The sequence below is a fragment of the Melitaea cinxia genome, chromosome 17 (assembly GCF_905220565.1).
Source record: "Melitaea cinxia chromosome 17, ilMelCinx1.1, whole genome shotgun sequence".
NCBI classification, from domain to species: Eukaryota; Metazoa; Arthropoda; class Insecta; order Lepidoptera; family Nymphalidae; genus Melitaea; species Melitaea cinxia.
This window is the reverse complement of record NC_059410.1, coordinates 10203171-10316432: the sequence shown is the minus strand read 5'-3', so window position 1 is coordinate 10316432 and position 113262 is coordinate 10203171. Positions and strand designations below refer to the sequence as shown.

The 113262-nt window shown below is 33.7% G+C and overlaps 2 protein-coding genes across 2 annotated transcripts; both read right to left on the bottom strand.

Annotated features, from left to right (window-relative positions):
• Positions 1 to 35224: 35224 nt before the first annotated feature.
• Positions 35225 to 73790, bottom strand: LOC123661742 (angiogenic factor with G patch and FHA domains 1-like). The gene is made up of 11 exons (XM_045596684.1): positions 73447 to 73790; positions 73041 to 73337; positions 72660 to 72812; positions 72517 to 72564; positions 72195 to 72429; positions 71328 to 71494; positions 68564 to 68692; positions 67259 to 67364; positions 65631 to 65835; positions 63046 to 63145; positions 35225 to 35398 (listed from the first exon to the last, which is right to left on the bottom strand). The coding sequence occupies exons 1-11, from the start codon at positions 73633 to 73635 to the stop codon at positions 35225 to 35227; spliced, it is 1803 nt and encodes a 600-aa protein (XP_045452640.1). The 5' UTR covers positions 73636 to 73790.
• Positions 73791 to 76490: 2700 nt separating this feature from the next.
• On the bottom strand, positions 76491 to 101920 carry LOC123661383 (dystroglycan 1). Its single transcript, XM_045596348.1, has 18 exons — positions 101756 to 101920; positions 101406 to 101552; positions 99298 to 99465; positions 98904 to 99068; positions 94005 to 94124; positions 93663 to 93818; positions 92803 to 92919; positions 89746 to 90012; positions 88981 to 89139; positions 88311 to 88604; positions 87457 to 87599; positions 86272 to 86412; positions 82374 to 82725; positions 81774 to 81992; positions 80131 to 80301; positions 79556 to 79794; positions 78812 to 79185; positions 76491 to 78268 (listed from the first exon to the last, which is right to left on the bottom strand). Exons 1-18 carry the CDS (start codon positions 101858 to 101860, stop codon positions 77982 to 77984), a joined length of 3624 nt encoding a protein of 1207 aa, XP_045452304.1. The 5' UTR covers positions 101861 to 101920; the 3' UTR covers positions 76491 to 77981.
• Positions 101921 to 113262: the final 11342 nt, after the last annotated feature.

The window sequence follows — 113262 nt, the reverse complement described above, 5'->3', positions numbered from 1 at the left end:
GACTAGTACGTGTACCACCAGAAATGCATTTTCTTATTTGACGATAGGTAGCCGAGAAAGTACGAATATATTCATTCTTCCGGTTAAGCTCTGATAGCGTGATGTAACTGAGGTCAGCGCCATCTAGTAACAAGTGCGTTACTTCAAATTTTTATATATTTTAAACAATTCTGCGATTACAAATCTATACAAATAAATAAAGTTGGAGCGTCTGTTTGTAATATTAAAATAACTGTTTTTTAACTAAATGCATATGGATGTATACACTGTACATACACCAAAATAATATTTTTTTTTACAATTTTCGCCTGTCTGTCTGTTTGTTTGTTCCGGCTAATCTCTGAAACGGGTGGACCGAATTTGAAGGGACCTTCACTGGCAGACTTAACTGGGGATGTAGTTAAGAGTTACTTAGGCTACTTTTATTTTATCAATTTAATTATTATCATCATTGGCCTTAGTCCGTCTATTGCAGACGATTTAGACAGTGTCAGACAGTCACTGTGTCGCCTAGGACACTTCAGGAAAACGCAGAGTTGCCTAAGCTCGGCGCCACCCTCTCGACCTCACTGGCTAGGCCCACAGGAACGACGAGTCGATACGTGTGGAGCTAGTTCAGCTGCAGGAGTCTTTCGCATTTTAGAGCTATGCCGCGAATGCTTGACGGAGATCCCATGCCGGGTTTCAAATGAAGTTTTCCTTCTTCAGGACCCTGATGATTTTGAGCCAGGTTGATCCCTCGGTCGCCTTTTACGACCTTCACGGGAAGAAAGGGGGTGGTGCTATTCTACTCGGCCGACACCACACGGCAATTATTATATAACTCTGCGAACTAAACACTAACTTTTTTGTTAAATTACACGCGGACGAAGTCGGGGGTGCAGCTAGTCTTATATATAAAATTATCGTGTCTCAATTTTAGTTAAAATACTCTTCCGAAACGGGTGCACAGATTTTTATGAAATTTTGTTTGCATATCGGGCAGGTCTGAGAATCGGCCAACATTTATTTTTTTTACATATATGGCAAAACAACGTTTGCGGGGTCAGCTAGTATATATATATATATCTCTTAATCTTTACTCAAAGATCATTTTACACTTTCTCAGATTCAATCGTTAGGTTTTATTGTGTGTATAATCATTAGAAAAGTCTATGGTTAATTATTCCAGTCTGATTTACCGTGGTTAACGGTACGTAGATGAGATAAAGGTCGCTGGTAGAAACTGATGACATCAATATATAGAGTAATTAAATAAATAGAGCTTCACTATAAAGTTATTATATATCAATATAGTAATAATCGAATGAAGTATATTATAGTATGTTATAGTAATAATGACTATATAAGACTGTTGTTATAAATAAGACCAATTAGAATTATGTGAAATTATAATTGTGTATGCTTGCAAACGAAAAAGACCGACTTCAATTACATCGGCAAGTAATACAACGTCAGTAGACGAAAAAACGGTCAAGTTAATACGAGTTAGCGAGGTTAGCTATTATTGAGACACCTAAATGTAAACTTTACTAAACATCTATACTAATATAAAATTTAAGTTTGTTTGGTTTATCGCACTAACTCGAAAAACTGGTTTTATGAAATGAAAAATTCTTTTAGTCTTGGCTATTTAACATTATTCTACGAAAACCAGAAGCAGAGTAATTATTGAAAATTGTTGCAAAAATGGGATAGGTTTTTTTAGTATAGCATATTTATATAAAAATATAAAAACAATTCTATGCCAATGAAGTCGCGTTAAACAGTCAATTGTAATATAAAATATTTTCCTAGAAATTTATTTGTATTTTAATTATATGAATATAATTTTATCAACATAATATCATTAATATTTGGCACAGGTCCCAACAAAATATTAAATCACCTTTTTACTACTAACCTGTATGTGCTTTAACGACAAGTTTTTAAACGTTTCAATGATATTCTGAATCTACAAAATAAATTATAGGGCTGTAGGGTTTCGGACTATTTATTTAGAATGTAGAGTATTAAAACAAGGCTAGTCAATATTGATAAAACTACTATTTAGATTCATGAACGGTACTGTAAAGGCACTGTAAGTAGTCATTTAAAATTAGTAGATATTTAATGAGAATTGAAGATGACTCTACTTCTATTTTTACATTTATTATATAAACGTCAAGAAGGATGTCCGAAACTGATACGTTTCCTGTCCGCGTTTGCGTTAGCACTAAACAAAATATCTTTCAATGAAATTCTAATCCAGTGACGCAATGTTACGTGGTGATAAATGTTAGTCACTTTTGCCAACGGTTAGGAATATTTCGGTGAGGTGGTGTTCCCCGAATTCATTCGTTTATTGTTATAATATTTTCCTCTTTTCTCAGATCGACGCGTTCCAGAATAGACAATTTGATTGATTTGCCAGTTTCTTAACAGCAAATAGGTGCTTATGTAAGATTTAATATAGGTAAAAGATCTTTGTGTAACTCCTTTATGTGTTGTTACCTTAATAGTTAATGTTAATAAATGTAAAACGTAATTAATTCAACGTCACATTGGTGAAATCATCCGAGCTTATTAGAAGTCATTAATCTACATGAATTAATGAATGTAGAAATTAGAACTTCTGGATAGAGACAAACATAAAATAACTGAAAGAAATACTTTAATTTTGGTACCTGCACTTGATTGATATATTTAGACAATACCACACGGACAGTCGTTCAAAAATTTGACATTTAAACGTGCAGACAGTTTTTTTGTGCAAAACTTTTATATTTCGAATAGGGATCGAAGAGAACGACAGACGGCGATCAGAACCATCTAAATAAACCAAAGCGTCGATGAGCGTATCATTTGTTATTGTCATATTAAATTGGCACAAAAAACGCGAGTCGTGATCGTGGCGTCCTCATTCACGTAAATGTCATTTTTTATTTAAACTAAAATAACATAACAAAAGCGGAGACTCCGCGGAATTCATGTGGGACTGTGGCGACGGGTTACACGTCGATGGATGTCTCAATTTATCACCTGCTATCGAAAAACCACATTAATCACCCATTAAATCAAAGGCAAAAAATGAGAATCGGAAAGCAAGAATAAAATGTATCGAGTAGTATTGAATATAAAAATAGACGAAAAAAAAGAAAAAACTGAAGTACTTACAAACAATAGGAACAATTATGATATAAGCTACATACCAGTTAGGTTAGGGTACGCCCGTATTGCGATGCGTAGGCAGTCCTTACAATTACAATCCGTCTGAGAACATTTGTTGAATAAACAGACAATCCATCTATTAGAATGCATAAACTAGAATCTTTTTATTCGACGCCATTCGACGTCGTTCATATATAATTAATTTGTAATTGTTTTTTTGTTACATAAAAATACATTAAGGTATCTTATGTATATTACTTTTTCTTAGGAAGTGTTACACTTGTTGCTATTAAAGCTATTTGATTAATGACGGTATCTAACAGCTAGATAAAAGCTATTGATATATTTTTAATTTTCAACCCCGAATTCTAATTTAATTATGGGTTGTTTCTATTCCCAATTGTGAATCTAAAAGTTGTCTATTTACTGTGGTAAAACAGGCTCTAATGCTCCTATTTTACCTTCTGCAGTTAGAACCTATTACTAACTTATGTGCAGGATAAACTTTACTAATGATCAGTGAAACAGAAACCTTAGTATGAACTAATATTATGAACTGTTTTACAGGTTGCTGATAAATATATGTATATCTGACGTAAAACGGTATGAATTAGACGAAGGTACTTTTGCTGATAGATATTTCTTTTCGCAATCTGTGAACCCCAAATTTTGTATGTGAAAATAATCTCATGAAATATTTTTTTGATTTTTGAATTTGGAAAAAAGTTAACGACGAACACTTAAAATAATGTTATGCGTAAAGGAACAAAATTTTTAAAAAATGTGTCACATTTTTCTTAAATATGAAGCAACAATCATATTGGCATCTGAGTGGGCAATAACATCCGCAAATGCTGGCCAGTTTCTAGCCGATCCGCGTAACGTATTTACTCGAATATGCTTTTTATTTCCTCTTTGCTTATTTTTGTCTGGGCACATAATATATTTACGACGATTAGATGATTCTTTATTTTGAATTTAGAAAACCATCTTCAAAATTAAAATATTGTAAGAATTAAATCAATGAACTAAAAGATTTTACGGCGCGTATCTAAAGTGCTCGATAGCGTCTATCGCGCCTCTTATTATATGAGATAAAACAAAACAAAAAAAACGGACCGCTTAACTAATTAATTCGTGCGGATAAGAAAAGTAATTTGCATGTCTTTTAACTAATATTATTAAGAGCTATTGATGTATTCTGAATTTTAATTTTCGATGATAATTTATTACGTCGTTTGAACGAGATGAAGAAATGAGAAACGCAAAAAAGTTCATACATTGTATACATTATGCTACATTAAATATAAAAGTGCGTCTAAAAGTGATTTCCTTTCAACAGTAGGAGAGTTGAAACAAAGTCATCAGGTGGCATCAATTTGACTTTTTGATACAAGGGGAAATAGCACCACCGTTTGTCGTACCCATATGGTAATTATTTAAACAAGATTTAATTTAATATATAACACTTTACATACTATCTTTTATTTTTAAAGTTATGTTGGCTTAATGTAATTGAATTGTTTTAACTCTCCTAGGTCTCCCTTACTTTAAATATAGCATCAAAATTGAATTGTGGCGATCATTTTAACATCAACTATGTGACGGATATTGTTAGTGCTTTTGGTTCATTAAATCGAGAACTGTAATCATGGATCGATAATTGTGGTCCCGTGTTCCTGAATTACAACAACAGTACGATCATTTTAAGTATTATATTTGAAAATTTGTCGCTTTTTCATATTTATTTTGGTGATGACCACTACTTAGTAGCTCAGAGCCCAATAAAGGTGGTAAGTATATCACAAAAGTGTTCTCTGTGAATCAATAACTATTTATTACACTTTATACTATACGTACGTGGCCGAGATTTATATTCTCCATCATTATTAGCTATTAGTTGTTATGAATTAAACAGTGATTAGTGACAACTTAATCAGCTTATACAGTTTTTCTCTACATTACTCAATCTACTTAAAAATGTGACGCAATTTTTAGTTTACATAAAGGATGATAAAGGTACTTACTCTAAGTCCATCACAACGATCGCTCGAGGCCTGTTTATGCGCTGCATTATTTTTCAAGTACCCTCTAATCCACTAGAAAGCAATTCTACTAAGCAGAGGAGAGCTACTGTAGCAGGTGTATCAAGTAGTTAGACCCCCCGAGCGATAGAGGTCTTAACATGCTCATGATAAGTTGCGTCTATATTAATAATATTACAAAACTTTAATGAGGATGTTTTGTTCAAAATATGCATATAACCATAGTTTTAACGTACACCAAAACTACCTCTAATGATTTATTCATAAAAAGGATTAAACATTATAATATAGATTTTAATGAAGGCCAGTTCGAAATCAAAATATTGTTTTCAATTGTTAAATTTAGTAAGTACTAAATTTTATATGTTCCTTTATTACATATTTTTCAAATATTACACAACATTATGTCTAATAATATGATTGAACTAAAATGCTACGTAATTGTTCGTTCTTTTTTCTTTAAACTATAAGCTTTAAATCAAACTAAAAATAATCTACATTTCAAGTATATGCTTTTAAATATCGAAGTGAAAATGAACGAAATAATCAGACTAAACTCCTGTAAGCCTCACTTGAACACTGACTGTCCGGCGCTGCTTACTATTAACTAAGGAGAACACACCACACTGTGATTGAAACCTATCATTGGCCTTAGTCCATCTATTGCAGACGATTTAGACAGTGTCAGACAGACACTGTGTCGCATAGGACACTTCAGGAAAATGCAGAGTTACCTAAGCTTTGCGCCACCCTCTTGATCTCACTGGCTAGGTCCACAGGAACGACGAATCGATACGTGTGGAGCCAGTTCGGCTGCAGGAGTCTTTCGCATTTTAGTGCTATGCCACGAATGCTTTACGGATACCCCATTGCATTTTCAAATGAAGTTTTCCTTTTACAGGATCCTGATGATTTTGAGCCAGGTTTATACCTCGGTCGCCTTTTATGACCCCCATGGGAAGAAAAGGGGTGATGCTATTCTACTCGGCTGACACCACACGGCACCTTAAACCTATCAGATTCATGTGATCTAGTTCTGTTTTTTGTTGATCTCTTTCTTTTAAATCAGTTTCGTAACACTTGTGATATTATTAAAGGAAGTGGCTTGCAGTGTATCAAAGATGTGGAGTGACGTACATGTATATCAATTCAACCGCTCAATACTGACCATTAACGAATTCCGAGACAAGACTTAAACCGTTCAAATATGCGGGCGGGCATGCGATGCCAAGAATTTGGTCGATTCGACAACTTTACATAGCACTTGTTTACCTCGCGCGCTAAAGCTATTTCTGTGTATAGTGTTTGCGAACAATGCCGACGTACCGTTGTATACTAAATTTTAGCGCTAACTAGATCGTGCTCGAGTCATAGACGCTCGGAGATATGATTTGTATGGTGAAGGCGAAGCTTATTATAGTGACAAATTTATAGAAGCTAGGTTAACAAGACCGTATTTCAAACTGTTGATGTCCAAAAATATTTAGGGTTAATGTACTAAGAAATTTTACAAACGAAATGTTTTGGAACGTGTTTATAGCACTTACAATGATTATCGTGATAAGGTTTAATTTTGTTGTTTTGTTTCCCTTGTTCATTCTTTGATAAGGCACCCTATTTTCTTTATCTGTGTAAACAGTGTTACATTGTGAAAATTTGTAGCAATGTATGTTTTTATAAGCTGAGACGAGCTATCATTTGGTGAGAAAATAGACCACTATTCCTGTAAAACTAATTTCATTATTGCATTTACATCAGAAAAAAATCAAAATTAAAATTTCCTTTATACAAGTAGGTTTCAAAAAGACTTATATTCTTCATTTTAAATTAAAATGAAATATTAGTTTTTAATAAATAATTTAAAGTTAGTATGAAGCTACCACCGATTAGTAATTTCTAAAAGATTCTGCAGAGAAGAATCGGCTAAAACTCCACAGCCTTCACTCTCTTAAAAACGAAAGTGTTAAAATCACAATATACGCAATTCATACTAATACTTTAAAAAAACACAAGTATTTAGTAGTCTTAGGTATAAAGTACTTGTTGAGCATTGCAACCAGTATGGTCATTTACACTTAATCGAAATAAATCTGACATTTATTTTGCAATTGCTATCGTAGTGTAAACCGAAGCAATTAATTGACGTCTGTTGAGACATTACGATCACTATCTCTATGTTACACAAAACAATAACTTACAAACAATAATTCGTCAATAAAATATTAGTGATTTTTATACATATACGTCAAAATCACAGGATTAAAATAAGAGATCGTAAATCATAATTTTTTTGATATTTTTGTCTTAAAATCGCGTAATACTTAAATATTGTAGAAGGAAAAATTATTTAACAGATTTCATTAACAACTTATTTGTTATTACGTTTAGCAAGTAAATACAAATAAGCACATTTTTATAAACTTAATTTTTTTTTCACTTTATAATGCAATGCAAGAAATTTGATGTTATTCTTTAGATAATAATATTATTGAGTGTATACAAACAATCCAATTTAAAACTTAAAAAAAAGAGGTCTCTTGCGTAAAGTATAAAATATTTATTATTACAGGCTCTATCTATAAGTATTTCAAAATTTTAAGTAAAATATTTACAATTTATCAATTTCACGTCAAAAGCAAATTATAACTCGTAAAAGCACGCAATGAAATTCGATTCTCGATTTGTTAACATACACAAAATGTATTGTTACATAAGTATATAATATCTGAATTAATAGATTGATCTTTATCACTGTTTGATTTACAATCGTAGTCAGTGGGCTCGACGCAGTAATTTCCGTTGGCATATAGGTATATACTAATTTCTACAAATTAGCGTTCTTACAATGTTATCATGTAATACAAACACGTCTCGAATCATCAATGCAACAAAGGCAAATAAAAATGTAATGATGCGAATATATAATTCACGTCTTATTACGAAACAATATATTTTGTTGGATCGTTTGTTCGAAATATTGTTTTAATCTCAACTAAAATTATGATTATATTTTTTTTTTGTCGAAAACTATTAAACTAAACACTGATAGCAAATGGAGCACTTACCAAAACAATCTAAAATTGAAATTAAATTTGTTTTATTTTATAAAGTACTTAACTTTATAAAATAAAACAAAGCATCTCCTATTCAAATACATATATAATTTATTTTCTGTTTAAACACAAATGAAATAGAACAGAGAGAGACAAAGCTTTTTGGTACACATTTAAATATAATTTAAAAAAATGATTCATGAAATTATGTACTCTAGTTTAGTTATTTCATAGACTAGACATATATATATATATACTAGCTGACCCCGCAATTGTTTTGTCGTATATGTTATAAACCTCTTGACCCCCCCCCACCCCCTCTACAACTTAGGGGTGGAGCCGAATGGATGTTGGCCGATTCTCAGACCTACCCGATATGCACACAAAATTTCATAAAAATCGGTCCAGCCGTTTCGGAGGAGTATTGTAACTAACATTGTGACACGAGCATTTTATATATAAGATGTATGTTTGTGGGAGGTGTATCGTGTATGCCATAATTATTTATAATCAAGAATGAAATTTAAAAATCTATTCATTCTTATAAAAATGAATTAGTGAGAGACTAGTTTTGTACTCATGTTCATAAATAAACTATTTAGGAAATTAAACTGTCATTAGTTATTGGACATTTTTACATTGAATTTGAAGTATAAATTATAACAATCACGATACCGAATAGCCGTAGTGCTAATGAACGTCTGACCGTCTCAAGTCTTATCTAACATCAGGCGATGACACAGTAGTTACAAGTACTTAGTAATAAGCGTAATAAGTCTGCGTTCACTCGAACAACGTATGGTTGCAGCAGACGAATATTATGTCATAGTCTAGACGACTCACAAATACTAATGAACGATGTTTACGAATAGCGTGCTGAAGGCGTTTTATCGGACATTTTAAAATCAAGCCTTTAATCATTAATAGCCGTTTTATTGATCATTTGTATGGAAATCTTTATGGGAAAAATTTCATAAAACCTCATAAGACATGGAAAAAGTCAGACTAAATTCTTATACCGAGTTATGAGAATATGGTCTGCATTTGTCCATGTTTTACGAGGTTTTATGAGGTTTTTTTTCCATAAGGATGTTGATGGTATCCTATGTGTAGCAAATGATAAAAATACCAGATCTCCTTACTTGTACCCACATATCAATATAATAAGAGATGTAGAGATGAAAAAAAGAAGAAGAAATTTTCATTTCTTATTAAATGCCTTCGCGAATGAATTTTGAAATTATACTTACAGTATAAAAACAACATCCTCTCAAAATTTCAAAGTTCTGTCACTAGTGATTTAGGTTGGGCGTTAAGATGTAAGTAAGGACATTGTCTTTTATGTATACCTATAGGTGTATACAAAGATAGGTAAATAATATAGAATCGGACCCGATATAGTGTGGTTAAATTGTATAATACTGACCCAATCGACTAAAATAAGGCGTTAGCAGTAATTTGTGGTCAGTGGTTAGTATTGTCTTACTTCTCAATTATCGACTGACAGTTAACTGGGTTACACGTTAGATTATTTTCATAACATTATAAGTTCAAGCGTATTGAAATACATACATGTAAACTGTATATATTTCTTAGTATTGTTTCTATCTACTTTCAATTTGATAATTTTATGTGTAGAAATACTACATAAGTATACACCAGTGTGCATGATATATGTATGTATGTGTTATTATTGTTAAGTACAATAGAACGTCATTTCAATCCAACTAAATTTATTTTAATATTTGCACCTAGCATATTATGAAATAAAATCAGTTGAATTGATAATACATCATTGAATTGAAAATACGCAATTATTTAAATTAGAAACACTTATTTATATTTATTTTTAAAATACTATAACATATTTTTAGAAAAGTAAACAAAAAATTTGCTGTGTGGATAGGTACGATAGCAAAGTATATACTTTACTACTAGCTACCCCCTTTCTTCCGGTGGGTGTCGTTAGAGTCGACTAAGGGATAACACAGTTCCACTACCACCTTGGAACTTAAAAAGCCGACCGATGGCGGGACAACCATCCAACTGCTGGCTTTGAAATACACAGGCCGAAGACGGGAAGCAGCGTCTTCGGTGCGACAAAGTCAGCCCTGCGATCACCAACCGCCTGCCCAGCGTGGTGACTATGGGCAACACACATGAGTTCACGCCATTATTGGCGCGAACTTGTATAGGCCTATGTCCAGCAGTGGACTGCGATAGGCTGAAGTGATGAAAAAAAGGTTATAATCAAAAACAATTTCAATCAAATTAAATTTCTATTATAATACTCGTATATGTAATGGTGACTTGTACAGACAGATTGTGAAATTTCGTGTACGATAAATATCGATATCGACAATGAACAAATAGACACAGCATCATAAAAAAAAACAAAAACAAAAATAAGCGTTATCCATGTAATTTATGGATTCAATAATAATATAGTATAATGTGTTATCTCGACGCGAAATATTGAGGTAGCATGAGTTATGGGCAATTTTAATTGATGATAAAAATCTTAAGTCCAATTTATATTTTATACGCCTCGTCGTTGAGACTTTGTGGCTACTGGGGTTATGTGTTTTTATTATTCTTTTGAGACTTGTTTGTCAATTTGATACATCGTGTTTTTGTAACTTAATAACATTAATAAATATGTATAGGGGTTTTCAGTAAGAACTTTATTTTATAAATCAAAATAAAACTATAAATTTAGATGGAAATGATTTAAATTTCATACAACATAAATTACACACACTACCATGTATTTGACACATACACGCATATTTATTATTTTGTTTATTGTCAAAGTCTGTAGTCAAATTGAAAAATTTAAAAAAGGTTCTTTATTTTCATAATTTTTGGGTTTTCTTTAATTTAACTTTTTAATTATGGTCGAATTTCGACCTCTGGGCGACCACTAACTGGTATTAATAAGAGATCTGATAAAAATTCACCAATACTACGGCTTCAGATGTTTAGAACTTTCATATATTTTTTTTTATAGATTTTTATACATTTATCGCAAACCAAATTTCCCGATTTCCTAAATTCAGCTGTTAGTTGGCCGCCTCGATAGTGTGATTTACCGACGTTGGATTATTTTTTATGGGTTTATGTTAAAAACAGTGTCTTGGCGGAGCTAATCTAGTCAGATTGCCTCAACACTCAAATTACGCAAAGTTATTAACGAAATAGTAACGCATTTTGTCATAAACTGATTAAAAAATATGGTAAAGGAACCTAAGTCTTTAGCCGTGGTCGTGGCGGACGTTTATCACATATTATTAACCTATTTATAACCTATTTATAATTACCAAAATTTACTCTTTTAATATAATAAAAATTATATCACTGCCATCTAAATTTATTGTTTTATTTTGATTTACAAAACAAAGCTCTCGTTGAAAAACCCTATATACCTAAACGTTTATTGTTAATTTATTATCGTTTTAAAATAATATTGATTGAATTATACAATTATTCTTTTACGAAAATATAATTGTATTACGTGTTATTTTGCGATAATTTTCGTAGATTCTTTTATAGTGCCTTAGATGCCTTATACCTATTTATGTCTTATTTATTTATTTATCGTAGAAGTAGGCTTCTCCTTAACCTTCCTTATTTTTTTTAAGTAATTTAATTATTTGATACTAAAGTAATGACATTCTTATCTTCTGTTAAAAAAGTTGATTTACGAGAAAGCCAACCCTTATGCTGTATATGGAATCAACATTAACTGAATGATATCTATCAGGTATAGACACCATAATTAAGAGCGCTTAAGGTTATTGCCTTTTATTACTTGCGATTATCGCTCACCAATAGGTAGGTTATAATTTTAATATTATTCAATGGTTTAAGTGTCCTGCCTTGAGCGCCGCCATTATGAGAAACGGACTGGAAATCTGTATACTTCCGATAGCAAAAATAATGTAATATTATGATTTATTTCGTTACCTTATATTTAATTTGATATATAAGGTATTATTTTAATATTTCTTCAGTAATAATCATAAGGCGTTCTTTAGTTTTAGGTGTTTTCTGTGTGATGTTTACGCCTTATCTGGATAATACTAACATACTTTGTCAATTGATAAGCACTAATTACTATTTTTTTTAAGAGTATCAAATTTTTTTTAGTCACAAAAAATTACAATTTTTAAACATACACACTCTCACACATGCACAAATCTTATAAAACCTTACAAAAAGAAAAAAAAAAAAAACTGTAATAATTAATCTTTTGTAAACTACTTTATACCTAATTATATTTTTGCCCTCGTAACAGAAAGTCAAAGCGAGGTAAGTCACGTGTGAGTATAAAGTAGTCGTAAGTAAAATCGATCGAGACGCTCTCACGATGTATTGTGCCGTTCCCGGAACTAAGGGTCGGGGAAGCGCATCTGATCCTGTTTACAAATCAACTATCGCTTTGATTGAATTGAAATGAAACTGCTACTTGCAAAAGAATCATCAAAGTAATTTAAACGTACAATTTTACTTTATAATTTTGTCATATATATCTATACCAAAAAAAAATGGAGTATCTGTTTGTAAGTTTTAAATAACCGCTTTTACTAAATTCATTTGTATGTATACAATGTACATAGAAAAATAATATATTTTTATTATTTTTGTCTGTCTGTCTATCTGCTGTTTGTTCCGGCTAATCTCTGAAACGGCTGGACCTATTTTGGCGAGACTTTCACTGGCAGATAGCTGATAAAATAATAAGTAGCTTAGGCTACTTTTATTTTAGAAATTTATTTATTTTATAACTCTGCGAACTGAACAATATTTTTTTTGTTAAATTCTACGTGGACGAAGTCGCGGGCACAGCTACTTTATTAATAAAACAGTGTTTATCAGTGACACACGCGAATATGGTTTCTATCGTGAAAGTCTCATGTATGTAGGTGAAAGCAAAAATAACATACTCGTAAAATATAATTATACTAGCTGACCTGGCGAACTTCGTATCACCTTATTTTTTTCTGAAATATAATAATAACATAATATATCATAATAAAATATAGCCTTTCTTTTAAGTTGGATCAAACTGCACACGGTGTGCAAATTTGACTAAAATCGGTTAAGTAGTTTAGGAGTCCATTGAGGACAAACATTGTGACACGAGATTTATATATATTAAGATAAATAATTATATGATGTTTACTTTGTGACGCCGCTGCTGGATCTCTTTCAAATCTGTTAGGAGTTAGTTATGGTTGTTATGATAATAGGTATAATATAAATTTTGTACTTAAAATTTTAAATTCCAACTTTTATCTACGGATAAAGTTAAATTAATTATGCTATATTGAAAAAAAAAATTAACCATTTAATTATTCCTTGTTTTCGAAACTCTACAATTCACGAGCTAGACAATAGTTTTGATACAATCAGTTAAAAGCTAGTTATTTTTTGTGTTTCGACTTTTATACGTCATAGCATACTGTTATAAATCCATCTATAATAATATATCTAAAAGTGAAAAAAATCACATAGATGCCAACTTTCGCAGTTTATTTTTCTACCTCTCTCCTTTCTTACTCTACATATCGTCTTCATCATCATAACTTCAGCCTGTTGCTGTCCATTGCTGGACATAGGCCACCCCAAGTTCGGGTGAAACGTCCCGGTTCTCTCGCAGATAGTCTCATTTCTAATCTTATCTTTGAGAGAGACCCCTAGCATATCCCGTTACATTGCACGTTGAGCGACTTTAAACTTGTGGACTAGTCCCCTCGTTAGTGTCCACGACTCGGCACCGTGTGTTAACACAGGCAGTATGCGTTTCTCGAAGACAAATAGTCTAATTTAGTCTTCAAGTATTGCGGAATCTCCCGACGAAGTCTCCCAAACGCCGTCCAACCCAAGCGAATCCTCCTATTAGAAGTCGTTTCGGCCTAATATATATGCCTTTTATCTGCTATGATGAAATATATCTCGTTATTCGTCACCATATCAGGACTCTGCCATGTCCACCGCCTTTGGGGCTTCTTCTTGAAAAATGAATTCATCAAAGAGAGCCCCTTCGCTTCGAGGAAGTTAATAAGTATCTGCCCCGTGCGATTCCTGCGCTCCAATCCGCGTGTTCCGATTCTCGTTTCGTCGCGCTCTTGTGTCCCACTTTAGAGTTGGATTCTTTCTTAACAACGTTGTAGGAGGCCGAAGTATCGTTATATAAGACTACGACTTCATCGTCAGAGTGTGTCGAGGTCGGCGCATATACCTGTATCACTTTCGGGGTGTTCCTGCCAGTGAGTTTATCAAGTACAAAGTACGCTACCCGGATCGACACACTGCTGACTTCCACAACGTTGCTAGTGAGGGTCATGTGGACCAGAAATTTCTCGCCACATCTTCGGACTTTAGATAAAATCAGTATGTTGCATTTAATGTGACTTAGTTCTACTTTAAGTTTTTTAAGGTAATCGTCGAGCCGTAGATTGCGTCCATTAAACGTCGCCAGGTCATCACTTGTGATTCCAAGTACCTACCCTCTGTCCCACCGTTACCCTGACCGATCTCTCTACACGTATATAACAAGTGTTAGTTAATATAGATTTGTTATGAAATATTTTAAGAGTGAGATTCAATGCTGTATCAAACAAAAAACTCATTAAGAAAATAGTTGTCTGTAAATGGATAATAGATCATTATCAAAAAAATTCCGCTTGTAACAATGTCGAGATAAAAAAACAAGTGCATTAGTAGAGTATATTAATTATAAAAACGTGATACCAGTAAATATGCGGCAAAAACTCTGTCAGCTGAAATTAGTTCTTCTCCTACAAATAATATATATAATATATAGACAGCAATATTTTTAGCCGCGCTATGCAAGACTTACTGTGATGTCATAGTTCTTAAATTATATGGACTGATATACAAAAAAGTACAATTACATCGTTATTAGTTATTAAAACTTCGTATAGCACAAAAAAATCGTGAAAATTTAAATATTGTGTGAAGAAAAGTGAATGTTATATAAAGTCAAATGCATTTAAAAAACAGTCCTTGTGGGTCCTTGTGGGTCTCCCCACCGTGCCTCGGAGAGCACGTTAAGCAGTCGGTCCCGGTTGTTGTCATGTACACCTGATAGCGATCGTTACTCATAAGTAGGGAATATATCCGCCAACCCGCATTGGAGCAGCGTGGTGGATTCAGCTCTGATCCTTCTCCTACAAGGGGAAAGAGGCCTATGCCCAGTAGTGGGATATTACAGGCTGAAGCGCATTTAAAAAACTACCGATTTTTGGAACGAAGTTCTTTATGGGGCGTTACGGAGGGGTACCCTAGCTGGCAAAAAACGTCCATAACGTTAAAAAAAGTGTAAGATTTTAACGTTACGGACGATTTTTAAAGACATGAAATAGACACTACACCCCGAACGATAGCTATTTTAATTCATTATTTTACAAAAAAAAAACGCCAAACATTTATAGCGTTAATGTTTAATGAGTTCGGTTTTACATACGTCATGTTATAGTCGTGTGACTGATATTACGTCACTGCCGTTATATATTTTTCTTACGGTTTTAGTGTCACATTTTTGTCAGTTCGGTCGCCCAGCCAAATGACAAGTGTAAGATTTTTATGTATCACTTTCACTACATATGTATTATAAAACAAAGTAGCTCCCCGCTGTCTGTCCCTACGTATGCTCAGATCTTTAAAACTACGCAACGGATTTTGATGCTGTTTTTTTTATTGCTAAAAACAAAATCCCAGACTTCAAACAAAAAATACAACTCAATTATACACGTTTTTTACCTAAATAATAATATCGTAACAATTTTCCGTGTTTGGTATATGTGTAACGATCTTTAGTGATGCGGTTTTGCGACCCACCTTAATTGCAGACGATAATTCTTTCGTCCTACGCGACCTTGCTGTAGTCTGCGGATACCGGTGCCAATACATATGATATGATACAATATGATCGACGCCGTTCTGTTTGCCACCTCGATGTAATACGCGAGGCGTTAATAACAGTCATTTGAACCAATCTAATTTTACAACGTGTCAAAACTGTACCTCTATAAAAGTTTTCGTCACATGTCTGTAAAATTTATTGGTCGACTCTGATAAGTGTTGCGCTAAACTATTTATGTAAATATGCATACGTGGTGATGAAATAACAATTGCTATTTCATCGATGAACTTTTAACGATGATGAACGATTATAAATATTTTAATAGAAATATAACCTAAAAATCGTAAGATATTTTTAGTTATAAAAAATGTAATTATTTAATACTATACGACTTTTTTAAACATTAAACGGTAGTTTCTGTATTTAAAATAGACATTACAAGCTCGAATATGGCGGTATAAAACTTTCTTTCTTGAAAATGCTTTCGAACAACCATAGGAATTTCCGTCACCTCAGCAATGTCTAAGTAATTAAACATGCCTACAACGAATACAGCACAGATTTATGAGAGATATCTATCTTATTGATATAAAATACAGAAAAAAAGATAAAGATAGACAAACATGTATATATACATAGGATATAGCATCATTCTGTATTTATTATAATGTATTTGACTTACGTCCAGTTTCTCAAACTTTTGTCAAAGTATAGGTCTACTGAACAGCTGTTAGATTTAATAGGGCTGTCAAATAAATTTGGGTTCCTGAAACGTCATTCACAGCAAAATTAACTAATCTACGATTTCACATTCGTTTTGTTTTCAATTACAGCCACACTGTAGTAGTGTAGTAGTATATTTGTATTATTTTTTATACTTTTCTAAAGAACGATATGACACTTCTATTTTGATAAAAATTTAAAAAAAAATTAGAAATTTAATTTACTTTTATTAAAATGCGAAATAATATTCTTACTGTCTACATATTAACATTACACAATTACACAATTTATATGATACTAGCTATAACCTGCGCGCGTAGCACCGCTTTTTTGGTCGTACCAACATTGGTACCAACTCAGAAACCTTTGTGGACTCATGCACAACACTTTGCTGAAGACCGTAACATGATCAAATGCATAGTTTACGATTCTATAAAGAACATACAGACAAACATTCATTTTTTTACATATCGATAAAAGCTTGTCGCGAGATTGAAGTAGGTATTCGCACTCAGTTTAAAAAATTTTAAAATGAAAATCGATCAGATCAAGTTATCTACTTTTATCTATTTGTGTACTGACGTTACATGCTGATATTAAGAGTATTGAAGGAAAAATGTATTTTATTATTTTTGCGCATTTAAATAAAAGCTCGTTTTTTAAACATTTTTTTTTATACTTTTAATTTATTTTTTATTTTTAATTTTTAGTGATCACCGGACAGGTTTCTCAGTCTGATAATATCGGCAAATTTGATACCCACAATGTATGTGTAACGAAAGCAACCGATATAGTAGACATAATTAGCAAGTTGAAGTGGCAGTGGGCTGATCACCTGTGTCGCAGGACTGATGGCCGCTGGAGCAGATGTATCCTAGAGGAAGATCGCGTGTCGGCAAACGCAACGTGGGACGTCTGACGGCCCGCTGAACTGACGATCTACGTAAGATTGCCGGTGGAGGCTGAATGAGCTAGCTGCAGGCTGGATTGCGGAACCGGCGGGATGTCTGGCGCGAACTTGGGAAAACATGTGTACCAGTGGACTACGATAGGCTAACTGACTGACTGACTGACCCATAATGTAGGAAAGCATAAAAAACTTAGTCTGCCATCTTGAGAAGTCCGCCATAGTGAAATCAAAATAACGTTATTTTATTTTTCAAATTACTCTCAAACAAATAAAGGTCATTTAATGTCTATTTGAAAGGAGTGCAGTTAAAATAGCTAGACCACATTCTTTAAAAGTCCGCTATATTGGATTTAACCTGACGTTTCTTTATTTTTAGAGTTATTTTTAGCACGCACTTTCATTTGATACCCATATTGTAGGAGTGCAATTAAAATAACTACTCCGGCTCCTTGCGTGTTCCGCCATGTTGGATTTAGAATGACGTCATATAACTAACCAAGCATTGTTATCCAAACTAAACGTGTGTACAAAATTTCAGCCCAATCGGTTTGCTTCAAAATTGAGTTGCAAGATTTCACCCTACACACACATAGTTATATACAATTCAAGTTATTGTGCCTTTAGAAACTACAACATACAAATTAGTTGAATTGAAAATTTGAGAATTTAATATTCATTATAAAATAATTTAGTAAATATTTTTAGTAGAAGTTGTCGAACATTGATGAGTCATGTAGGAATAGTTTATAGAACAATGGTCACAGAAACATGACATGACATTGAATTATTTTGTAGTATCGCCAAGTTCCCGGCGGCTGGTGGCGCGGCCAGCTGCGCCGGAGTGAGTGGATGCAACTAGTTTTTTATATTGGACAAACATCCGCGTCTGCACTAGTTTTTGTGCCGCCTTCACGTCTACTTGTTTTTCCGAACAATCTCGATTGATGACCGTCTGGCTCCTCGCCTCTGTATACGCAGCGGACCTAATCTCATAGGTACTACCTATAGTGCGTAGCTCGGAAGCCGTTCGGTACCCGTCTGAGAATTTATCGTCGAAAAAAAATCTACCGCCGTTTACGAGTTAATGATGTTTATTACACGTATGTTTTCCGCATAATATGTTATTTTGAATGAGAAAAATATTCTATTCTGTTATTTCTCTATAGTCTATACCATACTATTTTTATAGAACAATAGTCTTTGCATGTTGTAAGTAACGTGACGAGATAGACATTAGTCAAATCTCGACGCGTCTTGCATAGGTAGATGAATTAGTATAGTATGCCGTGTACGGTATGCTACCGGATTGGTAATTGGTAGCTTTGTATGGACCATCACAACAGCTAGACCAGACAGGCGGCCTCCGGCGTCTGGGCACTAGACGGCGATTTGCGAGATCACGTTTCGGCCGGCCGAACATGCTAAGTGCGCGTCTGGCCGTGCAACCGTGGATATCTGAAGCATGTGCAGGATGTGACAGTTTGATTGCTCACTTGCGCTTACTTTGTACGTACGCTTTGGTTTCGACCGTATCCATTAGCATAATTTTTTCACTCGCATATATTGATAGACTCAGATTCCGTTAAAATTTAAGTTTGATATATTTTACAATAAAATATTTTAAGTTACGTACGTCGGAGTCTATTCAAATATTGTTTATACTTACATTGGAAAAATAGAAGCAGTTAATTGTATAAATACGAGCAGAAGAGCGACATTGCGTAAGCTCTCTACAACTTTTGATTTTCAAAGTCAAAGTGATAATAATCAGAAATGGAATGATTTATGGTTTTTCAATTCGGGGAGTTACAATAGTGCAATGATTTGCGCAGACGCAGACGTTACGATCAGCGCCGGTCAACGACCTCGAGCGAGACGCGGTGCGACAAGGTTATAGAAATGCAACGGGCCGCATCTAGAGTCAGGCGTGAGAACGCTTCTGACATCCACTATAGGGACGACGTCTCAAATGTCTATGTACACACTCACGTAGGCCTAGACGAGACGGTACATAAAGACGTTTGATTGCTTTATGCTTACTATAGAGACAATAGCTGCAATAAATAATTAAATGCCATAAAAATACGGCGAATGAACGAATAAACCTGAGTATTTAAGTGTACAGAACTATTCTTGCTATTAAAAGTAATTTTGCTTCTGTTATTTAATGGATAAAAATTTCCGACTAATTAAAACCTCTTTTGACGTCCTTAAAGAGCAGGAAAAACTATGTAAAAAACAAAAATCTCGCCCATGCAAAAAATATTAAACAACTTTAAAATAAATGTTAATTTAAATTTTCAAGCACCTTAAAACTGCACACCATAAAAACCTCTCAAAAAACACAAAATAACTTTTACATTCTCACACGCCTTTTCCCGCCTGCGGCTTATGCGAAAAAAAGAATCAATTCGAGTTCATTTAAACTTTCTCCGCGCAAAAAGTGCAGGGTATCAAAATCGAAGGACGTGGCGAGACGATACGCCGTCTGCGGCCTTGACACCTGACGGCGTGTGTTGCCAGGCTGCCTCGCTTACGAACTTACAGTGTTCAGTTCTTATTTCAGAATATTACTTATAATTTTCTACCTTTTTAAATAACTGTTTACGAGTTAACTCGTAGTAATTGTCTAGGCTTTGTCACAAGTACGGTTTGTTATGATTTTCTGTTAATTATTTTGAATGAGGACATTTTTTAGATTGTTTGTCGAATATGATGAATAAAACTATTTTATTACATATTGATTAATTTAACTTATGTTACTTTTTGTAACAAATGTACCTATCTATGCCCAATAGTTGATGATACTTAATAAATGCCATAATCCTACCCTATAAATGTATGTTAAACAAACACTTATTTTATACAGGTACACTATTTAGTCCCACAGTTATATTACATTTATAGTACATAGTATGTTTTTGCTTTTGTTTTCGTTCTAAAAGAGAAATTTCGCGTAATCAGATTATCAATATTTAACACAGTTATTGAAATAAATAATTTAAAATCATTCTAACAATAAGTACACTACTACAACAACAGTGTATAAATGTACGTTACGTTTGTTTCATATTATAAAAAAGAAATGTCAGAATCGAAGGACGTTACGCCGTCTGCGCGGCGACCTTGACCGCACCTGATGTTGCACGTTGCCACTCTGATCAATTGTTCAGTGCATTTATGACACTAGCTTTTACACCCTATAGTGATAGCTAAAGTGGCACTATTTAATTTATAAGTACGTTACATTTTTTAACCGACTTCCAAAAAAGGAGGAGGTTCTCAATTCGACTTTATTTTTTTTTTATGTATGTTACATCAGAACTTTTGACCGGGTGGACCGATTTCGACAAATTTTTTTTAATCGAAAGGTGGTGTGTGTCAATTAGTCCGATTTAAATTTATTTGAGATCTAACAACTACTTTTCGAGTTATATCTAATAATGTGTTTTTACTTGACGCTTTTTTCGTCGACCTACGTTGTATTATACCGCATAACTTTCTACTGGATGTGCCGATTTTGATAATTCTTTTTTATTGGAAAAGGGATATCCCTAGTTTAGTACCATGATAAGGAAACCAGGATCTGATGATGGGATCCTAGAGAAATCGAAGAAAACTCTCGAAAATCCGCAATAACTTTTTACTGGGTGTACCGATTTTGATAATTTTTAATTTAATCGAAAGCTGATGTTTATCATGTGGTCACATATAAATTTTATCGAGATCTGATAACTACTTTTTGAGTAATCTTTGATAACGCGTAGTTACTTGACTATTTTTTCGTCGATCTACGTTGTATTACTCGTCGATGTAATTGAAGTCAGTTTTTTTTTTCGTTTGCGAGCAAACACAATTATTCATGGTTAAGAAGCAAATGAAAAACATAGCTTAGTTTAGCAAAATAAAACCTTTATTGAAATTTGATTAACGAAAGTAGATAATTGAATGAATATTTAATAATAAAATCCATAATTATTCAGGTATAATTATGATACAAAAAAAAAAAAAAAATATTAAAAAGGTTTTATGTAAAGGTCAAACGTGCAGTGGATATAAAAACGATACTCTTTTTTTAAGGAACAAGTCAATGTTTTTTAAAGGCATCGATTAATTTGTACAGAAACAGTACCCTAATAAACCGGCTATTGAATTTAAGATTATACCGGAGTCTCACGCTTGGATTATTATCGTTTTTTAGACTTTCCAATGGCTATCATATTACAAAGTTACACGAGTGTCGGATATGAAACAAACCAGTGGCTGACGATAGAGACTTTATCGGTAAGCTTCTGGAAATTTATGGATACTTCGGAGAATGTATCGTTTTACTTTGCGAGTATAGTAAAAAAGAAAAGAAATCCTATCCATACTACGTCAATTTTTAAGTTGAATGAATTCATAATTAATAAATACCTATATAATATCAGCTTGTACCATTCCACTACTGCGGATAGGCCTCTTTCTCCGTGTAGGATTAGGATCAGAGCTCTTCACTGCAGGTTGGCGGATATTTTCGCTTTCGATGATCACTATCAAGAGTCTTCATAGACTCTTATAACTTGAACAACCGGGATCGATAGCTTAACGTGCTCTCCGAGGCATGGTAGGAAGACCTACAAGTACAGGCAACCAGACCGGAAATAAATATTTATTTGAACGGGAATCGAACCCGCGTCGCCGGTGTTTAGACACCACGGACACGCAGTTAAAAAGATAAAAAATTAAAAGGATGCAGATTTTTATTTGTAATAAAGATTTTAATGTACAATTTTATGGCGAAAGCTATATTTGAAAATCCTAAGATGATTGTGACGCACTCACCCATTAAAGTTTTATTCTGATATGGAATTTTAAGAACGATAAACAAGCATATAGTATGTGTATTACAGCTAGAGTACCTCTATATTTATCTTTCTGAAGCCATAAAGCAACAGGCGGTACTAAGATTCCATCAAACCTGAAGTGGATGGCTTAAATTAGAAAAGTGTAACTTTTTTTAACAGTGGAAGGTAAAGAAAAAAGTGATAATTAATTATGTCAAATTTTTACATGCCTGTTTACAGATTACATACTAAAACAATTTAACAGCTAAAAAAGAATAGATAAATAACACAAACAAATTGGAGTCTCTATTTGTAATAATAAAATAATCGCTTCTACTAAATGCATATGGATACGGTATGGACGGTACATATACCACAATTTTACAATTTTTGTCTGTCTGTCTGTCTGTTTCGGCTAATCTCTGAAACAACTGGACCGATTTTGATGGGATTTTCACTAGTAGATAGCTGATGTAATAAAGAGTAACTTAAGCTACTTTTATATTTATTTTATTACTCTGCGAACTGTGCGATATTGATCATTAAGCAGCAATTTCTTTTAGACAAACTTAAATTAGCTTTAAAAAGATTGTTTATGATACATAGGTGTACGTTGATATTAAGTAATGAGATGCATGTAGCACATACATTCCAATGAAACAAAAAATAATTATGTAATACGATATACGATATTATAAAATAAAATAATATCATAAAAAGCTAATATAATTTAGGAAGTCGAATATCACACACTATGAAAAATGCTTTTCTTAGTATTTTTTAATGAACATATTTAAGAACTAATAATAATATGTTTGCGATGACTCACGAAGTCTGGTAATAATGAACCAAAAAAGGTATTGACAAACTAACCTTTACAATAAAATTATTAAAATAAGAGTAAAAAATAAGACAAGTCCAATTAAGCGTAATATGTGCAATTTCAATACTGAATTTCAAACAGTTTTTTTACAAGAATGTTCCAAATGTAACCAAACAGGCTAACTGATTTCCTTGCACTACTTATTAAAATTATAAAATTAAAGTAGAGAAAAAAAAATAACAAACGTATGTAATAATAGCTCATTAAATATTTAACGAAGCTTTTCTTTGTTTTTTTTTTTTTATTTTCTTATTACTGTTGATTATTGTGTATTCTTCCCAAATGAGTTACGAAAAAATATTTTTGCTTATATGGTCAAAAATGCCGTAAATTAAAAGTTGCAGTCGATACACCTAAATTCCATACTAAAAACCTGAACTGAATATTATTTATTATAAAACAACAATTACTTTATAATAAATAATAGGTTTAGGTACAATAATGAAGAACGAAGTTATCTCGAGGGATGCGTTGCATCGGCGCGGCGGTGACTTGTCCTTCAAGGCACCTGTTGCAGACGGTCGCGGCTAAGTAACATGCACTTAGCTTTACTTTTATTTCTTTGGTCTCTTCAAATTTTAGTGTTACAATATAATTTTGCAATATTTTATCAAAAATATTTAGATTATACTTTGTTTCCTATTTGTTAAAAATGGTCATATAGTTAATATAGAAAATCATTTGGTTTCATCTATACTTTAACGGATTACATTTAATTAACACATACATTTTTATTGCAAATACATTTCAGGAAAATTAAACTAATGAATTTTAAGTTTTCAGGAGTTTAGTACTTAGGAGATTTGCTGCAGTGTGGTCTTCTACACAAGAATAGTTACTAAACATTTTTTTTTAAACAGATCTATTAATGTAAGGAAAGTTAAAAAAGAAATATCTTCGTAATCAGTAAACGAATATGCCTATCGATAAATAAGCAATTCTCTAAATTACAGTCTAGTTACTGTACCACTGAGCGTAAAAGGCTACTAACGATAAGAAGTGCACGGCAACATACGGATGACCTATATAATGGTGACCTAGTTGTTCTAAGCCCAAATCATCAGTAAAATAAATTATACTGTACTGAGGCAGATTCTATAAAAGTATACAACCTATGACTTGGTTAGCATTTGGGGCTATAAGAATATGGGAGTTGTGTGAAATTCTCTCCAGCGATGCAAGACATGGTTTAACTAAGTCGTCCCAACTCTATAAAAGGTTCCTGAGTAAAACTTCGGCCAGCTCTACACACAACATACACTACTAACTACTAACAAACGGTTTAAACACATCGTTAACACAACTTCTCTTTTAAGATTATTATTTATAGCTAAGACTATTCTCCTTTAAGAATTGAAAGTGAAAAGAAAGAGTGTTTTTCAAAGACGAATCAGTTTTTAAACAGTAAAATATACAGTAGTTTCGAAACTAACTATGCGCTTCATAATAAAGCAAATAAATCACTCGGTGGGCGACAGAGAGTTATTGACTAAAGAAAACTAAAGAGACTAAAGAGACATAGTGATGCCTATTATTCGATTGTTGCATTGGCACATCAAACTATAAGGGTCTTAAGAAGCCTAGAACCTCTAACAGGTGGACAGGCAACTTACGAAAATGTGTGTTGTGTGGATTTTCTTTAAGGTTGCTGATGATATCGCGAAATTCTCTCCAGCGATGCAAGACATGGTTTAAACTAAGTCGTCCCAACTTTTACAAAAGGTTCCTGAGTAAAACTTCGGCCAGCTCTATTAACAAACGGTTTAAACACATCGTTAACTTCTCTTTTAAGATTATTATTTATCGCTAAGACTATTCTCCTTTAAGAATTGAAAGTGAAAAGAAAGAGTGTTCAAAGACGAATCAGTTTTTAAACAGTAAAATAGAAGAACTACTTTCGAAACTAACTGTGCGCTTCATAATAAAGCAATAGATCACTCGGTGGGCGACAGAAAGTTATCGACTAAGAGACATAGTGATGACTATTATTCGATTGTTGCATTGGCACATCAAACTATAAGGGTCTTAAGAAGCCCAGAACCTCTAACAGGTAACAGGCAACTTACGAAAATGTGTGTTGTGTGGATTTTCTTTAAGGTTACTGGTGATATCGGATGTTGTACATTGCAACATGCAGTAAGCTTATGACGAGCTTTGAACAACCATCTTCAATCGTTGATTGAGATTTGTGCATTCACACAAATAAGAAAAAAAAAATGTTAAATTTTCGTTTGGACTTTTGTAACTCCAACACATAATAATTCACACTACACTCGTTACTTATGTGAAAACACAAGAGACTGCAGTAAGAGATAATAGCTTATACGTCGACGTGGGAAATTTTATATTTTAGTACGAAAGTAGCAGACTAAGGTCACGTCCTAGAGTACTGGTTAGTGTTTATAGCGTTAAAATTAGTTTTGTTTAGTCGGCGGAAGTTATTTCAGAAGTCGTAAACTTGAGTTTTCAATATAATAAACATTCGTAGATTTTCTGAGAAATCGCAACTGAATGAATGGTACGAGAGGCGAGAACGACTGGCTTAATAGAATTTTATTTATTTAAAATCACTAACCATTTTATCATTTGTCTTATAAATTAGTCTATTGTAATGTTAGATCTAAATATTTACATTGCAGAAAAAGGAGTTTTGTTAATTTAGATTTATTTTTATTTTAGCTTCAAATAGTAAAAAAAACGACTGTAAGAATAAAATTCACGGTCGACAGTAGACGCATTTGCATTTGGCGTAATGACGCCGGACGCGCGGCGTTACGGTCTGTGTGTGCCGTCCGTATTGTGTGAACTGGCTTTTGTTTGACTGAGGATTTCCATTTTCCAATATTTCATACATTTTTTAAAAAGCGATGTAGACAAAAAATTTATGACTGAAATGTATTCTTTCGAGTTTTAACTCTTCTAACACATTTATTGCAAACTAGCTGTGCATGCGACTTCGTCCGCGTGGACTTTAACAAAAAATTTATTGTTCAGTTGGCAGAGTTATAAAATAAATAAATTTCTAAAATTGAAGTAGCCTAAGTCACTCCTTATTACATCAGATATCTGCCAGTGAAAGTCTCGTCAAAATCAGTCCAGCCGTTCCAGAGATTAGCCGAAACAGACAGACACACAGATAAAAATTGTAAAAAATGTTATTTTGGTATAATGTACCGTGTATACTTGTATACATTCATCTGCATTTAGTAAAAGGCGGTTATTTGAATATTACAAAAAGACACTCCAATTTTATTTATTTGTATATAGACGAGGTAAGCAATGACAATTACTAAATTAAAAAAAATACATATATAAAATCAATCTGTTTGTAATATATGAAGACCCGTTCATATTAAGTCACATTGCTGTTTATATAAAACACTATTTACAATTATTATCTACTACATTTGCGCGCGACTTTGTCCGCGTGGAACTTTTAAAGGGGAACAATTCTGTTATACATGATTTTTGCGAAAGTTGAACAGTTCACGCAGCGCACGCAGTAGCAGTTCTCAAAAACAAAAAAAAAACCGATTTTGAAACATTGTTCATTGTTGCTCCGCTCCTATTGGGCTTAGCGTGATAATATATAGCCTATATGTTTCTCAATAAATGAGCTATCTAATACTAATAGAATTTTTCAAATCGAACCAGTAGTTTCTGAGATTAGCGCGTTCAAACAAACAACAAACAAACAAACAAACTAACAAACTAACTTTTCAGCTTTATAATATTAGTATAGATATTAAAAAGATATAGATTAAAAGTTCTATACTTTTCGAATGGTTAACAATTCATACACGTAATGTATATTTGTAACAACCGCTCTGGCGTAGTGGTACGAGTAGTCGCTTAAAACACCAACGGTTTGTGGGTTCGAATCTCGCTTGGGATGAATGGATGGGTGGTATTTATATTCCTTTCCGGTTTTGACGTCTATCCTTGTGGGTCACCCCAATTTGCCTCGGAGAACACGTTAAGCCGTCGGTTCCAGTTATTATCATAAATACCTTATAGCGATCGCTTCTCATAGTAGAGACCATATCCGCCAACCCGCAGTGGAGCACCGTGTTGGATGAAGTTCCATTCCTTCTTCTATGTGAAGAATGATGCACAGTAGTAGGATGATACAGGCTGAATGCCTGCATGATAACTATATCCTATTAATAACAGCGATATAGGCTATTTTGAAAAAGTTTTTTAAAGTTGTTTTTAGAAAACATTTTGTTTTTAAAGTTCAAAGTTCCCGGCGGTGAGTAACAGCTTCGTAATGGTGAATGTTTTGGATGAAAATCTGGGACATGTATGCATATCAAATATCGAATTAAGTGATCATTCTTCACCATAACGGTAGGAGGGTTCTTTGCTCAGTGGGATTTCCCACGGATGTTACTGGCTGTTTAGATATAGCACAATAGCTGCAGTATTTACTTTTCTAATATATGTATATTATAAGTAAACAAGGTTAAAGGTAATTAGATGAGGAAGCTTTAGTTTTTTGATTGATAAATTGTAGAGTTTAACAACTAAAGTAGCTTTTACTTGTTTCTGTATCACAAACTTCTATTGAACAATTGTATGAGCATATTTTGATATTTGTGTATTTTTTTTTATTTGTTAAGGATACTTATTAAAAATCAACAATAGTTTATTAAATATTATACATATTTACAATTCACAACTCAAGAACTAAATATTTACAGATAGTTTTGGTATAAATCATTTATGTATTTGATGTAACTTTATTTTAGATGAACTTAAAATACCAATTAGATACATAAACTTTCTTTTGTATGGGCCTGTCAGACAGTAATCATAAAGTGAAACGCGAACAACTTATCCAATACACATTCAATTAAGTTTGTCTTTTTTTTAACCTCAATATCTCTTCTGCCCTGATAAATTTAACATTTAACAAGCGTTGGAGTTAATTATAGGTGTGTGGGGTGGATGAGGGTGGGAGGGTGCACAGGAAGCGACGCAGACAGCGTACTTGCCGCCGACGCATAACTAATAGCCCCGGCGCCATCTGTGGCGAGGTCACCCCGACCTTTCACTCTGGAAAAGCATGACTTTAAAATGTATGATCTACAGCGGAGGCTCTTAGTTTTTCAGAGATTATGCAATACATGCTGAATTATGATTAATTTTAGATTGCTAATTATAATGATGCTCTCGTGATGTTAAATATGGAGGGTATTATAAAGCACTTTTATACTTACGAAGAAATTGATATAAAAAGCAAATAGCATTTCTATGAATATCATATATGCCGGCATTTACATAAAATTGGTAGAAGTAAACGATGACAAAGTAGTTGTACCTAAGTTGTACCTAGTGTTAATAGATAGAGTATAATTTATCTAAATAATCAGGCTTTCTAATTTATAAATATTTTTATATAAAACCGATCGATTTTTCGTCTAACGCAACTACAAACAAAAAAATTACCTCTAAAACTAATAAATGTAAACCTTTTGTTAAAAGATATATCTATTCGAGATTTATCTTACAATGTAAATTATTATCTTTATTTAAACAGTCAAATACCTCTTAAAGCATGTCTAACGTAGGTATCTTTAACATTTTATTAACCACAAAAGATAGTTTATCCAACAATAAGAGATAAAAGTGTAACCGTAAAGTAAGCGAGATTTCTATAATTACGTTGCATTCGTAACTACCGTTTATTACAACGTTGCATTCAAATTAAGCATTAACTTTCTACCACAAGCTTACCGACTACCATTTTTAATTGTTTGTTTCCTTTGCAATAAATACACGTACACTTGCACGAGCAGACAGGATTGATGTGTCAAAGAAATCTGCAATCTGTCTGCAGACATTTATCATTAGTCGGAGATATTAGAGATTAAGTGAGATAATTAATATTGAACATTCGCAATCAACTTAATAACTTTATTATTATTATTATATACATTTTGTTTTATATGTTGTACAAAGACAAAGTTGTAATAAATTACAGGGAAAAATTAACAAAAGATGGATGGATTAGGTATCTGTAGTTGAAAAGTTTTAAGAATAGTTAATGCTTTCGTGTTTTATCTCGTATCATATATTCGAAGTGTAAGTAGATTGATTGTAAATTACAAAATGTATAACATCTGTAATTGTTTGCTTTAACTTTACTGAAATTGTAATTTCTCACATCATATCCAGAAGTCGCACTCACGAGTCGGTCACTTGTTGAATATATAACTGTGTCTAGTCAAACAAACACTACAACCTATAATTCTTTTTGCGCTCGCTTAAATTTGTGTTAGACATAAAAGAGCGCCAAGATTTATATGAAGATAAGATCTAAGGTTAATAAAATGAGCAGCTTAGATAAATGAATTTAAATTCGTTTTGTTTATATCTTTTTAATTAAGTGTGAGTGTATAAACATTAAGAGAGGTGTTTGTAGTAGTAGTAAAATAGATATAAGTGCTTATAACTAAGTAAACAATAGCTTCCTATAAGACGTGTAAAAATTTTAACTGTTAAATAAATTAGAAATAAAATAAAAAAGTAACGCATAGTTGTGAGTGAATTATTTTAATCAATTATGTTTTTTGTAAGATACATAATACTTCTGTCTAATTTCTATGTGCTGTGAAGTGATATGAAATGAAAGAAGAGATAATCGTAAACTACGCGCAACTAGTAGGAAGGATGTTTTTTATTCTTAAAGAAAGTTACTGACAATATTACTGCTCTTAAATAGTGTTGTGATCATGTAATACGTCTGAAACGATGCATCTGTGACAACTGTGATAACAATGCGCGTGTATTTAATGATGCAGTAAGTGTTCAAAAACTGTGTTAATACTATAAATTTAACAATTAAATATATATAAAAGTTTATATATATGATATGCTTTATGGGAAACTGGAAAGCTTAAAGATTTTTTTTTTATAAAACCTAAGTATAATAAATAATCATACAATTAATAATTTCTTGAAATATTTTCTTAAGGATATAATAAACAAGTGAGTTTATTTCGTTCGCTTTTTTATTCATAAATAATCAAGAAATCCATCACAATTATTATACCTTTTGCTCTTTTGATTTTGCAGAAGGTGTATTATTTCAACCTCACCAATAAAATGATTAAGTCCAATATTTTAAATTTACAATCAGTGATGATTTATCATGTGCCCAGAGCACGTACACAAATAATAACACAGGTATTCATATAATCCACAGGCGAAACGATTTTCCTCAGACGTGCCGACGGTGAAAACTGCAATTGCTAGTTATTTTTTACCCATTGATCATTTTAATGTAAATTACGTTCGAATTTGAAAATTACCGGTCATGCATCACGCTTAGTAATCGAAACCGACGGGTATCCGAGCACTCGATCAGGGACGCTCAACCACTTGATAACCCACAATTAAACGAGCGATGAGTCGATATAAACATAAAACCGATTCTTTACGACCAATGGGAAGGTTCCCGATGTTTGAAATAGCCGATATTTCGATTTTGAGGATTTGCAAGGACTTAGTTATGGGCAAACCGTTGCAGAAGTTTGTTGAAGCTAAAGTCGAAACGTTATCTATCTAATAGTATTAAACGAGCAATTCTTGTCTGTATATAGAATCTGAATCTCGGAAACGGCTCCAACGATTTTCATGAAATTTAGTATGCAGGGGATTTCGGATTCATTTTTAGAAAATGTTGTTTTATCCCTGTTTTTAGGCAATGAGAAAATGGCTACAATATCGTAAGAATACGAAGGTAAATTTCGAAATAGTTAATAAAGTCGTAATAGCTTAGGTAGGAATTCAGCCGGTCGCGTACGTCGCTATAATCGAAAAATATTATTCATATTTTATCAATATGTAATTCGTATTTAAATGTGATTTCCAAAAAAACACGAATTACTGAAAATACCGAGCTAAGCTCAGTCACCCAGGTACTATGAAGTTAGTTAAGACAAAAAATACTTTCAGATATACCTATCATTGCTAAAATTTACGAATTAACAGAGATTATCGATTGCGATTTTGCCGCTAATACGCAGCTAATATTTTAACAGTAGGTAATCCTATCTATCATTAACATAAAAAACTAAAAAAGGTTTGTTATTAAAATCAAAGGCGGGCACGGTGTACATACCCAAAATAATCGACTCTAAAAACAGTCAGTGGAAAAATTTCATTCCGTTTTCCAGGGCTGCCTTCCTTCAACAATATTTCCATGCTTAAGATGCGCGTTAAAAAAATAATAGAGAAGGAAATTATCAAGTTTAAAAGTTTTTTATAAGTCATAATTGTGCATGAGCGAGTTCGTACTCCGATTAGAAAATCACCGATTTTCGGGTGGTTCTGACCACAACCTTTATTAAGGGCTGAATCCGCCCGTGATTAAAACTGACCATTAATTTTTTCTGCGTCTTTTTCCTTCTGCTTATCCTTTACATGTGGAATGCATCTAAAAATGCACTGGAATAGGTCAGCTCTATTCGACAGTAACAAAATGGTGTGTGATATTACATACTTAACAATTATTTCTGTGTTTACTTACAAATTGTAATGGAAACTTTTAAAATCATGACATAATATTAGCAATTTTTTTCAAATTCGTATAAACGACGCGTTGGCGCAGCGGTCACAGTACTGACCGTTGCGCTGGCGGTTGCGGGTTCGACCACCACTCACGACAGATATTTGTATTGGTCATATAGATGTTTGTCGTGGTCTGGGCGTTATGCTTGTGTATTGTGTGTGTTTCCGGACCCCCAACACAGAAGAAAATCCTACTGGGGGCCGTTGAGTGTGAAGCGTTTATTTATTATTTCTTATTATTTATTAAATTTATTATACAATATATTAAACGGTTAATATTTTTTCTTCAAAATACGAGTCAGCATAGAAGCTTTACAAAGCAGGAACAATGCATGTCGGAGCGCAATCAAGCTCCCATTTCAGCTAATCACTGCATCGAGTGTTTCAACTGAATAATAGCCACTTCTAGCCAGTAGCCACTCACGGAAGCACGCACGCCACTTCTCCATTAACTGCTCAATATTTACTCCGATTGCGAATGTGCAAAATCGCTATATGTGTTCTTTTAAAAAATAATTACTGTTTTAATTTTTTTCTGGCTTTAAAATACAATTGTAATTCGTATTAACGGACTACATGTAATACTGTTCGACAATAGAATTAGGTTTATCTGAGATGAAGATTTGTTATATAAAATTTTCTAAGCGACAATACATCTAAAAATTCTGATATTTTTGTACGATTTCGAACAAAGTGCTCCAGAATTTCAGAAAAGTATTAAAAGTGAAGTATGAACCTACCCATGTTAATTTTTTCCTAAGCCTGTCTTTTTTTGTCAAGAAATAGAAGAATATTGTCATTTTCACAATTAGTTAAGTGTCACATTAGCGCATAACGTTATAAACCAGAATATACAAAGGAGATAATGGAATTAATTGGCATTTTTTAAATAAACCTTAAACAATTTACATCATCTTTTAATCGCGTTAAAATAACTAAAAGCTTATTAAATTTACGTTGAACTTTTAATTAAAACTCTTGATTCCTGTAATCGTAAAAGGACTCAGTTGTTCGTGCGTCAAAGCGATAATTTTAATAGAATCCATTACGACGGCCGCGTTAACTTAAATTACCACCGTTAGCTTAGTTAGTCCTTTATTAGCAAGCGAGTGAAGGTTAGACGAGACTAACTCCTGCGCATGACATTGCGTACGATAGTCGTTCATGCTTGAAGCTATGATTACCTTATCATATGTTCCTACATTGTTGTAGATGTACATTGTTTGAGACTTGTTACGTATAAATTATTTATAGACTGTGTTTACGACAAACTCTTAACTGTTTTAATTAAACATATAATATATAGATCTTGCAATGTACGAGCGCCCGGCGCCCTTAGTTGTGTGAGTGACCAATCTGTATACGGGTCAATATAGGCGTGAGTGAACGTGTACAGTTAGCATACAAAAAATTATTAATTCAAGTTATGGATTTATCTATTGGTGTTTAATATAGATAAAAATTGAGGTTCACAACTGTGATTACTGTTAATTGTTATTTATTTGACCTAAACCCTTTTAGAATTTTTACATTCTCTGTCACGTTTTACTCGTAGTTTGTTTTGTGAAATCTCATTTTTTTTTTTGTTTTGTGGCAAACAAGCATATGGTTCGTCTGATGGTAGGCAAATACCGTCGCCTTAGAGCTTTGCTGCACTAATAATAAGAGCTATCTATGTAAGCATGGGTTACTTACTCAACACAGAAATACATCAGTTATGTAGAGAGCAGTATTATTTGGCCGTGACATTTGGTGTTTTTGCGCGTCGCCTCCTCTCGATCCAGGGTTCCGTCACATTGGTGCCAATTATATTTTTATTATTAAAAAAATAACATATATTCATAATTTTTATATAATAGATTACGTAGATAATTTAACAATATTATTTAAAAATAGTGGTAACAGGTAAATTAAAAATATTCAAATGTCAGATACCATATTTTATTGTATATGCTTATATTTATTACAAACATGGAGACTAGTTTTTGAAATAACATTAGACAATTGTATATGATTAAGTTAACAAAGAATTAAATTGTTTACTGTCTAGACACTAGACTGGTGTGATTAAACTCCGTAGTAAAATAACTGTGACGATACATGCAAAATTATCCTAACTGAATATATCAGTTGATGCAATCTTGTTAAGATTATATTTTCTTGTATTTGGAAATACTCTTAAATATGTAAAAATATTCCTTTATAAAGCGAAGTACGTAGTTCTTATGAACGTTTTATTTTTATTTTTTAAGTGGCTCGTATATAGTGAAACTAGGTTTTGTCCACAGCTTTGCTCGCACAAGAGTACATCACAGACATTTAAAACCACATAAGTTATAAAAAAAGTTTCTTATTTCTTATCACCGACTTAAGAGTTAAAATTTAAACTTAGTTTTGAACACCAAGAAAACAAAGTGCTCTGGGTTTGCGTTGTCCAATGTTAAACATCCGAATTATAATTTAGAAATAAATAATGAGAGGCTTGTTGTCAGTGATACATAATAAGAACCAATTAGGTTTTTGTTGATATCTACTTTCAAAATTAAGATAAAACAGTTTCATATGAAAGATATAAGTAATGTATCATTCTATAATCTGTCGGTTTGCAATAGACTGCAAACTAACGATATTCACAATAATATCGTGCCATGTAAAATATTATAGCTATACTTGCCTATTGTAATTTCAATGTACAGTAGCTAAGAGGCTGGCTGGCAAGGTTTAGAGGTCATTTTATTGCATTAGTCAAGATGTATAAATTATGAAACTCAAATTTCATCAACGGGTAAATCCTATGCTATTGACATAAAGCTATATTTAATTAATTTTGAACTTAAGAGACTTCAGCTTTTGATCCACTATATGTTTTTTGCTATGATAAAGCTATTTACAATAACATATGGATATCAGACGGAATAATGTATAATAAATATCATTTAAAACAAAAAACATTTGTTTTTGAAGTTATACTTCTTTTGGTACGTTAGGGATGATGACGAGAGTAAATTTTTACGATGCGCGCGCACACCGTCACAAAAAACCGAAACCCTGCTTAGCTCGTCAACGAAGAAGTTAGCTGGCCAATGAAGTATAACTTCTTACGTGCGTACATAAGTATAGACACACTTTTTTCTAAACTAGTTACACTTTTACATCTATGTACATTTTATTCGGAATCTTCTTCCATAGTTTGTTGAAAGGCCTTCGCAGGAGGGTGGAGCATCTTGGTCCTCGCTGCCAGGCGGAGGGTAGCAGGCCCGAGGGTCTTGGACACGACAGGAGCAGAAATATCACTGCTAGCGCCCAATCCCGCTTTACCTTCATTGCTGATAAGTGGTATCTAACGAGAAAAATAAATAAAAATTACTAAAATACTTTATTTTGTTACCAGGGTAATTTATTGGCAATATATTCAATTTTTTAAAATAATGTGAAATATTATGGACCAAGTTATAAAAGAGACCATTAATGACGGCCGGATATTTCAAATAATGACGAGACAAACCATATAATTAATAAGTACTTTAAGCTTAAAGTTTATTACAGTGTCCGGTCATTGTGAAAAAAGTTATTTTATATAATATTAAATGTACTTTGCTCATTTATTCGTTAATGTTCTCAAAATCAACATCGCATTCGGTATTACCTCCAATAAAATGTAAGCCAGCAAAAATATAACTATCAATCAAAAAAGTAAGAGAAACCAAGCACGAATATTTTTTATCTAAACAACGATATATAATTGTAATTCTAACTAAACAATTGTTGTAATTGTCGTCCCAAAATTTCATAAATTCCGTCGAGTCACGTAGTCGCAACAAAAAAATCATAAAAATGCGACAGGAAATTCAGTAGTCAATTACATATCCATCCACAATGGCAATCAACTTGTTGTCGTTAAAAATCGGTTAGTCATTCAACGCTAGACTGTTCTTATGACGGCGCAGACGAGCCTAACTCTTGCGAGGGGAAACGCATGTTGAAACAAAGGTGACGGAAATTAGAAACAGCTTAGTTATAATGAAACAACTTTTTCGGATTTTATCGCGGTTTATAATGAGTAAAATTCGCGTAAACATTAGAAAACAACAGCTTACTTGTAGACTAGGGTATAATGACATTTATAGTAATTAAAATTAGAGTTCATTATGTTGCGATACAAGCAAATTAACAATGATTTCCTAATAATCTATTTATTGAGGTAGGATGTATCAGGATATATCTTGCTCAAGATTTGGAACAGCTCGACAGGGAAATACTTAATAAGTACTCAAATTTACAGAAAATATCAGCTAAATAATACAAGTAGTGTTGTATTTTTGTGCCTAGTTAGATGGTTAAAGAGCTTGGGTAGGGTCAGAGTTAGAGACGGCAACGCGCTGTTAATGCTCCTGGTGTAGCAGGCGTCGACAGGCTGCGGTATCCACTTACCACAAAGCGCACCGTACGCTTGTTTACCACCTATGTATTATTTAAAAAAAAAAACCTAGAACTAAGTCGGCTGTCATGCTCTATCAACTCTTACTAAGTCGTTCGTCCCACCATACGGCCAGCGTAAATGCGTATAGTGAATTAAAAAAAGGGGACCACCAGACCGTAAAAGGTTGGTATGTACGCGTCAATTACATTTAACGATAGACAGACGGTTTTATCAGCGGTTCATTGTCTAGCAAGAGAACGGTGAACCTAGACGAGCGGAAGTGAAGATTTCCTGTGCCATACGCGTAAGGTTCAGACGTGTAATCTATGAGTTCAACAGAATAGATCAAAACAACTCTATATACGGCATCTTCAATGCCATTCGATAATGTTTGCCACACGTGTGCTTTTCGTCTGAAGTTTACGTTTAATGAATTGTTGGTAGCGCATTATAATAATTCATGTAAATTATTAGTGAGCGCGGCAAAACATGGCGCCATAATTTAGGCGGCTACTGGTTTTGGATGATCAATGTTATGTTACCAATTTATTTCTTACAAAATATAAACGAAATAATTTATTTCACAAAAATAAACAACCATTAGCCGGACCGTCTGATTCAAATAATACATTTTAATCGAAATAAATTTACTTAACACAAAAAAAGCGTTAGCTGTATTCGTTGAATTCAGAACTTTTTTATTTCAAAATAAATTACACAAAAAAAAAACAAGTTAGCTTTAATTTTTTATTAAAGTTACATCCAAATACGAGGTGCATAAAAGGCACCTTATAAATGAAATGCATAATAAATAAAAATGTAAAATAAAACCAGATTTGACGAGAACCTCTTAATTTTGATGGCCGTTTTAAATTATACCTACACAGTGGTTATTTATACGACGTCTGTGTCTTAGCGGCTCATAAAGACCATATCCGAGAAAGTTAAAAGCTTTATATAGAAATGAGTTATGACGGAGACCCGCGAAGTCAACCTACGGTGATATAATTTAAAAATGCTTGGAGACGGCATTTTCTTACATCTGAAAATGGGCATTGTCGCTTTGAAGGCAAACGGTCCCTGGATGCGGGCGCAGTGATGCACGCCTAGCACTCGCCATAGAGTATTTAGCAGAAAGTACCATTTCATTTAAAGTTACTTTATTACACACTTATATATTATAACGAACTTAAGTAAGATATTTTCATTCTCTTTTACGTCAATAAAATATTATATCTTTTGTATATAATTAACAAAAAAAAAACACTCAAATAAAAAAAAAAACTATTAATTTGCTTAATAATTTTTCATTTTTAAAGGAAGGTAACGTAGGTGCGAAATATTGTAGTGTTCTTAGTTTAAGGTTAATATTATTGTAATAAAGATCTAAGCAAACTTGCTTATAATATTAATTATAGTCCTACGACTAATATAGCATCACTAGAATAATACATCATCTATTTTTAGACAAAAAATTATAATTAGTAAAGTATAACAATATAATGAGCATACGTGTAAATTATAGAGACTACACAATGGCAATGATAGAAATAAAAAAGAGTACTTCTGATGGAGTTTATAGTTTAATATTTTATGCTATTAAGTTCAAGTTTATATTCTTTGATAAAAGCAAAAGATGGAGCGATGCAGTTTAGATCGACGATGGGTTTCCGACGATACACGCCGAAGATAGACGCTGTTCGCGGAGCACTTTGTAAATTAGATAATGCTGATCTGAGATATGTCCATTGTTATATCTTTGTTGAAATATTCAGGTTTTGTTCAGACACATGTAAAATAAAGTTCCATTCGTAGCGTTTTAAATTATGCAGATGAGAAAAGATAAACGTATGCAATGTATGTACTTCAAATATAAACAGTAATAATAAATAATTATATGATATATACGACGTTGTTTGTCTTGCGAAATTTTCCAACTTCCTTAAATTTTCGTTCCTTAAAAATCTTTTACAAAGTATTATTATATTATTCTTTTACAAAGTGTTATATAGAGTGTATATTATTATTTTACAAAGTGTTATATAAAGCTTAAAAAATCGGCTAGAATTGGTCCAGCCGCTGTCGAGTTTAGCGCTTAGCAACATTTAGCGATTCATTTTCATTTAAAGACTAGCTGTGCCTGCGAGTTCGTCCGCGTATTGGATATTTACATGTTCAACATACTTTAAATTACCATAACTTTTTTATTTATGAACCGATTGACGTGAAACAAACATCTAGCTGTTAGTTGCTGTAGCTGTTAAATTAAGCTTACCACAATATATTAGTGAAAACCACATCTCAATCGGATAAACCGTTTCTGAGATTAGTGTGCACAAACGCACAGACAAACAGACAAAAATTCTAACAATCATTGTTTTTGGGTGCTATTTGCGGTTGATAAAGGTCCCAATAATATTTTTTTCTCAAATATCTTCCATGTACAGACAGCGACCCGTTACGTTTTTATTGTATGTATTGAAAACCCTACAATTTAGAACAGCTTAAGTTTTATAAAAGTAGTACACACTATAATATATATACACCTAAAAACGTAGAATGTTTTTCGAATGAATATGAAATAAATAAATATTCATAAATTTAAAAGGCTTTTTTCCGGACACAAGTAAAAGTTAATTAAATCGATTACAGCATTTAAAACACATACAAAGAATTCTATCCCGCTCGTACACACACATCGTACTTATATTAAATTTTAATTCTTTCATTAAACATTATTTTTTCAACGATCCGCTTAATTAAGCAATTGTTAGGGTAAATTAAATCGATGCGTGAATAATTCAATCAATTACTATTTGTTCATGTATGAGATATTTATAAAATAAATACGAGTCTTCGAAGTTTTTTGTGAGTTGTGAATAACTAAAGGTTAAACGTTATCAACATATTTTTATCGACAGACTAGAAGACAATTTCCGACATTATTGATTGGTTGTGGGTGTGCCCCTAAATATAATCAATTATTTTGCCCAGTACGAATGAAAGCTATTTTTAAATAACGCCTAATTGTAGATACTGGTCCTTTTCGTTTTATATATCAACATTCGAGTGATAATGAATATTTTGACATGTTAGGACGGGGAAAAAGTTTTTTTTTTGTATTTTATATAGAAATTCAAGGTAAGATTTTACATATTTTTTTACATTATTTATGTGTACCATTATTCGCCAACCTAGCATTGGAGCAGCGTGGTGGATTAAGCTCTGATCCTTCTCCTACATGGGGAAAGAGGCTTATGCCCAGCAGTGGGATATTACAGGCTGAAGCGATGTATCCCATTTTGTTCGATAAGCTACCGCCTTCTTGTAGGTAGTAACAGGATTCCGTTGCTATAGAAATTTTGGAACTTCTCATTAAAAAACTGCAACAAGTAATTTTGAAAATCCTCTCTTGATGTTAACTTCACACTACCTAAAGAATTCTAAGGAGACCGAAACAGATGAAAATCTGAGGGTGCAAGATCGGGTGCACTTCACATAAGACTTCTCAGTCAAACTCTCTGACTGTTTGTTGAGTGGCTAAAGGCGTATGTTTGGGCGTTGTTGTGATGAAAGACCTTTTCCGTTGATCTATCCTGGCTGCTTATTCTCAATTTCTTGGTTAATAGTAGAAATCCGAATCGATGGTTTTGCAGGGCGGTAAAGGCTCATAATTAATGATTTCCTTACAATCCCATGAGTCCTGCAATGGTTTTGAGAGAGAATCGCAAATGAGTACGCAGCCCGTTAGGTTTCCTTCAGTAAGTTTTTTTTTTTTTTTTTTTTTTTTTTTTTTTTTTTTTTTTTTTTTTTTTTTTTTTTTTTTTTTTTAATAGAAGAGGGGGCAAACGGACAGTTGGCTCACCTGATGGTAAGTGAAAAAAACATCCACAAACACCCGCTACATCAAAGGATTAGCAGGCGCGTTGCCGGCCTTTCAAAAAGGAATATGCTCTTCTTTTGAAGGTCCCTAGGTCGTATTTGTTCGGAAATACCGTAGGTGGTAGCTGGTTCCAAAGAGGGGTCGTGCGTGGCAGAAAATGGCGCAAAAATCGAGCTGTCGTAGACTTCCAGACATCGAGGTGATGTGGATGAAATTTTGAATTTTGACGCGATGTCCGGTGGTGGAATTCTGCTGTAGGTATTAGTCCGAACAATTCCTCAGAACACTCCCCGTGGTAAATACGGTAGAAGATGCACAGTGACCCGACATCTCTACGCAGCGCCAAAGAATCGAGCCGATCGGAGAGAATCTTGTCGCCAACGATTCGAGCCGCTCGGCGTTGAACACGGTCAAATGGAAGGAGCTGGTACTGGGGCGCCCCAGCCCATAGGTGAGAGCAGTATTCCATGTGGGGCCGGATCTGTGCCTTATATAATTGTAGGCGGTGGCAGGGCATGAAATACTGCTTCGCCCTACTGAGCACACCAAGTTTTTTCGAGGCTAGTTTAGCCTTTCCTTCCAGATGACCACGAAATTGCACATTGCTCGATATGTCGACGCCTAGTATCCCAATACTGGCTGAGGCTGTTAGGGGAGTGCCTTTAAATTCGAGAGGAACGACGAAGGGTGATTTTTTTGCGGTAAACGCGCAAACTTGTGTCTTAATGGGGTTGAACTGGACCAGATTATGTCGTCCCCATTGCGAGACTTTGGCTAAAAGAGACTCGATTTCAGACACAAGTTTGTTCCGACACTCATCGACTTGTTCCCGAGAAATATTAGGACGGCCTGTGTATAAGGCGTCCCCGGTGCTGTCGTCCGCATAACAATGAATGCCACTAGTTTGTAACAGGTCATTGATATGCAGGAGGAACAAAGTAGGTGATAGTACACAGCCTTGGGGAACGCCAGCGTTGACAGACTTGAGGTCCGAGCATGCACCGTCAACAACGACCTTGATGTTCCTGTCTGTCAAAAAACTGGTGATCCATTTACATAGTTTCTCGGGAAGCCCATAGGATGGTAGCTTTGTTAGAAGTGCCCTATGCCACACCCGATCGAAGGCCTTCGCTATGTCCAAACTAACCGCCAGCGCTTCTCCCTTGCTCTCAACCGCCTCCGCCCATCGGTGAGTTAAGAATATTAGAAGATCACCAGCCGAGCGACTCCGTTGAAAGCCATATTGGCGATCGCTAATCAGCTGGTGCTCCTCTAAATACCGTCGGAGCTGGCAGTTGATTAAGGATTCCATAATCTTTGAGAACAAGGAAGTTATAGCAATTGGTCTATAATTGGACGGATCTGAGCGGTCCCCTTTCTTAGGGATCGGGTGCACCAAAGCCATCTTCCACGAGCGTGGGACAACGCCTAATGAATAAGAGTGCCGGAAAAGACGCGTGAGGACGGGTGCCAACTCAGGAGCACAAGTTCGTAGCACTAACGGAGGGACGCCATCGGGCCCACTCGATTTATTGATGTCCAACGAAAAAAGGGCTTTGCGTACTGAGCTCTGTTGGAAAATTATTTCCGGCATTATTGTATCACACCGAGGGATCGTCGGTGGTATTTTTCCGCTATCATCCAAAGTCGAGTTGGACGCAAAAAGAGAGCCTAAAAGATCGGCCTTCTCCTTCGCGGTGTGGGCCAACGAGTCGTCCCTCCTGTGCAATGATGGTAGGGATGGCTTACAAAAATTCCCTTGGACAGCTTTGGCGAGTGACCAGAATGCACGAGTTCCCGAAGGAAGTCGAACCAATCTCTCCCCAATTCTGCCCACGTACTCCGCTTTTGCCTCAGCGATGACTCTTTCATGTGGAACCCACATATTGAACTTTTTTGAAGTAAAACCTTTTTACGCACGCTTGACTTGGGGAGTAAGCTGCTGAATGCGTGACGAGAGTGTTACGAAAAGTGTGATCGGGAGAGAGGAACGGGAGTTGGGAGGAAGATATAAGTTAGTGAAGATAGAAAGAGAGAGTTACGTTTCTTAGGTTTTACTTCAGTCGTGTGGTCCAAAGCACACTCGTTTTTTTGTATAGTCAGCCTTTTTCAAACGGATCATCATCACATCATCACTTCAGCCTATCGCAGTCCACTGCTGGACATATGCCTCCACAAGTTTGCGCCAAAAATGGCGTGAACTTATTTGTGTTGCCCATAGTCACCACGCTGGGTAGGTGGGTTGGTGACCGCAGGGCTGGCTTGTCGCATCGGAGACGTCCGTCTGACTGCCCGTCTTCGGCCTATGTATTTCAAAGCCAACAGTTGGGATGGATATCCCGCCATCGGTCGGCTTTATAAGTTCCAAGGTGGTAGTGGAACTGTGCTATCCCTCTCTAGTCACTTCTTACGACACCCACGGAAAGAGAGGGGGTGGCTATATTATTTAATGCATATATATATTGACATAACAAGTTAAATAAATGTGTAATAAAATGCTAATGTAATGTTTTAATAAAACCTATAGAAAGTGCAAAGCAGTAGTACCATAGGTGAAACCGAAATATAAAACAAATATTAAGACACGAGTAAAACTACGGAAAATATACAATATACACATTTATAAAGTCGCCCATGGACTGCCGTTTTATATACCCAAGCGTAAAGGTATGTGAAGTCCAAACAGCAGTAATGACGAATGCACGCATGCATTCTGATTAATGTGCTAGATAGTCCAGACGAGACGGTAAGGTCCTGAGCATAAATCAAATTGTACGACATTTAAACGACGTGTCAATGCAGGTACCGAGACTGTAGGATGTGGTTTAACAAACAACCTACTAACGATTGTTATGGTGATGACAATAGAGAATATGATGAACTTAAAAATAGCTATCTTTGAATGTAAGTTGGTTCATAATAAAATTCATTATTTATATTAGCGCTAAGTTTGTCGTTTTTGTGATGTTACTGACAAGAATTTTAGAAGTATTTTAAGAAGTAATGTAGTTTTTACAACATTAATATGTTACTAAAACTGTTTTTAAGATTTTAAACTCTTTGGCAAGTATCTGAAAACTTCTGTAACTTATTCTTTCGTTACAAGTACGAATTAGTAATATTAATTTAAACAAAAAGGAGACACTTTAATTTTAGTAGACAATAATAACTATAATTAATCAAATAAAATATAAAATGCCGTATTAAACACGGACGCCATGACAAATTTAACAAATATTTTACAAGGCTATGTCCCACAATTAAGTTTTGCAATATCATTGACTAAGGTAAAATTAAAATTGTGCGCGCTTCACGACGATAACCAAATGTGTCTTATATACATTTACAAGCGGTATTTTATTGAAAGTACATACGACAATTAATTCCATAAATACCGGCAGACATAAATATTATAATTATTAAAGAAATTACAATACAATTTCGTGTCAGAAATTTTCCAAGCCCTTTAGTAATAAAACTACATTCTCATTTCCAACGTACGTGATTCTAAGAACTTTTTTTATTAAGGAAACATGTTCACGATCAAAAGGTCATATTATTTCATCAATATGATTTCACAGAAATTATTCAGAAATATGACTGAGAATATTATTTTTGGCAATTCATAATGGTCAATTAGTGTCTTATTTATTATTTTGGGGTGTGAATCACGACTCATTTGAAAAATCATTTTTTTATAAGACAGCACGCTAAGTAGTGACATATTGTTAGACAGTTTACTTTGTAATTTTGAAACACCCGATATTTCAGCGACGTTGTTGCGGGGAAGTTTCAAAATGACAATCGCAGTAAATCCCGTAAGTGTTTATAGTAACCTTGAAAGCTTTAAAGTTTATATTTTATTAGAGTTATGGAGACACATACATTATAGCTTTCGAAAATCGTAAAAATATGTAGGTATTATATTTTTACGCTTTATGCTATGTTTATATAAAATGAAACTACCTAGTTAGTAATTTAATATATCGTTAAAAATATTCATTTCGTTGTGAAACAGGGCTATTTAATTACAAAAGGACCCTAGCAACTACGCGGTCCAGTAAGCATCGATACTCGTATATATATAGAGGAATAATTTCATTTTAGCCTTTATAAGTACATACCATACATTACAATGTTTGAAGAGATGACCGACTACCATCAAGTGGGTCATTTGCTGGTCTCATTAAGTAATGAGACTATGTAATTATTTATACTAAACTCAGATTTATACTTAGTTGTTATTATCTACACAATCTCGTAAGGCTCAACCTAAATTTAGGAATTTAACAATGAATTACGGCCCATCGTACTAAAATTAGAGTAGTTGCGGCCCAAAACTTTATTCTCTTCCGCAGTCGACTCCCACTGACAATGCAACAATTTTTGCTTGGAAAAGTGACAAGTTGACATTGTTAAAAAGTGTTGCTAAGCGCTAAATTTTACAACGGTTGGACGAATTAAAGCAGATTTTTTTAAAAGAAATATTTTCTTGTGCTGTAAAATATTTAAAAAAATTTCATACTCTGTGGAAGTTTCTTGTGGATTCAAAAATTGAGAAAATTGGAAAATTGTTAGAAAACGTAAGGACCATTTAAACTACATGTCTTGACAGCAAGACAGGAACAACCTCTGTGAGCTAGTCGTTAATAAAATACTTTTCATTTATCCACTCAAGTTTAAGTACATTTTTTAAGCTTTTAATTGATGAGATTTGATGTTAATACTGACTAGCCTATTGGCGCGGTTAGTGGTTGGACTGCTTTCTGCTCCGAGGTTTTTGGGTTCGATTCCCGCCTGAGTCTGGATATATTTATTTATATATATGTATTATATCTATGTATATTTATGGAAAAAATTAACTATATCAGTAGGCCTTTACCTATAACACAAGCATTTACTTATTTACCTTAGGAACAGACGACCGTGTGTAGGTGTTAAAGACCGTTATTTACATATTTATTTACTTTTCAAACATGGACTCATTAATTAAATTTAATTAATTAATTTTAGTTTTATATGGGAGAAACTGATATTAGTTGAAACAAACTTTGTTATATTATTACTTTTTGTTCAAATATCATAAAATATTTGGTATTTATTTATTGTTGTTTATACATAAAAACGTATTCATAATTATTGCTGGTAAATTTCTGATCATGCAGACTCTACTGGGTTCATGAAGCTACATAAGCTAGCTAAGCTAAAATAGCTCTGTGTACGCCATCGTGCATCAGTGCAAAAGGCAGATAGAAAGAAGATTAAAATGAAAAATCCTAACTTAAAATTATATACATCGTTATTTCAAATAATATACGTCAAAGGCATATTTTTCTATATATTTACTAGACACGAATTCAAAGGGTTAGAAATGGCTACTAAAAGCACGTTTCTGTAAAGGTAATAAACAAAGCTAGGAGTTAGATAACGTTTAAAGCTTCTGTACGTAACTTGAACTTCACTAATAAAATGATATCCTTATATGGCTTATTTGACTATGACGGTTATAATATGGGACATTTCGATGCAAGAGATACGATACGGCATATTCTATATTGGCTTTTTTTACTGACTGTGCTTTAACATGGCTATGAATCAGTCTTGAATTGACGGTGCTCATTTTTTCACTATTTTATTTTCATTACTTGACCTTAAGCTGTTATTATTATGCTACGGACCAAAAACATTACAATATACACAGCTATAATATACTTTGTAGTATAAAGTAACTTTATTTAATAATTTGTTCAAGGTCGTTAGATATCTATATTTAACTATATTAATATTATAAAGTTGAAAAGTTTGTTTGTTTGTTTGTTTGATCGCGCTAATCTTAGGAACTATTGGTTCGTATCGAAAAATTTTTGGAAGAAAAACCAATGGATAGCCCATTTACCAAGGACTATTTTTTTCCTCAAATGAAAGCGGGTGAAACCGCGGGGCACAGCTTGTTCTTCTTAAAAGAAAACAAACCTGACCGAAGAGTAAAATCTTTTGTTCTGGCATATTGAAACTTTTAATACATTTTAAAAGTACATTTCAATAAAATGCTATTTATTTTTAAGTTGGATTAATTACTGCCTCAAATATTTTTAAGACTTGCACAAAAATATATTGATTCATTTCTCAATTCACAGTTTAATATATATTAATTGATACTTATTTAATTCTGCTATTAAGTGTTGAAATACATATCGCTGCATTTCACAATAATCGCGGTTTTATATGTATACTAGCTGTGCCAGCGACTTCATCCGCGTTGAATTTAATAAAAAAGTTATTGTTCAATTCGCAGTTATAAAAAAAAAATTCTTAAATAAAAGTAGCCTAAGTTACTCCTTATTACGTTAGCTATCTTTCACTGAAAGTCCCGTCAAAATCCGCCCGCCATTTTAAAGATTAGCCGGAACAAACAGACGGACAGACGGACGGACGGTCGGACGGTCGGACGGACAGTCGGACGGACGGAAGGACGGACAGATAGACAGACAAAATTTTTAAAAAATATTAGTTTGGTATAATATGTATCGTGTATACATTCATATGCATTTAGTAAAAAGCAGTTACTTTAATATTACAAACAGACACACTCCAATTTTATTTATTTCTATATATATTTATTACATGTATAAATGAATGATTTTGCTTTATTAGGTAGTTGCGTTTAAAAAGTATTTAATAATGGTTCTAGTAACTGGTACTGATAAATACTGAAACACAGGCGTAAACAAAGAAATTAATACAGCAGATTTCTATTGGTATTTTTTAACCGACTGCCAAAAAAGGAGGAGGTTCTCAATTCGACTGTATTTTTTTTAATGTATGTTACATCAGAACTTTTGACCGTGTGGACCGATTTCGACAATTTTTTTTTAATCGAAAGGTGGTGTGTGTCAATTGGTCCCATTTAAATTTATTTGAGATCTAACAACTACTTTTCGAGCTATATCTAATAATGCGTTTTTACTTGAGGCTTTTTTGTCGACCTACGTTGTATTATACCGCATAACTTTCTACTGGATGTACCGATTTTGATAATTTTTAATTTAATCGTAAGCTGATGCTTATCATGTGGTCACATAGAAATTTTATCGAGATCTAATAACTACTTTTTGAGTAATCTTTGATAACGCGTAGTTACTTGACTATTTTTTCGTCGATCTACGTTGTATTACTCTTCGATGTAATTGAAGTCGGTTTTTTTTTTCGTTTGCGAGCAAACACAATTATTGAGAATAAAGTTTCTTTAACCCCATATTTATTACGCCAATAGGTGTTCATACAGATGTTCACTCGCGTTAAGTATAACAATTGTGTTTTTACAAAAATAAAAAATAAATCGTCGTAAGACTACATCGGTAAGTACATATTATAAGGGATAACTGGCACCTACCCGTCATCTCAAATTTAAATTTGACCACATGACAAACACCAGTTTTCAAATAAATATGAATCATCAAAATCGATACACCTAGTTAAAATTTTGCGAACGAACTTTGTCCTTTTTTATTGGTTAAATATGGCGATGATGAATATATCGTTTGGGACTTTATGGCGGGAGTAAACGCTAATAGTGAGGCTTGGCTCGCGTGGTGTCTGCACATCTGCATACGAATTGCACTTCTTGGATATGTCGTTTTACGAGTGGTGCTGATTGTCGCCTCGCGTAGCGCAAACATAAATGATCGACATGCTAGTAGCTGAGTTAATTGATGAGACTTGTAAAGTCTGTACGTATTACTTATATAAATAAAAATGGATTACTAAATGTGTTGCCAAGCGCTAAATTTGAAAACTTTTGGTCCAATTCAGGTAAATTTTTTTTATGAATACTTGAGAATATGCTACAGAAAAATTGAAAAAATCGTGCACAAAATTGAAAAAATTCAGAAAATATGTGTACCTGTCGTAACAGTTCCAATAGATATCGGACGGTTAGTATTTCGAGTGACAGATATAATAGACTAAGATCCTGCGCCCGCCAGACCTTTCTAATTTCAGCCATATAAACATCAAATATGATAATCTAAATGAAAAAAAATTGTTTCTATTTTTGGAGGTTGTCTGTAAGAGATCACTGATGATAAGGCGGTCTTTGTACCTTTTTCAAATTATAATATTGTATTTTCTTATGTAATTTCAAATGTGTAATAAACTGATAAATAATAATAATTATTATTATAAACAGCATATGTCCAGGCGAGATTTTCTTGTATCGAAATAATTACTTCAAACTTCAGCTTAATAAAAGTAAAGTTATCTAGTAACGGCCAATAAAACCATACGCTGTGAATGAAAGCAACCCATTTCATCGTATCTTTATGTTAATAGTTTTATACAAAAACGCCTACGTGATGATTACCGTATGAGATCGGTGTGGTAAATACAAAGGCGTCATATTCAATTACGAATATGCAGCCAATAAGTTTAAAATTTAACGTCGCTTAACCTAGCTCCTATTAGCTTTTATAACAAATGCTCATTTTATATGTCATATAATTTTGCGACATTGGTTTAAAAAAGCCTTTTTTTTCAAGCGGTCTTGAGGGAAATAAGAGCAATTTAGTGACATCGTAAATAATGAAGTGAGGACAAATAGAAAAAGCAAAAAAATTTAATACAAATTTCAGTAGTGGTTAAATGAAAACTGGAATCTTTGTATTATATTTAATAAATAAAAAAACAAACATGTTTGTAGCATTTCGTATCAGCAGTTTTTGTAAAGTAAGCGTTCGTGCAACATTTAAATTGAAACTTTACGATTGTCTTTATCGGTATAATATTCGCGCGAGGCGTGTTAAAACATACATATCGTGCAAACGAACGCGGACCTACGGACAAATGTGGGTTTTATCTAACTTTTATTTTTTTCAAGGCATTTACAGACGCGAATAAAGCGTCTATTTTATACAGTCCTAAATGTCATCGTAACATTCGTAATGCGTCTGATTGGCCATTGACAGCTCGGGTTCCTTGAGCGACGTGCCTTTATAGGCACAATCGACTGTGACATTAATTATGTTACTTCACGAAAATAACTTCTAAAAATAACTCTATATGTATTGGCTTTTTGAGATACGTTTTTACGTCTGAATAATTGTATCTATAAAAAACATTATTTTACTAATACTCGGTTTTACTCGTGTATTTGACAGTAAATTTGGACAAAGGCTGAAATATTTTTAATTAAGTTTTTCTATTACACAAAAAGTTATTTAAGTTTACATTTTTATTGCACTGTTTTTAGTGGCACGATGGCCAGCGATGATACGACAACTATGTCATTTTTATTAATTATGGAACAAAAAAAAATCTTTGCTTGATAGTACATTTTTAGTTAATAATTATTTTATTATTAAAGACAGTATTGCCCAAAGATTTGTTATAAAATGGCATACTATCACACATTTTAAAGATACTAGTACAGTAGCTATAAATGTCTACGTGAGTGAAACTAAAAACATATAATAATTTTTTAAATATATTTAAAATATACTCATAATAATAATAATAAAAACTCTTTATTGTACACCAAGAATGAGCAAAATTACAAGAATAAAAACAGGAGATAAGTACAAAAGGCGGCCTTATCTCTTCCAGGCAACCTTTGGGCAGAGGAAATGGTATATATGTAGATGATTTTGGATGGGACAGTTTTACCTAAACGCATACAATATATTTAGACAAATAAATAATGTAAAAAAAAAATGAAAATAAAGTAGATGTACGTATAATGGGCATATAATAATGGAAAGTTTTTTTAAACATACATAAACGTATATATAGTCAATGAATTATTGTGATAAGATTCAAAGTGAAGTGTGTCAAAGTTCAAGTTTTGTTTGTCCTATATAAGAGAGACCACAGTCACAATCAAGCTTGTATACTCCTGCATCTTGTAAGGGTATATGACACTTGACAGATGGTAAAAATTGACTTATCATTTTTGGCGGCTTTGTAACGTTAGGACGTCTGACACCTCAGTCCTCCCGTGACCATGGTTGCTGTAAAGTATCCGAAACGTCGAGAGTCAAAAGTTAATAAACCGCGATAAAATCCGAAAAAAGTTGGTTCATTAAATGATGTTTTATTGTTTGACTGTGAATCTGTTTGCTTGCAAATCTTTTCTAGTATTATTCGACTTAACATTGTTTTATATAATTTTGTGCGGAGAGGAAATTCTCCAAAACTGTCTCAGAACCGGCGCCAAAAATATATTATAAATAATACAATTTCTTAACTTATAAAAGCGTATATATTTAAGGCATAATTCATTTCCAAAATCAGTGGTTGAAATACAGAGAGTATTTTTTTTAACCTGGTCAGGCTTCAGAGATATTAGACGAGAGAGATCATTTCGAGCTTTTAAAGGAAAGCTTCATTTACAGATTTTTTTATGTAGCTCAGTTGGCTTTTGAAATTTTTTCGAGAAATAAGCCTTTTTAGCTGTCGATCTTGATAAAAACGATAAATTAGAATATACCTAATTACTATAACTAGAGCGACGTAAAAAGTAAGTACAAAGTAATGTTTAATTTTGAATTAGACTTAGAATTAATTCAGCGGTTTAGATGTAAAAATTTAATACTCATGTATATAGATATGCCTATCGACTAATTTTAATGATTCTTTAGCATGTTAGTTACATGTCTATTTATTTCAACACATACATACGAGTAAAATTAGTAAATAAGAATTTTGATAAATGGACGAATCTTACATTATTTATAACCGGATATATCGAACAGCGTTTGTTAAAATTTACATATGGATCGCCCACGCGTCGATTGCAACATTGTAGTGTAGGTCCCGTTTCAATGACGTACAAAGGAAACACATTTTACACAGCACAGCTTTGACACACGAGTACCTACTTAGCCGCGAGCGTGATTTACGAAACAGCTATTTGTTAGACAAATTGGACTTTTGAATATCTAAAGATATTGTAATTATCGTGGAAGCCATAGGCTACGGTTTCCTGTTAAGTGAATTATTTACAAAGTTGCAGCTCTGTAAACTAGTACACGACCCGCTGTAAACGGCGCATAATTGGTAACACCGTAAACTAATATTTATCCTACAATTATAGGTGAAGTGTATTTCGTAAAATACATAATTACGTCTAGACTACAACTTGTATTTATTTTAATGCGAACTTAAACGTACGACTTTTTAAAAGTATCATTATGAAAGCGTTTACCTACCTTTTATTTTTTAATTTCTTTCTTTGAAATTCAGTTAAAATCATGTTTTACAACATAATTTTAATGGTTGTACGAGTAAAGTATATACAAATTAAATTATATTTTTTATCAAAACGAGCAACGCAAATGGAAAGCGTCGCGGTAGATTGATGTTAACATTTACTCATTTTTTTACATTTATGCCTTTTCGACCGGTTAAAAAGTTTTACTAAAAAAAAATAAACAAGAGAATACTTTAAGAATTCGCATTTATGAAGTCTCAAAATAAAGTTTATTGTCTGCGGGCGTGGGATGGAGCGAGTTTTTTTTTCAGAAATAAGTTGTTTCTCGCGAGTCAACTTTTCATATAAAAAGCAACGACGCGTCATTTATTAGCAACATTGTACGGGAGTAAAAATTTCGCGTGAAATGCCATTTGGCGTGTGCGATTCGTAAGCGAAGTTGAATGAGGCTCGTACAAGCATCTTTCAAGCGGGCCCGAGTGGAGCGACGGTGTTTGTTATTCACTTACTCGCATTGTCAACAGCTAATTATGCAGGCTGAAGTTAAAGGCACACACTTCCTTTGAACTTTTTTTTTCTTTTTTATCTGCATAAAAAATCAAGGGAGGGAATCTATTGATTACGACCTATTGATTTAAAATCACTTATCGTTGTGAATGGTTCTCGTTCAGTATTTCTTTTGAAATATTACAGACGTCGGTTCTAGTAAATGGCATTCTACGGCAACCCTGAATAGAAATACTTATTATAATTGCATTGAAATCTAGTAAATCATAGGAACTACGACTGCTCGGGATACGTCTTTATACTTTATTGTGTTTAATTTAACCGTCACATTTGAAAGGGAATCGTTCCAAATTTAATTTTTATGGGAATAAGTAACGTTTATATCGATGAAATATTGTATGTGTCTTCTAATATTTTTACAAGTTATTTTTACAAACAACTTTAATATTATTTTCAACAACTTACATTTTAAATATTATTATGTTCGTAAACATTTTCTGATTTATTTAAATATAATTTATATCTGGTAATTATATTTACATAACACCAAAACAAAACCTATTCAAACAAAATCCGTTCCTACTTTCTTATTCAAGACTTTTAGCATAACATTATGAGTAATGAGTTGATAGTAATTTCCAAACAGAGGAGTCGGTATGTCATGTTGACACAACACTCACAATTGTTTGAGCTTCTCGGTTGAGGCGACAACGCTGGAACGCGATAAATACCCGTTTATATGACACATTATTGATCTAAAACGACTTTCAACGTTTGGCATAAGTTTCTTGTAAAAAATGTTTTAAAATATTGCAAATTATTTACACAATGTATCACCCGACTAGGAAAACGGTCAGGCTCAACCAGATCATCCGGCAAGCTCTATCAGGACCCGGTCCTGTACAGATCAGGATAGCGTGATGTAAAATATAATCAAGCATGGTAAGGCATACTGGATCGGGACCCGGTCCGGTCCAGATCAGGATAGCCTGATGTAAAATATAATCAAGTATGGTAAGGCTTACTGGATCAGGACCCAGTCCGGTCCAGATCAGGATAGCCTGATGTAAAAGTATGGTAAGGCATACTGGATCAGGACCCGGTCAAGTCCAGATCAGAAGAAATGCCTGAGAGAGAGCCTGAAAGAAATTACGCGAACTGAGCCTAAATCGCGCTATCAATGTTTTTAAGCGCACTTAGTATATATACAGTTATCAGGACAGTCTAGCAGTTCGACACAGTGGAGCAGTCGTAATTAGTAGGATTAGTAGTTGATTATTAGAAGTTAATAAATAAAGTTTAATTAATAATATAAAATAAAAATAATTAATATTTAAAGTAAAAACATAAATAATACGTTGAAAAAAATAAACGGAAATAAATATCATAATAATTATATTAAGTAAGATATTCATAATATCAATTCGCTTTTTTTTATTAAACAATTTTTTCAAGAATATACATTCGTGTTATACACGAGATGAGATTTCCTGATCAGATGAATCAGATGATCAGATTCAGGGAAACAATTCAATTAATTTTAATTTTATGTATACCGATTTAGACTTCGAAATAACTGCCATTTTCGCAATCAACATCCCAAAAAACATAAATAGCGACACCTATGTCGATTATTAGGGTTATTTACCCCATTTCACCCCCTAAGGGGTTGATTTTCTACAATCGATGATGACAAATGATTTTCAATCACGAAAGACAAAGAAATCAGAACAATATACTTAACAAATGTAGACACACTTTCTTTCTTTGACAAACAAATTTGACAATTGTTAAATTATTTTCTACTAGCAACCCGCCCCGCTTCGCACGGTTATAAAAACTATCAGTGTTCCTCTACTATATTATGCATGTATTATACATATAAACCTTTTTCTGGAATCACTCTATTTACTAAAGAAGACGGCATCAAAATCCGTTGCGTATTTTTAAAGATCTAAGCATATAGATAGCGGGAAGCGACTTTGTTTTACGAGTATACTATGTAATGATATCGCCGCTGTTCTTTACTACTGGGATAAAATCATATTTTTTAACATCTTGCCCTAATAATTCGGGATCATGCAAGTTGAAAACAAATTTTTTTCGATAGATAAGGTTTAACGTAATGAAAATGTAGTTTAAATTTTTTTACAATAAGTTAAGACTTATTCACACTGGCGTAAAATCGAAGTCGATTTTTGTTACAGTATATTGAACTTCTTGTTTCAATTTATGTTAATCAAATTGAATGTCAAACGATGACGCGCGGCATTAAATTTACACTTACACACGAGTGCAGTTACGTGTCAGGAGGCGCCATCGACACTGGGCAGACGGCGTCAAGAACATTTTGTACGATGGACGGAGACGTAAAATAATTTACTTTATAAAAAACGTTATAATTATTAAAAAGAATCATTTACAAAACATTAAAGTCAACCAAATAATTGTGTTTGCTGGCAAACGAACAAAAAAACCGACTTCAATTACATCGACAAGTAATACAACGTAGGTAGACGAAAAAATAGTCAAGTAAATACGCATTATCAAAGATTACTCCAAAAGTTGTAATCAGATCTCGATGAAATTTAAATGTGGCTATGATACACATCAGCTTTCGATTAACTTAAAAATCATCAAAAATCATCAAAATCGATACACCCAGTAAAAATGTATGCGGATTTTTGAGTTTTTTCGATGTCACAGAAGTAGAGCAGTAATCATAACTAAGTAACTAAAATAAAAGAGTAAAGCCGCGAAGGGAGCCGATACGTTTACGAGCAACATTTTTTAAGGCATTTAAATACTTTTTAATTATACTTTCAGCGATCAGCTTTCATGATGGATTTCTTCAATAGTGGTAAATAAATGCAAGTCATCGTGATTTGGTGCAGTGCTTGACGAGAGACAAGGGACTTATTTATTCATTACTGAGACATTTTAACGGTATTTTTACGCGTACAATAAAATTTATACAAAAATGTACAAAAAGAGTAAGACTAATGTATTTTAATACACATAATAATAACCTCTCGATTGTCTGAATGTCCTTTATAGAATCGTAAACTATACATTTGATCATGTCTTGATCTTCAGCAAAGCGTTGTGCGTGAGCCCACAAAGGTTTATGAGTTGGTACAACCAAAAAATATATATAAAAAAGCGTAGCAACGCGCGCAGGGTACAGCTAGTTATACATAAACATTATGTTGTCTTTACTAATTTGTAAATTTGAGCTCATTTTTGCTAGATATATTGAGTACACCAGAAGAAATAAGTGTAAAATCCCCATCGATCTCATGTGTGCTAGTTATTCAATGTCAAAAGTCAAAATGATCGGTTTTTTGTATTTTTGACGAACACGGTAAATTTTCAAAAATGTAGCTCAAAGAAAAATTGTAAATCATAAAAATGTCAACAAAAATGGATTCTGATACTTTTTTCCTGTTAATCACCATTGCTGAGATATCGCGATTCTAAAAGTTGAAATAGTTACATTCTACATTATATGCATACATTTCTACACCACGTGTAAGAAAGTGCACTTAGCGGCTTTTTTTAAATTTTTAACGTTAGGCCTACTCCACGATCGGTAAGTGCAAAGTTTATAGGAAAATATTGTATTTACTTGATAATGTCTGATAAAGTTGATTTATTTAAACTGTAGTTTTGATATCTGTAAATATTTTAATCCGATCATACTGTTCAAATTCGACTTCAACAGTCATTACTTAGTCATTAATTAGTCATTACAGATCCACCACCACCTCGGAACTTAAAAAGCCGACCGATTGCGGGATAACCATCCAACTGCTGGCTTTGAAATACACAGGCCGAAGACGGGCAGCAGCGTCTTCGGCGCGATAAAGCCAGCCCTGCGTGGTGACTATGGGCAGAACACACTAGTTCACACCATTTTTGACGCGACCTTGTGGAGGCCTATGTCCAGCAGTGGACAGCGATAGGCTGAAGTCATTCATTACTTCTTCGATTTCTTTTTCTTTCTTATCTTCTCTTCCTGGATATTCATAAATTGTTCAATTAAATATGAAACAGCTGTCTCTTCATCTATATCACATGAATCATCGTCTGTTTTATTCAATTAAACATTCAAACAATACTGGCCCTGGCTATTAGTACCTACGAAACTAAGGATGTTATTACGTTTTACAAAATTTAGAGATATAAATAGAATGATAGGTGAAGTAGATTCATATTACTAAATTGATTATTATAAAAAATAGACACAAATATGAGAATTCTTTGGATAAAGAACCCTGAAGAAAGATCCCCATATAAAATTACAGCAAATTAATTTTCTAATAATTCCGGCGACCCTAAATATGTTGTACAATAAATAACATTTCAAAACTATTTTTCCATATGAAACGAGCAAGTCTGAAATTATTCATCGACAAACCAGAATATTACTGTTAACCTAAGAAATCATTGACTGCATTTTCTTATAAAACATATATGTAAATTAGATGTCCTTAATGGAATAGGCAAAGATTATTTATTGCGTACTTAATTTATAACGAGTTTTTATTACAGCTTCATCAACATGTATTCGATGTAATGTCGACCGAAGGAGTAAAAACACGTGTGTCTCAGATCAAACCACCGTCATCTAATCTCAGGCATAAATTACTTATAATCAGCTCAAGTACGGTGTACCATAGCTATGTAACATTATTACTCGAATTTAGCCTTTATGGTGAAATATATAAGAACTATCTAAGTTGAGGACACGCTAATGACATACAATACAACCGCGATCGTGCCTCATTGGTCGATGAAATATGAGGTGTAAATCGTTCTATACAATGTTGCTTGCGGATTTCATAGGGTTGAAAGAATTTATTTAAAAAAAAGAAACTGCATTAAATAAACATCATTTCGCTCGTACGTCATTCGAATTATTTACGGTCTCGAATTTATGGTCACGAACGTTTAAATTGTAATAAAGTATGCATCTATCACTCCCTTGGTGTTCTAGTACAGATAAAACCTCATTAATTATTTCTTCTAGAACGTAATTAGCTGTGTATGGAATGAGTGTTGAGTTATATGAGATAAGGGTTTTATTTATCACAGTCTAGCTTTAACGGGTCGTTGATGTTAATATTTTGTTATTCAATTTTTAAATCATCTAAATTGTAAATATACCAGATTTCTCTTGGGCCACATAATAAATTATAATACAAAATAAACTTTTGTAATTAATACTCACAAGGAATCGATTGGTCGAGTGAGCACGTGACCGCAATCTACGGAGATTCTTTACAGATTGATCGAGGGTCGAAGGCGCAGTAGGTTTTCCCTCATATTTTTTAATGTTTTATTTTCTAGAAATAATTACAGAACTTGTAGAAAATATTTATAGTCGATTCGTTGCTATTATTATATAGTCCAACAAAAACCTAACCAAATGTAAGTTTTTTCAATGGTACATGATATTTTCTGAACTCTTTATGTTGTCATCAGTTAGCGAACACAAAGTTACATGATATAAGTAAGACGTTACTTCAAAATTCAAATTCCATAATATTTCCAGATATAAAATTAATATGTAAGCATACGGACCATATGCGTTAGCGTGTTGCCAATGAATTCTAAAAATTTTATAACCAGGGGGTCATTGTGAAACAATTATCTATAAAATTGGTATTCAATCTGTTTGAATTACTTTTCTTGCGTGTGTGTGTAAGTCTTCCTGACAGGCCCGAGGGTCTGTCCGGGTACGGGCCTCGAGGTTACCCTCTTTACCCGGGCTTTCTTCACCGGGGCTTCCGCTTCCGGGGTCACATTCTTTCGGCCCTATTGGGCCAGGGTCACAATGCCCTTTGGGTACTTACTTTATTTTTACTTTACTTATCTTGCTTAAATACTATTTCTATGATTTTATAACAAATAAAAAACCGTCCAAAATTCACATGTTTGACCAAATTTTTGATACGACAGATATGAAGTAGAGCTTATGAAAAAATCATCAAGTTGCATCAAATCACGCGCGGCCCCTTGTGCGTCGAACTTGTACAAATACAGAAACTGCGTGTTCAATGTTTTGTTATCCATATATGAAACATGGAAGCAATGTTATAATAAACTTTTATTATATCAAACCGTACAAAAATTTTAAAAAGTAAATTCTATTGCCCAAATATTGAATCCAATAACTTCTAAAAGTGCGCTAAATTGGTGCAATTTTTGCACATATTAGGGTCTCTTGTTATTGTGTTGCTTGTTGTTGTGTGGTTATTTTTCAAAAGTGCGCTAAATCGATACCATTTTCGCACATATTGGGTTCTGGTTACGTACAAAATAAAATATTACATAAGATTTGAAAAATGTTTCATAACTAGCCCCAGCTGCCTTATCCTCGGCAAGTCCAAGATACCTAATAATTACACATCGATGATGATAGATTGATACAATTCGACTGATCGCTGTAATGGCAGCCCTGACGTGCGACAAATGACTAAATTGCCTCCGAACGAACGGTAAGACATTTCAAGAGATTATTATGCAGCTTTATATGCGAGCTTATTGTGCATTACCGCTGAAAATTATTACTTATAACGTTGAACGATTTGCTTGTATAATTTATTATTGAAAGTTTATTATACTAGTTACTCTGTCTACATATATTATAGATAAAATTTTATGGGGAAAATATTAAATTAATTGAGTTATCTAAGTGAATATAATTTATGTAGCTGATTAAATTAACAAGACATAATATAAAAGGTGTTCCTAACTGCGTTCCTTCAAAGGGGGGGGGGGGGTGGACTATAAGTGTAACAGATCCCGCTTCACGTAAAAAAAATCCTGGGCCATTTTTAAGTCTAACTACTTAAATAGACGAGCTACTTCGATAGACACTTTTCGCATGATACATTTCGTGAGCCTGTAAACACGGCTAACGGCGGCTTACAATGAAAAACATTCTACGAGAAAAATATTTCGTTTCCATATGCGGTTCTTCAGTTGTTATGCGCCAGTTAGTATTAATGTGTCACTTTATCGATGTTTTTAGGGATAAGAAGATTTTTTTTTGGCATTGGACGGTCGTATATTATGACAAAATAAAATTAAACACAAAAACGAACGCACTAAGGAGTCGAACAGCCTTTATCTATTATGCACAATATATATTGCATTTCTATTTTCTTTCAGTTCTTTGTTTGTTTCATATTATTTTTGGATTTATTGTACGAATGAATCGTGCTTCTCGTTTTTTCATTGACAATTTATAAAAATTAATCCAATCAACTGTTTAGTATATTCTTTAACGTATAAGCCAGCCATTCTTTTATCGTATCTCATTCAAAAATGTTAATAAGGAGATTCGATCGGACGGTTATGATATATCCAGCTGCATCTAAATTATGCTAAAACCATTATTAATTAAGACGTTCTCGGAATATCATAGCATGACACCGCCACGAATTATTGTAATAAAATATATTTTAAAATTTGTTTAGCCATTCAAATTTTTTCATTCAAATTTTCATTTGGACGACCTCTTAATATTGAAATTGAAAATAAATTTATTTTATCATCAACTCTTTTTTAATTCCTGTTATTAGTTTATACTCTCTCTACATACCTACATATGTGTATGTATTTGGTGCAGCGGTCACAACCATACATTGTGCCTGTTGCGCTGGCGGTTGCGGGTTCGATCCCCGCACATGACAAACATTCGTATTGGCCATACAGGTGTTTGCCGTGGTCTGTTTGTGCAGTCCTTGTGGCTCTCCCATCGTATCTCGGAGAGCACGTTAAGCCGTCGGTCCCGGTTGTTATCATGTACACCTGATAGCGATCGTTACTCATAGTAGGGAATAATATCCGCCAACCCGCATTAGATAGCATAGTGGATTAAGCTCTGATTCTTCTCCTACACGGGGAAAAGGGGCCTATACCTAGCAGTGGGATATTACAGGTTGAAGCGATCTTGATAATTAATTTTTATTTAAATATTTGATTTGTCGTGTACCTATTTTATTATAAATAATAATATTAAAAACGTAACTTCTAGGTACAGATTAAACATCAAACGAAGTAAACATTACTCATTCCCTTCACTCGAGATGTTATCGTAACATTAAGGACTCGTGATATGAGAGCTGATTTGAAAGTTCAGCGAGTCAACGCATTGTTGAGGCAGTATATCAAAGTAATTCACTCATTTGTACTCCACAGATGAGCGGGGGATTAGCCGCGCTGACTTAGCTTGCATATTTAAAAAATCTGTTTTTTTTTCTTCTCTTTTTTATATAGATTTAATGTTGTCAGTTTAAAAATTATATTTTAAGATAATCTTAGTATTGAAAAAAAAAATATAATGCATTTATATAATAGTATTAAACGAGCAATTCTTGTATATATATATAATCTGAATCTCGGAAACGGCTCCAACGATTTTCATGTAATTTAGTATGCAGGGGATTTCGGGGGCGATAAATCAATATAGCTAGGATTTATTTTTAGAAAATGTCGTTTTATTCCTGTTTTTAGGCAATTAAAAAATGGCTACAATATCGTTAAATGTATTTAGAAGGTAAATTTCGCAATTGTCAAAAAAGTTGTAATGGCTCAGGTGGGAAATCGACCGGTCGCGATCGACTGAAAAGACCACGGTTCAAATCCGCATATCTCCAGATTGATTACTTTTTTTCCTCTTTTTTCTAATTTTCTATTTAAATAACAAGTTCATACTTTTTAGTACTGTCGGTAAAATCGAAAAATATTATTCATATTTTATAAATATGTAATTCGTAATTAAATATGATTATATGATTTCCAAAAAACACGACTTACTAAAAATACCGAGCTAAGCTCGGTAACTCAGGTACTAATAATGTTAACAGTTTAATAATATGTTTCATTTGGTCGTATTTAAAACATTAATTTTAATATTAAATTGGAATGCATATTTCTGACTATTCATTATAATGTACATGTGTCGGGAGACCCTCATTTAGACGTTCCAGACTCCTAATAACATAAAAAAAACTGCTAGTGAGCACATGCCCTTAACGTCACCGTCTGGACACTGGCTAATGGCAGACCGTCATTCGTCCGAGCCTAATGCGAAACACCGAAAAAAAAGTAAGCAAATTGTTTTAAATGGGCAGGCAGGTAGGCCCACGCCCGGCTGACCTACAGACGGCCAGTTATTACAAAAAAAAAAGGTTTTAGGGTCTCGCGGATAAAGATAAAATAATTGTAGTATTTATATATAAATTACACGTAAACTTATTTTCGATACAATCGTTAAAAATACATAAATATGCAAAATTACCTAAATCGAAATTAATGTCTATAGTTAAATCATATTCTTGCCGATTTTATTGAAATTACATTAAAAAGTATCAAGTTTTTGCAGATATGTCGTCAACTTTACATTCGAAAACGTTTGCAATTTTGACGTAATAAAAATAAATTAAATATCGTAATTGAAATGTAAATAATTGATAACCTATACATGTAGAATTAAATTTTAATTAGCTAGATTTAAGCGCGGCCAAACAGCAAGATTTCCTGCAAATTAATCGATTTTGATTTATTTAAATTAACTTAGAGGTTTAGTTATTTTTGAGTAAGGAAACTACAAGAATTTTAAAAGCCTATATTTTTTTAAGGCATAAAAAGATATTCGTGAATTGAATACAAAGCTTATCATAAACTTGGTAAAAAAAAAAAACACTATATTAATAAATTGAAGAATAAAATAAATTTTGTAACTCAATTTATTTTATAAATTAGCTTATAAAATGGTTTCGTTAGTAACGACAGAACCCTGATCACGATATAACGCGCGATTTTTTTTTTTTTTTTTTGTTTAAGATTTTTTTCGACGGAATATTAAAAACATTATTCAGGTGAACTTATTAGTCACGTCGAAACGTAATGGAGATATAATAATTCATCGCGTTAGTTTTTCTCAACGCTTGTCAAATGATCGACGACTTTATCTCCCAACTAGTCGAGAGACCCGGCTTTCAGTTGTAAAGGATGTATTAAGATATGAAATGTTCATAAGATGAGATAAATTGTTTATTTCGGATTTAGCTATCTAATTCATTGATACATCTTGAAATGAGATGAAAGTACAGAAAAGGAATTTTAATTCATAGGCTAAGGAAGAGCATCGGACTCTTAAGTCGAGGATTAATTGATTTTTTTTTTTTAATTCTAATCTTTAATAAGTCTTAAAAACTAGTACTAAAGGAGAAATCATAGATGTCATTAAAAATGTAGAAGTTATTCGCAGTCTTACGGCTTTTTTTACCCATAAAAACGTTGTTTTCCACATAAAATTATTTTATCTTATGTTTTAGTTTAGATATGGCTTTCTAATAATGTATAATTATTATATTTGCTAACAAACGGAAAAAAAGTGACTTCAATGAAACCGACAAGTAATACAACGTAGATAAACGAAAAAAATTAACAGAGGCCATTACGATTTTCGAAGGTTCTCCTCGATTTCTTTGGGATGCCATCCTTTCCAACAAAAAAAGAATCATCAAAGCCAATAAAATATATATAGATATATACGGTTGAATTGAGTAACCTCCTCCTTTTTTTTTTGAAGTCGGTTAAAAATAATTATTAAAATCGATTCTGTAGTTCCAGATTTTCATAAATACAAAAAATCCGGCTAGTCTCTGAAACGGATGGACCGATTTTGAAAGACTCGCTGGCAGACAGGTGTTGTAATAAGGAGAAACTTAGGCTACTTTTATTTTAGAAATTTATTTATTTTATAAATCTGCAAACTGAACAATAACTTTTTTGTTAAATTCCACGCGGACGAAGTCGCGGACACAGCTAGTAATTTATAAAATCGGTTCAATAGCACAATAATCAGCGCGTTCAAACAAACAAACAATCTCAGTAATATTATTATAGATTTAAGAGAAACAAATTACACATTATAACATATATTTATCTCACCGGCTCCCTGTCCCCTTGGCTGTCCTTCCCGAGTCCTTCGCCCTTCGACCAGCCCATTTTCTCTAACAACTTGAAACCTTTGTTCTCGGCTGCTATAAACCTGTCATAAATATAAAGTGGCCGATTTCATTTCACATCACTTCGGAAGCGATTATGCAAATCGTTTTGATGGATATATATTTTTTTTAACACGAACATATGTTACACTTGACGTTTGGGTAAGTAATTAAGTTTGGACACTATAGTCTGTTCTTTTTTTTTAACAAACGAGTACCGAAAATTTGACTGCGCTGTTATTGGTTCACGTAATTAACATAAAGTCCGTTTCACACAAACGCTGTAGATACGTGTACATTCAATTGACTTGGCGACTACCTGCGCGTAGCACGTGTTTTAATGAGTGAACCAGACGATATTGTTTGTGCGTGAGTCAGTGCAGACATGTTTCCTGTAGTTAAGCGTACTAAGCGCCCTTAGCAATCTACACAAAAACAAACTATACACAATTTGTTGAAATCATTTAAAGATTCTGATTTTAATAGATCATCATCACATAATGAAATTACCCAGACAATATGAACTTCAATAGGAATTCATTTCTTTACGGTATAGATACAATGTAAACATTTTTACTTAATTGAAAATAATATTATTCATTATTTATTGTAAATAGATAAATTAATTAAATACATACTCGTAAATTAAAAATGACGTCAATCTAAATTATAAATAAAATTATTATATTATATAAATTATTAGATTTTCCGTTATTTTTTATTTTTTTTAAAGTTTATTGGAGACATGAAATCGGGTCAAAAGAAACCACTTGAGCGTTATTAACAAACATGATGATATTACGAAAAGCGCTCATCGAAATGTGGTCCACAAACTTTATTTTGAAAATGAAATTCCTACATTAGATAAAATCCTGAACATCATAAAGGAAGATTCTGATTTCCCGTCCATGTCAATATCGACATTGAACAAAACACAAAAAAATGTGTTTTTCCTATAATAAAAGAGACAGAAACAGTGTTTTAGTAAACATGGCGGATATAGTTTTATGGCGACGAAAACATTTATACAAAGTAAAGGAATACAGACAAAAGGGAACTATTTCATATTACTAGCTTGCAAACGTTATTTTGCCATATACGTCGTTAACCCCCTTAATCACCCCTCTCTTATAAAGGGGTATGAAAATAGATTTTGGGCGATTCTCAGACCTACCCAATCCGCACACAGATTTTCATAAAAAAATTAATTTTAGGTGATATTGCTGTATGGTAGAGTCTATGGTGGAGTGAGAGATGACATGTGAAGGAAGGTTATGAGGGAAACCAAACCCAATGAAAGTCGATCTAACACTAAATTTTTAAGATTATTTTGAGTATATAGCAGCAGTACAGACGTCATTCGTAGCAAACAAATAACAATTTCATTAGAAATCTGCATCAGTCAAATAACAATTTTGTAATAAATAAGCTAAATTAAGGAGGTTATGAGTTTGCAAGACAATCATATTGCTCAATGTGCGTTAAGCCGTACGATTCCATTTATTGTTTTAGATTTAGATAATGCCTCGTATTATTCTCGAAAACAAGACATTATTGAGTGGCTGCTAATGTTAAAGTTGCAACTTTTGGGATTTAGTTAAGCTAAATCATTTTGAAAAACTTATCGTAGACGAGATGGCTCATTCACCAATCTTCGCGTCATACGTTTGTCATAGAATCACTGTTAACCCAATACAGCTTGTTTGGGTTTAAGTGAAGGACTACGTGGAAGCAAATAACAAAAGTTACAAAACTGATGAAGTTCAAACTCTTTTGTTACAATGAGTAGCTAAAGTGGATTAGCCTAAAACTGTACTCATTCAATGTGTCAATCATTTTATAACCAAGATTGATAAAAACGTACGAAGTCGACAACTATGTAGAAAATATTTTAGAGCCGTTTATTATTCACGTGACTGCAGAAAGTTGATGACGATAGTTTTTAAGATTACAAGAATTATTAAATCATTATTTTATTTATAAGTTTTTGTGCATAATATATTTATACTATATCTAATATTGTATTCTTGTTAATTATTTATGACATTATTATTCAATATGAACGGGCCTTTACAATTTCAAAACATGAAAAAGGCGTTGGCCCCACACCTAACAATGACCCATCTCAGTCTGTCAATATCGGAAATATGCAAGAGACATACTCAGTAATCGTTTGTTAAAAAAAAAAACAGACTATAATGAGAGCTAATGACTGACATTTTATGGTGGAATAAGTAATACATTTTTTCTTAATAATTAGACACTTGCTTTGTGGAATTGTTATTAAGACAGTATATATTATAATGTAAAGGTGATGGATATGTAGTAGAATATCTAAAATTGTTACCGTGGGTATTATGAAAAATGTAACAGTAATAGCTCATAAAGCATTACAAACACGTTGCCGATCCTTCCCCCGACCTCCCCCAGGAACTCTGACCACTATTGTTATAAGCTGTCTCTTCTATTGCCAGCTGTTTGGGAGCTTATTTGTTTTATAATATAAGTAGTTAAATATGTAACACTTACGTGTTAATATCGCTGCTCTGCGTCTTCTCCGAGTGGTGTGAGGAACCAACTTTCTCTCTTCTCGCTTGAGCCCTGTCGTTATAAGCTGTCTCTTCTATTGCCAGCTGTTTGGGAGCGTATTTGTTTTTCAACCTCGCTAGCTCCAACTGATGCTGTTTCTGTACGCTACATGTACGCGTGTATGCCACTTTTTCTTTTTCTTGAGCTGTAAATATGAATATATCGTTATAAGTAACTTGTATTTGTAGCCGCAGTTTCGATTTAGAGTGGGAATTATATATCCTTATAAGTAACTTGTGTTTGTAGCCGCATTTTCGATTTAGAGTGGGAATTATGGGGGAAATATTAGCAGTCAGTTCAGTAGTTTTGTATGAAAAAAGACATCCGTTCATTCACGCACTCCACAAAACTTTTCTCACTTATAAATATTGCTGAATAATTACTACATTTTACAACACATTTGTTCAGTTGAAGTTATTAATTGAAAAAAAAAAAATGCTTTACTCATCAACCCAATTCAACTAAATCGCTTAAGATTTTGGAATAAATCATAAAATAAAAAAATATAAACGCCAAGATTACACACAAATACCTATATAAACGTACCGATAACCCTTCATTATCATTATCATCATCTTGCAGCACTATATTAAAAAAAGAAAAAATAAATAAAAAATAATAATTTATAGAAATAGAATTCGAAGAAACTCGATATAATAAAGTAACCACGAAGGAACAGTACCTAATATAATGCAAATATAATACCGGACGAAAAAATATTTTAAGTGTAATACTATTAAACGAGCAATTCATGTATATATATAATCTGAATCTCGGAAACGGCTCCAACGATTTTCATGAAATTTAGTATGCAGGGGATTTCGGATATAGCTAGGATTCATTTTTAGCAAACGTCGTTTTATCCCTGTTTTTAGACAATGAAAAAATGGCTACAATATCGTTAGAATACGAAGGTAAATTTCGCAATTGTCAATAAAGTTGTAATAGTTCAGGTGGGAAATCGGCCGGTCGGGATCGACCGAGAAAATTTTATCAATATGTAATGCAGTTGAGACGAGAGCGTTAAGAAGTATGATAGGAGTTAAACTGAGTGACTGGATAAGAAATAGTGAGATAAGGAAACGTTGTGGTCTGAAAGAAGATTAGTGACAAGAATTGAGAAAGGTATGCTCACATGGTTTGGTCATGTCGAGAGAATGAGTGAAGAACGATTGACAAAAAAGTGTATAAGGCGAGTGTGGATGGAAGGGTTGGAAGGGGTAGACCTAGGCGGAAGTTTCGAGACCAAATAAGGGACGTCTTGAAAAAAGGCCAGGTCAAGAGTACCCTAAACCGAAGAGCATGTATGAAGGGAATAATGAAAGTGGACGAAGCGAAAGAAGTATGTAAGGATCGTAGCCAGTAGATAGAAGTGGTCTCTGCCTACCCCTACGGGAAAGAGGCGTGATTAAATGTATGTATGTATGTAATTTGTATTTAAATATGATTTCCAAAAAACACGAATTACTTAAAATACCGAGCCAATCTCGGTCACCCAGGTACTAAGTCTTAATTATTTAACAGTGAGGAATGTTTCATTTGTCTATAAAAATATTATATGTACTTACTTTCCATTATAAGGCCTGGCTCACAATGGCCACAGGTATCGTTACCGGCGTGAATGTGACACAGGAGCTTAGTCTCTCCCAACTGTATAGTACTACCATGAACTACCTGGAAAAAATGCAACTCTTATTCTTTTGTATTTCTTTTTTTTTTCACGTTTCATACCAATGGAAAGTAACAATAACCTTCTTTTAAGTTTTTTTTTATTCATCTTTCCGTCCATAAGTTCAAAAGGGCTCCTAACATTTTCGATATCAGAGTATATATTACTATTGCCAATACATAAACCAAGAAATAAAGATAAAATTTAGAGATATCCCTAACTATTACAAGTATAATCTTAAGAAACATGTTCAGTTCATTTTTTGAGCCGTAGGGTGTTCTCATTATGTTCTCATAATAATATAAGTTACGACAGTGAGGTTACCCAGAGCTACAGGTTCTGCTGCAGCACGTATTCTACACGAAGAAGTAGATCAAGTTAAATGTCAGAAGTTACCGAATCAGATTAAAGAGAAGGAAAATTATTAATTGTCGTTATTATTTTTAATTACTTTACTGAAATATAAGTTAATTATTTTAAAAATGATGCAACAAACATGCAATAAATTATTTCTCTGATTGATTAATTTATTTATTCTAACATTTCCTCCATTATTAAACTTCATATTTGTTATCAAAATATTCAAATTAAGCAAACTGCCAAATAACTTTAAAAAACGTAATTTCCTTGAGGGTGAAAATTTATAAGAGGATTGTTAACATGCTCTAATAAATAATGAGGAAAATCAGCTACCTGTAAGTCAGGGAGAAAAGTCGTCAGCTGGTATATATGTTGCTGCGTTAAACCTTTCAAGGTAGCAGCTGACAAACTTTCCTCCGAGATACAACCAGCTGACATTAATTTTCATTCATAGTAGCATATAAATTATGACCAGGTAAACTTTTAGTTGATAGGAAATCATTGACAATTTATTTTATTGTATTTAATTGTATAATCTACCATGTTATAGTCAGCTGACTTTATTTATTTTTTCTTCAAGATATTAGGTAAATTATAATCAGACAAATTTTAAAATGAGATATGAAAAAAAATCTTTTCTCCACGCGTGGAAGGCTGCCATTGCCCGCCCCACCCACGGAGTCGCAGCTGGCGGTCGCGAGTATTCATAATATAAATACCTAATGCATTTTACGGAGTTTTACTCGAGAAGAAATAATTAACCGAATTTGTACCTGGCTCTTGGATTAATACTTTAACATAATAAATAAAGAATTTACTTTATAAAAATGAAGGGCATTATTACCTCTATAGGAGTACTTCTTTCTTGACTTTCAGACATACGAATGCCATTAAGAATTGTACCGTTCTTCGATCCTAAATCAACGGCTAAATACATTCTTTTATCCATATCGTAATTAATGTCCAAGTGATTCTGAAATAAAATTTAATACATGCCTATAAATATATTTAAAAAAAAATATATTTAGAAGCAAATTTATGAATTGAGAAAAATATAATAAAATCCCATAAACAATTTTGCAATTGTCTCAACATAAATTTAAAGTTTTTATTAAAAAGTAATTAATATATCTATCTATAATCTATAATATCTATAATATATATAAACGCGAAAGGTCATTCATCACGAAATCTCCGAAACTATAACACCTACAAACTTGAAATTTGGCAGGTAGGCTCCTTATAGGAAGTAGACATCCGCTAAGAACGGATTTTACGAAACTCAACCCCTAATGGGGTAAAATGGGGGTTGGAAGTTTGTATGAGAGTCCCATGTTTTTGACGTAAGAGACTTGAAATTTAAAATGTATGCTCTATACATGGTGAGAAGGTGTTCAAATAATGCATTATAATCTATATATATAAAAGAGAAAGATCACTGACTCACTCATCACGAGAACTCAAAAACTGCTGGATGGTCCATTCATCCAGGATGGACAAAGATGAAATTTGGCAGGGAGGTAGATTATAATTAATAGACGTCCGCTAAGAACGGATTTTGCGATATTCCACCGCTAAGGGGGTTTAATTGGGGTTGATAGTTTGTATGAAACTTATACAGCAGGGTCAGTTTAAAACAAAATAACCGCGTTACAACCCTATGTGTTCAAGAAACATTTATATTGATTACTTATAAGTAGTACAAAAAAATATATTTTTTACAATATCCAACCTTTACGTTACTAGAATACTTTTTATTTACCCCTGTCTTCACGGAGGAGCGTGCGTTACGCTATTCTGTGACATATAGTTACGTAGAACCATATTAAAAACTGAATTGCATGCAGTATAGTTAAACATATTTACACTATAATACTACATTATTTCATACCACAATTCTGACGAATTCAACGAACCATTTTGTTAAACGCGACGCGCGCTTCACGCGCACGTAGTCGCGGGCAACAGTTAGTGTATTATAAAACAAAGTCCCCAAAAGTGTATGTGATCGATTCCCTCAAAATCTACGGAACGGATTTTCATGCAGTTTCATCAATGGAGAGAGGGCTTCAAGAGGAAGGCTTATGGAACGGCTAAGCCGATTATGATGAGAGTTTCACTGGAAGTTTGCCGGAAAAACTTTGTGTCACACTGATTTCAACGCGGGCGAAGCCGCGGGCACAGCTAGTAAAGCATAATTATTATTCGGTGCAGGGTTACATAGTCGATTACTGATTTTATATTAAAACACAGTTTATATATTAGTTTTATATATTATTTTCAAAAGAGAACGGTGAAGTTTCTCGCCGATTCTTCTCTGCAGAATCTACGTTCCGAACCGGCCAAGCTTCACTTTTAAAAATAATAATCACTTTTAAGGTGCATTCGAATGAAGTTGATTTTGATTTTTTTATACAAAAAACAAGGAGTAAAAATAACATCTCGGTATGCATACATACATACATATAATCACGCCTCTTTCCCGTAAGGGTAGGCAGAGACCACTTCTTTCCACTTGCTACGATCCTTACATACTTGTTTCGCTTCATCCACTTTCATTATTCCCTTCATACATGCTCGTCGGTTTAGGGTACTCTTGACCTGGCCTTTTTTCAAGACGTCCCCGATTTGGTCTTGAAATGTCCGCCTAGGTCTACCCCTTCCAACACTTCCACTCACACTCGCCTTATACACTTTTTTCGTCAGTCGTTCTTCATTCATTCTCTCGACATGACCAAACCATCTCAGCATACCTTTCTCAATTTTTGTCACTACATCTTCTTTCAGACCACACCGTTTCTTTATCTCACTATTTCTCATCCTGTCACTCAGTTTAACTCCTATCATACTTCTTAACGCTCTCATCTCAACTGCATTTATTCTGCTTTCATGTCTCTTCTGCCATACCCAACTTTCACTTCCGTACATAAGTGTCGGAAGCAACACCCCCTCATGCACAGCCAAACGAGCCTTTTTAGACACCTTCCGACTGCTCATAAAGGAGTTCAAAGCTCCGTTGACCATGTTTCCTGCATTCACTCTTCTTTCGATATCACTCTCACACTTTCCATCTCTTGTAAACTTCGAACCCAGATACACAAACTCATTCACTTGTTCAATTTGTTCATCTCCAATCACGATATTACAGTCTGTCACTACCTCATCTCTTTCAAACACCATCACTTTCGTCTTCTTTACATTCATCTTCATTCCCTTTCTAACAAAAGCTCCACTCATAGCAGTTACCATCTCCTGCAACTCCTCGGCCGAGGACGCAAGTAGTACTTGGTCACCTTTAAAAAAAATTTTTTAAGCTTACAAAATGCCTAGTAGTAGAAGCCAGGGATGTTATGGATATGATATTTCGGCTACGGATATTCTCAAAATAATATTTCAGTTTCAGTTACGGATATTAAACTATTCCAGACTATTCAATATCGGATTCAGATAGTTTCGGTTACGGAGACCGCACCTATCCGAATTTTTTGTTTCGTATATCCAATAGTATCGGCTACGGTTACGAAGCTTCATAACATCCCTATAGTAAATCTATAAAATTTAACCCTACATATAAAGCTTAGAAAGAATAATTAATCATAGAAACTTACTCTGGACACATTATGATCTCTAATAACAATTGCGTGTTGCTCTCCTTCCCTGCCTATAGTACCTCCGTCCTTGGTTATAAGATACAAAGTACCCACTTTAACTTTTGGTAAGTTTGTCTCCTTAACTATAATACGCATACATGGCGGATGGTGCTTGGCTACCGATTCTGAAAATAAATACTATTTTAACTTAACTTCTAGACTTATTGCATTGGTTTTCATTTTGTGTTGTTAATCAATTCTTAGTTTAAAATCTTTAAAAATATACAATAATCTTTGATAATGTATTTATAAAGTATAGGATGTTTTCTTATAGGCTATAGAGATAGCATCATTTTACACATAGCGTCAGGCAATATAATTCTGTAAGTAGTTTTAGTGTTCTAATATATATTCTTAATACTTTATACATATAAAAAAGAGACAAGTCTGGCTTTTCAGAGGTACAAGCTATGTTATCGGACAGCAGCGGCACAACACAGTTAACAATTTGTTATATTGTGTTAAGCCCAGTGAATTATATTACATTATCATAGATACACGCATACATGAGACCTACATTTCTGATTGTTACTTTTATAGATTTTAAAAACTACCCATCCTAAAATTAGAATGTTACTAAAAACCATTTTCATACAAAAATATTTAACATTTTAACATACAAAATTTTTTTTATAGTAGTCTTTATTCATAAAAACTACATCAAAATCTGTTACATTGGATTTAGCTCCAGAGTAGAAACAATACTACAGATGCATGTAGCAATGTGTCTACGATATAAGTATATTCATTATTTTTCTTTTTGTTTCGAACAGAACATAAAATTTGAGTACAAAGTGACCATATTTAAGGCTGTTCTTCCTTTACCATCGTCGCTAGCAGTGGAAGTGCTAACATCTGTATCTTCATCAGACACTTCACTGGCAGTATCGCTGCACTCTCCCTCTTCTAATTCTTCAATTTCCTTTTCTGTCTCATTAACCTCTGTTTCCATTGGAACAATATTTTCATCACTATTATTATTTAGATTGGTTTTTAATTTCTTTTTCTTTGAATCTTTACATGTTTTCCTGCGCTTTAGCTTGCTTCCTTCTTCTCTTTCCTGCAATATAACATTTCAGATTTTGGTATTTGGAAGCAGCTTGTGAGCATTTTATTTACCTAAGGCTGTTGCGCCTCGGAGTGAAACCTGAGTGAATTGTTTAGTCAGGTTTTCGACATCGTCAGTTTTAGTAGCCTAAAAATAAAATACAATATGTTTTTAATAAAGGCAAAACTTTATAAAATAACAAGTTTAAATAAAAGGTGATAAAAAAATGTAGATAAAAGTACCTTTTTCTGTTTTCTTGCTTTTTTCTTCTCATGTGCTACCAAAGATTTATTCTCAACGCTTTTGTCAGGATATGAATGAAAAACAAATGTTTGTTTTTCATCTGAGTAATAGTAGTAACAGCCTGTATCTGTATGATAATAGAGACCCAGTTCCTGTTTCAAACAGATTAAATTAAATCACTTATCGTTTTTTAACAATAAATTAAATAGAATATCAAATTTAAAATTTATATATGTATAAACAAATGGAACATTTTTATGTAAAATACTTAAATTAGGTTATAATGTTATTAAGCTTTATAATTAAAATATAATTGTGTTAAATTAAACATTTTATACATTGAAGAGTTTAAGAATATCTCATATATTGAATAGACTCACGGAATTATAATAATAACCAGTCTTATAGTCATAGTACATTCCAGCGGATTCCACGTACACCATACCAGTATCTTGGAGAGCACTTTGTGCAGCTTCTTTTACTTGTTCTGCAATACTTTTTTCATTATCGCCATTACTTTGAGTACTCCATGCTGTTTCTATCTCATTTTTAATATCTGAAGTAGATACTTCTCCTTGCACCGAGCTGCGCTGTTTGCCACAATCACATAGATTGTCAGCTTTTGAATTTTTTATTTCATTTACATCTGATGTTATTTTAATATTATCGTCCTTTGTCTGAAAAATAATTAAAGGTCTATATTTGAAATAGTTTAGAATCAACTGACTACATAATATGGCTACAATTATATTTACAATTAAAAATAAATTAATTCAATATGCTAACCCTTTTAAGTTGTTGTTTTAACGATTTTATAATATCGTTCTTTTTTCGAATACATTGTCGCATTGTCAGGATCAATTTTAATATTTCTGGCCTATATTTCAAAGATATTCTAAGTTTTCTTAAATTAAAGAGAAGTAGATTTTTTGAACGTCCATTCTTTTTAGTGGAAGTCATTTCGTCCATACTCATAAGATAGTAAAAAATGCTACGTTTTATTTATTTTTCAACAAGATGTGTTATATTATTAATTAAGTTATAGTAAAAAAATAATTAAAATAACCATTCAAAAAAACTACAATAACATTTAGTATATGTATGACTGTCAACTATGACGTTTACCCAAAGAGTATACAAAGGTACCATAGACCAAAGAGTATGAAATATCAATAGGGACGAACCGGAATTGAAGTTCAGCAATGTTTTTTATTAAATTAAAACCTTCGAAATTGATAGGGACGTGTGAAAGGTTATTTGTAAAGGTAAAGTTTCAATCGGGATAACTCAAAAAGATTTGTAAACATTTTAATGGGACCAAAAAACAAGTAATAGCTTTCGATTCAGAAAATGATCAAAAAATCGGTAATTCCAGTGAAAAGTTATATGTTACAAATCATACACAAGTCGTTCAGGATTGAAATTATTCAAATGCACAGCATTAAGGATGGACTCATACACGGTCTTATACACAGGGCGCGCAACTACAGTAGTGGGGGTACGTTAGCTTAATGCTTTACAGCCGTCAGAGGCATGACAACGTGGCGGTAATTTCAAAACTTAAAAAGTGTACCTAAAGATCAGTGAACTGATATTATCGTGGGTACGTCTTAAGATTAAGACCCGTCGAATAAAAAAATAAATAAATAACGTAACCTATCTAAGCTCAAAATTCGGCCGTTTATCGGCATAAATTCGTTACAAAAAAATAATTATAATCTGAACCCATAGATATAGTAAAAAAAAGTAGATAATGCGCGGCCTTTGTTGTTAGTGAAGCCACAAAACTCGGCTCCTTCAAGTAAATACACGCGCTCACGCACACATATGCATCAAACTACGCTCATTTTCGTTAGTATGTCACGAGGCTTCATACAGTAACTTTGCTTATAAAATGCCGTCTTGTGTGATTAAATGGTGCAAAAACAATACCAAAATAAACAAAAAATCTGAAGGAATATCGTTTCACACGTAAGTACATATAAAACTTTAAATTTATTGTTATTCCAAAATAATATTGAGGTTATTCGGAACTTATAATTTCAATGTCACGAAATGATGTACCACGGGAGTGTTGCCAGTAGTTCTTTTTTTCAATACCCCAAAATGTGGGTAAGTAAATTGTACGCAATCAGAAAAATAATTAAGTAAAAAGTAGACATAGTTATTGTTTTTTTTTCTCGTGTTATTTTATGTTACATAAATTGAAAATAAAAAAATCAAAATATATTTATGAATTATTAACTCGTTTGTTTTATGTTTTAACTTTTTACAATTTTTGAGTAAACTAGGTACCCATATTTTACTATCAAATTTCATGGTTTTAGGTTTCCAACGAATATTTTAATAAGAGGTGAATGGGTAGCGGCTTTAAGACTGAGAAAATGACCACAATTATGCTGGCCATGCGCATAAACTGAATTTAATACGATTAGTGATTGAAAAATATTTGAACATAAGACTACATCATATTAGTAAAATGCAAACAATGACGATGACTCTGAGTTCTAAGCGACAAAAATTTAAAAAACTTATACAACATAAAGGATTCTAGGTTTAAGAAAAATAGTTAAAAAAAACCGACTGCAAACTGAAAAGAGATAAACAGAGGGGATAGGAAGTGTCCATTCATACGATTATCTTACGAATATATTTTTTTATTATTCTACCGATTTTTTGTTTTATTTTTAGTAAATTTATTTAAAACTATAAACAGGTTTTTATTTTCACATACCCATTTTACCTATATTAAATTAATTGTTTAATAAAAATTTTAGGGACTTTTTTTAAAAGGTGTCAACACTTCACTCACTCACACATCTTTAAAAAAGTGGCTTCAGTTTTCTGTTCTAGGTGCGTTATCTACCCTTTTTTACTTGATCTATGTCTGAACCTAACTTAAAAATTTGACCGTTTATTGGCATAATTTCGTTACAAAATTAATTCGACCGCTCTTAATCAGCCTTAATGAATCTAATATGTGTGTATATTTAAGCCAATTAATATGCCAATTAATTAATATAAATAATTCAAAAAGTAGGTCATTTAGCATGCTTTTTTTCGTCAGGTATAATTCAAAGATTTTTAGATATCATTTTATATATTTTAGAGATTATATCGACACCAACAATTTATACTACGCCAACTCGAATTTTCGATAAGTTTTTTTTTTAATGCGAACTTGATAACATGTGTTTTTATATTTAATAAAAAAATTGTGAAATTGCAATGAATAAATTAACTATTAAAGATACCAAATTTCAAAAAAGTTTCGTAATTAATATAAAAGGTCTATTGTAAAGTTCACCTATATGAGTTAGCTTAGTATAAATTGCTGGTATGTACGATTTTATTTTTGTGCTACATACATTAGGAATTCTAAACATTTTTGAATATCGTATCAAAAATTGACCGTTCCAGCGGGGATCGAACCTGCGTCTCCGACTGACCGTGGCGTTCTGATCATGCTCTGGCATGATGATTGTATTTTCGGTTTAAGCGAACCGTGGAACCATATCAAATTTTTTCGATCTAACGGGTACATCGTTCCATAGCTTAATTGGCTAGAGCACCGACACGGTCAGTCGGAGACGCAGGTTCGATCCTCGCTGGAATGGTCAATTTTTGATATGATATTCAAAAATGTATAAATTGCTGGTGCCAATATTTTAGATAGCATTAGTTACAGTTCAAGCTGTTATCAATTTACAAACAAGTAAATAAAACAAACAAATCACTAGACCATTTTATTAAATTAAATAAAAAAAAAAAAACTCAATTATATAAATTATGTGCGTTTTGATATGAAGTGTTTAAAAATAATACATACATAAGTTTAATAAATTATAATAAAGTGGTTCGGTTTTATATGGACATTATTAAGTACAACTACTACGAAATAAACATGTAATATAATTAAAAGAAAATTTTAGCTGATCTATAAAATTGTATAAGACTAAAAAGATCTATAAATGCAAAAATTCTAAATGAGTATACAGTAGAAAAAAATACATCCAAAGGAAAAAATATTTTTAGAGCTCATTTCGTTAAATTCCCTATCGTTTACATAATTTGATTAATCTTACGCCTATGGTAATAATTAGACAAGTACAAAATGATATTTTACTCTTAAAAAATATCTATCAGTAGCCTACAACTAAGGTCAGTTGTATAACACATGTTATTTATAATGTACACGCCGGCTAATTGTGTTATGAGTTTTAATTACTCTTGTATATTAGATTTAATTGATTACAGAAGTAACTGTATTCTTCGATAAAAAAATTAGCTTAACGACAATTATCATTTCACTACCCCACATAAACGGAGCTTTACAAACATCATGTAAATTGCAAATGCAATACTTTGCATCTTGATTATAAACATAGTGTGCTTTATATTAGTCTTAGTTTTGTAGCATCATTTAAATACAACATTTCGTGTCCTACTTTCACATACACGCACGTATATCCTATATTTGTGTATGGAAGAACTAAGCTAAAGGCTAATGTTACATTTTCGATATGTTCATTAAATTATATGATAACATAAACATTTTCAAACAATGGCACGCATTTAGCCAACACACATATAGAACTGTTTTTGGTCTAGTCTTAAATATATATTTAAATATTATTGTTTTATGATCGCCTTCGATTAGCTTACTTCATACTATATTTTATTTGTTTTAGTGGCGCACGATTGCGAATTAAAATATTTGTATAACGGCGCCGTAAAACTAATGTAACATCACCTACTTCAACAATAACATTCTAATGTAGCGTTTACCGTGAAGTACAATTTTACATTTCAACATCATAACCATACGCATACAACTACCCACAACTACTTCGTGACGTAACTTACAATACAAGAAATTCGTAGTCACATTTAATTGTGCACAATTCCTTTTTAGTCGATATGAGGTTCGTTTACGTTATCTTACATTTATAATAATTTTCGTAATAAATGCATTCATAACATTAATTTTCGTAAATGCTCGTTTTAAAATACTATATTATATAAAAAAAAAATCTAATAAATTTACGAAAATAATAACCGAATAGCTGTAAACGAATGGGTCGACTAGTTTTCTTATAAACAAAAATTTGAGAAACAATATTTAGACCCGCTTGACGCGTTACGTATATAGACAAGCTAGGCTGATTTACGATGTACGGAAAGTCAAATCTTGATGACTATTAAATGTGTATTTTTACGAATATGTAAAATTTCAGACATGATCAGACCTCTGAACTTACTAGCTTCGTCTATAGCTACGCATTGTAAACGGGTTTCTATACTACTGGACGTAGATAATTTTAGGGTGGGACGTACGGGGGAGGTTTTCTGTAAGTTGGGGTGGCTTTAGGGCGCGGAGGGGTGCGGGAGGCGGCGAAGGGGGGCGGGGGGCGGTAGGGAGCGTCTTCTCCTGACCGATATTCCGGAGCAGGGGGTAGTAGGGGGGGCTTTTCCTCTCTCATGATAACGGGACTCTTATCTGCGGGTTCTGCGTCCGCTCTTTCCTCGAGTTCGTCTTGGAAAATCACTGGAATTCCTTTCGAGCGGAACGCTTGTCGCTCCTCTTCATCACCAACGCTCATTTTACCTGTTGTGAATTAAATTTTTTTTGGTATTACAGTTCTTTATAAAATAAGTGTTTTTCTAGACAACGCGTTAACTGCTTGCGGACATTTTCTAGCATTTTTGTGCGAGTGCAAGTATAAGACAGATATGTGCTGAGTAATTATTATTTTTATAAGCGAACATTGAATCTATGAGCGAGGTCTAAAAAATAAACAAAACAATTACAATATTCTATATCATTTCAAGTGCTCTAAATTATTAATTAATAAATCACCTTTTTCGTGTCAAGAATTCGCATCCGCTATAGTTAAAATACTCGTTAATAACTGATCAATATCAAATATATATTTAGCGAATTAACTATGTAATATCCAATATGCTTCAAAATAGTAATATTAGTACTGAATTATTTATACTATTTTTCTACTAACTCAAATAATTTAACAAAAAATTTAAATGAAAATATTATGCAATACAATTTTTAATGTAAACACATTTTAATATACTACAAAACCACACTATTTTAATTAAAACATTTATTTACTAATTAGTCAGAAATTCTTACCAGTTCGCCGTCTCCTATAGAGAACACACGCAATAATGCCTGCGACGACAATCATACACACTATGACAACGGCCGGTATCACGAACGTCACCAAGTAATCAGAATATTCAGGACTGGCGTTCGTTGCCTTATTTTGCATATTAGTACCCGGTTGGATCGGAGCCAATGTCTTCGTCGTTTTGGTATGTTGATCGGCACAAAGTCCTAGCGGAATGAGACGAATGGACATAACTTTAAGGTCTTTATCGAATATTTGGTCAACGTGTTCTTTGAGGTTGCCGCCGATGGCTCCGCGTTCGTCAACGATGATCATTTTACGTAATTCCTCGATTTCTCGTTTCGGACATCTGTCCATTGGCAAACTTGTATTGTACCTGAAAAATTTAAACTTAAACATATTATTTCAGTTTGTTAAGATATTTTTATATTTGACTTTATTTTTATATTGCCAATACTAAAAGAAGGTCGATGAGTCACGACGAATCACGTGATAGTGGAATGGTCAAAAGTAATGACAATTATGTAATAATTTACACGATGATATAATACTCAATTAAATTAGAGGTAGGTCTAGTATGTAAGGAACTAGTCTGAAAAATATTTTCTCTATTTTCTCTATTCTCTACTTTTACATGAAAATTTATATGAAATTCACTCGATGGCTTTACGTTTATTACCGAAGCCTTTGGGGAAACGTTATTTTCACTTTTCGATAACTACATACAACAACAAACAGATACTGACCAAATAATCGTGGTGGGGTTGTCAGTGATACTCTGTATCCGGATATTATCGGTCTCCTTCTGCCCGAAGAGAGCGGCCAGTTTTTCGACAACCTTTCGCTTGTTACTGGCACTGTCCGCTAGATGGGGCGAGGGGTCCATTGTCATCTGAAACTCGACCGTCGGCCGGATTGTTGGCGCCTTCGCGACTTCCACTATCAGGCTGTCGTAGGCACTCTTCTTGCTAGAGTCCTCAGCGATCTGAAATAACATTGATTTATAGCCTGATGCGGTTTATAATTCCACTGATAGGCATGGGTCCCTTTCTCCCAGAAAGGAATAGGTTTAGAGCTTAAGCCACTAGATTTTGCGGTTTGATAAGTAATTTCCCTACTAACAGTAACAATCGCTTTTAGGTGTCTATGAAAAAAAAAAATCTTTGCCGTCTACACGCATCACTAAATCAGAACAACAGACACGAGAAATTGCATAAGAAGACGTATGTATGTATACGTATTTGTTCAAATTGCCTTATTGATGATAAACTGATAAAAGTAAAGGAATTTAATGTAAAGCACAAAATAAAAAAATTCTTACCAGCTGATAATGTACACTCTTTTCATCGTTAGACGTGGGTAAACCGTAGAACTCTTGGTTTCGTGCATCAAATTGTAACCAATGGTTTGGTGGAATTTCAGAGCGGTCACTAAACCTAAGAGACAATTGCAAGTTGCGGGTACCGCCATCTTCTGGGTCGAAGAATGTATCCTGAAAATGAAAATATACAATAATGTGTAAGTAATGTTGTAGATAAGAAGTTTATTTTTGTTTTCAAATAACTATGTATAACATTTGAAACTTCTCGCATTCGAAGATGAAGCGGAACTCGTACTATTCGGACGACAACTATACGGTTCATGTGGTTGCCTGATTGCGCGTGACGGGCGGGTAGGTGTAGGTGTCGGTGTCGGTGTCGGGCGCGACTCACCTCGGGCACCTTGTAGACGAGCAGGTGTCCGACGGTGGCGGTGAGGTGGTCGACCTGGTTGCGCGTGACGGGCGGGTAGGTGTCGGTGTAGGTGTAGGTGTAGGTGTCGGTGTCGGGCGCGACTCACCTCGGGCACCTTGTAGACGAGCAGGTGTCCGACGGTGGCGGTGAGGTGGTCGACCTGGTTGCGCGTGACGGGCGGGTAGGTGTCGGTGTAGGTGTAGGTGTAGGTGTCGGTGTCGGGCGCGACTCACCTCGGGCAACTTGTAGACGAGCAGGTGTCCGACGGTGGCGGTGAGGTGGTCGACCTGGTTGCGTGTAACGGGCGGGTAGGTGTCGGTGTAGGTGTAGGTGTCGGTGTCGGGCGCGACTCACCTCGGGCACCTTGTAGACGAGCAGGTGTCCGACGGTGGCGGTGAGGTGGTCGACCTGGTTGCGCGTGACGGGCGGGTAGATGTCGGTGTCGGTGTAGGTGTAGGTGTCGGTGTCGGGCGCGACTCACCTCGGGCACCTTGTAGACGAGCAGGTGTCCGACGGTGGCGGTGAGGTGGTCGACCTGGTTGCGCGTGACGGGCGGGTAGGTGTCGGTGTAGGTGTAGGTGTCGGTGTCGGTGTCGGGCGCGACTCACCTCGGGCACCTTGTAGACGAGCAGGTGTCCGACGGTGGCGGTGAGGTGGTCGACCTGGTTGCGCGTGACGGGCGGGTAGGTGTCGGTGTAGGTGTAGGTGTAGGTGTCGGTGTCGGGCGCGACTCACCTCGGGCACCTTGTAGACGAGCAGGTGTCCGACGGTGGCGGTGAGGTGGTCGACCTGGTTGCGCGTGACGGGCGGGTAGGTGTCGGTGTAGGTGTAGGTGTCGGTGTCGGGCGCGACTCACCTCGGGCACCTTGTAGACGAGCAGGTGTCCGACGGTGGCGGTGAGGTGGTCGACCTGGTTGCGCGTGACGGGCGGGTAGGTGTCGGTGTAGGTGTAGGTGTCGGTGTCGGTGTCGGGCGCGACTCACCTCGGGCACCTTGTAGACGAGCAGGTGTCCGACGGTGGCGGTGAGGTGGTCGACCTGGTTGCGCGTGACGGGCGGGTAGGTGTCGGTGTAGGTGTAGGTGTCGGTGTCGGGCGCGACTCACCTCGGGCACCTTGTAGACGAGCAGGTGTCCGACGGTGGCGGTGAGGTGGTCGACCTGGTTGCGCGTGACGGGCGGGTAGGTGTCGGTGTAGGTGTAGGTGTCGGTGTCGGTGTCGGGCGCGACTCACCTCGGGCACCTTGTAGACGAGCAGGTGTCCGACGGTGGCGGTGAGGTGGTCGACCTGGTTGCGCGTGACGGGCGGGTAGGTGTTGGGCGCGCGCGTGGCGGTGGGCGGCGCGCAGCGGCCGGCGCCGCGCCACCACACTGCCCCCACTTTCAGCTCCGGCGACATGGCACGCGCTAGTCCAGCTGATGGAGCTCCGGGCTCCGACTCAGATTCCATTATCTGTAGATCAATTCAAATGTTTTCAGCACAATTCCAAAGTGTCGGCTCACTTTTATGGAGGTAGGGCATAGCATGAAATATATTAGTCAAAATTTGAAGTAGCCCGACTGGGATGTTCTTCAAAACTTACAGAAGATCATAGCTAATTAATACTGCTCAGAAGCAGTGTTGTGTTCCTGTGGTGAGTTAGGTAGAGCTTTTAGGGAAGGTCGGGGGTAGGATCGGCAACGCGCTTGCCATGCTTCTGGTGTTGCAGGCGTCTATTGGCTACCCTTAAAGCTTACAATAAGTTGAACCGTACACTTTATTGCCTACCTAGTTGTATAAAAAACCACCTCACTCCACTTTCATTCGCATTTTACCATAAAAAAATAAACCCACCTTCATAAGCCTGTTGATATCATCCATAGGACACGCAGGATCTTTAGGCAGGGTATCGTTGGTCCAAACAAACTCGTAAAGATCACCCTTTTGCGTCGCATTTAACACCGTCAAGTGATCCATATCCGTATCTCTAAAGAGGTTGACGATTCCTTCTAAAGCTCGTATTTGCCAGTCGATGGCATTCTTGAATTCTTTTAGGAGCTTTATTTCCATGATGAACTGATGGTTGATGGTGCGTCCGCTCTTGTGCTGTTGCACTGTGATATCTAGCGGTCCTCGAGCGACGAGACCTTCGCTGTCCCGGGCTTCTACTATGAAGTTCCAGCGAGACACGTGCGCTTCGAGAGGTCTAAGATAGTCAAATGGTAATTTAGTAAGTTATACATCCTGATTCAAAATAAAAAAAATCACTTTATTCAAATAGGCTTCAAAAGCATCCTTGGATCTTCATTTTACAAATTAAAATTATATTTGTCTTGATAAACTAATCTATCTATCTATACATATATAAAAGCGAAAGGTCACTCATCACGAAATCTCCGAAACTATAACACCTACAAACTTGAAATTTGGCAAGTAGGCTCTTTATAAGACATACACATCCGCTAAGAACGGATTTTACGAAACTCGACCCCTAAGAGGGTAAAATGGGGGTTGGAAGTTTGTATGAAAGTCCCATGTTTTTGAAGTAAGAGACTTGAAATTTAAAATGTATGTTTAATAGATGGTGAGAAGGTGTCCAAATAATGTATCTTTAGAAATCAACTCCCTTTTGGGGTTAAAACGGGGGATAGTAGGTTGACTCACTGATCACGAAATCTCCGAAACTATAACATCTGCAAACTTGAAACTTGGCAATTAGGTTTCTTATAGGGTGTAGACATCCCCTAAGAACGAATTTTATGATACTCGATCCCTAAGGGATAAAACGGGGGTTGGAAGTTTGTATGAAAGTCCAATGTTTTTGAAGTAAGAGACTTGAAGTCTAAAATGTATGCACTATAGATGGTGAGGAGGTGTCTAAATAATGCATCTCTAGAAATCTATATATATAAAAGAGAAAGGTCACTAACTCACTCATTACGAGAACTCAAAAACCGCTGGATGGTCCATCCATCCAGGATGGATAAAGATGAAATTTAGCAGAGAGGAAGATTATAGTTAGTAGACGTCCGCTAAGAACGGATTTTGCGATATTCCACCGCTAAGGGAGTTTAATTGGGGTTGATAATTTGTATGAAACATACAGCAGTTATAAGTTCGCCTGATAGGTTATTTATACTGCAGCCTGAAAATAAAACTAAAAATGTGGTGTATAGAGAGGTTTTATAAAAACAACTATTAAATTATACTAAATCGTGCCTTTTAAAAAGTTACTGAGTGTAATAATCATTTCAAGAGACTGAAATAAAAAAATAATTTGCGTTAAACATCTTGATAGAATGCATTTCTTCATAACCACGCGGACGTAGTCGCGGGCAACAGTTAGTGTATTATAGAACAAAGTCCCCAAAAGTGTATGTGATCGATTCCCTCAAAATCTACTGAACGGATTTTCATGCGGTTTCACCAATGGAGAGAAGGCTTCAAGAGGAAGGTTTACGGAACGGTTAAGCCGATTTTGATGAGAGTTTCTCTGTAAGTTTGCCGGGAAAACTTTGTGACACACTGATTTCAACGCGGGCGAAGCCGCGGGCACAGCTAGTTATAATTAAAAGTGAAGTTACCACCGATTCGCAATGTAGATTCTTTAGAGAAGAATCGGTAAGGAACTTTGCAGTTATTCTATTTTTCAAAAACTGCGTTTTATTATTCATAAACATTGGTAAAACTTGTTGAATGGGTAATTTGTTTTTACAACTGAACTGTGAATGGGTAAATAATAAGTTATATAAATTCGTCTAGGATATGGAACTCAAACTACTATCATCCAAACTAACTCATCATACTCACTATATCATCCGAACTATAGTTCGCGTCATGTAAAAAGAACGCTGGCCTTGAAGCTGCGCAAAAGCGATTTATCGGTCTATTTGGTGGTATGAGGTAGGGGACGGGAGTGTTTATCACGTGTCGCATGCTTGCCGGTGTGCTATTGGTTGGACAGTTCGACGTCGACTCAAAGTACTATCGCGTACAAAAGTTTTAAATTACGAATTAGTTGTACATAGAGAAGTGAGAAAAATTATTTATAACATATAATTCGCGTCACGTAAAAAGAACGCTGGCTATCAAAATGCGCAAAGGTGATTTACAGTGTTTCCAACTCTTGAAAAAACTTTTTCGTAGTGTCCATTTTTTGGAACAGTCTTATTTGGTAAACAAACCGCTGTCAATTATAATTCACGTTTTTTCCGCATTTATCATTCACTTTCACAACACCTTAGCATACGGACACTAGTAAAACTCTATTTACTATTTATTTCACTAAAAACAAATATCAATTTATCATTTTAAACATATAAAAACTATTAAAATACGAATATCGAGAGTACAGATAATTAATATTTTTGAATACGACATTTCAATGACTAAAAAATTTGTGATTGCTTTTGTTTAAAAAAAAAAAAAAAAATTTGTAAAGTGATAATTATTATATTTATTTAGTCCGAATTATTCGTACTGGTATTTTTATTATTTTTAATGTATCTACCAATAAGCAATATAGAAAGCCACGAGTGTAAGCCTAATTAAAAGATAAAACAGTAGTACTTTTGTGCGCGAGTATACCCACGCGCAAACGCACCCCCTCCATTTTCCTTCAGCGTTCTTTTTACATGACGCGAACTATATTTGCAAACGCCAACGGTTCAATATTTTGAGCCTCAATTAGGGTACTTACGAGCCTTAATTTCGGTTGTGAAAAATAAATTATAAAATTTAATAAAGATTAAAATTTATGTAGAAATACACTTAAATATTCTGATTTGGAATCATAAAAGCACATTATTGTTTTATTATATTGAAATTAAAAGTCGTATATTTTAATCTGTATGTCACGTGACCTCCATCAACATTAACTTCAAGGAGTAATATTATAGGCAGTTGTGCTCTTTTGTTAGTGCATTTCATTTGTAGCTATTTATTTATTCAAATGCAAAAAGGTTTTCTAAAAGCAGATAGTACGAATCTGCAGCTAGACACTACACACCAACGATAGCTATCGTAATTCATTATTTTACATAACGTATTGAACGAGTTCGGTCTTACATACGTCATACACGACTTTTGTTATTTACCATATTACGTCACCAAAATGGCTGATAGCGTTTTCGCGGAAATAAAAAAAGGTTTAAAATGTAATTTAATTTTATGGCATGCAAGCGTGTTTATTTCGCCAAAATATTTTTTTTGTGGCTTTTTATTGGAAAATCAACATTTGGAAGTACTTTTTCAAACGTAGTGGAATACCCTATTGCAACCAATATTTAGCCATACTTCACCACACTCAGCTCACACTGCTCCCTTATCAATCTTTTTTTAACTAAAATATTAGCAGAATATCTATACAAATAAATAAAATTAGAGTGTCTGTTTGTAAAATTAAAATAATAGCTTTTCACAAAATGCATATGGATGTTTACATGGTACATATATATCAAAATAACATTTTTTGTCTGTCTGACTGTCTGTGTGTCCCGGCTAATCTCTGAAACGGCTGGGCCGATTTTGAGGGGACTTTCACTGATATATAGCTGATATAAGGAGTAATTTAGGCTACTTTTATTTTAGACATTTATTTATTTTATAAATCTGCGAACTGAACAATAACTTTTTTGTTAAATTCCACGCGGAGGAAGTCGCGGATACAGCTAGTAATAAATAAAATGAGCTCTACCTTGAAAACGTCTCAAAAAAATTAACAACAATATAAGAAAGTTTCTTAAATACTTACAATCCATAGACTTCAAGTTCAGTGGGAATAAACTGTATCCAAGATTCTAGACTGAGTGGGACATTTTCAGCTTCATACATTGTGAAAGTGAGATTGCTTCCTTCTTCTGGATCGGTGAAGAGATCTGATGGTATGATGTATCTAGAAAATGAAATTACGTTGTATTTTGAGCTTTATCTATACTAATATTATAAAGCTGAAAAGTTTGTTTGTTTGCTTAAACGCGCTAATCTCAGGAACTGCTGGCTCCAATTGAAAAATTCTTCTTGTGTTGGTTAGCAGATTCATAGAAGAAGGCTATTTTTCTCAAATTAATCGTGTGAAACCGCAGGGCACAGCTAGTTATTTTAATATAATGGAGAATCTGATATGACGCTTGTTGACGATTTTCTGTCAAATAGCGACTGTACTGCCAGTTAAAGAGTCTATGGACTCTCAGTTATTTTGTAAGTAAGGGTATTCACACATATTAGCACCAGATTTTTTCAGGATTTTACTGAATTTTGACACTAGGTAACTAGTTTGGGAGCATTAAGAGGTAAGGGTACCTGAGAGATTTTTGAAAAATAGGTATTTGAATAAAATGTTCCTGTCTCGCTTTATGCTACCGCCGCGCCCTGAGACAAGAAAGGGACAACTGCAAATCAGGCATAGGTAGATAATTATTGACCAAAAGAGCATTTCGTAGTTGACTATTTTATTCCAAAAACATGGCGCATTTTTTTATTTAACTAAAAAAACGCCAAAAATGGCGTGAACTCGTGTGTTTTGCCCATAGTCACCACGCTGGGCAGGCGGGTTGGTGACCGCAGGGCTGGCTTTGTCGCACCGAAGACGCTGCTGCCCGTTTTCGGCCTGAGTATTTCAAAGCCAGCAGTTTGATGGTTATCCCGCCATCGGTCGGCTTTTTAAGTTCCAAGGTAGTAGTGGAACTGTATTATCCCTTAGTCGCCTCTTACGACACCCACGGGAAGAGAGGGGGGTGGCTATATTCTTTGATGCCGTAATCACACAGCATGTTTGTTGTTTCATGTTAAAAAAATATTTGATCTAGTATCATTATCCAAGGAGAAAACAGTCGACTACGTTTGTATGGAGAAAGAGCCGGTGTCCTTTCCCCTTAAATAACTTTTTTGCGATCCTTTTGGGTTTTCTATTGATGTCAAATTTCTTCCGAAGACTCACCTAAAGGCCTTGCCAGCGGTGATGGCTAGTTTCTTCATGTGGTGTTTGAGGATGGGAGGCTGATTGACTGGCATCAAGAAGGGAACGGTTTCTGTTGTCTTACCGATGATCGTGCTCGATCGTTCCGTCGACGTCAAAATTTCCTGAAACATTTAGCGTTTTCTAATGAAATAATAGCATAAATATGTAAAATACATGCGAAATTGATTTCAAGTTTTAGTTTTTAACGATTGACAGCTACTTTATCTACGTTCTAATACTACGCGTTAAATTGTGATTTATTAATTTTGTGGTTGTAATGTTTATAAATTATAACTGATGGAATTTCCAAAACAGCTTTTTTAAATTTTATAGCAAGTATAAAAATCGTATTTGGTGTTATTGAAGCTGAATTTCTATGTTGACGCTATTTTGCACTATTACTCTTAGTAGTTCTAATTTTACTAATACTTACTCATATTTACTAATATTTACTGTATGAAAATAGTAAAAACATTAATTATCCTTACGTTTAAAATCTAAAATGAAAAGATACATTTCTTAGAAACGAAGAATTAAATTCATAATAGTGTACAAAAATTCCTATGTTATAATTTGGAATTTGGAAATTTTTTACCTCAGGTTAAAATCAGTATTTTTAAGGCCAAACCCATAGACAAATGAAGCGGAATCCAGTTCAATTTATATAAATAGTAATTAAAATATATGTATAAATTTACAGTATTTACAGTTTATTCGAAATCAGTTAAATTAAAAATTGTTCCTAGAAAAAAAAAAAAAAAAAAACTTTTCAATTTAATAACAGCCTTTAAAAAACTGTCCGTTGCATGCAGTAAAACCATATCTCCACAGACCTGCTTGGTTACTTCCTGTGTAGTAATTTCGGGCGTGGGAGTTGTAGTTAATATTGTTGTTGGAGCCGTCACAATTGTTGTCGGAACCGCCGTTGTGGGAACCGGTGTCGTCGTTGTCGTTGTTGAAGTTGAAGTCGTTTCAGTCGTAGTCGACGTCGATGTGGTAGTGCTTGAAGTAGTCGATGGTGTTGTCATCGGTTCTGATACGGTTTCCTCGGTCGATGATGATGGTGATGTCGGTGGTTCAGACGACACAGATGGAAGTTCGTTCGATGCGCGTATTATAACGGTTTGCTGAAAGTGCCATGCGGACGCTCACAACGTGATGTGGTTTATGGATGTAGAGGCAAATTAAGGTGATGAAGAATTTACCATTCAGGCCAAACTTCATGTTCTAGTAACTACTTCAACATATTAATACTACTATGTATTTCATAATACTAATTAGTGATCATTTGCCTTTACTTCCTTTATATTAGTCGAATGTATATACAGTTAAAAATTACAATGTGATTTGAAATGGGCGTCCGTTTCTATTCTAACCCATGTTAAGAAAATCCACACCAAAACAAGACAGATGAATTAGTGTCTTTATCGACGTCTACAAAACGTGAGGTTAGATTTAAATTGTGATATTATTTATTAGAATTTTTATGGTAGTTTTACATACCATTTCAGGTTCAGTAGATGTGGTGATTTCTTCTGGTACAATGACGATTGGAGCATGTTCTTCTACTAGGTGTCGAGAATCTCCTGGTTCCTTAGAATATTTGACGTTAGTCGTCTCAGAAACGGATTCTGGGTACGCACTTATTTCAACCTTAGGTTCCTGCGCAAAAATAAATATATTTAGTATTTAGTTAGCGTAATAACTTTTGCAAAATAATTGCTGCGTGTTAATAATAAAATCTACGGTGTCTAAATTTTGTTAAACTTCGGAAGTACTACCGGAGTATATAACAAATTACAAATGCTTTTGTCTAATCTAATTTAATGCAAATATATTTGGCAGAATTTGTACGTAAGTATGTAAAATTTGTAAAAGTGTATAGGAAAATTCAAAACAAAAAATAATCAGAAATTACTTTAGTATTGGATTAAGAAGCATTATGTTAAAACAAAAATCACTAGTACTATTTTCTATTACTACTCACGAGCATAATAGTCATGCTTAAATTAAACGTAACTTTCTGTCACCTTTTTATAACAGATAACCACTGAAATAAATTTCAGCATAATATTTATGGCGAAATATTGGTTCTTAATAATTTGATTTAGAAAGTTACCTCGATCGACACCACGCATTAGCCGTGCAAAGTGAAAGACAAAACGACACTAAACAAACCACCACACAAACGCACACTCAAGTTTGAAGACGAAAGAAAGGACATGAAAAAACATGCAAAGGAATTCTGGAGATTGGGTTACGACAAACCTCCGTAGTATACGTATTAGTAGAGGCGGAGTCGGGATTCTCCGTGCGCGTATTATCCTCTGTGGGAAGCGTCGTAGCTTGCGAGGGGGTCGGTTCGGTGGGCACGGGGGGAGAGAATGGCGGGGTTGAAGGGGGAGGAGGAGGTAGGGGGGTCGTCGTCGGCGGGTCGGTGAGCTCGGTCTGAAACGTGTCGGTGGTGGTGTGTGGCGCGAAGTCGGGCTGGCCGTGGTGGTGGCGGTGTGGGTGCGGGGGGTTGGGGGGGTCCACCTGCCGCCGCGCGGTACAACACTACGTTAGTACTGCCACCCAGTTCTCATACTAGCAGTGTTATCGACGTGTCGATTATCGACAAACTTGATAACACTACTAATATTGCAATAAACCACTCTGAGTAACAAGTTAGTCATGATTTTTGATGAGTGTTAATGTTCAAAATAGAGAATGTATGAATGAATAAATAAATAATAATTAATTCGGAATGAAAAATATACCTAGTAAAGTATTGATTGATTGATTTTTGAATTTGTATGAATGTAGACTAAGCCTGTACTTTTTATAGTACTTATTTAGATTAAAAATATTTTCATCGTTTTAATAAGGTATTTTTCAGTTTTTATCAGAGACAGTATTATTAAAGAATGAAATTTTGTTTAAAATGGAAAGTCAAGAGTTGGTTGTAGAAATTAAAGAAAATTTCATGCAGTGGTTTCCGAATATTTGCTACATACAATAAGGCAGTGATTTGACACAGTGCAAGACTTTAGTTCCAAATTCAATTCTTTTAAAATTAATATGTAACAATAATAACAAGTGTCAAACTTTTATCACGTTCTCTTATTTCTTTTTTTGAGTAATAATAGGCAATCTAAGGAGATATTTATTTTATCTTAAATTCTTTAAAAACAAATAAGCTAGGTAAGTGCAATTTTTTTAATATTACTGATATAAAAAAAATAGCTTTTTTAACATAAATGAATTTGCTTTTTCCCAATTTTTGCAGACATTAGGATCTGTTGTTTTTTATCACAAATTAAACATTCTTATAATAAAATTTATTGGTATTCATGACTTCAGCCTAATACAATCCATTGTGGGATATAGGCCTCCACAAGTACGCGCTAAAAATGGCGTGCGCTCACGTGTGTCTGCCCAAAACCAACACCAATATTGGTATGGTCCAAAATAAAAATATTTAACATTCAAGACACTTGACATTTATGCAAATACTACATCTATTAAATTGAAAATTTCCTACTAAATTAAACAAACTAATTATACCTGTTTTTAGGATAGTTGGAATAATTTTTGTAATTACTCATTGGAAACCACTTCTGACAGATTCGTAAATCTAAACTCGTTTTAAGAGTAATGAATCATAAGTATAGATTTGTTCCAATTACATCCTTATGAATTTTTCAATGAAATGAAGTTTTCGAGTATGAAATTAAACGATGAATGAATTTCCAATGAATAAATGAATGTAAAATATGATGATTTCAACAATGGACTATGCATGACAAATATGTATCATGACAACATTGCACATCTATGGTTAACTGTTTGGTTTATATAATCCAGCAAAGAATTAGTTTATGAAACCAAAATGTAAAGTAATTAGTAAGATAATTAGACTATAACTAGAGCATTTTTATATCTATCAAGTTATTTAAATTTATTATCTTTGCCAGAATATAAATTGATGGTACATGCAATATTGGAACATTCTTGAAAATCATATTGGTAAAGAAATGTTAAATAAAAAAGAAATATTTGATAATGGCAACATTTTCAAAAATAATCGAAGTATTTGATTATTGAATATGGAAAGACTTATGTATGTATATGATAATGGATAAAGCGTAAATGGAGGGTGATTTTGAAAACGTTATTTTTGATAATTATATCAATAAAAACATTTTTAAACATTTAGTTATAGAACAATAACACAGTTTTTAGAATCAATTAATAAACACAACATATTTAAGCAACCATTATTTACATCTATATCCATTGATTCCCATAAACATCGTATTTGGTCAATTTGCACATTGAAATAAAACAGTTAAAACATTATAAATTTTGTAGTATTTTTAAAAAATTTGCAAAAAATAACCACCGGTTACCTATTTTTTAAATAATAAAAAAAAAAAATCCTTTAAAATGCCTTACTACAAAAGTTGTTTCAACTATATATTTTGTTCTTGGAAATTTTGATGGACAATTTAATTTATAATAATGAGGGTGATTAGTCTATAAAACTACGGCACAACTTGTAGAAATAAGTATAGTAGTAGGGCAAAATCACAAAGGAGGGTTATGCAATTTATGACTACATAATTGTGTTTGCAGGCAAACGAAGAAAAACCGACTTCAATTATATTGACAAGTAATATAACGTAGGTAGACGAAAAAATAGTAAAGTAAATACGTATTATCAAAGATTACTCCAAAAGTTGTAATCAGATCTCGATGAACTTTAAATGTGACCACATGATAAACATCGGCTTTTGATTAAATTAAAAATCATTAAAATCGGTACAACCAGTAAAAAGCTATGCGGATTTTCGAGAGTTTCTCTCGATTTCTCTGGGATCCCATCATCAGATTCTGGTTTCCTTATCATGGTACCAAACTAGGGATATCTCCTTTCCAACAAAAAAAGAATTATCAAAATCGGTTTATAAACGACGTAGTTATCCCCGAACATACATAAACACAAATATATATATACGGTCGAATTGAGTAACCTCCTCCTTTTTTTGAAGTCGGTTAAAAATACAAGTATTCCGCATACATAAAAATTGATGGACATGTAAGATTGTCTCAGACAAGCTTGAAACAAAAGTTTAGGAAAAGTTTGTCTGTGTCACTTTAGGAAACACTGTCTAGTGTGTTTATTTCCTACAAAGCAAATTAATTAATTTTAGTCAATCAACAATATCACAGCAATTTTCAAAGTACCCGTTGGTTATTTCTTTTTAAAAGTTCAATGTTTATGCTAAAAAATATTGTTAATACATAAATTATAACAAAGCTGTGCAGTAAGTATGTACTCACGTTGTCGGGGCCCTCGTAATCTTCGTTGTCGTTTCCTTCATCGTACCCACTGTAGTCTGGCGCGTCGTCATCATCATATGTATCGTCGTAAGCTCCAGAACCTTCGTCGAGAGGCGTCTGGAAAGATAGTATAGGAAAAAAAATAAACAAATTAAATTATAAAAATACATATATTATCATCTATTGAGATTGGGCACAGCAGGATATATCCTGCTCAAAATCTAGTGCAACCCGTCTGTAGTACTACCTCAACTTTTCAGAAGACCACAGTTAAATAACAGTGCTCTCAAGTTGTGTTGTATCTTGAGATGCTTCTGGACTTGCAGGCGTCTATAGGCTACGGTAACCGCTTGCCATCAGGTGGCCATACGCTTGTTTGCCGTCCTAGTCGAATAAAAAATAAAGTTTTGCTGCATAGCTTCATAACTTAAGCAATTATGAGTTGTAGGACGTAAGGTGCGATTAGTAGTAGTCAGGACCAAACCGCTAAATTCAAAGACAAGAATTATATTTTTATTTATTATTATTTATTTTTTGAATCCTCCCTCGTCATTGTCACAGTTGTTCACATTTATGAGACCCCTCTACCGTGTGACGGCACATATTTTGTAATTTTACTCCCATGCATTTTTATTTATTAAATTAAAACATTAGTTTTGACATTATTTATATTTTTCATTTATCTAACAATTAGATATATTATATTTTGAAAAGTGATGTCATAAAATCATTGACCCCTCCCCGCCCCCTGTTACACAATGTCACACTTCGTCGACCACCTACGGGTGTAGGTTAGCCTTAACGTATGACGTAAATCATGGATGACCCTATTACCAAAAAATGTAACTGGCTTATATTACCTGTCTCTTATACCGTGGTAATGGTTTGACTCCGATCAATCTCCACCCAAGCACAGGCAGCCTTAGAATTTGATATAGAGTACCATCCCGAGATTGTTCTCTTAAACCAGCCACGAGTACTTTGTGCCGAGACCATAATTTTTCCCCGCAACCTACCTGTAATATTCAATAATTTTCAATATTATTACATATTTTATAGACTGAAAAAAAGTTTCAATTCGAAACAGCAGTTCCTGAGATTAGCGCGTTTAAACAAACAAACAAACTTTTTAGCTTTATAAATTAGTAAATATAAATTGCCATTTGAAATAGTTATTAAACTTTTATTAATATATATCTTACGTTCAAGTAGATAGCAGTGGTGGCTTCGCTTTTTCTTCTCTTCGTTGTTCCGGCTCCGCTCATAAGGACTGTGTGGGATAGTGCTGATTCCGCCTTGTAGGGCTCCATCCAAAACTCATCCTATTAAAATAAATTATCATGTTTAATAATAATAATAATAATATGTCTTTATTTGTCCTCATAAATACAAGACCAGGTGATTAAAATTACAAAATCTAATCAAATAAAAAATAATAATAATTATGAGGTGTCATGGGACACCAGGTAGGAGAGAAGTTCCTTCGGATAGTATAGAAGCGAGTGTTAGGGGGTCTTAGACCCTGGCCCCCGTGGACCAAAAATCGACGGACAGACGGGGCGGGTGGTTCGGTCGCCCGCCCTGTGGCGCGAAAGCGCGGTGTGCTGGCCGGGTTGTATTGGCTCCCTGGAGCTTGCTCGGTTGCTGGTGCAATCCGGCAGACCAGTTGCGTGAGGGCCGGGCTATGGAACCTTTAGCTCGGTTGTCGGTGCAGTCCGGCGGACCCGTGGGGTAGTTGCCGGGTCGCGTTGGACTCCCTGGAGCTTTGCTCGGTTGCTCGGTGCGATCCGGCGTTGGAGGTCGGGCGGGCCTGACCCCCAACACCGTACAGCCGGGCGTTGGAGATTAGGCCTGCCTGGCTTGGAGAGGGAACGCTCCTGGACATGTGTCCCCATTCTGCAGACGGTAGACTGGTCCGGTTGAGCGTCCCTTACGTGGGGTGGCCGGCTGGAGGGTCGGGGGAACTTCGGCTGGCTTGAGACCCCACGCGTCGTCGGGAGGGGTGGTCTTGTGGGTGCCGCCCCTCTCTGGTGCCGGGGCCTGGATATTTTCATGCGGGCCGGCCGCCGGGGCGGGGTGGTGCATGCTAACGCGACTCCATCTCGCCCCACTTAGGCGGACGTCTGCGCACACGTGGATGGTTTTTATTCAGTAAGAGTCTGACTCCCCTCCGGTGCCCCCTCGCCGGAGGGTGTCCATGAAGGATTTTTCCCACGTAAAAAAAAGGTTTTCCCGCCACGGTTCCTAATCGATACCGTAAAAAGAGCTCTTGCCACCAACGACGTTCCTGCTCTTATCGAGCCTACTGAAATTAGTTGCGATGATGGCAAGAGATCTGATGGATTGACGTTGGTTCCCTGGGAAAGGGGATGGGCGCTTTTGTGGGACGCAACCTGCGTTGACACACTTGTTCCGTCTCATGTCAGGGAAACCGCCTTAAAAGCGGGAGCTGCAGCGGAAAAAGCTGAAACGGCTAAACGGCACAAATATTCGTTACTAATTCCAAATTACATCTTTGTGCCGTTTGCAGTCGAAACACTTGGACCTTGGACTATCAGTGCTAAAAAATAAATAAATGAGATAACTCCTCGCCTTATTGCCTCCACTGGTGACAAGAGGGCTGGTGCATTTTTTGCATAGAGAATCGGCATAGCGATGCAACGGGGAAATGCTGCCAGCTTTCTTGGCACAATTCCACGAGGACATGATTTAAACCAAAACTATCTGTAAATATTTAGTTCTTAAGTTATGAATTGTAAATATGTATAATGTTTAATAAACTATTGTTATTTATAGGTAAATCAGTGACCAAATTATTTTATAACATGAAACAACAGTACGTATTTATACATAGAATAAACTATAGTTTCACTTCTTTAACTTCTTTTTATGAAAAGAAGTCCTAAAATAATAAAGAAAGCTAAATGATAACATCATTCTATTAATCACGGTTAAAACGTTTTTTTAAATAAAAAATTGCGTTCTTTAATTATTATTTAAAATACTAAATTATTCACCTAAACTATATAGTATTGACCTCTTCAAATAAATATGACTATACTTTTTAAAATATAGTTGTTATTTACAATATATTATATTTTTTAATAAATTCTTTAGAAGATTTAAAAAAAAATAATAATAAAAAAATCACAGACTAAGAATCAAGTCGAACCATTAAAACGAAAATCAACTTAGAGAACTACTTTTAACTGAGCAATTAAGTTATTATTGAGGAGTAAATTAGGTCTACCTTAGCTGTTCTTATTCGTTACCTGAAATAAAGAATTATTTATTTATTTAAAACTATTCCCTAAACCTCTTTTTTCTAAATTACACCCGTAGTACAAACAGGATGGATTGCTAGTGTAATAAGATATCGTCGGTTAAATAGAAAAATAACATTTCTCAAAACTTTCTAAAGGTACTGGAAAGAGTCTGTTACCAACATTATTTTTATATCGATAATAGACCCTTTATAAAATTCAACTTCAAGCTCACTAGATGACACCAGTGTTATTTCGGTACTCTGCGATCATCGCCATATTGATTGTAGAAAAACGTCGCTCTGCCATTTTATAAATATTTTTATTTTTTAAAATAACAGCGATATCTTAATCTTTATGTCAGTCAGTCAGTTCAGCCTATTGCAGTCGAGTGCTGGACATATTCCTCCCCAAGTTCGCACCAAATATTTCGGTTTTCCTCATCAATCTTTATGTAAACAACCTTTAAAATTATAATTATAACACTTACATGTAAATATAAAAATTATAAGAATAAATAAATTTTAATAAAAGTAAAAACTTTAAATCCTATAGGTGGGTGTCGTAAGAGGCGACTAAGGGATAACAAGATTCCACAACCATCTTGGAACTTAAGAAGCCGACCGATGGCGGGATAACCATCCAACTGCTGGCTTTGAAATACACAGGCCGAAGACGGGCAGCAGCGTCTTCAGTGCGACAAAGCCAGTACTGCGGTCACCAACCCGCCTGCCCAGCGTGGTGACTATGGGCAACACACATGAGTTCACGCATTTTTGGCGCGAACTTGTGGAGGCCTATGTCCAGCAGTGGACTGTATAGGCTGTAATGATGAAAAACTTTAAATGCGTGTATTGCAAAATTTGCTATGTTTGATTTATGTCACTTTTCTATTTAACCGACGATATATCCAAGCAAGAACTCGATTACGTTATAACGGGGTTCAGTAAAAGTTCGCCACGAAGGTTGTAATCTGTATAAGCATGCGACCTCTGCATGCGATTATTTGTATAATCACGAAAGTTAATAATGAGAAACGATACAATCTGCATTTTTTGAGGTTTTGACTCGGCTCCGTTTTAAGTAGGATTAAGACCTATTTAGCTTGTTTAGCAATGTGATAAGCTTTTAAGAAGATAAGGAGACATAAATGGGCATTTCTTATAAATCGTAAAGAAATACGTTTCGTAAAAAAAAATAAAATGATCGGAGATTGTCAATAATATATTTTTACCGTAAACCCACTTCACTTATGAACTGAGATTTTTAGGAAGGTACACTTTGTTTGGTCCCAATTAAGTTTAAAGGAATAGGGGAGGGAAAAATAGAATGTATCTTTTTTCGATCGAATTTTATTTTCTTTAAATGTTAGTATAGTTTAAACGTATTTTATTATAATAATTTTTACCACAAAGATCTAAATCAATCTTTTTGTTGAATAAAAGGGCGACAAACGTCACATAAATACAGATTAATTACAACTAACGAATGCACAACTATTTTCATAAACGTTATATCAAAATTAAGAAAATTTAAAGCATTAAGAACACTTGCGCGACCGGCCACACAATGACAAATAGTTTACTACGATAAGGCTTACGGTAAAGCTTTCCTACATCTGGCGTACTAACCATTTCTTAGTATAATTTGAATTTATTTATAATTTTGGGACGCTAAGGGTAGTAATTATACAACTGAGAAACATAAGATTCATCAACTTCACATAATGTATTAACCAATTAATGCATATTTAAAAAATAAAACAATAATGAATGAAGGTACATTTGCTACTATGAATCGGTTATATTGTTAAAAAAACATCTCCCGAGCGACTTAAAAAAAGGAGGAGATTACTCAAGTTGACCTTATATATATAGATATATAGCAATAATTTTTTAACGCTACTTTTTAAAAGAATATATGCATCACGCAAAGAAAAAAATCTGTATAATTAAATAAAAATTTGTTTTTATAGAATGGTTTGTTAATTTGCTTTGATTTTAATGTTAATCAATTATAACTTGACATTGATTTTGAGTGCTTTTATGCAGCAGTGATTGGTGAAAACTTTGCTGAATTTTGTATTATTCACATTGTTTGTTTTCAAAATAAAAATAAAGTTAAAAATAAAACAGAACAATAATAAGAACATATTGAGTTTAAAACAATATAACTTCTCTTGTATTACTAACATTTCTTGCCAAATGTACTCTATTTTTAATCAGGTCATGAACGCACGCACCCGTTGAAAATTATTTACTTAATCCGAACAAATATTTCCAAGATGTTGAAAATTATATGTTTTCTTTGAGGCAACGTGTTGTTCGTGCGCAAAAAAAAAATACAAATTAAAATTAACGACTCAACTGGAGGTCTTGAAAGTTTTTATCAATTGTCGCGTTCTAAAAGTAAGCAATTAATATAAATATTTTTTAATTTGTGATTTTGCCTACACGCATTGTGTGTTCTTTTTAATATTCAGATAAAAATTGAAAACATTTTACAATAGAATTAATACTTATTTTTAATTCTGAGTAAGATGGTGTAAATGTAAATATTTTGTTTAAATAGACAGAATTGTATTTTATCTAACTTTTATCTCCGAAACAATTATAAAAAAAAAATAATTAGTTAGGCTTTTTTTAAACATGATATATGAGAAAGCTCCTAAATCGATTTTTTTAACGTCGCTACAAAACTTAAACTAAAATTAGTTTATACCAGTAGAAGAACAATGGTCCCCTTTTACTCCTTGAAGTTCCATTTGTGATATCAACCCAGACGAGCTCAAATCGGTCTACCAATAACTAAATTCGAAGTACTTATCTAGAAACTTACTCCGTCAAGCGCCATAAAGCTGGCTAACTCCATGAGCGCTCGTATTCTCTGCCGGGGCGATATTTTGTGAAAGTTGCCATCTATTAGTATCACTAACACCAGTCTATTTTCGTTACGGACACATGTGCCGTACTTCGATTGTGGTTTCTCATCCGCTTTCTTCACCTGAAATTTATAAATATATTATGTATTTACGAAAATAAGAAATTATTTTTTTTTCGACTTCAAAGAAAGAAGGAGGTTTCTCAATTTGAAAGTGACAACGTAAATTCTTATAAGCTACAGCTTTCCGCTCTTAAACGTAGCGTAGGTCTGGAGTTACGGGCAAACAAACGAAAATCCTATTTTTATTTGTAATACGAGCAAATAGCATTACGCATTGATAATGACTTACTTCAATAGTGAAGGAATCAGTGGCGGTAAGTCCGTGCGTGCGACCGTGCGCTATCACAGTGAAGGTGTGCGCGCCCAGGTCTTGCTTCTGAGGCATTCCGCTGATCAAGCCGTGTTTAGTGTCCACGGCTAGCCAGCTCGGCATGCGGACGCCATCTTCACTTTTAACCTAAACAAATATGACACGCTACTTAAATGTTACAAGAAGCGTCTTTTTATCGACAAAACAGAAATCTCTTCTGATAACCTTACGAGTAGGTAACCTACCTCGTAATTGGTGGTAAAAATTTAAATAACATAGTTTTAATACAAGATGAACAGAAAAGCTTTTTAGGATTGGTTGTTTACCTAGTTCTCTAAAATATTATTTATATTTAAACCGTGGCGATTATTTTTATTTGTTAGCTGGTTTCGCCAGAGTCCCAGTTTGTGATAGATAAAAATAGGTTTGGCATATGAAATTATCAACATTTCGATCGTTTAAGATCATCACTTCAGCTTATCGCGGTCCACTGCTGGACATAGGCCTCCACAAATTCGCGTCAAAAATGGCGTGAACTCATGTTTTTTGCCAATAGTCACCGCGCTGGGCAGGCGGGTTGGCGACCGCAGGGCTGGCTTTGACGCACCGACGACGCTGCTGCCCGTCTTCGGCCTGTGTATTTCAAAACCAGCAGTTGGATGGTTAATCTGCCATCGGTCGGCTTTTTAAGGTCCAAGGAGATAGTGGAACTGTATGTTATCCCTTAGTCGCCTCTTATGGCACCCACGGGAAGATAGGGGGTGGCTATATTTTTTACTGCCATAACCACACAGCTTAAGATACTTAAAGGGATTTTTGATTACGTTTGTATTATCACTATTTATCCTCTATATAAATTAATGAATTATACGTGTGTAAAAATGATGAATGATTATTATGAAGTAAAAGTGTAAAAGTATAATAATTAACTTAATTAAGCCCACATATTTTACAATATATATTTCCGTGACACTTATTATGTGTTAATGATCAATTTGACGACGAAATGTTTGTTATTTGCGAAAGTATTGCTTTAACAATTTGTCGTATTTCGGTGAAAACAATCGCTATATAATCGTATTTAGTATTTGGGTTGGTTACAACAGTGAAACATTCATCGTGCTCGCACTCGTGATGCTATGTATTCGTTTCTAACGATACCCGGGTTCCCGGATTGATTTGATTAAACATAAGGTTGCCATCGCTTACTGAATTCTCTCATGAACTTATGATTGTCAAGTCTTTTAACTCTATTTGAAACAAATGCATCTGAAATCTTCTGGAGTACAACCATAAGTCTGCTTGACATACCAAAAAGTGAACAATTTTCATCGCTATTTATGACAATTAACATACTTAATATAATCGTTTAATAATATTCCCAGATTCCAGTTTTGCGTAACATATTAAAAGTGAAGACAATGTGCTAAATTTTCTTTTTTTGTCATGTTTGACCTCTAGTATATTTGGTCACTTGCCATCCCTGAATATGCCATTTATCTCTGGAGGATTGTGGGCTACATCTCCCATGAGGGCTAGTCGTGTTACTGTTTTCGCATCGAGAATTTCAGCGTTATGTATTAGTAAATTAAATGCACTAGTTTTTAGCCAGCTATGTATATCTAATCTCATCTATACTCGTACTTATTTCATTTTTGTTTGTGGTTACTTATATATTTTAATTACATTCGATCTTTTCTATTTATAAAAAAGGCTTATGGTGGTCTAAACTAGTATGATTTTGAATTATGAGAAAGTGTAAGACATTTGGGGAGTTTTTCTTGTTTCTCCTATTTTTGATAGATTTTTAAACAAAATAATATGTTTGTCAAACTGGAACATTTTTATATGTATAATATTTAAATTAGAATATGTAACGTAACTTTAATGTAGCACAAATAATCTATTCTTGAATGTTTTTCTATTTCTGAGATTTCATTAATTTATTGCGATATTTTAATTTTGTGTCTTCTATAAAAAATATTCCTAAATTCTGCAATACATAACCTGCAAATATTCTGTAAAAATGTAAAAAAAAAAATACGAACAAATGATGTGCTATGATTGGAAAAGAATAATGGACGTACCTTATATGCTAACACGTCCCCCGAAAAGGCCTGTTTAGGGATTTCCATTCTGAATAGGTGTCCCACGTAGGCCGATGTATCAGGTACACCCCATAACCTTCTTAGGCCGTTTTTTGCTATCTCTGAATGATTTGCTGTCAATTCCACCTGAAAACGGACAACATTTTTTACATCCTTTTCCATAAAAAGTACAAGTTAACAGAAAACATAATTTATATTCCAGACATAATTTCGGCTCGTTGTATAGAAACATTTACAGTTTTAAATTAATTCAATACAATGGTGATGTTATCATCGAATGTATTGTTTGCAAAACTTTTGATACAATATTACTCAGAATCGGTGCAGACCTGAAATTCTTCGTTGTTATCGAAGGCAAAGTCGTCGTCGTGCCTGCTAAGGGCCAGTGGACACAGAAGCAGCAGAGCGCACGCAACATAATGCGAGTATTCCATCTCGAAGGTAAAAAACCAATTGCGACTCCGTAGGTCGCGTCGCCCTCATAAAATCATTCTGATAATCTGTTGACAAACGGAAAACGTAATTAAAATTAAACAGTCAATTAAAAAGTCACAAAGCTTCGTTAATTGAGACGTTGAAACCCTCGTCCGATTCTAAACAAAAACATATTTTTATAAATATGCCTACAAATGGCTCGGTAATAAATGAGACAGCGAAGTGGGGAGCAGCAGCGGAAACGAGCGAGATACTGTTACACAGTTAAAGAAGCGTGCTTGCGCATAATGATCGCACACAAATAGAATGAGCTTTTGTACAGATCCCGCCTTCCTTTAGCATGCTGTCGCGAAACCACTTCAGGGAGTACTTTATACATTCCCTTAACAATAATACTGGCTTTACCTACTTTATATTCAAGTACAAAACTTCTAACGAACAACAACTCTATTACGCCTTAATTTTTTACCATAATTAACAAATTAGGAATCTTAGTGAACATTTAATAGAAGATGAATCTCATAAACTCAAATTGTAATTCCACTTTGTGCGCTCGGCGAGTTCTCAAGACGACCGGAAAGTAATTTTCACTTTTTAATTCAAAATGATGCGATTATTCTTATAATCGTATATTTGTAATTATTTGTTCAGTATTAAGTTAAAATTAGATGAATTGTGAAGCATATATTTATAAACATCCTATTATCGAGATCATTTACGTACGTATATATTTAAAACATTTTTTTTTATCGTCAATTTGTAACTTAAGGAAAATATAATTTATAGACACCTGCAACACTAGAAGCATCACAATCGTGTTGCCGACTCTACCCCAAATCCTCCCCAGGAGCTTTAGTCACCTTACTCACCACAGGAACATAACACTGCTTTAAAGCAGTATTGTGTAGCTGTAATATTCTGTAAGGTTCAGGTACTTCACCAGTCGGATTGCTCCAGATTTTGAACAGGATATTTCCTGATTTGCCCTACCTCATTTAATAATAATATGTAAGTTATTAACTTGCAGCCATTACGTTACAGAATACACTTGTAATACAAGTAATAAAGAATGCTTAGCTGATTTTTCAAAAGCAGCAGAGAATTGAGTCGCCACATAATGTTCTAATTATTTAGTCCTGTCTAAGATAAGATCGGCCGATTAAATGAATTCACTACAACGAAAATTAAATATATTTTGAAGAAGATAAATATATTTTATTTACTATGTAACTATACTAATAAGTAGGGATATTTTAGCTAGCATAATTTTTAACGCAATTAGATTCTAAATTATTAACAAAATCTTTGGAAAATGAAATTAAAATAAAATTTAAGGTATGCTATTAAAGTTCAACTAAGTTATAGGTAGAGATATTAAAGTTCCGAATGTTATTGAAAAACACGAAATAGACATAGGTACATTACATACCCTGGATAGATATAGATAACGGCTACTAACTATTGGTGAAAGAATTAATAAAATCAGCCCAGAAGCTTTTTTAGTTTATCCATAAAAAAAAAAGAAACAAATCTTCCCTCTTAATAAAATGAGTATACTCGTAGAAGTATAAATACAGATAAAGATCACAATTGTTCGGTTGACTTAATCAAATGTATACTTAATTAAATTGCTTTATTTAATGTACCGAGTGTATATTTGCGATGGTGCGGTTACGTTTGGACTATATTCGCTACTCCCCTTGGACTAGTATCTGAGGGGAACGTACAATGAGTCGACACCCTAGCGAAATCTCTGCCAAATACAGATATATATTTATACAGACGGTTCTATCAACGGATTACAGTTTAGGGACAGCGCCCCACAATCACTTAGTTCAACTTGAAGTTGTAAAATGAAAAAAAAAATATAAATTTTCTTTATTATTCTTTTAAGTAAAAGTTTTATATTATGATTTTTATTTTGTAAGCATGGCCTGTGTATTTTCGACGAAATAATTTTGTTTCAAGCCATTACTGTACTTTTTGTGAACGTTACGGAAAAAATATTTAATCTTGGTCACGAAAAGTAATGTCGTCGCGCGCGGCAACAATATTTATTGTATGGTCTTGCCATTAATAGTCGAACCAGATGAGGAAAATATGAAAAGTACCGCGTCATTTAATAAATGATATTGCTTATAATAGAGAACGAACAACGCGAGACTAGAGTTTAGACCCCTGGCCCTTTTCTCCGAGAGAAGTTTTAAAACTCTCGTAAATATTTACCTAAACGAATCAATAAAAAAATCAACTGGTTGAAGATTATCCTGTAATTAATTGGCCTGAGTCAAAAGATCTTTAATTTTAATTTTTATAGTACTTGAAAATATTGTTTTACAGAATAAATAAATAAAGAATCTTTAAGTTCAGATAGAAACAGTACAAGCTATCTGATATACAGTATCCAAGAAACGAAAAGAAGTTTTTGATATATTATTATTTTCTACCATCACACTAGTTTATTTATCAGATATTTCTGTTTGCAAGCTGGGAAATAAAAAGTTGTATTTGATTAGTCTACAGCTGCCAAAGTCTATCAGTAATTTATCTTCCAGATAAACTTTCAGATACTGATGAAACTGGTCCCTAGTATCTTTCCGACGAATAATTCAATAAAAATAAACGTACAGTAAATGCTAAATTCCACGCTCTATATTTGGGTCACTTGGCAATCAAACTCGTCATAATCTGAATTATTCACCTATTGATTAATGTCGAAGTTAAATAACCTTTTTTATGGGTTAAGTACATCTAAACTAAACATAAAATAAAATAAAGATATTAAACTCCTTTAAAAATGATAAAATTTAATTTAAAAAAAAATACGAATTTTAAAGCAATAGGTATATTCTAAAGTTGTTTCAAGATTTGTAAACCAGAAGTGCTACTAAGCTAAATAAAGTATTAGCTTCGAGTAAATATATCATTTAAAGTACAAAGGTGCTCTTTTTAGTATTTCTCACTTAGCGAAAGAGGATTGCCAGAATCTTTAGTAAATGGAATTTCACCGGCCGCCATTGAATGCTCTACAAAATTCGCTCGCAAACGGAGATTGAGGGCAACTTTATGAAAGTTCACGAAAAAGGGATAGCACTGAAATAAAAATTGCAGCTACAAAATTATACAAATATTGCTATAAGGTTTTTTCGAGCAGAAAGGTTTTAGCATTTATATGCTAATAACCTAACCTACAGATCAAGGTAAAACACCTATTAACAGAAGACAAAAACAGATTAGGTAAGAATAAAATAAAATAAAAATAATTTATTACGGATTCTTACATCCATAGAGTTAGTTATATTAGTCTATTAGTAATAATATTTACTTGTAAATGTTACTTAATGATAGTTGGATGAAAAAAAGAAGTATTTTATTTGCCCTGTCGTCATTTTAACCAATGGTTTTGAATAGAACAATCAGAGCTATTACCATAGAAATTATTATTCTTATGACTACTTAAAATTTGCTATCACACCATAATTTAAAAGATATACCGAACCATCAATTTAAATCATCCTATTTAGTCTCCGGGTCACGTGCTACTATTTATTGCCACTGCATCAGCGTGACATTAACAGTTCCTAGTATAAAGGTACTAAAAATACACGTGTGACTTACGGACTCTTGTGTCGATAAGCCAGTATCCATTGATAAAAGACCTCCCACGTTGGTATTGGATATTTGAAGGGGTGTAAGGGCATTGTTCATATTGTAGAGTGCGAGAGCAACGCCGATGCAGGTGATGTTTGAGAAAAGTAACAATACCTTAAGGTCAGGCAATATCGGTCCTATAAATATTATACGAAGGTTGTCTTTAGGTGAGGCATATGTTAATAATTTTTTTATTTGACATCTAATTAAAAAGAAAAATATTCAGTAATTTTACTTTCTATATTTAAACATAAAACTTTAATAAAACTAAAACAAACTTTTAAAATGCTCGAACTGTAAACTGTGTGTTACAAAATTAATAAAAATTATTATTGGTATTATATATTAAATAAAGATTTGAGATAAATTCGGGGTCGTGAGGTGTTATAAATAATTTTTTTCCTAATTAAAAAAATCAAGTCACTCAAAAATAGATAACTCTGGATTCACACAAGTCATTATAAAGTAATTTGTTAACCGACTTCAAAGGAGGTTACTCAATTCGACCATATATATTCCTGGTCAAAATATGGAGCAGCCCGACTGGGGTAGTACCTCGACCTTACAGAAGATCACAGCAAAATAATACTGTTTTCAAGCAGTGTTGTGTTCCTGTTGCGATGCTTCTGGTGTTGCAGGTGTCTATAAGCTACGGTAATCGCTTACCATCAGGTGAGCCGTACGCTTGTTTGCCAACCTAGTGACATAAAAAAAAAAAAATATATATATATATATATATATATATATATATATATATATATATATATATATATGTATGTTCGGCGATAACTTCGTCGTTTCTTTTTTTGTTAGAAAGGAGATATCTAAGGAAACCAGGATCTGATGATGGGATCCCAGAGAAATCGAGAGAATCTCTCAAAAACCCGCAGAACTTTTTACTGGGTGTACTGATTTTGATGATTTATAATTAAATCGAAAGCTGATGTTTATCATGTGGTCACATTTAAATTTCATCGAGATTTGATTACAACTTTTGGAGTAATCTTTAATAATGCATATTTATGTTGTATTACTTTGCGATGTAATTGAAGTCGGTTTTTTTCGTTTGCCAGCAAACATAATTATAGTACCTATAGAAGTTATCTTGAATTTAAAGGCATTAATCAGACGATTTACTCGCATCAAGCCAATGGTTTAAAGTGGTCTTTCCAGATAGAGGTCTAATTGGCATATGATAAAGGAATTTGTCCGAAATTGCATTGGCAAGAATTTCCGTTTTATTGAAAACACACTGTTGAGAGATTTATAGCTTCTTGTTAAGCTAACGAATTAGTTATATTATAAATTATACTTTGGCAAGGGGACCCATATGGTTATAACGACTCGTTTTAATAATAAAATATAAAGCTAGTTCTATCTTAAACCTGTGTTATGTCCTCTAACTTACCAAATTACTTCTGTAATATTTCTCAATACACCTTTCAATTGACAGTTGTATTTTGAACGAGATTATCGTTAGAGGAAATTACTTTGCATTCTACAATCTAACTTACGTCAGCATATTCGTAATATTCACTTTCCACATATGGTGTATTGTAGTCCTCGTCTAATGAAAGCACGCTTGATATATTTGGCTTGCGACTGTGACAATATTTGTACTCAGCTATTATATACAATATCGGGTTGTAATTTCCATAATTAACAACGCGGTGAGGTACATTAATCGATTTCATGATTAATGGTTTATATTAGCGGTTACAGTTACAATGACAATAATGATGTGTGGAAATGGAGTAGTAAAACATAGTAAGGTTTTGAAATATGTATGACCTATTTGATTGTTACGATTCGGGTTGATTAAATATTATTGAAATTTCTTTATACATTTGTAAGTTTTACATTAAAATGCATGGGTCTTCTATAGAGCTGATCTAGGTGGGTTAAATTAGGGCCACGTTTCTCAATCTTCTAATTATTCTTCTATTCTAATACCATATGGTTACCGAGTCAAAGTATTTTGTTAAAAGACAAAATCCTTTAGTCGGTAAAATATATGCAATTTAACGATACCAAATCCGTCGTAATTTTAACTTTTCATTGGCATAGGTTTTTTTTAACTTCACCTCTTGTAGTTTTCATAATCTAACTCACAAGTCCAAAAATAAGCTAAATTTATGAAGATGTCAATGAATTGGCAGCACAATGCGTATATTAGTAGGATAAATAGGACGATAGCAGACGTAAAGATCAGGTTGAAACGTGCCAAGTCGTAACTCTATTATTGAAGAAGCAATACTAGATGCCGAGGCCTAATTTTATGACAGCAGCTCCGTGAAGAAGGTGTCACAATTTTACCGCTGCCATAAAACATATATTTATAGCCTGTTTTCTCAGTATAAGAGAACTTGTTACCTATTCTTTATTGCATGAAATTTTAAATAACAACGTTTAGTAGACTGTACAATACTGTACTGTAATGTAAATTCTCTAGGCATCTATCCCAATGAAGATTTGCATCTTCAACTGCCTATCATCGTTACAAAATTGGCGATGTACGAGTCATGTATGAGTGTCTTGAATATTAAATCACGATTTACTACAATCTATATTCAGTTATTTAGAATTATTTAACACTAATTTATCAAGATATATATAAAAAAGTTTCAATATAGAGCGGAAAACGATAGAAAGTTTTCTCTTTTGTCGTTTTTACAAGAAAAATGCAAACACCAGCAACTGTACCGCTAAAGAAATAAGATTTGTATTTGTGTTTTTCTGCTGCTCATTTTTACAAAGAAAGCTAGGAAATATCTGGTAACCCATATTTTTCTTGGTCAAGGTAAAATACATTTTTTGTTAGTCAAGGCTATACTTATAATATATATATACTTATATTAAATTAACGTAAGTTAACCCCTTAACTAACCTAACCTTAATTTTATAATATTTGAGATTTTCTTGTGAAGTTTTGTAGAAATATCGAGTTCGTTAATTAAATAAACACACTTTTATTACTATAATTTTGGCAGTATAAAAATATAAATATAATGATCAAATATCATACGATACTTAAAAATTTACTCCAATACTAATTCGAATAAGAAATAAATAAACATTCACTTAATTCATGTACAAAAATATCTATTAGAAATAAAAAATAAAAGGAAATAATTCACATGTAGTTGTGTAAAATAAACATAATTTTTCGTACAATATTACAAACAAATGCAATGCAAATTCATTTTATGTATAACATTATATGTACTTACATTAGAAATTAAAGTAATAAACATAAATAAATCGATCGTACATATAAATATTACGTGTGCGCTAGTGCAATCGATCTAAAAACTCCGTATTACTGTTATTGTGCGCGGTACAAGGTCAGAAAAATTCATGCATCAAAAACTTTTCAGTTATTTTTGCGCTATAGCCGATATAATATGTTAGTATTATTAGGTACTCATTGCGTGGCAAACGTGCTAAGTTGTCGTAAGCGCATGTCTTTTGATGAAGAACCATTAATTATTACTTATTCATATTTTATTTGATAATGAATTCACATTAAAGTTTGTTTTAAGAAATAAATAATTAATATGTTGTGAGTTGAATACAGTCCAATTAAAAGGCATAGTAACTATAAACAATAAATATTAACACAACCGTTTGTTAAATAAGTTTAAATTTAATAACCTTTGTAGATGAACATTTTAATTCGACGCTTCATAGTTTTCACAGGTTATATATGAAAGGTTTCGAAAGGAGTTAAAAGTTAGATGGAGCGTGGAACATACGATATATTTACTTTATAAATAGTTTGTGGAGCAATAATAAGATAATGTTGAGGGGTTCGCTCTATCAATAAACGTGACAGTGTTTGTCTGTCCGTAAAACTTAAACTAATTTGACAGAACTGTTTGATCTTTGATAAGGTCATAGGTGAGTTTGTAATATTCCCGCTGAGCATATTAAAAAGAGATTTATAATTTCATTGGTTTGTGTGGGGTTTTTCAACAAGGACTTTATTTTAAAAATTAAAATGTAACAATACATTTTGATACTAATGATTAAAATTTTTGTGTTATTAAAAAGTGTAAGGTTTTGCCAATTATGAATGAATACAAACAATGACTACAAATAATTTAATTACTTTTTTACAAAATAATGGTGAGTTTATTTCGTTAGTCAATTTTACGAAATTTGAGTGTCATTCATAATTGCCAAACATTACCGTTTTTAATACAATAAAATCATTGTCATCTAAATTAATTGTTTTATTTTGTTGAAAAACCGTAAGTAGAAACCTCTTTTATCGTAGTCATATCAAAGGAAATTTCGAGAGTTCGCTTATCTTTGAACTATAATAAATGTACACATCGCCAGCCCTACAGTTAATAGGTAAATTTATATACCTACATAAATCTACAATATTGCGAATGCACAATGTCAGCTTTTTCTTTGGAGAATGATTTATAAGCAGCATAACAACGCTCCCCCTCGCAGATGCAGGTTAAATTGTAATACCCCATTCGGGTTCGAGTTTATTTTCATAACGAGAGCTTGATTTAACAAATCGCCTGGGGTTTGATATTTTTCGCCTTATTCGTTTTTTTTTTTTTTTGGAAAATAATACTATTTTCTTTAATTATTATATACATATTGCGTTTCTTATTTCTTGCGATTTATAATAAACTAGCTGACCACCACACACGAATTTCGCACCGCCATTCTAAATTTTGACGATATATCGATTTATACTTTAAATATTCTTTGATAGAAACTTTGCCCTGACAATAAGAAATACGAAAAAATAATAATCCAAATTTTTCTATATTATAATGTTAAATCTGATGCCGGTCGCTCCGAAAAGAGAACTTCTTGAAGTTACTCAAGGATACGTCTACTTCGGACGAACTTTGCAGTTAGAAACAAGTTGGAGTGGTTAGCATGCAGAAGAAGATAGCTCGGCTGGGCAGCGTATACGAAACTTGGTCAAGTGTTTTCATTACAGATACTGCAAAGCTTGAAGACAAAAGTTTTCAACGAAACAGAGAGACGTGGATACTAGCGGTACCAATTTAAGATCACGAAGCGAGATTAGAAGAGGACTAGGCTTGGAATTAACTCGTTTAGAATCGAATCGATTAGTGAATTCGACAGAGACTCAAAGATATGAATATAAAGCAAAGGATTAGCAAGCTGAAGTGGCAGTGTGTTGGTCACATTTGGTGCAGAACAGATAACCGTTGAAATAGACATATTCTAAAGTACCTAAAGACCCACTTTGGCAAGCGTCGCAGAGGATGTATCCAACCCAGTTTGATATATAGTTTATGTACGTATATTAAGAAGTCAAGTAATAAGACTATATTATCATAAATGTTAGTACAAAATTATGCTGCGTACATACTCGTACTATACTAAAGTTGCTTACCGTAGGAATAGACGACCGTGTGTATAATTAAAAAAATTAAAAATACAAAACAAAAATCCAGGTCTGACATATTAGTAGATTTTTGAAACAGCAACGCTTTTAGAAGTAAACGGCTATTAATACATGCTCGTGCTAACCACCGGAAGCAACTGTTTAACGTACTCTCAGACGTCAATCAGAAACTCCTACATTGACGAGTCGAAATAACTTTAGAGTAGAATTGAAATGTTCGCTGCACATTTTATTGCATCTCTTGTATATAAAGTTCGATAGGAGATATATTTGACTTTATTTGATGCCTGAGGGATGAAACAAATAGGGTTTTTATATATGACTCGTCAATGAAACTACAAACGACAAACTGCTAGGGAATGTTAATTACATATACAGAGGTGTGGTTACGTTCTGTAGTAAAAACTGTCATACTCATAAGTACTATTTAATGTTAATTTTATATTCATTTATTTGTTACAGTGCATAATATTTACACTACATATTTACTAAATACAAATTGCCATGTAAAGATAAAAAGAAAATCTTAATGACCGGAATTATTTATTACCTGAAGCAAAAAAGAAAAAAAAAACTACGAAGTTATTTATGAACTCTGACAATTCTTCTTACTAGGGAGAGCGTACACTCAAAAATGAAATATTTAGGTATGTATCATTAGAATACTGTAGTGATAATAAAGAATAAATTAGAAAAAATACTAAGAATCAACATAATATATATCATTTGCTATGCCCAAAGGTTGCCTGGAAGAGGTCGCTGAATTGTGATAAGGCCACCTTTTGTACTTATCTCGTTTTTTTTTTGTAAATTTGCTTATTCTTGGTGAACAATACAGTTTTTATTATTGTTATTATTAAGAACATAGCTATAATACTAAAAATAATTACATAAAATTATCACTACAAGTACACACATGAAATATTAGTTAACAATAGAATATTGTAAACTGCTAAAATTGATTTTTAAATAAAATACTTAAGACGCCTTAATAGCGTTCAAGCACTTTTAGCTACATACAAAAAATGCTTAAAATGTAGGCATATCATACTCGTATACCTACGTACCTACACTTAAAAACTCTATCCTTCTTTTCAGGCAGTCAAGTAATAAATAGGACGATACTTTAAGCAAACTTGAAACGATGCATAACGAAGCCTAGCTCAGTGGAAACAACTCTACTCTTAAAACCTTCATATGCAATGAACCAAAAATTAGGGACAAAAATTACAAACCAATTTTTGTATGTGAGTATTATGAAAAAATTTTAATATAATAATTAATATTCCTATTAAAATAATGAAATTTGACAAAAAAAAAAAAATCAATAGGGATAGAATAGATGCAACGGATTAATTTTCATACATTTATTGCTTAAACGGTAAATATTTTCCACTATACGCAACCAAAATATATTATGATAAAAAATACATTGATTTTATTACAATGACATTGATTTGTAATTGAAATAAACATAATAAAAAAGATAAGGAGAAAAAAAATTAAATCAATGTACTCATTAGTTCAAACGATACAATTAAAAATAATCGATGTGATAAAAATACAGTACTAAATGGAAAAAGCCTGTAGAAAGAAACATTTAATTTATGATCCTTTAAAATCGAATCACTACTAAACTAATAATGCATCAGTTTTTAATTAAGCTGTATTTGTACGATACAAACAACAAATACCTATTACTTTACGTTAAAAGAAACTAAAACCAGTATATTTTCATTGTACAATTACTCTTTCGACTAACATTGGTTAATTATGTTTGAATTTCTATTGTTTTGAAGCTATAAAATAGAAACAAGTGGGTACTACAAGAGTATGTATTTTCATTAGGGTTTGTTTTTATTAGACTTGTTTATTACTAATGTTCAAGTAAAATGAAAAAAAAAATGTATTAAAAAAAATAAATTCGACCAGTCATCGTTTACAATACTTCGTAACTTAAAGGCCATAGATACGGCTTAGAAGTGACGTGATTTATACCAGACACTTACGCCCCCGTCTAGACAGGGCACTAAACCTTACCCGATGCTGTTTTGCATTCACATCAATACCAACATTACGATAATGAATATTCTGAAAAATGGATTTCAGGAAAATTTCGATTTTTTTTCCTTTCATACAAACTGGTCCTTACAGACAGATAGACCAACACAAAAAAGGAAATATCTGATTTGGGTCAATCGTTTGGAATTTAAGAGTGTACACAGGTTATGGAGATTTATTATTTTTTTATATATATGTACGAGTCTCGTATATATAGGTATATCCATCCTTCAGCCTTTAACAGTCCACTGCTGGACATAGGCCTCACTTAATGTCCGCCAC

Coding starts and splice junctions, on each gene's coding strand:
- LOC123661742 (XM_045596684.1), bottom strand. CDS start 73,635: ATGAGTATGGACGAAATGACTTCCACTAAAAAGAATGGACGTTCAAAA. Junction 68,693..71,327: donor GAGATCATAATGTGTCCAGA/GTAAGTTTCTAT, acceptor ATTTTATTTCAG/AATCACTTGGACATTAATTA. Junction 35,399..63,045: donor GCCAAGGGGACAGGGAGCCG/GTGAGATAAATA, acceptor TTTTCTCGTTAG/ATACCACTTATCAGCAATGA.
- LOC123661383 (XM_045596348.1), bottom strand. CDS start 101,860: ATGGAATACTCGCATTATGTTGCGTGCGCTCTGCTGCTTCTGTGTCCA. Junction 86,413..87,456: donor ACCGCTGGCAAGGCCTTTAG/GTGAGTCTTCGG, acceptor TTCATTTTCTAG/ATACATCATACCATCAGATC. Junction 81,993..82,373: donor ATATCAACAGGCTTATGAAG/GTGGGTTTATTT, acceptor ATTGATCTACAG/ATAATGGAATCTGAGTCGGA.